At 38.0% G+C, this 144,179-nt stretch overlaps 2 protein-coding genes and 1 long non-coding RNA gene across 4 annotated transcripts; 2 read left to right on the top strand and 1 right to left on the bottom strand.

The window, feature by feature from the left end:
* Positions 1 to 47,275: 47,275 nt before the first annotated feature.
* On the bottom strand, positions 47,276 to 112,021 carry Slc9a6 (solute carrier family 9 member A6). 2 transcript variants are annotated; one of them, XM_071606020.1, is made up of 17 exons: positions 111,695 to 112,021; positions 102,248 to 102,447; positions 100,385 to 100,462; positions 100,030 to 100,106; positions 99,606 to 99,718; positions 96,902 to 97,007; positions 88,724 to 88,865; positions 86,967 to 87,072; positions 86,589 to 86,677; positions 82,710 to 82,823; positions 77,996 to 78,107; positions 76,501 to 76,654; positions 71,538 to 71,627; positions 70,394 to 70,424; positions 67,930 to 68,009; positions 53,602 to 53,707; positions 47,276 to 49,981 (listed from the first exon to the last, which is right to left on the bottom strand). In XM_071606020.1, the coding sequence occupies exons 1-17, from the start codon at positions 112,017 to 112,019 to the stop codon at positions 49,709 to 49,711; spliced, it is 2,196 nt and encodes a 731-aa protein (XP_071462121.1). In that variant the 5' UTR covers positions 112,020 to 112,021; the 3' UTR covers positions 47,276 to 49,708. The 2 variants fall into 2 exon arrangements, with proteins under 2 accessions (XP_071462121.1, XP_027795985.1); XM_027940184.2 differs by lacking the exon at positions 71,538 to 71,627.
* Positions 69,395 to 97,231, top strand: LOC139703089 (uncharacterized). The gene is made up of 5 exons (XR_011705578.1): positions 69,395 to 69,526; positions 71,023 to 71,122; positions 78,626 to 78,809; positions 84,292 to 84,398; positions 96,877 to 97,231. It is a non-coding gene; the product is annotated as an uncharacterized lncRNA (long non-coding RNA).
* Positions 112,022 to 126,792: 14,771 nt separating the features above from the next.
* Mmgt1 (membrane magnesium transporter 1) lies at positions 126,793 to 136,723 on the top strand. The gene is made up of 4 exons (XM_027940202.2): positions 126,793 to 126,999; positions 129,326 to 129,378; positions 131,711 to 131,814; positions 133,718 to 136,723. Exons 1-4 carry the CDS (start codon positions 126,921 to 126,923, stop codon positions 133,875 to 133,877), a joined length of 396 nt encoding a protein of 131 aa, XP_027796003.1. The 5' UTR covers positions 126,793 to 126,920; the 3' UTR covers positions 133,878 to 136,723.
* Positions 136,724 to 144,179: the final 7,456 nt, after the last annotated feature.

The raw sequence follows: 144,179 nt of genomic DNA, 5'->3' as shown, positions 1-144,179 counted from the left end.
ACTTCTGCATTCCTCTGATACCATCGAAAAGTTGTGCTTAAATCCTCTGTGATTTAGGTACACCACAGGAATAGGAAACATCATTTCTTGTTTATTCTTATTTCTTTGGAATCAGCAGCCAAATGCCATCACAATTCTAAACGCTTAAAAAGCAAGAAGTGCTTGCTTAGGAAGAGGTGAGGGAGACATCTTCTCCTAAATGTCATTCACCCAGTGTTCGGGCACATGCTAGGTATAGGAGACAAAGTGAATCAGACAGACCTATTCCCTGTCCTCATGGAGCTCATAGTGTAATAGGCAGAGTCAGATCATAACCAAGAACACAAAAGAAGAGCATTTGGGGATTGAGCTATGTAAATAAATAGTACAGTATGGTAAGAGTCACTGAGGGTCCTACTATAGCAACTGAGCATTTTTTCATGTAAATAAGACAGCCCTTGTCTTGAGTAATCTGCACTCTAATGAAGGACACAGACTAACTGCACGTAGATAGATAAATAACCTAATCGTAGGTTATGATAAAAGGAACAAACAAAGGAACAAAGGGTGAGCAGAGAAGGCCTCCCCCAGGAGTTGCAATTTAAGCTGAGGTTTTCAGGGTGAGAAGGGACTGGTCAAGGCCAGAGCTGGGGAAACAGCCTTTCAAACAGTAGGAGCAAAACTTCTAAAGTCCCTAAGATGGGAAAAAGCCAGTTATTTCCAGAAAGTAGGAAGATGTGGCCTATAAAATAAGAGGGAGAATGGAAGGGAATGAGGTTGGAGAGACAGACAAGGTCTGGATTCTTTGGGGCCTTCCTATCCATGGTGATACCTGGGATTCTTATTTCAAGGGCACTAAAAATGCAAATGTTGCATTCCTCTGAAACCATTGAAAAGTTATTTTCTATTCTTTGGCCTTCTGTTCTGCAGTGGCTCTTCTCTGTAAACCTGCACTAGGCAGATGGACATAGGGTGTTAGTGAGAAATGAGAAATGTCTGAAAGCATAATACACTAACTTTGGCTTTAAAAATTTCAAAGATATTCAGCTGGATATTTGAATACAGTGGTTGAATGAAGGCCTATTCTTGTAGCTTGTTATAGCCAAGCAACCAATGAAGCCAACTGGAGCCCAAGTCTATTATTCCTTCAATCTCCCTAAAGTGGCTAACAGGAATGATGTTCCCATTCGTTATGTTCATACTGCCTTCCTCTGTTAGTTGATAAAGTAACTAAGGTAGTAATTTGGTCCTTCCGAAGAAGGTATGAAGTGGGTCACACAACCTATGTAAGATAACAGGATAAAAAGTAATCAACAGATAAAATTCATAATCAAGGGGAAAATGGATGGGAAAATTAAATGAAACTGAGAGTAAAATTAAAACTAAGCTGAAATGCCACAACATGGCTTAGAGTTTCCTGGTGGATGAAGGAAAAAAGGAAGCAAGACCAAATTCATATTGTCCATAAGATAACCCATAGTTTTACTGAAGATAAGTGTAGATTTTCCTGGTAAAGGATCCTGAAAGAAATTTCTCTCATCGTTCTATTAGATTTGGGTCATTGTAGTCAGTGAACCTATGTCTTTTGTTAAAAGCAGTTTGATTGAGATATGCTCACATACCATAAAATCCACCTGTTATAAATATACAATTCCCTTTGTCTTCTTAATGACATACCTAACAACACCCAAGAAGTTTTTGTAATTGGAGGACACAATTATCCCCTTTCTTTCAGATAGAGGTATTCATGGGCTGGGACATAGCTCGGTGGCAGAGCACTTGCCTGTTATGTACAAGGTCCTAGGTTTTCATCCACAGTACTGGGGGGGGGGAAGCAAATAAAGTGATTCATATGGACAATCACACTTTCTCTTAGCAAAAAGTTCTACAGTTGTTACCCTGTTCCTTCTAATTATTGATCTTAAAGATTAAAGTTTTAGTTCCATTTTATAAGATGGAGAGCCTAAGGATCAGGGAAGTTGAGCAATTTAGCTGAAGTCAGACATATAGCTAAAGCTAGACTTCAAAACTGGAATGCTACACAAGCCATATCCTGATTCCAATTGCTTAATATGGGTTGATTTTCCCTGTTTACAGATCACTTCTCTTGTAGTGTGTTCATCTCACTCAATTGAAGTCCAGAAATGTTAAAGGGATCCAAGAATTCAAACATTCTTAAGGCCCTTTTTCAGATTGTTAAACACAGATTAAGTGTAAGTAATACACTGCAATGCTATAAATGAAGAAATAAGATGTTTGCTTTGTTATTTTTAGATCAACATATGAAAAAATTCTTTCAACCCTTAAAAAAGTAGGTAGAACATTCCAGTGCATTGGTCCAAAGATCAGTTTTTCAGAATTTGCTGATTTTTGGTTAATGGCATGTGGCCCAATAGAAATATATAGATAATAGCTCACAAGCAGAATGTGGAAATATGCAGATATTATTGCAAAAGAACTTGCTATTTTCCAGAAGTATGCTAACAGAAGGATAGTATGAAGTCCAAAAGATTTGTAAATCCATCCTCTTTGTTTATCCAGGATGTTTGAGCTCCTTGTAAATTATTCTACAGAGCCAAGCAAGGAGTTGACCATTCTGGAGCCCACAGTCCTGGAGCTGGGTGTTGTTCTGATCTCTCCAGACTAAAGCCAGCTTAGATTAAGAGATGAAGAGAGATAATGAGGCCAAAAGGTGCTTACTTTGATCATCTAAGAACTAGCACGGTGCTGGAAACAGTAGGTGCTAAGAATTTGGATTTTCAATCTGAGGACAATGAGATGGAAAATTAATTTTTTAAACAATTTTTCTTATTGTTTTATACATTAAAAAACTTTTTGCTGAGTGTACCTGTAGAACTTGGTGAATTTTCACAATATCACTCTACCTGTGTTGCCAGTTAGCTAGTTACAAAGGAGGATATTTAACAAGAAAAATGATCAAAAATGACTAAAACATGCCCTTGGCCCTGGAGGAAGACATAATCTGGTAGGGAAGATGAAAGATAAGACAATTACATTATAGACGATACGCTAAGTACTGTAATAGAAGTATGAACATGATATGTAGGAAGATGATAGAAGAAGTGGTTCATTTTGCCTTGATTATTAGTGAAGTCATTACAGAGGAAGGAAATTTGAGGTAGGTCTTAAAGAATAAGAGATTTTCAAGTGGAGAAGGGTAGAGATAGAACTTTGCTCATGGAAAGGAAAGTATGAACAAGACAATTTAAGAGAGCTAAGGATAGTATGGTGGAAACACTGGAGATATGAACATTTCTCCATTGACCTCATACCCTTCTCCACCTGATACTCTTTTTCCTGTTCCCTTCCTGACCCAACTTCTCCAAATAATCATCTACTTACAGGGCCTCTTCCTCTTCACCTCCCATCCACTCTTCAACCCACTTCCATCTATCTTCCAGATTCTCCACTTTACTGAAACTGTTCTTGGCTTCAGTGTTGGGAAAACTCTCCTTTCTGCATATTATTTAGTTTCTCATAAATATACAAAAGTCAGTCATTCTTTCATTCTTAGAACAACTTTGTTTCTTGGTTTCTGTGATATTCTACATTCTTCAAGCTTCTCCTTCAGTGTCTTTTGCTGGATCCCCTGTTCCTCTTCTTATGCAAAGAGTAAATAAAATAATAAATGAAAAAAGGTTCAAATAGTCATGGTATATAATAAACACTCAATAAATGCTATCTGTTGGTGGCATCTTTTTCATTTTTCCAGTCCTGCTATCAGTTTATTCTTATTTTAAGTTATTTTTATTTTTTTTTAGTTGTAGGTGAACACAATATCTTTATTTTATTTATTTTATTTTTATGTGGTGCTGAGGATTGAACACAGTGCCTCACAGGTGTGAGGCAAGTGCTCTACCACTGAGCTATGACTGCAGCCCTTATTTTGAGTTATCACCTGACCTCTAATGTTGTTATTCACCAGGACTCAGGTTTTAAATACCTCCTATGTATTGTTACTTATCCACTGAACCCATTTTTTCACAGATGCCAGACTATTTTTTTTTTTGAGACTTATATGCCATTACACTTACTGGTGAAATATTGAGCACTTTTCTTCAAAGATTGATGACAAGATAAGGATGTCCATTCTCATTACTTTTGCTCAATACTGCAATGAAGATCCTAGCCATTACAATAAGGCAAGAAAAAGAAATAAAAGACATACAGATTGTGAAGGAAGAAGTAAAGCATTTCATTGAGACAACATAATGGCGTGTAGAAAAATGTAGGAAATCTACAAAAAAAACTAGAGCTTATAAGAAGGTCTATATGCAAAGTTAATTATATTTCTATATATTGGTGATGAAAATTTTGAAAATGAAACTTTGAAATACATTATTTATGGTAGCATAAAATCTTCCCTTAGAAAATTTTTGAAAGATGGTTACGGTCTCTAGATTAAGAGATAAAACAGTTCTGAAAAATATTACAGGTCTGAATAAATTGAAAGCTACATCATGTTAATGATTGGAAGAATCAGTATTGTTAGTCTTCTTGAATTTATCTATGAATTTAATACAGTCTGATTTATAATCTCAAAAACATTCTTTTGTATAAATTGACCAGCATATTCTAAAATTTATATGAAAATGAAGAGGACTTAGACAAAACAGCTTATAAAAGAAAAACATTGGAAGACTCACACTATCTGAATTCATTATTGACTCTAAATGTACTATGTGGTACTAGCATGACGACAGACAAAGAGATTTTGCAGGACAGAATAGTGGGTCCAGCGAGAACCATATACATGTATTGCAATTAAATCATCTTTGTACAAAGATGATTTAATGCTGAGAGGATAGTCTGTTCAACAAATGAAGCTAGGAACAGCTTAATATTTTTATGGAAAAACATGAACCTTGGTCCTGTAACTCACTACTTACCTAAAAATTAGTTTGAGTTGCATCATACACCTAAGTGCAAAAGCAAAACTCTAAAGCTTCTACAAGAATTTGAGGGCAAATATCTCTATGACCTGGGGATATAAAACAGTGTGTTAGATAAGTCAGTTGATAATTTTTTTAAAATTATCAACGAAACAATTAAAATGTAAAACTACTCCTCATCAAATGACACCATTAAGAAAATGAACAGTTCAGCAACTTAGTGAGATCCTGTCTTAAAGTAAAAAATGAAAGGGTCTGGAGATACAGCTCAATGGTATAGCACCTCTGAGTTCAATCCCCAGTACTCCCCTCCCCCTAATAAAGAAAGAAAATGAACAGTGAAGGCACACTCTGGAATAATTTATTCACAATACATGTAACTAGCAAAGGACAAAAGACAAAAATGGACAAAAGACTCAAACCGACACTTTACAAAAGAAGATATGTGAAGGGTCAATAAACACATTAAAAAGGTTCTCAACATTATTAATCATCAGGAAACTGCAAACTAAAACTGAAATAAAACACCATTCCATATGCTCTGGAATGGCTAAAATAAAAGGACTGACAGCATAAAATATTAGCAAGGATGTGGAGTAATGGGAAACTTCACACATTGCTGGTAGAAATGTAAAATGGTTAAAATGCTTTGGGAAACTGTTTAATAGATCCTTATATAGTTAAACATTTATCTACCTTATGATCTAACAATTCTATTCATAGACATTTATCTAAGATAAATGTAAGTATATGTCCATGAAGATAAACATATAAGAATACTCATCACAGTCTTACTCATATAGTGAAATTAGAGATGGGGAACCAAAACATTACAAGAGAATAGGGAAAATGGTGGCGAATTAATACAGTGGAATATTATTCATCTATAAAAGGAACCAACTATTGATTCATGCAACAATGTGTATGATGTTGAATCAAAAGTTAGTCATAGAAGTGTATAATGAGAGCTAGGTGTAGTGATGCACACCTAAAATCCTAGCAACTTGGGAGGTTGAGGCAGGAGGATGGCAATTTTAAAAGACTATCCTGGGCAAATAAGCAAGACCCTATTTCAAAATAAAAATAAAAAGGGTTGGGGATATAGAGCACACTTGGGTTCAATTCCCAGTACCAAAAAAAGAATGTAATATATGATTTCATTCATATGAAGTTCAAGAACAAAAAAAAAATACACCTAATCTGTATGATAGAAATCAGATCCCCTAGTAGGGGTAATTGCCTGTAAAGGGACATAAAATAACTTTATGGGGTGTTAGAAAAGCTTTATGGCTTGCTTGGGATGTTGGTTACACAGGGATACATAATTGTCTAAACTCATTGAGATGAACATTTAAAATTTGTGAATTTCTTTTTTTGGTACTGGGTATTGAAAAAAGGGGTGATCTACCACTGAACTATATCCCCAGCCCTTTTAATTTAATTTAATTTATTTATTTGTCTATCTATTTATTTATTTATTTTTAGGGAGGGTATCTCTAAGTTGCCCAGGCTGGTTTTGAACTTATGATCTCCCTGCATCAGCTTCCCAAGGTGCTGGGATGACAGGTGTGTGCCAGTGCACACAGCTAAGACATATAGAATTTTATTGTGCATAAATTAAAGCTCATTTAAAATATTTTTTAAAATAAGTCTCCAAAATCTGAAACAATAACAAAGGAGCACCAACTATTTAGTTGACACTGCTACTTGGATGATTAGTCGTCTAGAATAGAAATCAGGTGTTGAGTGGCAGTCTCAAAATCCTTTGACATGATAAAGAAAAGAAAATAAGGCCATATGATAGTGGCACAGAACTAATTTAGATAGGGTAATTAACAAGCCATGTAGTGAGCTGTGGGAAGACTATTCCAGACAGGAAAAGCAATGGCAAAGACTAAGATAAGAATGAGAGACTACTGGAAGTTGGTGAGTAAGGGAAAATAGTGGGAGATGATATCAAATAGGTAGGGTTAAATCATGAGGGTCATATAGGCCTCGGTGAGGCACATTGATTTTGAGTGTGATTTAGTCAGCTTTTTTACTGGTGTGACTAAATGACCTGACCAGAACAATTTTGGGGCAGGAAAAGTTTATTTGGGGGCTCATGGTTTCAGAGGTCCCAGTCCATGGACAGCAGGCTCCATTCCTTGGAGCTTGAAATGAGGCAGGGCATCATGGTGGAAGAGTGTGACAGAAGGAAGCAGCTCACATTATGATCAGAAAGCCGAGAAAGAGACACTCCACTTGCCAGATACAAAATATATACCGCAAAGGCACGCCTCCAATGGCCTACCTCCTCCAGCCACAGGATACCTGCCTACAGTTACCACCCAGTTAATCCTGTCAGGGGATTAATTCACTGATTGGGTTAAGACTTTCACAACCCAATCATTTCTCCTGTAAACCTTCTTCACTGTCTCACACATGAGGTTTTGGAAGACGCCTCACATCCAAACTATAACAGAGTGTGATAAGAAGCTACTAGAGGCGAACTCCTCCAAGTACATGACATGACATGATTTACATTATGAAGGGTTACTCTTAATGTTTTGTGGAGAATAGACTTGAGGTTTGGAGGATGGGGAAGAATGGAAGCAAAGTGGCCAATCAGATGTTGGGATACTTCTTTCCCATAACTTTCTTTGCCCTTCTATGACCCTGAAGGCTGACTCTTACACACAGCATCTCCAAAGCTGGTTTCTGGTTGAATGTAGCTAATGGAAGCACCGACAGGAGATAGAAAAGTGGGAGAAGAGAGGTCAGGATACTTATTACCATCTCTCTTACCCCATTTCCTTCCTTCCTCCACCAGATCCTGGCTTTGGCTGATGTTGCTACACTGCAATCCTTATGCTTGTTCCTGGTATTGCAACATCTTTTGATTGTTTCATCAGCCCTGTCCACATCTTGGTTAATGGGCACATCATTAAACTCTCTTTAATCTCTTTCGAATGTGTCTATTTTCCTTCTGGTACTCTCAATGGCACAGGTGGCTATTGCAAGTGAAAGGATGATTATGGCTTGGACTACACTGGTAGTGCTAGAGGTAGAAAAGAGGGCAAATTCAAGATGAAAGAAGATTTTCTGGAGGTGGAAACCACAGAACATCCTTATGGACGGGATATGGAGGATGAGGGAAAGAGAAATAGAGGGCCATCCCTGGGATTCTGTTGAAGTGATTGATGGCACTTGCTATTCACTAAAACAGGAAGTCTGAAGGAGATGTAGACTTGTAAAGGTGGAGATGGGTAATCAAGAATTTGTTGTCAGCCATGATAAGTACAAGTTATCAGGTGTCCAAATGGAAGTGTTTCATGGGCTTGTAAAAGAGCAGTCTGAAGCTCAGGAGACAAGTTGGACTATAGATAGAAATTTGGGGGTTATCAGTATATCCTAGAATTTAAAGTTGTGGAGCAGGATGAGGCAACTTAGGTAGAGAGTATGTTAGGGAATCCTCGTTGTGTTATCCTGATGGGAGGCAGGGCACACCTTCCATTGAGGAAATTGAAAAATCCAGATACTCACTGTCCCTGACATCTAGCAGCCAAGGTTAAGGGTGTGTAACCCAGTTTCAGCCAACTTAGGACTCCAATCCAGGACTTAGGACTTTGCATCTGGAACCAGTGTTGCAATGAAGCAAGGGATAATTCTGAATATATTTTGGATTCTGCAGCAATAGAATCTAGTGGCCATTGGCAGTGGTTATGGGTACGATATCCACAATCAGTGCTGCTGATGCCAGTATCAGCATTCAGTGTCCAAAAGCAATGGCAGAGACATATAACTGTTGCTTCCCTGTGATATGAGGTTGCCTGAGACTGATCCCGAATTTACCTCAGTCTCCAGACTGTTCTTCAAGCCTGGTCCACCAGAATTCCTACAATTCTGTATGCAACCTAATTTCTTGCCAAAACTGCTTTTTTTCTCTATTCTGGGTTGTTTCCTGTTGATTTCAACTAAGAACCTTGTTAGTACAATGCCTTGAACTTAGTAAGTACACAACAAATATCTGCTGGTAAGTGTCTAATCCCTTTCTCCCTAACTTGAAATTACTTAGTAAGAAATCCCATGAGTTTCCACCATGGCTAAAGTAGTCTAATGGCAAGTACTATTTTTGTTGTTGTTAGTTGACAGCTTTCCTTAGAATTTTGGAAGGGAAAAGAAACAAGAGGTCAGCAGCTGAAGTGACTGTCGTTCCAATATAACAAAAATGAACATATTGTCAAGGATGAAGTCAGTTTCCTTCTAAAAATGGCATATGGGAATCATTATTCATGGGAAGGGATTCTTCTTAGATTCTCTGGTATTTAATGATGTTCCACATCAACCCACCCACCATTTCCCATTTTTTTAAAGAGCAGTTATAGAAACCCATAATCTCCTGGTTTTAAGATGAGTATCCACAATAAAACAAGGACACCTTTCGTCCTTTGCAACTAGAATAAAGAGCTTACGTTTCACTTTTCAAAACTTTGCAAGGTAATTCAATTCCTCCCTACCCTCCAGTACTTTTAAATGAAAGTCAACTGTTGTCTTTGAAGAGACTTAAAGAAATTATTGGAACAGCTGGAGTCTCAATCTACTTTGGCAAAAACAAAAACTATGTGGAATTATCCTACACTGTTTTATTTTACATTTTATTGATTTTGAACTGCTTAAGGGGTCATCTGCTGGGGCTTCTGAAAAGAAATCAACTTTCTGTCTACACACAGCTCCGACCAAAAGAGAAGGTCAGATCCTTAACTGTGGTGTGAGCCCAGTCCAGGAGAGTGTGAGGTCAATGGGAGTGCTGGTTGATAAAATTTGGAGAAGTCAGCAAATGGAGAAATAAAGTAATTTTTAAAGAACCAATATATCTGAGGGTAAATTGTATTAGTTCCTTTTAATGACCCTTCATATCTATACCCTCCTCTCTATCCCCATTTAGTATTGACCAATTCTCCTCAAACTTGAATATGGACATCAGTCACCATATTATAATGCAGATTCTGATTAAACAGGTGTTTGGTGGGGCCTGAGATTCTGCATGCTTAACAAGTTCCTGCTGGTTTGGACAACATTTTGAGTAGTCAGGATCTAGGTCACCATGACATCACTACCTAGATATTTACAGTAGCTTTCTAACTGATTTCTCTGATTCCAGGCTTGATCTCCTTTTCCGTTAATTATTTAGACAGAAGATAGAAATGGTTGATTGAGAAGCTAATCCTGACTCTGTAACATCTCCCCTCACCCCCTCTACTTAAAATTCCCAGTGGCCCCCAATGTTAGAATACAATTCAGACACCCAACCCTTGCCCCAAAGACCTCTATGCTAAGGAGCTTCTTGACTCTACTCTTTATGACCCTTGCAGTCCAGCCCTTCCACGCTGCTGTGCTCTCTCACAGCTTGATATCTTTGCCAATCTTATTCCTGCTTCTTCTGTTGGGCCTACTCCCCTCTGCCTGTTAAATGAATCAGGTCTGCAGTACTCTCTGGTAAGCCTTCCTTTTCCCTCCATAGCTCCTGCCCCCCTTTACAGAGGGAGGCCTTTTTTCTTGTATGTCTCCACTTTATCCTGAAAATAGCCTCACCATCAATTTTATCAAATTAAGTTTTAATTATTTACATGACTATTCCCTAGTACTACATTATGAGATTCTTGAGAGCATCATTCTCTTCCTCCCTTCATCTTTCTCTCCTCTCCCTCCTGCCCTCTTCTTCCTCTTTCCCTCACTTCCTTCTTCTTTAATTACTCCCTCCTTTCCTTTGTTCTTTTCTCTTTTTCATTCCTTCCTTCCCTACCTTCTTCAACTTCTTTCTTCTTCCTTCCTATGTCTTCCCTCCTTCCTCCCATCCCCCTTTCTCTCTGTCATCTTCCTCCTTCCTTCCCTCGCTCCTTTTCTTTCCTTCCATCCTTCCCTCTTTCTTTTCCTTCTTTACCTCTTTTCTTCTTTTCTATTACAACAAACTGTTATGGATTAGATGTAAGGTGTCCCCCAAAAAGCTTATGTTGAGACAATGCAAGAGGGCTCAGAGGTGAAATAATTGGGTTGTTAGATCCTTAACCCAATCAGTGAATTAATCTCCTGATGAAATTGAGTGGTAACTGAAGGCAGGTGGGGTGTGGCTGGAGAAGGTGGGGCATTGGGGTCGTGGCTTTGGGGTATATATTTGTATCTGGTAAGTGGAGTCTCTTTCTCTATCTGATTCCTGATCGTTATATGAGCTATTTCCCTCTGCCACTCTCTTCCACCATTATGTTCTGCCTCACCTCAAGCTCCAAGGAATGTAGCCCTGAGAAATGGAGCTGGTTGTCTATGCATTCAGACCTCTAAATGGAGCTGGCTGTCTTCTCTCTGTGACTTCTCATCTGTCTTATATAAGAATGTTTGTAATTAGATTTAGAGCCCACTCAGATAATACAGAATAATTTTATCTTGAGACCTTTAACATAATTATATCTGCAAAAACTTTGCTATGGTTTGTATGTGATTTGAGTATGTCCCATAATTGTTTATGTGTTGGGAGCTTGGTCCTCAGTGTGTTGACATTAATAGCTGGAGAGACCTTTAAGAGGTGGGGCCTAGTGGGAGGTCATTACTGGCCTCTCCTTAGTCTGGTTTCCCTTCTCACAATATAACCTCTTCCTCTTACATGCAGTCCTAACAGGACACCATCTTCTCTGTTATGACCAGCCAAGGAGGCTTCCCCATAGACTGAATTAATGGGACCACTCAATATTGGACTTTCATCTGCAAAACTGTGAGCTAAGTAAACCATCTCTTTACAAAGTACTCAGCCACAGGCATTTTTATAATAATAAAAGGGCCCTTTTCCAAATAAAATCATACTCTCATATTCTAGAGTCTAGGAGATAGACCTATTTGGAGGGTGGGACCATCCAGCTCATTAAAATTGGTGACATGAAATTTAGAGATTCATAGGCCTCCCATGACCATTGTATCAAGGACATTTGGGTCCCAACTCTTTTCCTGAATCCTGGGCTTCTCGAATACCTCAGATCCTATAATGAAGATGTAGAAAGTCAATTTTGTATTTATAAATCCTTGCTCTGAGATATTATAAAACATATTGAGCACATTTATTTTAGACAACTGCACATTTTCTCTCACTCCAAATAGTCAGTGGCATAATAATAAAGATATTTAAACAATTGATCTGGTACAGGTATCAACCCTCTAGAATGGACACTGAAACTCATCACATGAGGGTGTTTCTGGATGAGATTACATTTGAGTCAGTAGATTGAATAAAGCAGAGTGCATCACTCATATAGGGTAACGCAACAAGAAGGGCAGTCTGCAACTTTCAGGTGTGAGCTGAATCTGCTACCTGCAGACAGAATTCCTCCTTCTTCTTTTCCTTCTCCTCTTCCTTCTCCTTCTTGTCCTCCTTTCCCTTCTCTCTCCTTCCCCCCTCCTTTTTTCCCTCCTCCTCCTCTTTCTCCTCTTCCTCCTTCTTTTTCTTTCAAGAAATCTCACTTCTGCTCCTAAGACTTTTCTTTGGATTGAATCAGGGCTACTTAGATTATTCAGTAAAGTATAATCTCCCTTGCTTAAAGTTAATTGATTATAGACTTACATCACATCTAAAAAATAACATAATAATGTAGAGATTAATATTTGAACAACTGGGGACTATAGCCTAACCAAGAACACATAAAAGTGACCATCACAGAACATAAATTGCCACACTTTTTAAAACATTTGCAATAGATACTAAAACTCAATATATACATATACTCTATGTTCTAACAAGTGTCTTTCCAGGTTTTGTATCTGTTATAAATGCATATATCTCCAAAAGCCATATACAAGAATGTTTATTATAGCATTAATTGTATTAATTGGAAACAACCAAAATTTCTATCAACAGGAGAACGGATAAAGAAATCATGTTACATTCATTTAATAGACTATTACTTGATGATGAAAAAGAATTTACTACCATAGGCAACAGTATGGATGAATCTCACAGACATAATGATGTGCTGAAAAAGTCCTTCATGGCAGGAGCTATGGCTCAGTGGTTGAGTACTTGCATAGCGTGCTTGAGCCAGAGGTTTGAACACCAGCACTGCAAAATAAAGAAAGAAATAGCCACTCTCAAATGAATATATATTGTATTATTCCATTTATGTAAAGTTCAAAAACAGAAAAGATTAATCTATGATGTTAGAAATCAAAATAGTAGTTACCTTGTGGTGGAAGTTATTAAGAGGCACATGAGAACTTCCTGGATACTGGTAATGTTATGCTTCTTGATCTCAGTGGTGGTTACAGGTGTGTGTGTGTGTGTGTGTGTGTGTGTGTGTGTGTGAAGTCATACACTTAAAACATATGCTCTTTATATTAAATTATACTTTAATGAATTTTTAGAAATAATAAAAAAGATTCAGACAGGTAGGAAGAATAAATCGAAACCAACAAGATGATTTTTTAAAAAAATTTTTTAGTTGTAGTTGAACACAATACCTTTATTTTATTTTTTTATTTTTATGTGGTGCTGAGGAACCAAACCAGCACCTACCACAAGCTAGGCAAGCACTCTACTGCTGAGCCACAACCCCAGCCCCAAAAGATGATTTTTAGTATCTAAAAATTTTAAAGTAGACCATGAGAAAGACTTGATTTGGCCTCATGGAGAAAGACTTGGGGGCTTTAGTTGACCACAAGTTCTATGTGACCTAGCCACGTGCCATGGCAATTTTAGAAGTGTGTGTGATTTAAGCTGCTTTAGCAGAGGCAAAGTATCTGTTATATTTCACTTAGCTGGCTCTCTTTGAATCTTAATTCTGTCATGTGGGACAGAATGGGGTTGTAGGAAGAATTCCTAACTAGGAAATTAAAGTAGAGCCTTGGAAATATCTTTATAATGAAGACAATAATATTTAATGCTTAACAAAAGTCCAATACATTGCTTTCATTGTAACTGGATGTAGGTCTAGAGACTAGACACAACACTCTCCAAAAATTGTTGACAAATTTAAGAGGATCCTTAGGCTGAGTTATGAAGGGAATGAGAAAATAACCTTGCCATATATGGAGGAAATTCAGACAAAAACTAAGGAGGAACGTGGAATCTTTTTTTTTTTTTAACTTTTGAATATTGGATGAGTTGGCATGTCCAAAATCAGAGCTAAACCCATAGTTAGGTGTGATGGGAAGCCAACTTGAGTTCTTTATTAACAAAGAGGGAAACTCCTAATGCCCCACCAACCTGCAACCTCAGGAGAAGAGTTTAAGGAGTTGCTGAACAGTGCTTGAAAGATTCCTGTCGTGAAGAAGTAAAGAAGGGGAAAACAGGTGGAGTCTCAATGAGAAAGGAAACACACTAAAGTTTATGTTCCATCATTGCTATTCATTTGCAATCTGTTAAATGTGCTCAATGAAGATGCTTGCAAATATCTTTTTTCCATATTGAGGACTGAACCCCGGGGCACTCTACCACTGAGCTGGAACCCTAGCCATTTTCATTTTTTATTTTAAAACAAGGTTTTAGGGCTGGGGTTGTGGCTCAGTGGTAGAGTGCTTGCCTAGCATGTGTGAGGTACCACATAAAAATAAATAAATAAGATAAAGGTCCATCAACATCTGAAAAACATTTAAAAAAAACCAAGGTTTTACTAAATCACTGAGTGGCCTTCAACTTGCAATCCTCCTGCTTCAGCCTCTGGAGTAGCCACCAACCTATCTACTTGTAAACATTTTAAACTAGAAATGGAAAGAAATAGAAGGCAAGGAAATTGTAAAATAGAATTTCCCTGAGGTGCCTCTGTCAAATGGAGCTCATACCATCTTCCAAGTTTATGTTTTTAGAAGAGAGACCAGTTCCAAATGCTGTCTGGGCTCTCTAGTCCTTTTATGGGGTTGCACATTTCAAAATCTTGGTTCAGTCAAGAAGTATAAAAAAAGGCATAGTATAACCCTTAAACAAACAAACATCCTTTTGCTGGAAATGGTGGTGGTACATGTGTGCCTGTAATCCCAGAAACTTGATAGTCTGAGTCAGGAGGATCACAAGTTCGAGGCCAGCTTCAGCAACTTAGTCAGATCCTGGGCAACTTAGCAAGACCCTGTGTCATAATAAAAAGAAAATTAAAAGGGTTGGGGATGTAGCTCAGTGGTAAATACCTCTGTGTTCAGTTCCCAGTACCAAACTAACAAATGAACATCCTTTCAACTGCATTTCCCCTAACCCCGGTCAAACTAAAGTCTAGCTATGTGGAAAACCCACCAAATCTTTATTCTCACAATAAAGCTTTTGCTTTAACTGTGTCAAATTTAGTAGAGTTGACATCAAATATAAAAGATTATCTAAGCACAAGTTGGTCAATCTGACCCTGCACAGAATGCAATGCTTATTTTATTCTGTGACTACAAAAAATATTGTCACAAATATCTATGACTATTAAGTACATAAGGTTATTAAAATACATTCTCTTACTGAAGCAGCACAAAAATATTACATAAACAAATAAAACGAGAACAAGCATATTTCATTTGCTTAAATAACACTGAGGAAGCAACTGAAGGTTCTGATGGTTGGCAGGCAGCATGGAGATAATTTTGGTGATGATATGACTTGATAAATTGCCTCTGCTGTACACAATTTTCACTCCAGAAAACAATTCATCTCCTACTCCCATCACGTTGTTCTTTCCTACTGATGTGTATGTTAGTTCCCTTATCGCTGCAGTCTGAACAGGACCAAGTTTGTCCTTTGTGGCTGTTGCTCCAAAGATGTAAAACCACTAAAGAAAAATAAACCAGAGAACAATGCCTGTTTTGGGATGACTGCTCAAATGGAAATGTCATTGGTTTAGTCCCATGGTCATGTTTGCATGGAGAGTTCAGAGATACCAATAGTATAATAATCAAGACACCTTGAGAAGAGGCAAAGTCACTGTACTGTGACCCTATGGAAGTTTGGAGCTCTAGTACTTAGAAGATGTATGAATTTGGAAATTGACAAAAGTCTTCAGTTCTCTTATCTGTAAGATGTGGTGGATAGTAATGTGCCTTCCTAGGGTTTTTAATGCAAACTAAGTAATATCATGAGTGCTAATTTAGGTCTGTTACTTGGTATTATTATACAGTCATTCAACCAGTATTTAGTGAGCATTGATTTGCCAAGCACTGTTCTAGGTGCTGGGAACACAGCAGTGAATGAAGTCAATGAAATCCTGAAACTAATAGATCTTAAATCTGCCTAGTGGAAACAAAAAAATAATTAAAGCATACAATTTGTCAGAAGATGATGATTGCTATGGAGAACAATGTAACAGGGAAAGCGAATAGGTAGTGCTAAAAATGGGGATGGGGTGGCAGTTTTTGATGGGGTATCACCTAAGATGGTGACATGTGAGCAGACCTAAAGGAAGTGAGTGAGCCAGGAACCAGGAGGCTATCTGGGGGAAATGTGTTTCAGGCAGAGAGCATAGACCCCTGCCGCAGCCCGGCTGGCTGGGCAAAATAGCTGGGGGGTGACGAACAACTTGTGTACGTTGATACAGCAGGAGTGGAAGCCGTTTATTGTAGGACAACAGAGGTATTTATACATTCCACACAGCTTATCTAATTAGCATAAACTAGATACATCAGTCAACCAATCAGGAATCTCTACACTTAATGGCTCGTTTTTGTTACTTCTCAAACCACTCCCTCTGGCATTTTGCCAGGCACCATCCAGACTTGTTTACAGACTATAACATTTCTCTGGCAAAATGCCAGGTGCCATCCTGACTTGTTTACAGACTCTAACAGACCCCAAGAACTTTAAAGTAGAAGCATGCAGGAGCAGGGAGGGTTCAGAACAGCAGAGAGGCAGATGTAGAATGGGAAAGTAACAGAATGAGGTCAGAGAAGTAATGATGGCCAGACCATGTAAAGCATATAGTTCCTGGCATGTAGCAAGTGCTGTATATGTAATAGGTATTATTGTAACATCATCATCACCACTCAAATATTTAAAGGATCACCCATTGCCAGGTTGAAAGTAAACTATAGAAGGGATAAGGGTGGTAACAGAGAAATAATTGAAGCAAGCATATGAGACATAATGAAGGCTTGGGCAAGAGCAATAGCAGTGGAAGTTGTGAGATGTGGTCAGATTCTGGATATATCTTGAAGTTAGAGTCAACAAGATTTTCCAATTTATTACATGTGGCATGTGAGTGAAATAGAGGATGCAAAGATAACTCTAAAGTTTTGGTGCCTGAGCATTGGAAGGATAAGTTTCTCATAGTCCAAGATGAAGACTATAAAGGTCTAGGACACCAGCAGCTGGCTTTGAAATGTTACATTTGACATATCTATTACACATGCATGTGGACTGGTGGAGTAGGCAGTTGAATATCTAAGTTTAGAATTCAGGGAGAGATCCATGCTGATGTTGTCACTGTATGGAGTGTACATAAACCACCGAACTGGATAAGATCATTAAGCAATAAAGACAGCTAAAGAGGAAATGGAATTGGGCTCTGGTGCACTCCAATGTTAAGGAGTCAGAGAGAAAAATTGGCAGTCTGTACAGATGCAAAGTAGATTTATGTTTGTGACTACTAATGGGTGAGGGGTTACATTTTGGGGAGGTTCTGGAATTAGTGGTGGTGGTTGTACAACTGTTGAATATTCAAGAAAAACTACTAAACTGCCAGGTGCGGTGGCACACACCTGTAATCCCAGTGGTTTGGGAGGCTGAGGTAGGAGGATCACGAGTTCAAAACCAGCCTCAGCAAAAGTGAGGCCCTAGGCAACTCAGTGAGACCCTATCTCTAAATAAAATTCAAAAAAGGGCTGGGGATGTGGTTCAGTGGTTGAGTGCCCCTGAGTTCAATCCCTGGTACCAAAAAAAAAAAAAAAAAAACTACTCAACTGTCACAATGAAGCAGTAAATTTTATGGTATGCAAATCACCTCTCAAAAAAAAAAAAAAAAGTCAGGGACAAGAGGAGGAAATAACAAAGGAGGTTCAGAAGTAGTGGTCAGGGAAGTGGGAAGAAAACCATGAGTGGATTACTCTGGAAGGAAAGTTAAAAAAAATGTTTCAATAAGCATATACCAAATGCTGCTGAGGCTTCACCTAGGTTGATGATGGAGGTTGTATCATTGGATTTAGCATCATGAAGATCACAGATGACCTTGACAAGAGCCATTTAGGTAGAATGATGGGAGCAAAACCCTGACTGGAAGATTTTTAGGAAACCTCATTAGTGATTGGCCAGGTGGTACACACCTATAATCTCAGCTTTTTGGGAGGTTGAGACAGGAGGATCCCAAGTTCAAGGCCAGCCCATGCAATTTAGCAAGACTTTGTCTCAGGATAAAATAGAAAATGCCTGGGGATGTAACCCAGTGCTAGAGCACTTGTCCAGCATATGTAAGGCCCTGAGTTCCATCCTCAGTAACACACACACACACACACACGAAAACTCATTGGTAACTGTTGGAGAATGTTAGGGAATCAACTCCTTATTTTGAAAACTGGTATATAAAGTGAAAGAATCAGGTGCCTCTCCTGTCTTTCTACAGAAAATAGTTCTACTATAAAACCATATAGTCAGTGAGGGGCTATTTCTCTTTATAGAAGTATATTAACTAATAAAATAAGATGGGATAATGTGATTCAAATATCACCAGATTTCAACCCCCCATGGAGCACCATCAGCTGCTAACATCACAAAAAGACACATTATCATAATTTCATACCTCTCAATGGAAGTATGCACAGCCATAAAAGAAATGGTCTTGCAAAACAAACAAACAAACAACAACAACAAAAAACAAACAAACCAAATCTGATCAGGCTTATAGTTCCAGTTCACAATGTACAGGAAACAGAGAAGAAAGAAGAAGACAATTACAATGATACACAACAAGAATACAGTCAGTAAACTCCATTTTTTGGATAAGCAACCAGGTTTTCCAACAAATAAATTTTAAGGGAAAGAAGAGATAGAGGCAGAACTTATATAAGAAAGTTGTATCAATTGCAATGGGAGGCCTTATTTGGATCATAATTTAAACAAATTTTCCTCAAAGTTAAGACATTCTAAGACAATCATAAATGTGAATACTGAAAGGATATTAAGAATGTGTGTTTACAGATATATACTGAATGATGGTGTAGTTTAAATTATAAAATGTATGAGACTTGCTTCAAAATAATTCGGGAGTGAAATGGGTGAGAAGAAAAATGTTAGTCATAAATGGAGAATTTTTTAAGTTGGGTGATAGGTACATGGTGGTTGATTATGCTATTCTTCTTTCTATTATACTAAACATTCTACTTTTACATATGTTTGAAAATCCCCACATTAAAAATTTTAAGTATGTGATGCAAATATGCCAAAATATTAATAGTTATTAATTCTGGATAATGGGAAAATGAATATTTATTGTATTACTTTCAGTGGTTTTCTATATTTTTCCAATTTCTCACAAAACCCAAACAACTATGAATTTTAAAAATGTAACAGAATAATCTTAATGTATTGGCTTATATTTTTCTGTGTCTATAGTAGAATTTTTTATATATCTTTTGGTATAGGTGGACACAATATCTTTATTTTTATGTGGTGCTGAGGATCGAACCCAGTGTCTCATGCATACTAGGCAAGTGCTCTACCTCTGAGCCACAATCCCAGCCCATATGGTAGAATTTTTGCTGTCACAACTAGAATTTTTATTGTAGTTCTTCTTCCTCCTCTTCCTCTTCCCCTTCCCCTTTTCCTCCTCCCCTCCTCCTCATCCCCCTCCTCTTCCTCCTCCTCTTCTTCCTCCTCCTCTTCTTCCTCCTCCTCCTTCACACTGGGCTGAATCCAGGGGCCCTCTAGCACTTAAGTCCCTAGCCCTTTAAGTTTTGCTTTTAAGTTAGAGTGTTGCCAAGTTTCCCAGGCTGGCCTTGAACTCTCCATCCTCCTGCCTCCACTTACCAAGTTGCTTGGATTACAGGTGTATGCCCCAGCGCCAAGTGGCTTTGATGTAAAAGGAAAGAGAAAGTGGGGCAGTTGTTAGAGAAGTGGGTCAAGAGACATGTCTGTTCACAATTGGAATGATCTAATAGATCAGGAAAAAGTGATGATTTAGAAGGAAAAGGGGAGAATTTTTTTTATAGTCATTTGCTTGAGTAGGTGAAAGGCATTGGGAATCCAGTGAACATGTGGAGGAGCTACTCTTGGATAGGAGACAGACAGTTCTTCCACAGAAACATACCTGGTGGGAGCTTTGGGAAGTTTTTTATCTTCTGATTGCATCTATATTTTTAATAAAATAGGAAACAAGAATCCCTACTGAGCATGAAGATGTGGAGGAGGTGTTGGAAGTTTAAGGACAGATGAATAGACGTGACATTTTCTTCAAGGAGATTCAGAGAGTCGATATGTAGGGTAAGCTGTTGCCAGGCAGTTCTAAGGACCCACTTGTAGGTGATGGTCATAAATTTAAAGTGAGACTATCATCAGTCATCCTGGTTATGCTTTTTCCCTCAGTTGCATTTCAGCTGCAAGAAAATAATCGAAGTTAATCAGGTTCCATGTTTTGCCAAGTGAGTCCACAGATGCAAGAAGGGCAAAGGAGGGGGAGTGTATGCAAGGGAGTGATTACAGCGATGGAGCATGGAAGGGCATCAAGGCAGTGAGGAACAATGAAAAAGCAGTAGAGTGAATAGATTGGAAGTCCCTTACAGTCAAAAGATGGAGTGAGCTGGAAAGTAGGAGATGCTAGTCACCTATCTAGCGTCCCAAGGAGACATTGAACATTTGGTAGAAAAATCTGTAATGACCACGTCTAGGTGCAATCATGAAAGTGAGTGGATGAGGTTGGGGCTGAGGACAGAGAAGACCACTGCAAGGATCCTCCTCAAGTACAGTGAAGTGACAGTGGTGATGGTTACAGTGACAGAGGTTGTGGTTACAGTGGCAGATGGAGTTGTTTGTATTATAATTGTAAGGAAGGAGATGAATGCAGCTCTATAGAGGGGTCGAATGTCTTCCTTTCAGAGAGGTCTTCTATGACCATCATGATTAAGAGCCATTTTCACACTGTCTTTCCCTGCCCTATTACTGTGCATCAATTACCCTATTTTATTTTCTTTAATGCATGCAGTACTGTCTAAAAAAACAACACCATGCTTATTTAGTTATTGTCTTCCTTATTGACTTTCTCTTCCACTGGAACATAGACTCCATGAATTTTTCTTCTCCAATGCTTTATTCTCAGGGCCTCTACAATGCATTTAATATCAAGCAGTTTAAAAAAGATGAAAAAAAATGAATGACTTTTATCATGTGTGTGTGCTACATCCATAGTGTACAGGACTACTATGGTTTGAGTATGGTTTGTCTACTCTGAAACTCAAATTGACAATTGATCCCCACTAGGAAGTGGAGATAGAACCAGGTGCAAATTGTAAGAGAGAATTAAGGATCTGCCCTCATGATTGCATTAGTCATGAATTAATGAATAATAGATTATCTGAAGAGTGAGTCTGTTAGGCTGGGCACGGTGGCCCACCCCTATAATCCCAACAGCTCTGGAGGCTGACACAGGAGGATCGCGAGTACAAAGCCAGTCTCAGCAAAAGCGAGGCCCTAAGCAATTCAGTGAGACCCTGTCTCTAAATGAAATATAAAATTGGGCTGGGGATGTGGCTCGGTGGTCGAGTGCCCCTGAGTTCAATCCCCAGTACCAAAAGAAAAAAAAAAAGAGCAAAGAGCAGGTCTGTTAAGTTTCTCACACATGTTCCCTATTTCTTGCCATTGATGCCTGCACCACCTCAGGATTCTGCCAGCAAGGAGGCCATTACTGATATATTTCCTCAACCTTGGACAACATTCATGAGCCAAAACAAACCTCTTTTCCTTATAATTTACCCCGTCCATGGTGTTGTGTTATTAGTAATAGAAAGTGGACTAATGTAAGGACCCTTGATGAGAACTTTGGAAAGTTGAAAAAACAGAAGGCATTCAGGAGAGAGTGGGCCTGGGTCAAGTAAGGATGAGAGGCTCTGTAAGAGGGTTTTATGAACTCGGGGGCGTCCAGTTGTGAGTCTTCAGTTTCTGTAAGTTGTGGCATATTTTCCTTCAAAAGAGTGTTAGGTGTTCCATTTTGAATGAATATAGAATTCACCTGGATGTCTTTCCCGTACTGCTACTGAGAATTTAATCTTAAGATTCCAGTAAAAGAACTTGTAGCAGTGGAGGTATCTTGGGCTGCACTCCAACCTAAAAAATGTCATCTTCTTCTGAGGCTCTATCTCCACCTTTTCACATCCTATTCTCTTCTCTGCTGGCTCCAATTAGGTTTCCATGTCTCTCACTTCTGCTGAAATTGCCCTTGTCAAGTACACTAATGGCCTCCCTGTACCCAATTCAATAGTCATTCTATTGTCTGTCTCGATACTTAGCAGTAGCAGTAGACTTGTCCCCCTTCCTAAAGTACTTTCTTCTCTTGGTTGCTTCAAAGAAACAGCAGGATTTCCCCTTGTCTTACTGCACTCCTCCTCCTCCACTTGCCCTCCACATGCATGATCAGGGGCCTCAGAGCTCAGTCCTTGGTCCTCTCCTTTCTTTTCTTTTTGCCTGTTTCCCTTAGCACTGTGTCTCCACTCCCTCGGCCTCAACCACCACAGCTTAACTCTGTGCTGAGAGCTCTTCCTAGGTCAGAAATCTCCCCTGGGCTCTAAACTCCCATATTTCCATCTGCCTACTGGTTATCTCTTACAACTCACAATGTCTACAACACAACTCTGTCTTGCCTCCATGCTATCACCAAATCTCATGTTCTGTCTGCCCTCTCTTTAAATGGCACTGGCATATATCCAGTTGCTCAGGTAAAAAAAAAAAAAAAAACTAGAAGATTTCATTGACTTCTTCTCTGCTTCAATCACCTCCATATATAAAACCCTCATCAAGCCTGTCACTTTTACCTTTCAAACATCTCATTAACCTGTCCTCTTATCTTTATCTTTTTCTCTATCTACCACCCTGGTCCAAGATAACAATTCCTTTCCACCTGGGTAACTGGACTCATCTCCTAATTGATCTTCCTGCTTCTACTGTTGCTCCTTTACAGTCCATTGTTCCCATAGTGGCCAGAGAAATGTTTTCCTTTTTGAGATGGGGGTCTCATCTCGCCATATTGCCTAGACCAGTATTAAAATCATGGGCTCAAATAATCCTTCTGCGTAGGTCTCCCAAATACCTGGGATTAAAGGTGTGCACCACTGTGCCCAGCTGAGAACTGGACTTTTCAAAACAAAAATTGGATTATGTTTCTGCCCTCTTTAACATTATGTAGCGGTTCCTGCACTGTCAGAATTCAAACTCCAAACCCATATGATGTCTCTGTTTACCTCTTCAGTCTTGTCTCCCATAGCCCCTGCCTCTTTCTCAATGGACCATGAACATTTCTTGGTCATTCAGATATGCTTATGCACTGTGAACAATAGCCCTTCACATTTGTTGTTGCCTTCGCTTAGAGCAGGGAGCACTCTTTTCTCCAACCCCCTCACCCTGTTGACCTGGCTAATTTCTACTCAGCTTAATGCCACTTCCTCCAGGAAACCTTTGACCTCTGCCACTAATCCATGTTTCCATAGCTCTGTGTATGCTCTTCCTGTTATAGTATTCATCTATTATAACTGCTTATCCACTTGTGCATCTTCGTACTTAGATTCTTGGATTTAGAGGGAAGGACCTCTTTTTTTTATTCCTCTTTGCATATCAGGTGTGTAGCTTATAGTAGGTTCACTGCATTAGCTCACCTTAATATCCAGAATACTCCTCACCCTGATCTTTAAGAGTCTGCCTTCAGATCTTGAGTTAAAAGTCATTCTCCCCATGGAACCCGTTCCTGACCATGCAATCTGAGCTAGCCACCCATTCAGTCTATCATGTCATCTTACTGTGCTACATTTGCCACTCATGGATGTTTTCCTTATTTGTTTATTTCTTTTGTTTGTTTGCATATTGTCTACCTTCCCAGCAGAAATGTACATTCTATAGATATAGCACCCTTGTTTGGGTTTTGCCCCACACTGTAACAAAGCATCTAGATCTTGGCACATGAATGTTGAATGAATATGTATTGGATGAGTTGAATGAATGAACTATTGAATGATGAATCAATCAATCAGCCAAAGGTCACCCTCAGAGGAAAGAGGCAGTCTTCATGCAGAAGTGGTAAACCTATTGAGGAGCCTGTGAAGCTCAACTGGGGCCAAAGATGGGTCAAAGGGCTGTGGCCTATATTCTTCTCATATGAATCCCTTTGGGCACTCATTAAAAGAGGAAGTTTCTTTTAAAAAAATGGCCAAATGGGGCAGACTCTTGATATGAAAATAGACTCTCCCAATGGTAGCAGAGGATAACTTCTCAGAACTTTTGGCGTGTGCTGGAAACTGACTTATCAGTGACAGATAGGACATACGACACAGATGTCACATGAACACTCAAAAATCAGCATATCATTGGCTAATGACAAGGCCTAGGGAAGAACTGAGCTATCCAGATGTCTAGGACCTTTTCAACTAGTCTCAGCTTTGCTGGAGGGCACTGAAGAGGAATATTGGCTAACAGTGCCCACATTCCTTTGCTACCTTCCCTTTAGCTGTTTTCAACCCCACCTACCTCCCTACTCCTCATGTCCCCACCCCCACACTACCAGTGGCAAGAACAGAGAGTCATCATTCCACCTCCAGAAGCTCTGCCCACAAGAACGTGTCCAACCTATTAAACAGAGCTCCTTGCTCGTATGAATACTAAGAAGCGAACCTACATGGAGTCCTTGCCAAGACAATTTCTCTCTTTCTCAGCATCAAAATTGAGGTACTGAGCTTTCCAGCAAACATTTCTGAAGCCACCCCTTTCTTTTTTTAAAACTTCAAACTAAAGAGCTGTCTAGCAAGGAGCCCCCCTTCCCACCCCTTCCTTTGGTGCCGAGCCATGCCAGTTTGGAAATCTCCCAAAGTCCAATGATGCCAGACTTTTCATGAACAAAGCCCAAGTTCCTTCACATGCTGCCTGATTGATGGAAGTCCTGTGGGATTCAACGGTTGGAGGATTCACACCCGAAAGCCACTTGATTATTAAGTACTACCAGAATAGACAGTAAGCTCAAAATATAAAACCACACACCCCAAAGTCCTATTGCTTGCTATTTCCCATATTGTTGTGGTGTGCTGTATAAACAATAAAAACATCATTCGTACCCTTGGAAGGGTCCAGTGGGACCAGGCCACCATGTGTGCAAAAAAATGTGTAGTACAGATGAATAGCGTGACCAGAGCCTCTCTGAACCTCCTCTGGGAATGCTGTGAGGCTCTCAGCTCTCCTTTGGGCATCAAGACATGATGACCTGGTTCTATAACATCAGGGTAGGTTCCACTCCTCACCCAGGGCTAGAGATAGCAGTTCTAGTTTAACTTCTGGTGCCTAAGCAACAAAATCTCAGAAAAACAACAACAAAAAGAGCTTTCCCACCCAAACTACCTCTTAATTGATTCAGAACTGGGAGGAGGAATTTACACTTGTGGCTCCAGCCCTAATCCTATTCACTTCTTGGAAATCCATTTGATCATTCTCAACCATGCAAGGACATTTATTTTAATGGGCAGTATATATTACAAACGTAGGTCTGAGTGACTTTTGCCCAGTCTTGTGTCTGAGACTCTGGCAGAACAGAAATCAGTGAAGCAATGTGAGCACATGAAATTTAGACATGTCATGTGAGGAGAAAATGGCTCTCAATGAAGAAAGGAAAGGGAAAAAAGGAAAGGAGAAAGAAGGAACAATTTTAAAAAGAAACTTGCTTAAGTGGTTATCTTATTGCTTCAGGACTGGCCACACAATACCTCCTTTGCAGAATAAGATTAAGGAAAATGAGAAAGCAGAAATGTAGAGGAATAAGTAGGCATTTCATGGTTTTCTGAAACCACTAAACTCCATACTCCCGTTACCACAGCAGTCCAGCGCACACAACAGTCCCTGAGACAAGAGGGATCACCAAATGCTGACATGCCAATTGCCTCCGTTCTTTCCCAATAATGCCAGGCCCACCCACAGCATACCACGTTCTGGCCTCCAAGGGACTCTTATCCATCCAAACCTGGCTGTGAGAAATGGAACTGAAGGACCAGGGTTTCCTCATCTCAGTCCATGCCATTTTTAGCCAAATGGGTACAATGCACCAAGCCTCAGCAAACTCTACTGACAGCAGCTGGAAAGAGATGGGGAAATACAGGACAGATGGTAAAGTCATTTGAAGTATGGATAGCTGTCCCTAAATAGAAATGAGAGAGCCATATGCATTTTGTGAGAAATCAAATGGCTCAAAATTTAAAAACATGCACCAAAATCCCCCAAAAATAATTTCCAAGGAAAACCTTAACCCTCAGTTCATTGGGGGAGGCCACCTTATCTGTGAAGATATCATATTTTGGATGCCTCTTTAAGGGTCTACTTTCAGAACCAGGAGTCAATTCCTTGGAACACCATAAATGCTTAATCTAAGTTTTTTTTCCCCTTTTTAAATAGGATAACACTGACCCATGGCAGTTAGGCAGATGGTCCAACAGGGCTGCATTACTTTGGGTCCAAAAAAGAAGGCAAAGTGGATTTTCTCAGGTGTCACAGATCTTGCCTCTAAAGAGCAGCCCCAACAATGTCCAGCCTGCTGGAAGCAGCATTGGAATAAGTGTGCAATCTCCCAAGGGACCTTCTTGGAAGGGCAATGCTCATTTCATAAGTATGCGAGTTCTGATGTCATTTAATAAATATGAAGGCTCTGATATACTTGTTAAAATTTAATCTCTACTTTCTTTTTGTACCATGTGTTTGGCGAGGAGGGCAAGGGAATGAATGGTGGTACTCAGAGGCCTGGGATATCTGTCACTGTATTCACATGCCTCTTCCTGGAGGGTAGGAGAAGAAGGCATCAATGCAGAGTGCAGCAAACTTTTTCTGTAAGGGTCAGATAGCTCATGTTTTCAGCCTTGTGGGCCACATGGGCTCTGTCTCATCTGTCTCATCAACTCTGTTGTACAGGTAGTGCAAAAGTGTCCATGGACAATCCTCAAACAAATGATCATGGCAATGTGCCAATAAAACTTTACTTGCAAAATCAGCCAGGACCAGATCTGCTGTGTGGGCCAGATTTGGTTCTCAGGCTCTAGTTTGCCAACCCCTACTTTTTTGCAAAGGGCACATTTGTTTGCAGATTTCATCTTGTTCAATATCTCCAGACAAGTTGCTGGAAGGTAAAGGGGCAAGCAGAGGTCCCTGGGCTCCCATAATCACTTCTCTTCAACCATTCTCAGTTTAATCCCATGATGTCATTCTGAAATGCAGTGGGTCATTGACAGGGTCACATTACTCAGAGAAAAACAGGATGTTTGACACCTAAAATATTCAGAACAAGCCCAGAACTCATCTCTGCAAAAATGCTCTTATATAATGGGAAGCAGGGAGAAAGGGAAAGCAGCAATAGGAGGCTGGGAGGGGACAGCCACTCATGGAGAAGGCACACTGGACTCAGATGGTGGGACTGCTGCCCTGGACAGAACATCTCTGCTTGCAGCTGTCACTTCAGTGGATAGATGACTTCATTTCAGCTCCCCCCAATAAATGAGAAATAATCTCTCACTTGGGAGAAATAACATATGGTAGATGCTTTGAAAAGTCATAAGAAAAGTATAAAGTACTTACAGGGGGAAGCCATTTCCAAAAGCATGAAATTCTTCTAGAAAAGGATCAAGCAGTTTCTTTGAAATACAATGGCTTCCTAGAAAATTGAGTCTAAACCAGCAGGATTAGGTAACAAGAGGGGCATTATCGAGGCAAGTTAACAGGGAGATCTCCTTTCTTGTGTTTACATACCTTCAGTGCCATTAGAATCCACCACACTTATCCCCAAAGATCCCCTGGGACCTGCCCCTGTTGAAATCTCAACGCCCACTACTCTCTATCTTGTATGTCAGGCTCAAAAATGCAGCAGGTCTTTTAATTCCCCAAAGTCCCAGAGGCATGTGGCTTCATGCCTCTGGGTCTTTGGTCAGGCTGGTTTCTCATTCTGGAAGGCCCTTCTACCCTTCAAAATCCAGTCTCCTATGACTGTTTTCTGATTCTCGCGTGTGTTCAGCATTCCTGTTCTGTGACACGAGGGGAATTTGTACATATTAATTCTGTTGTATTTACCATGTGGTAATGGATTGGACTCAATGACTTATTTCCTCTACTAGACTGTGAGCTCTTTGCTGTCTGATTTGTCTCTGGCTAGACAGTGATGGGCTTGTGGAGGAGCCCCATAAACATTTGTACAATGTTTATGCACAGCTGGGACTTCATCTGCCCAGTTGTTCTCCGTTGGATCAGGGCTATGTTGTCCAGGCCTAGCCCAACTTAGGGCTCCAGTTTGAGGTCTCTGGAACAAAACTATCTTCAGCCTTGGATTCCTTAGCCTAGGCCTCTGCTCAACTGTTACTGAAACAGGTCTTTCATTCACTCCCATTTTTTAAATTGATTTTATTATTATTTTTTTAAATACACGACAACAGTGGAATGCATTATAATTCTTATTACACATATACAGCACAATTTTTTATATCTCTGTATATAATATATGTTCACACCAATTCATGACTTTATACATGAACTTTGTTTTTTTGCATTACAGTTTTTAACACATATATATACCATAATTTTTCATATCTCTCTTTGTATTATAAGGTATGTTGACACCCAATTCAAGCCTTCATACATGTACTTTGTATAATGATGTCCATCACATTTCACCATCCTTGCTAATCCCCTGCCCCCTCCCTTTCCCTTTCACCCCTGTTCTTTATCTAGAATCATTCACGCTCTTAGCTAAACTCTTCTATACCAAGAATTCTGGTCCAGGGGCTGGGGATGTGGCTCAAGCGGTAGCGCGCTCGCCTGGCATGCATGCGGCCCGGGTTCGATCCTCAGCACCACATACAAACAAAGATGTTGTGTCCGCCGAAAACTAAAAAATAAATATTAAAATTCTCTCTTCTCTCTCTCTCTCTCTCTCTCTCTCTCTCTCTCTTATAAAAAAAAGAATTCTGGTCCAATTGCTGAGAGTCCACCAGCTAGCTCCTTCTTATCTTTCAGGTCCCATCTTCAATGTCCCCTGTTCTTGAGGTCTTTCCTCATTCCTCAGTCTTGAGTAGGTCTCTCCATTAATCTGTCTTGGCACACTGATCTTTTGCATTCTACCAATAGGCACAATTGGTAAAGATTTCTAATATTTCCTTTTGTGGGGGTACTGGAGATTTAGCCCAGGGGCACTACCACTGAGCTACACACCTAGGCCTTTTGTTTTTAATTTTAAGACACTAAGTTGCTAAGTCTAGCCTTGAACATGCAACCCTCCTTTCTCGGCCTCCTGAGCTGCTGAGATTAGAGATTTTTAATATTTCTTTATTTGCTTACTATCCTCCTCTCCTGCCAGAAGGTCAGCTTTCTGAGGTCAGGGGCTATCTTATAGCCCTGGCCTAGCACCAGACTTGGTATTTAACAGATATAAAATAAATAACTGTTGAATGAGGAGCTGTGGCTGTGGCTCAGCAGGGAGAGCTTGTCTAGGATGCATACCTAACACCACAAAAGAAATCTGTTGAATGAGTGAGTGAGGACATGCTAGGAAGTATGAGTAAGTTAACACCCATGGAATGCCTGTTCCAGACCCACTGCCTCCAGGCACACAATCACCTTCTCTTTATCAACCGCTCTTCAAACACACTAATCCCAGGAAGCACAGAGGATTATGAAGCATACTTCCCCCACTCTGGTACCTGTACAAATGCTTCCTTCCACCCACAGACAAATGTAAAGGGAGACAAATACCAAAAGAAAGGCAATTGTCATCTTTGATGTACAAATGAGATGTGTTCAGAAGTTGACAGCATTCATGTTCACTTTATGTATGGCAGAAGCTAAGTCCCCCAGAGCTTGATCAATGGGAAGCAAAGAAAAGCCCACACATAACCTTAAAAGTAGCTCTGAGCATATGTGTTAATTAGATAGATTTAGCAATTCCACAATGTATGTATATTTCAAAACATCACATTGAACACAATAAATGCATGCAATTTTATCTATCAGTTTAAAAAATAATAAAAAATTTAAAACGTGGATCTGACCATGCTGCAGAGTGGGGCACACCCAGTTTAGGAGATTATGCCCTTATAAGGCCCCACATGCAGCTCCCAGTGGAGCGTGAGATGATTTGGCACCTCTCCACAAAGACCAACAGGATGGCTTTCAGAGCTTTGTTCACAAATAATCCCAAGTCTGCTGTCTACGTTTTCATCTAAACATTTGATGGAAAACCTAATACCACCCCTAAACATCTCATGCCTCAAAGACTCTTGAAAGAAGTGTTGAAAATAAAGGCTGCCATCATCCGAAACTCTCACTCAGGGCTCCCTGCAGATCCTTCCAAGTTGCTGAGAGCTGAGATGGTGGGCAGAGGGGACAGGGCTCTGGAGACCACCTCAGCTCAGAGATGGAATAAGATCTGCTTCCTTTTCTCCTAGTGACCTACTAGGCCAGGGATCAGCAAACTCTGCCTGTTGACTTTTCAGGCTTTGTGGTTTCTGTCACAATGACTTAACTCTGCTATTGGAGTGGAAAAGTCTTAGATGAGACTTAAATGAATGGATACGGCTGTATTCAAATGAAATCTTATTGATGGACACTGAAAAATGAATTTCATTTCATATAATTTTTATATGTCATGAACTATTCTTTTGATTGTTTTCAACCATTTAAAGATGTAAAAACCATTCTTAGCTCTCAAGTAGTACAAAAACAGACAGTGAGCTGCATTTGACCTGTGGGCTATAGGTGGCTAACTCCCAGAGTAGGCAGTAATGCACACCAATGCACAGTAAGGTCAAAGAACACAGCCTCAGGCATTTGGATTCACTTGGATTCTTCAAATCTACTTCTCTGGTTTTCAAGCTATATGACTGTGTTAGCCTGTTTTGTGATGTCATAATAAAATACCTGAGGCTGTATAACATTAAAAAGAGATGAAGTTTATTTAGTTCCCAGTTAGGGAGGCTGAAAGTCCAAAGTGGCTCTGTTCATTTGGTCTCTGGTGAGGGCCTAATGACAGAGGACATCACAAAAATGGAAGTGTATGCAGGAGGAATAGATCACATGGTGAGATAAGAAGCCAGGACAAGGGAGGGTTCATTCAGGCTGGCTTTTTCCTCTAATAACCCTATAGAGTGAAGTCTCACAAGAACTACCTTAATTCCTTCCACTAGGCTCCACCTCTTGAAGGTCCCACCATTTCAAGAACACTGAGGACATAGTTTTCTTATCTTTGTGGCCCTCCCTGCCAGGACTGGGATGAGGATTCAAAGAGATGAAGAATGGCAAGCATTCAGCATGGTGCACACACACACACTGCAAGCACCCAGCAAATGCTAGCTCCTGTTATCTGCAAGTCCCTTTCATTAGATCTGTGACTCTCCCTTTCAATAGCCCTAATGCATAGCACACTATCTACCCATGATTTGCTGGTGAAATGAATAAATGGAGAAAGAAATGAATAAAATCTCAGTGAAATGTGCAAATGATACACTCACTAGTTGCCCAGTCCATAGAGCCAGTTTCCCTCACTTCCAAAGTGTTGGCCCAGTGTTTTGATTGGGTCATCAATGAGAACAAGTGCTTAGGGCTGCATTCAGTGCAATTTTAGAGTGCATGTACTAGGGGATTAATAATTTCTTGATGAGTGAACGAATAGATGGAAAAATAGCTATTGCCCATGCCAGGCAATAGCTTTAAGTGTGGATAGTTCCCAACTCACTATGGCTCAGTTTATGCATTTTTTTTTTAACTTTTCAATGGTGCCAAGCATATCTATCATTCTGTTTATTTTTCACTTTCAGTAGTGTATTATAGGAGATATTCAGCACTTCATTGCAAAATAGGCTTGATATTAGATGATTTTGCCAAACTGTAGGCTAAGATTAAGTGTTCTGAGCACATTCAAGGTAGGTTAGGCCAAGTTATGATGTTCAGTAGGCTAGGTGTATGAAATGCATCTTTGACTCACAATATTTTCAACTTATAATGGGTTTATTGAGATGTAAGCCCACCACAAGTTGCGGAGCATGTGCATTTAAAGTCCAAGAAAAGATTCCCCCTCTGCCCCCATATCAAGGGCTCAAGATGTTGGAGGAAGTATTGGGATGACAGGAATTGTTTTAGCCAGCTTTTCTTCAGTGTGACCAAAGGACCCAACAAGCAAAATACAGAGGGACGAACAGTTCATTTGGTCTCGTGGTTGCATAGGTCCAGTCCATGGTCAGCTGACTCCATAGCTCTGGGCCAGAAGGGAGAAAGAACATCATGGAAGATGGGTGTTGCAGAAGAAAGAAGCATACAATATGGCAAGCAGGAAGCAGAGCATTCTGCTCATCAGGATGAAACTTAAACCCCAAAGTCATGCATACCCCCCACCTGGTGACTTCCTCCAGCCACACCTACCTGCCTACAGTTACCACCCACAACCATTTAATCCATATCAGTGGATTACTCCAATGATTAGGTTAAAACTCTCATAATCTAATGTCACCTTTGAACATTCTTGCATTGTCTCACATATCAAGTTTGTGGGGACTCCTCATATCTAAACCATAACAGGTATCTCTCTGAAAGTCTACATGAAAGTCGTTTAGTACTACCTCTTTGTCTTCCTCTCCTGCATTCTTCAACTAGTCCTACAAGGGGCTGCTGGTTTGCCTATCACCTGCCTCTCTCAGGGATAAAGTTCTTGCACAAACTAATGTTTCAGGCTTTTTAGAGCCAAATCTCTATCTGCACACTCATCCTCACCCAAAGGGCCATTGCTCCAGCTGCTAAGGTAAAAGAGGGGTTAGCCAGTGATTCAGACCCATGTGCTCCATGGGGGGAAGCCATTCATTTTTACATAAACAGCATATGTTGTTCATCTACCCCTTACCAGGAGGCTGTGGGGATTTTTGGCACATGGGTCATTTCAAAGTTTCTCCAGAGTCCTGGAAAACAAAGCTGCAGAAAACACAGGATGGGAGATCATCTTGAGCCGGATGCAGCAGTCCCTGAATTAGAGAGAGCATCACAGGCAGAGTGAAGGCTCCAGGAAAGCTCTCCCTGGAGAAGGGCCCCTGCAAGCCCGAGCCAGGCCCATAGGGCGTTGGTTTCCCATCCTGAGAAACATCATGGCAATCAAGGAGCTCACTGTGCTCACAGCTGACCACCCGGGAGCTTCAGTTTTGGGTGATATGAGCAGGAGGCTGTGGGCTACGTGAGCACTGACAAGACCCTTAAAGGCTTCCAGCTTTCCACCAGAGGAAGGCTTGACTTGGCTCCCACTACAAATACTGTCAACCACATCAGAGCTGTTTTACAAAATGCTCAGAAAATGGAAAACTTAAGGTCATTTGTGGGAACCAAGAGGGAGCCAAACACAAGCACAGCATCCATTTTCCCCACCACCCAAGGAGCCACCTTCACAAGTCTTGAAGAAGCAGAAAGGGAAGTCAGGGTTTTCATGGCTCATTGAGCAGAAGCCTATAAGCTCCAGGAGGCCTCTGGGAGTCTGTGTTTCAGAGCCTGCTTTGGGCCTTGGAGCTCAGTGTCTGCTTTGAGCCAACTATGGCATCAGTTGTGTCTTCTGACAAATAATAACAGCTACCATCGATAGGATGCTCACTATAGCCCAGGCACAGGGCTAAGTCGCTACGTGACTTGGGCATTCACTGAAACTCTCTGAGGTTCCTTTTCCCCCTTATGTGTAAAAGAGGGAGTAATACTAGTGCTTATCTCAAAGGGTTCTTTGGGGATTTGGTGAGGCCATCCTTATGAAGGGCTTTACCCTGTGTGTGCCTGGCACAGTTTAGGGTGCTTCAACATGTAGCAGCTGCTATTACCATTATTACCTGTGAGAAATAGCTACAGGTTAGGAGCAACTGGGAAAATAAGCATGGCCTTAACTCTGTCTTATTTTATCCCTCCCCCTCAACCATCTCATCTTTTAAAAAAATATTTTTTAGTTGAAGATGGACACAATATCTTTATTTTATTTACTATTACGTGGTGCTGAGGATTGAACCCAGGGTCTCACACATGGTAGGCAAGTGCTCTACCACTGAGCCACAACCCCAGCCCTCCACCATCTCATCTTACCCGATGCTTAGACTCAGACTGTGAATTATTTCCCAACTCCCAAGAAGGGCAAGTAAGGCAAGCACTTACCAGCCTAGCTGTTGAGAAATACACGCTGGTCACTCATAGGTCTGTGTGCCTGTTAGCAGCCACTCTGAGCAAGATCCTTTTCCTCTCCTGGACAGGTCCATTTTCTGCACTTTACATGTCTCCTTCACAATTCAACTGTGGCCTGGCTCCACAGGGCGATGCAGGAGACATGCCATAGCAATGTGAAAAGTAGTTAGTTGGCTGTCTTACCACGCCATGTAGTAGTGAGTTAAAAATGCAAAGGCATTTGAGAGCAAAATTCACCCCTTCTGTGGTACCCACAACAATGATGCTCAAAAAGTTTTGGTGTTTTGTTCCTTCTTGTTCTGACGGTAAAGCAGAAGAGAAAAAATGAGAAGTAGCCACCAGTCTGGTGAAAGGAATGTTTGATTTTGGAACGCATATTTATGCATTTTTTTCATTCATTGCATTTTTAGTAAATACACTTGGCCCTCCACATCCATGGCCTCCACGTCTACAGATTCAACCAATTCAAATTAAAAATATTTAGAGGGGCTGGGGCTGTGACTCAGCAGTAGAGTGCTCACCTAACACATGAGAGGCCCTGGGTTTGCTCCTCAGCACCACATAAAAATAAATAAATAAAATAAAGGTATTCTGAGTACAAGTAAGAAAAAACATTTTTTAATTTTTTTTAAATTAAAAAAAATATTTAGAAACAAGGGCTAGGGATGTGGCTCAGTGGTAGAGCACTTGCCTAGCATGCACAAGGCCCTGAGTTCCATCCTCAGCACCACACACATACAAAAAAAAAAAAAAAGAAAAAAGAAAAAGAAAAAGAAAGAAAAATAAAAAAGAAATAAAATATTCAAAACAAATTGTATCTACCTTGAAAATGTTCACACTTTTCCTTTCTCAATATTCCTTACACTATATAGTATAGCAACATCAACATGGTATTTACATTGTACTAGGTAGGTATCGTAAGTCATCTAGAGATGGTTTAAAGTATACAGGAGGGGTCTGGGGCTGTGGCTCAGTGGCAGAGCACTTGCCTAGCATGCGTGAGGTGCTGGGTTTGATTCTCAGCATGATATAAAAATAAACAAAGGCATTTTGTCCATCTACAACCACATTTTTTTAAAGTATACAGGAGGATGTGTGTAGGTTCAACACAAATACTACACCATTTTGTATAAGGACTTGAGTGTTCTGGGATTTTGGTATCTATGGTTTCCTTGAACCTGTCCCCTATGGATACTAAGGGACAACTGTATCTATTCTTTTTTGGAACAGATCTTAATATTGAACCCAGGGGCTCTTTACCATTAAGCTACATCTCCAGCCCTTTACATTTTATTTATTTTGAGATATGGTATTGCTATGTTGCTGAGGCTGTCCTTGAGCTTGTGATCCTCCTGCCTCAGCCTCCCAAGTTGCTGAGATTATAGGCATGCACCACCACACCCAACTTTATCTACTCTTCAGTGAACAGTATGCCAAGGATTGAGGAAAATGAGACAAATAAGATATAAGGGTGCCTGTGCTTGTGGGACTTGCTGTCTAGTGGGAGAGATAGACAAAATAAATGAACAATTCTGAAATGGTGAGAGAAGTTCTTTGTGGGAGAGGATCACAGAGTGCTACTGGTTCTGAGAAGAACAGGCACCAAACTTAATCTGGGAGTGTATTTATTTTAGTCTAAGAAAAAGCCAGCATTAAAAAGAAAACAAAGCTTTTGATTAAAACAAGTGGAACTCTGTGGCCAGCAACACCAAATATAGAGAGTGCAGAGCCTCCTAAGGAAACTTTGAAGGTGGGTCCTCTGGACCCCTGTAGTTCTGTACCTGTTTCTTGTTCATCCCTGTATCCACTGACTAGGCTCTTGCCTCAATCCCTCAAAAAATAGTTAAGTCTTTGAGAAAATGCTCCCAATGTTAAAGTCACAAAATAGAAAATGAAAATACAAAATCCTGTATTCATAGGATTCCAAGTTTCTATATTTTCTATAAATGTGAGTGCAGGTGCTTACGGAGTAAAAAGACTGTAAGGAAATACACCAAAATGCTAACAATGGTTATCTGTGGGAAACATTTTTATTATGTTTTAATTTTCTAGTTGATCAGACAACTTTACAAATTTATCTACAGAATGAAGTTCTGATACACGTATGCCTTGTGTGGTTACTGAATCAGAATAATTAGTACATCCATCACCTGAAGTATTTGTAATTTATTTGTAATGAAACATCAAAAATCTCTCTTCTAGCTACTGCTGGTGAGGAGAAAAGGGAATCCATGCACACTGTTGGTGGGCATGTAAACTGGTACAGCCATTATGGAAAATATGTTTTTTTTCTCAAAGAATTAAAAATAGTTGGGCATTGTAGTGCATGCCTGTAATCCCAGAGACTTGGGAAGCTGAGGCACAAGGATAGCAAGTTTGAGGCCAGACTCAGCAATTTGGCAAGATCCTCAGCCACTTAGGAAGACCCTGTCTCAAAAAATAAAATAAGAGATGGGGATGTGGTTCAGTGGTTAAGTGCCCCTCAGTTCTTTTCTATCCCCAGTACCAAACAATTAAAAACAAAACTACCATATGATACAACAATCCGATTTCTGGGTATATATCCAAAGGGAATGAAATCAATATATAAAAGAAACAACTCCACTCTTATGTTTATTGCAAGGAAGGTTTTTAAAAATATATATATTTCCCCGTTTCTTAATTAAATATTTTGATTTTTCTACAATAAACATGTATTATCTTATTCCCTGAAAATAATATTATTGAATGTAAAAGTGAAAGAGTCTGCAAAAGACTGTAAGCTATATGATTCTATTTCTATGACATTCTGTAAAAGACAAAACTACAGGGACAGAAAACAGGTCAGTGGTTGACAGAAGCCTGGGGTCAGGGAGGGGGTTAACTTGCAAAGGGGCAGGGGAGAATCTTTTGGAGAGATAGAAATATTCCATATCTTGATTGTGGTGATAGTTACATGTCTGAATGCATTTTTCAAAACTCACAGAGCTGTACTCTAGAAAGGATAAATTTTAAAGCTTGTCAATCATACTTCAATAAAGCCAGAGTTGTGTTTTAAAAAGTTTGGCTCATTTCTCCAGTTCTGTTATCTCTGGAGAATCTGAAGGGCCTAGGAAGATAATAAAACTTTTGGAAGGTCTGATCTGGAAAGGAGGATTAAAGAAAGAGATATGGGAAATTTTCATATATCTGTCAGTCTCTTATTAAACTTCAGCCATGGACGGCTGGGGCTTGAGTTCTGTTTTTTATTCTTTGTTCTTTTTTTTTTTTTTTGTAAAGTCACTTGAGACCAGGATTTATGTGAAAGGCATAGTTTTCTTTGGTATTTAATGAGGTGACTTTAGAATGAATTGCAGAAAGATTTATAACTCGAGTGATATCTTTATGAAACATTTACATCTGTGACAACACCTAATAAAACTTTTTATTGGAAACATTGCTTGTATGGTTAGAACAGACTGTCAAAATAGTCCCCTTTGGACCAGACACATCACTAATTGATTATTTACCCTGTTGCTCTTGCCAGTGTCATATCTAAATTCAATCTGATGGGGAATAGAGAAAAGGGCATACCAATGACATCATGTTCTTTATGAAGATTGGGGTTTTCATTTGCTACAAGGGACAATAACCTAAAGCTTATCTTAGAGTAAAAAAAAAAAAAAAAAAAAAAACTACATGAGCCTGAAGCTGACAATAGCTGTCCTGAACTGCCAGGGTAGATACCATTTTCCAAGTTATATAATATCAGTTGAGAAATCACAGGGGAATACCAAAAATATCTAACATCTAAGCCATTGATCCTGGCAAAAGGCATAATGAAGGGGCTAGGGTTGTGGCTCAGAGGTAGAGCACTCAGCTAGTATGCATTAGGTACTGGGTTCAATCCTCAGCACCACATAAAAATAAATAAATAAAGGTATTGTGTCCATTTACAGCTAAAAATATAAATGTTTTTTAAAAAGATGTAATGAAAAGATGGTATAGAGTCCTCTACAGGAAAAAAATGTGAGCATTTTAGTCTACTGTATTTATAAACTTGGAATTTTGAGCTCTAAAACCATATATCCAATGACATCTAATTACAAGACTGTCTCCACCATTAGACCAAATTCCCTGATGGCAAGAACCGTGACTTATTCACCTCTGAATTTCCAGTACCTATTGTGGAGGTAGGCACTAGACAAAGTCTGTTAATGAAAGGAAGAAGGATAGGGGGAAGGAAAAAAGAAAGGAAGAAAGGGAGGGGTGGAGAAAGGAACAGTAATCAAGTCATTGGTCTCCTTTGAAAAGTACAGATTTGAATCCCACTTCTGACATCCCTACCAGCAGGTCAGAAAGAACAGAGCTCATTTGGACAGAGTACACTGTAATGGGAGACCGTTGTTGGCTCCATCATTGCACAGACCATCCAGCTTTGTCCTGAGCCATGACTGTAAGCCAACTGTGAACTCAGAGCAGCCATCTTGAAAATGCAGTGTTGGACAACTATAGCATTAAGTGAGAACACGGAATCAGTAACCCAGATGGTGGTAAGGGTGTAGGTAAAGGAAGAAATCTTCATTTTCTCCTTGGTGTCTCTGCCTGAGCTCCCTTTGTAGAGTGGGATTATTTGGGGTTCTGGAAAATCCTGAGCAGAGAGGAAAATTTTCCCTCAAGGGTCCTCAGGAACTACACATCTGACACCACCCTCTACTGGGAAAGACTAAGGCAAAACCAATAGTTGTCTTTATAGGTGAAAGGCATATTTTGTGAGATTCTGGGTTTAATATACATTTTTATGTCAGCATCAAGACTCCAATTTCTAGGTGGATGAATAAAATCCCACTGAGAAAGGAATGTAGTCATGGTTTAACACAGAAGCAATTTTTAGGGACTACCTACCAGGAACAACATTACATTTAAAATATGGCATCTCTCTATGGATCATCTTTCCCTCAAGGTAGTTCTGAAGTGACTTTTCCCAACTACTCTGGAGGCAACGAAGACTTCATTTTGGAAACATTGGCCGTGTGAGCTGATGACTCACACCTCAGATGCATTAATAAAAGTTGAGAAAACAAAAACCAGATGTTTCCTTCATCTTAATATAGGCCTCTATGCTTTCTTTTATAAGTTATCCTGTCACTTGCTGAATTCCTTCTGTTGAGGCAAAAATCAATTTTTACAGGGTTCCTAGCCAGGCATATTTGATGAACTCTGTCCCACCAGTTGCTATTTGGCTCAAATTTCTGCCAAGACTGCAGCTCAGGCATTGTCAATTTCAGCAAGTGAATGACCCACAGTGTTGGAGCAGAGCATAGCAAAGGGCTTCAGATTCTTAAATGGATGTGCTAGGAACTCTTGCAACAGCCTTTGGGGAAAGGCAAAAAATGAAGCTGTTTCTGCTAGCACATAAACCTCCACAGAACCAGAGGGGTCTGGCCAACCAGCCGTGGCTTCCTTTCCACATCGAGTATTCATTCCTTGGCCCTTGACCCTCTTGGAAAATGCTAAGAACTGCACTTTAGAGAGCCCACAACATATATTTTCATTCTTCCTACCAGACTCGTGGTGGATACACTGAAATCCAGAGTGACGCACTTTTAAAAGTTTCCTAATAACACCACCCATCATTCCCTGAGAACTTATGAAGCTGACTTTTTATAAGGAGGAAAAATAATTTATTTTTTCCTCCATCCATTGTACTTTGGTTAGAGTAACTATTTTCTCCAGACACCACCCAGAGCAAAAAGCTCCAGATGTTCCTCGGTTATAATGGGAGAAGGCTTTACAAATCTTGGTGTTTTCCAACTTGGAAACTTTCCCAATCTTCTCATCTGGGGCCCTTAGTCCCCTTCTCCCACCCCTCTTCTTCCATTAAGTTTTTATCTTCCCTTGTCTAAGTAAAGCAGATTTATTTTTAAAAAATATTCATTTTTCACTTTTTAAATTTTATTTTTATTAGTTCTAACCAGTCATTTTTAATTTTAATTAACACATAATAAGAGTGCATATTTGTGGGGAATGTGATATTTCAATACATGCATACCACATATAATGATCAAATCAGGGTAATCAGCATTTTCATCACCTTATCTTTTTTCTTTTCTTTTTTTTTTTTTTCAAATGTTTTTTGGTAGCAGGGATTGAACCCAGGGATGCTTAACCACTGAGCCACATCCCCAGCTCTTTTTGTATTTTATTTAGAGACAGGGTCTCCCTGAGTTGCTAAGGGCCTTGCTAAGTTGCTGAGGCTGGCCTTGAACTTGGGATCCTCCTGCCTCAGCCTCCCAAACCACTAGGATTACAGGGGTATGCCGCTGTGCCTGTCTCCTTATCATTTTTTAATGTTTGGAGCTTTATGTTTCAGAGGTTTGAGCTCCCATATTCTAAACCTTTATAAAATATATAGTAGGTTATTATAAACTCTAGTCACCCTTTTATGCTCTAGAACACTTGAATTTATTCTTCCTGTCTACTATGATTTGGGACCGATTCTTCAACCTCTTTCTATGCCCTGTCCCCCAGCCTTCCTATCCTCTACTAAATACTATTCTATTTTCTTCCACTTTGAGATCAACTTTTTAAACTTTCACATATGAGAGAGAACATGTGGTATCTGTCTTTTTGTGTCTGGCTCAGAAGCAAATTTAGAGTTGTGCTTTTACTGCTTTATCTCTTAACCTCTTGGCCCTAATATTTTCTAAAATTATAGCTCTTGCCATTCCATCCACCCATTTGCTCATTGCAGATTGCTGGGAATCATTCTAAACTCCTCCCTCTCACTCATTCACTACATTTAGTTTCCCAGGTCAGTTGAGTCTCCCCCCAAAAATGTCTTGCATCTGTTCCTTTCCCCACTGACATTTCTCTGGTCTAATCCAGTACTCTCTGTGTGTGTCTCTTTCTGGCCAAGTTTTCTAATTGTCATCTCTGGGCCCACTCTTGGCCCTATCCAAATAATTCATCCTTCCTACTGCAGCCACATTGAAAGTGATCTTTCTAAAACTCAAATATGATGTGTCCCTCATACTGCCACTCTGGGGGTAATGTAGTGGGCATAGTAGACGGAGGAAATTCCTTACACCATTGAGTAATATGGAAGTGATAGTTAAAGCTAGGTTAATGTCACAGAAATGGAAGCACTTTCTCCAGCCTCCTGATCCTTCCCCAGGCTAAGAGTATGATCGCCTGGGCTTTTCTCCATCATGGGACCTAATGCGCTATATCACAGTTGTCTGTCTGTGCACTTGCCATTCTTCCTCATCAGACTGTGAACTCTGGGACTTGCTCAGTTCTATATCTGAGGCACCATGCACAGAGAATACATTCCAGATGTGATAGTTACAGTGACAACCCTCTCTCCCTCAAAGGTGGCAAATTAGTTTCCAATTGCTGGCGTAACAAATTGCTACAAACTTTGTGGCTTACAACATCTACTTGTCATAAGACAGCTCTGTAGGTCAGAAGTCTGACAAGGATCTTACTGAGCTAAACTTGTGTTTGCACGGTTGCATTCCCTCCAGAGGCTCTAAATCCATTCCTTGTCTTTTTCAGCTTCTAGAGGCCCCCTCCTTACATCTTCAAAGCCAGGAATGTGGCATCTCTCTGATTTTGCTTTTTTAAAAAAATTGGTTCTTTTTAGTTATACATGACAGTAGAGTGTATTTTGACATATTAGCAAACGTGGAGTACATCTTATTCTAATTAGGATCCCAGTCTTATGGTTGTACATCGTGTGGAGATTCACCATGGTGTATTCATATATGAACATTGGAAAGTGATGTCAGATTCATTCTACTGTCTTTCCTATTCCCAGCCCCTATCCCTTCCCTTCATTCCCCTTTGTCGGATCCAACCAACTTCTGTTCTTCCCTTCCCTGCCTTGTTGTGGATTAGCATCCTCATATCAGTGTGGACATTTGGCCTTTGGTTTTGGGGGGATTGGCTTTGTTCACTTAGCATAATAGTCTCCAGATCCATCCATTTATTGGCCAATGTCTCTGACATCATTTCTGTTGTCACTTGTCTTTTTCTGATTACACCTAGGAAAGAGGTTTTCCAATTTTAAGGGACTGTGTGATTAGATAGGGCCCACCTGGGTAATATATGATAATCTCCCCACTTAAAGATTATCTAATTAGCAGCCCTAATTAGGGTATGTACAATTTTGGAGGGCCATATTCTGCCCACCATAGGCAGCAATGTGAGGGCCCTGAATTCCACGTAGTAACTTTTCTAACGTTTTTCGCACAATTGCCATGCTCTTACCTAGTCTGCTGCATTCTTCTTTAGATCAAAAGCATGATTTAGTCACCTCTCTGTCCCCAGTCCCTGGCCCAGGTCTCAGCCCAGGTGAGGAGCTCAGTATTTATCGACTAGAAGCTACTAGGTAAAATGTTGGTTGGCTGGAGTGTTTAAACATCAGTCTCCTGACTCCTCTTAGAAAATAGAGGTTGGCTGAGTTTTGAGAAAGTGTTAAAAAAACAATTTTGTAGCACAATCAGGGGGTCCAATTGTCATTATCTTGCTTTCTCACACTAAGCCAGCTCAAAGATGAACAAAACAGGCAACTTCTATTATCTGACAGAAGTGTTCCAGATTTTTCAGATGAAAAAAACAGCTCATAGCTTTTTTGTCTAGCCCACATGGGAACACAGCTGTATAGGAAATTCAAATGAACAACAAAATTCATGCCATAAAGTCTTATGATCCCCCAACACAACTGAGAATCAAATTCTTCTCAAGCAATTTTTGTAGGATTAGCATTTAAACACATAGTGAAGCCCTTCAGTTCCAATACATCTGGAGAAATGAAACCTTGTTTCCAAGAAGTGCTCACAGAGCTTTCAATACATTTTTCCATCACTGCAAAATAAGTTCCACAACTAAACTATGTCTCTGTGGTGAGACCCAGTACTCTCCATATAGCACCAACTAGAAAATGAGCAGACCTGGTGTGCAATCAGGAAACAGGGCAGGACTTGACAAGATGCAATTGCGATATAGATTCATGGTAAAGGAGATGGATTCTTTCACTTGGCAGAATTGTCCAAAAATTGCCAGGTCTTGTGGAGTTCAAACTCCAGCCATGACAGCCCTAACTAAGCCAGTTCTCAGAGTTCTATCTTCACTATGGCAACCACTTGGGAGGCCTCCAACTTGCTGATCTGGAGATTCTGAAGGAAAATAGCCTAGAGTAGCTGCATGGTCTGCAGAGTTTTCCATACTTTATTCAAATAGCACCTCATCAGTAAAACCATACAGAATATTCAATGTTGGTTTCGAAATCCTTGTGAATCCCAGTTAAAATGTTTCTAAGTACTTCATTTGATCCCCCAACAGGCTTGGCAGTTAGTTGGGGCTGGAATCAGAATCTAGTACCTACCACAGTTCCTGGCACATGTTAATAGCTCACTACATGTTTACGGAATCCATGAACTGTCATCATTTTATAAAGGAAGAAGCAGGTTCAAAGAGGTTTAAGTGGTTTCCTAAAAGTGCCCAGTGGCATACAGGGCTAGAATTCTGGCCTCCTGTTAGCCTGTTGCTTCTCCTATTCTGCCATGCTGGCCTTCAAACTCCAACTGAACCAAGGTCAGGAGGACATTTCTCTCATGCTAAATAAACATTCATTGAGCATATGGCTCATTCATCTTGTTTTCAATGGAATCTCTTAAGCAAGGCTTCCTGATTTGCCTCTTCCACCCTGCCCAACTCCTCATACCCACTACAATCTACCCCATTTCCTATTTGACTTATCCCGACCTTTCATTATTTTATGTTTATGTATATGTTTATTGACTTCCCTGACTAGAATGTAAGCTTTCTGAGGACAGTGTGCTGATCCAGACTTTCTTCTAATTATAAGATAAGGGTGTGATGCAGCCACTGAAACCTAGCCAGTATGGTCTCAGGCAAGGCATATTCAGAGAAGTGTAGAACAATGGACTTCAGGCCTAATGTTCAGAAGATAAGGGAATGGTGTTAACCTTAGAACAGAAAGACTCAGGGAAGACATCTTTTCAAACGCCTGAAGATTGCAACACAAAAAAGGAGGGTAGACTTGGCCTAAGTGACCCAGCAGAATAGGGGAATGGGTGGTACTTGCAGGGATTTTGGTTCAAGGTGCATTCATTATTCTCACCACTATTTAATTGTTAGATGCTTACCATCTTCCTACTAATGTTTAAGTGCTGAGGTTAGTCCCACATCTCTTATTTTTCACTATATGTACACAGCAGACTACATGGTGTCTTTGCCACTCAATGTGTGATTGAAGGAATGTTATGTGAAATAGCAACTATAGGTCCCTGTCACTTTGCCAAAAATGCTCCTCATCCTCACTTCCCTTCACTTGACTGGCCCTTAACTTACACTTAAGGTCTGATCTTTATTTTTTATTTATTTATTTTTTAGTCGTAGTTGGACACGATACTTTTATTTATTTTTATGTGGTGCTGAGGATCGAACCCAGGGCCTCGCACATGCTAGGCAAGCACTCTACCGCTGAGCCACAACCCCAGCCCCAAGGTCTGATCTTAAATATCACTTTATTTGGAAAATCATTCTCAGTTCCTGTATCACCAGATGACAATCCCCTCTCATAGTGCCCCATATTTTTCCATCACAGCATTTATGATTATTGTATTTGAGGTTATTTGTCAAGTACTGAGGGCTGAATTAAAACAAATTATACTCCATGCTTTTATAATTATGTCAAAATGAATCCTAATGTTATGTATAACAAAGAAAATAAATAAAAAATGATCCACATTGCCCCACCGGAAGGTGATCAATACTTTCTTGCATGAATGATTCCTAAGAATCTCATGAGCCTGGTGTGGTGACTCACGCCTATAATCCCAGCAACTCAGGAGGCTGAGGTAGGAGAATCGCAAGTTCAGATCCAGCCTCAGCAACTTAGTGAGGGCCTAAGCAACTCAGTAAGACACTGTCTCTAAATAAAATATAAAAAAGGGCTGGGGATGGGGCTGGGGTTGTGGTTCAGTGATAGAGTGCTTGCCTAGCACATGTGAGGCACTGGGTTTGATCCTCAGCACCACATAAAAATAAAGGTATTGTGTCCAACTACAACTAAAAAAAAATATATTTTAAAAAAAGGGCTAGGGATATGGCTCAGTGGATAAGCACCCCTGGGTTCAATCCCCAGTACCAAAAAAAAAAAAAAAAGAAAAAAATACCCCATGATATGGCTGTAACTCCTATAGAATACTCTCCAGCAGAGCTGGGATTGTAATTCAGTTGTCTGTTATTTCTACTGTGAACCATAAAAAGAAAGTGTTCAGATGTGTGTAACTCCAATACCCCGGCTTTTTTTCTTTTTTCTAAACCAAACTATGTGGACACAAAGCCACTTTTAGAATTGAAAGCTCTGCCATGAAAGATGGCCATTTGTTGAAAAGGTTGGGAGGGCAGAATGAAGGAATGCTGCTAGTCAGGCTGCCTTGCCCATGGGCTACACAAGACACAGGAGGGCCCCTGGCTAGGAGTGTAAGAACCCTCCTAACCAGGGGAACCTGCATGAAGCAGACAACAGGGCCCCAAGTGGAGGGACAGAGCTGACTTCATGCCTTACCCTGGCCTCTTAACACGAAGGTGGTGGGCAGCAGGCTCGAAATCTGCAACTCCCTTCATTATCCTTCTCGTTATACTAAAAGATGGATTAGCAGAGTCTGTCTTTGGAGCCAGTAGAGTAGGGGGGGAAGATTCTGGACTTTGGAATCAGACTGGATTTAACTAGCTCTGTGACTTAATTAGCCATGTGACAACTATTCTGCACCTCAGTTTCCTCAACTGTGAAATGAGAATAGTGGAATGTACCCTCATGGGAACCACTGGTGGGCATAGTGGTGCACACCTGTAATCTCAACTCAGGAGGCTGGGGCAGGAGGATGGCAAGTTCAAGGTCACCCTCAGCAACTTAGTAAGGCCTAAGAAACTCCACAAGACCCTGTCTCTAAATAAAATACAAAAAGGGCTGGGGATGTGGCTCAGTGGTTAAGCGCAACCGGGTTCAATCCCCTGTACCAAAATAATAATAATAGGGGGCGGGAGCTGGGGCTCAGCGGTAGCACACTTGCCTGGCATGTGTGAGGCACTGGGTTAGATTCTCATCACCACATATGAATAAATAAAATAAAGGTCTATCATCAACTAAAAAATTTTTTAAAAAACCTAATTAAAAAAATAATAGGGGCTGGGTTGTGGCTCAGTGACAGAATGCTAACCTAGCATGACGAGGCACTGGGTTCAATCCTCAGCACCACATAAATGTAACATAAATATATTGTTCCACCTAAAAACTAAAAAATATTTTTTAAAAATAATAACATTAACTACTGTTATTCTCAAATTTATTTTTAAGCCTCCTCCTGCATCATCTTAGTGTTGAACTTCCTGTCAAGAAATTTCTGATCAACTCAAAACATCTATCTTTTCACTTCCTTATGCTCCAGCACCGGGTCAGGTTAACTAATGTGCGGTGAATTAGAAAATGTGAGTTGTTTCAAGGAATAAGTCTGTTGTGTGTGAGCCCCAAACCTGTGTCTTTCATTGGGCTATGAGCAAGGAAGCCATAGTGGATGGCAACAAGACACAATGGATGGTGGCTGGGGCCAGTAGCCAGATAGGTAATGATGCTGTCAGCAAAGTCTAACTTACAAAACATGTACAAAAAAAAAAAAAAAAAAAGAGATGCATCTTTAACTTGGGGAAAGGAACCTGAAACTGCCTTTCTACCCTAACTGGATAAAGAATTGACTCTCTCCATCTAATAGAAACAACTAACATTTTCATGACATTCTCCATTACTGAGTTAACAGGCCACAAATCAATGTAATGGAATTTGACCACTTTGACTCATATTTCTTAAATGGCCCAACTGTGACCATAAGCAAATACACCCACCCTTACACATAAGCACCAAGAATTTGCCACCCTGTAAGTTAAGTTGTTAGGTTTGTTTTTAAAACATAAGTCTTCCCCCGTTTTCAGTCTGTGTGTGTGTGTGTGTGTGTGTGTGTGTGTGTAGAAAAATAAATGAAGTCAGCACTCTTTACATCTCACTAGAATAAGCTGTGACTCAAATATGGTGAGTGGTTATTTGCAAGGCTATAATTTCTTTAATGACAGATTTTCCTAAAAGAAACCACTATAACATTTGTCCAAGTACTCCAAGGGAAAACAAAAAAAAAATACATGAAGATTAAAAGTCTATTATTTTAACAGCACATTGCCAAACACAGACAACTAGGATAAATGCCAAGAGACCTTTAAAAATAACTTTAAAAGATGCAACGTTCAAGTCAATCAAACATGTAGGTTCCACAAACAACAGAAAAACAGGTCCAAGAACAGTTCTACTTGTGCATGATGGTAACTCAGACTGTACTTCATCAAAGTTCATCCAGGCGTTTCAATTCAATGGGTGTCTGAGCAGAAATGTTTGCTCTTCTTTGTGTGGAGATGTGTACATAGATTTGAGAAGAAAAATCTTCCAGAGGCTGATGATGTAAGCACAGCAGGCTTGGTTCCCCTTTGATAAAGTACTGAAGGCAGATTTAGTGGACTCAAGCTTTATCAGTTCCCCTAATGAGAAGTCTTATGCATGCTGAAACAGACAAGTTACGGAATTTATCATGCTAAGTATTTACAGCCATGTTCATAAAGTGAGCTCAGTAACCTGACAATAAAAAAGGTAGTTGTTAAATTATTGTATAACCTTTTATAACTTGAATAACTCTGTGGGAAGATGATGCTGACATACAAAGCCCCTCAAACATACATCAACAAGAAATTATTTACTAGACGAAGAGGCACACATCATATAAAACATACACTTCACAGGAGGGGTTCCTGCATAGCAGGAAAGTTGCTACCACTACATAACAAATGGCTATGCCAACAGTCAAGGCTGCCACTAGAGGGTACAATATTAGAATTCCCTTAAAATCTCAAGGAGTGTTTACAATAGCACAGAACTCTTTTGGAGAATAAGTACGTGTTTTGTTTGGATGAATAGTTTTCAGTGGAAAATTTGAACATCATGTACGTACATCAATTTTCTAATTGGGTAAGATTTAAGGCAATGCTACTCAGACCTGAGGAAAAAATCCACAAAAGTTTATATTTTTCTTCAGAATTATTAATAGGTCAGAATCAACATCAAAAAGTATTCCCCTTTCAAGTATTCATTGTACCTATAAGTATTTTCAGCATTACAAAATAGAATTCACTTTCATACTATGAATATGAAATGGGAAATTGTTCTGTGCTCTTCCTTGAAAACTGTGGAAAAAAATACATGGCAGCTTAGGTGTTTAATATTAAAAAGTAACATGACAATGAAGACAACTATACCCACTGCACACAAAGGAGCCTCCTTACAATAAATGCTCCAGAGCATTGCAATTCTCTTATGACTGCCTTTGGTGTAGTATGGGATGTTCATGAATTCATAAATTAACTTTTAACATCAACTACAGACTAACAAATGACAATTAGATACAGTAAGTTTAAAAATTTTACATTTTGCTCCTGTTCGGCTGCTAAAGAGCAGCAATTTAAATTGATATAAAAACTTGTGACAACAAAGCTTGCTATACAGATAAAGTACATAATCAAAAATTAAGCAGCAATTAAATTTCTTATTTAAACTTATCTGGTATAGAATATTTACATATTTGGGAAGAGAGACCTCTAACACCATTTACTCCCTTCTTGCCCTCTGTCCCCTCTCCACCTGCCCCAGCCCCTCCAAATCTAAATCAAGTGCCCTGAACTATATACACCTGTACTTTGGCTAAGCCAGCTGGATGCAACTCCACGGTCTTGGCCTAGAGGAAAAGAAATAAGGTCTTGGAGGTCATTTGCAGCCTTCTTTTGAAACACCAGTGTATTGTAGTTAATGAATCTGTTCTTTCACAGCAAGGGTGGGGGGCAGCCCCATACTTCACTCCAACTTCACTCTGCAACCTGAGTGGGGCAAGATCAAAATGTCATCAGCTCCTTACACCACAATAGGCCACAAGAGAAAAGGGAAAGAAAAAGGTCATGACAAAGGCAGCAGCAATCAACAAAAGCGTCCCAACAAAGGAACCTCTCCTCCCTGGGTTCACTAGGAAATAACACTTCCCTCCTTCTTCTCCCCCCCACCCAACCACACACACACAAATTAATTCACATCACAAGAACTTGGTACTCCTGCTAAGTGTCAGGTAAATAGAGTAAATCCATCACTTTTTATACTTTAACTGAGACATAAAGCTAACAGAACACACAACATCACTGTGAAAGTAACTTTCTAAAACAGATCCAGCCTACATAGTGCAGCCAGCAAAACTTAAAAGAATAGTTTGTTTACAATCTGCCTTGTACAGGATAGTTATATTCTTTCTATGCCATATAAATAGCATTTATATAGCTTACACATTCAGAGACATGCACTAGGACTTTTTAGGTAGTACAAATTTCTTCACAATCACATGTGCAAATTTTACAAATCACTAAGTGAATATTAATAAGCTTAGGCGGGGCTGTGTCTCGTATCCTCTAATGAATTTAATGCGGGTTCAGAATCATCCATAGGCAGAACCAGGCGTGTCCCGCGAATGACCAGCTCGTGGTCCCCAAATGCAAGCTCACGATCCAGGGCATCTTCAGAACTGTTGCCCAAGAATCTCCTAGGGGCACTAGATGTTGTCGATTCAGTGGTCACAGTGGAATCCCCATATGTCAAGCTGATATCACCATCATTGAGAATAAGATCAGAGTCATCATCCTTCAATTGTTCTTGGTTCTAAATGCAAATAAAATAAAATTTAGAATTGTTAAGAAATTAAAGAATCATTTCCAGTAGGAGAATTTTTAAACATTCCCTATTTAAAACTCTTCAGTGGCCCAATGCCTTCAAGATAAGGTTTAAATGTCCCTACAATGCCTTAAAAGACAGTGTGACTTGGGAGCTGGGGCTGTGGTTCAGCAAAAGCACACTTGCCTGGCATGTGTGAGGCACTGGGTTCGATCCTCAGCACCACATATAAATAAATAAAATAAAGGTCCATCAACAACTTAAAAAAAAAGGACAGTGTGACTTGTCCCCTTCAGCCTTATCTTCTGACACAACCTGCATCTCATACCCCAACAGCCCCAATGTATATAGTGCTGCCAGTTGCCCAGATGTCTCCCAAGTTTCTCTTACCTCCACATCATTCTACATGTTGTCCTCTCTGCCCACTTCATGTGACTAGCATTTATTTATAATTTTCTCCTGGAAGTCATCCTTGATCTTCCAGGTCTAGGTTAGGTGTCCCTCCTGTGTGCTTTTACAGCATCCCATTCCTGGACCCCTTCCCTGAAATAGCACTTGCTCTTTCACATATTGGTCTGCCATCAAGGGTCTTAGGGTCTAGGGTGAGAGGGGGAGGAGCACACTGATAAACACATGGTTATGATAAAAGACTTGATGCTATCTAGTCCAACCACCTCACACAGAAATACGAAATCCTCACTGCATGCTTGTCTCCCAGCTCCATAAGCTCTGGTTATAATGGAAAGTTTGTGGCAAAATAGCATACTTAATAAAGTTCTACAAGAGGGAAAAGAAATCAAGAATGTGTAGTCCCATTTTGGTAAATAAAAAACATGTGTACACACAGAAAAATCTGGAATGGTATTCAACATTAACTCTGTAAAAACAGAGTTACTAGTGAGTTTTATTTTCTTTATATGTTCCTATACTGTTGGACACTGGCTGTTGCCAGGAATTTCCCAAACAACTAAGATAAACAAATGTGGATTGAAAAATATTATCAATAGCTACCAACTAAACCAAATCCCTTTTCCCTATCCCCTAATGTAGTTATAAGTAATTATAAGTTTAACTAGTTTCTGTCACTTAATACAACAATACTCACAACAAAGGGTTTTAGCTCCTTTACAGGACAGCACAGGCTCTTTGGCACTTCCTAATGTTTTCATTAAGTTTGAGGTCTAGGGAAATATCTACCAAATTTTAAAATGTTGACCCAGCAATTTTATCTTTAAAAGCAATTCTATATATTTTCATATCCTTGAGTAAACTGGCATGTAAAAGAATATATAAAAATATATTTGCTGTAAGTATTATTTGTAATAGCAAAAAAAAGAAGAAACTTAAATGTAATGTCTATGGGACATTTAAGTCTATGGGAGACTGAATTAATCAATTTAGTATAGCTACAAATGGAATACTATATATTCATAAAAAAAGAGAAGGTAACAGCTCTAATGTACCTAATGAAAAGCCATCAATGATGTAGCAGCAATTGAAAAAAGCAAGTAGTGGGACAGTACACCTATTACAACCCCACATGTATAAAACAAAGCTACACACACATATAAGTGTATATAGATAGAGCTGGATGTAGCTTAGCGTTAGAACAGTTGCCTAACATGTGTGAAGCCCTGAGTTTAATCCCCAACACTGCAAAACACTGAATAAATTAAACATTTAGAAAAAAATATATATCAGAAAGTATCTACAGTAAACCTTTAATAAAGACTGTTTCTAAGGAATTAGGTAGGAGGAAAATGAATTCTTTCACTTTGTACATTCCACAGTTTAAATATTTAGCCATGAGCATATTGATTTAATAACTTACAGAAGTAATTAGCAGGTTGGGGTTGTGGCTCAGTGTTACAGCACTTGCCTAGAATGTGAGGCACTGGATTAGATTCTCAGCACCACATATAAATAAACAAATAAAATAATGGTCCATTGACAACTAAAAAAAACATTTAAAAAAGTGATTAACAACAAAAATATATTAAAACAACAAGTTTTATGGCTATAATGGGTTAAATTTTATTCCCCCAAAAAGATACTGATGACCTAACCCTTGGTACCTATGAATATGACCTTGTTTGGAAACAGGATCATATTTAGAAATAAGGTGGGCCCTGATCCAATGACGCTTATCCTTATGAAATTTGGATACAGATTGGTGCATATGGGAAGACATCATGTGGAGATGAAAGCTGAGAGTAAAGTGATGTATCTGTAAGTGATGGAATGCCATAGACAGCCCACAAAGCAAAGCACAAGAGAGAGGCCTAGAGGGAACCAGTCCTGCCCTTACCTTGACTTTAGACTTCTAATCTCAAGAACTCTTAAGGTATGTCTATCATTTAAGCCATTCAATTTGTGGTACTTTGTTACAGTGGCCCCAGAAACTCCTATAGTGGTGTATCACGTTTTCTTATAGTCCACAGGACACACAGTTGTTGTGGACCTTTGGATTCTTGGTGATGGCAAGAGGGATGGTAGCCAAACCTCACTGCCTGAACCAACAGAGCAGGCTGACACTTCTATACAGAATCAAATGGGCTATCAGGGCACAGCAGAAATGGACAATGCTTGAGAGGGGAGTCCAGGCAATGTAGGAGAGAGATAAAGCAACATGGGGTGTTCTTCCCACTCTGCCAGCAGTCTGTCAAAAATATGCACTCACTCTAAACAAAGCCATAGGGTACTCCCACTCCCACCACCCAATCTGGCCCAGGTGCCACCCCCATGCTGTCTACTTCATCCCACCCATTTCCTGTAGGATCTGCTTTGCCATGCCACAAAGGAAGCTGCAAGCAACTGGAGGGTACATGTCTACACTGCTTCCCTACAGCTTCCCCTTTCTCCACTCAAGGTCCTGGGTGTTGTGTCTGAGTAGTCAAAAACGGTAGGCTTTGTTGATAGGAGAGCCCATTGGATGCCACAGATTATTTCTGAATGGATGGTTTAGAAACAAAGATTTAAATAACAAAAGTTAATATGTTCACATTGCAAAAATAGTGGCTATTTAGCATATCTCTCACTTTTTTCTTAGTTGGGATATTTACCAAATCACCAATCATATGCTGGTCTGCATAAATGCAGAATCTAGATTCTGTCTAGATCTGTCCCTGCCTTCCAACAATGTGAACACAGGGCAGAAAAACCTTCTCAGATATCCAAAAGTTGGTAGGTATGAAACAAAACATCTGTTGCACTTCGGGAGCAGCATCAAAATTGTTTTAAAATTCTCTCAACATAACTGTGGCAACCCTAACACGCAGACAAAAACATACATTTAGTGCTAAACTTGGGCCACATTACTACCAAAAAATGAAAGCTGGCATGGGAATAGAATGACGTAGCAACATCACCTAAGTAAGATGAGATAAATTCTATATCTGTTATCAAATGATATTTGAAAGGCCATGAATTATATTTGTAGATTTCAGTGTATTTTTTGGTTGAGCAAAGTATGCTTAAATTTCTTCTGAGGGATTTTATACTTCAAAGGCCAAAAACTAAACCAAAATAAAACAAAACCAGAAACCCACCCATAAAGCAGCTAAATTAAACTTGCTAAACAGTTCAGTTGGTGGATAAAAATCACTTACTTCATAAGCCTGGGGACTGGTTAGGCACCTGGCGATGGGCCCGCAGCAGGTGGGGAGTGTGGTGGTGAGAGGAGGCCCACTATGAGTCAGCAGGGGCTTCAGGTAGCTGTGAGAGGTTAAGGAAGGGCTGCGCTTTTTCCACACATTCAAAAAACAACTCAGTTGATGACAGTTATTATCACAGTATACTAACCATCGACCACTTCGGAGGTTAACAAAGGGCTTTCACATATGCAATCTCATGTTGTCATCACATGATGACAGTGAGAAAGCAAAGGGAGACCTTTTTATCATTTCTATTTCACAGATAAGAAAACTGAGGCTCAGAGAGGTCAAGGACTTGCCTAAGTCACACAATTAAGAAAATGGAAACTGATCTACTAATCAAAATTGGCCTGATTTCCAATTATGTGACCATTCCACTACATCATATTGCTTTTCTGATTTTACCAAAAGTAAAAGGAACATAAGGTCACTCTAAATTTGGCACTGAAGGAAGCAAGGGAGAAAATAAAGAATGATAATTTTCAGAGAGGAGATTAAATATTTTAATAGTACACAAGTAATAAAAATGTTTTTAATAATTTACTGTGGATTCAAGTGGCCTCCTGAACACTCTAAGTTGAACTTCAGTATCAGGTTGAATCTTTTCCTGTAAAGAGGTAAGGAAAGTCAATTCCTAAGACATTTAAATAAACTATGTATAACGAGCGCCTCTACTACAAACCCTCATTTCAACAGATAAAAACAGATTGATAATATATGATACTCAGAAGAAAAAGAGGAAATCACAAGAAAAAGGAGGGAGAAAGGATACAGACATATATATCATATTCCCCACATGCTTTTTTTTGTGCTACTGGGGATTCAAACCCAGGGCCTCACAATTGCTACGCAAGTGTTCTACCACTGAGCTGGATCTGCAGGCCCCCATTTTCCCCATATTCTAAAATGAGAACATGGATTGGGGATATAGCTCAGTGGTAGACTTCTTACCCAGCATGCACAAAGCCCTGAGCTTGATCCCTAGCACTCCAGGGGTTGGGGCGGGGGAAGAATATGAAGCTAAGATAGTTCTTAATTAAAAATGGGAAAGTTAGGGGCTGGGGTTGTGGCTCAGCAGTGCAGCACTCGCCTAGCACATACGGGGCACTGGGTTCGACCCTTAGCACCACATAAATAAATTAATTAAATAAAGGTATTGTGTCCAATTGCAACTGAAAAAATATTTTAAAAAATGGGAAAGTCAGACAAAATTTTGATTTGCCATATTACTAAATTCTAAGTAAAGATTACATTTTCAACATAAATATACTTTATAAAATATCTGGCCACACAAAGCCAATGAAAAAACTAGAATGATAAATTCTACTAGTACATTAGGTATAGAAATGACTAAGTCTGTGTCCAATGGCACTGAATAGGATACTATTAAGGCTAGCAAGTTGTGGTGTTACACTCTCTATGAATAAATTCCTTAGGAGAATTTGCCAAAAGAATAAAAACAAGAAGAACTTGCCAAATAATTTTGACAAAAGAATCAAGAAAATCTGAATAGTCTTCTATTAAAAGATAAAAAAACCATCCCATATGAAAAGAAAGAGGCCCAAATAACTTCAATGTTAAAATCTTCCCAGCATTTAAGGAAGATACATCACCAATCTCCTTCAGAGAACAGAAAAAGAACAAATACTCCCCAACTTATTTTATAAGGTCAGCATAATATTGCTATAGAAACCTAATAAAGAACATTACAATTTTAAAAATCACAAGCCAATATCTCCTACAAAAGCAGACACAAAATACTAACAAATTAAATCCAATGACATACACAAAAGGTAACATATCACAACCAAGTGGGATTTTTTTCCAGCAAAGCAAGAATGATTTTATATTCAAACAATTGATCAATGCAAATAAGCACAATGACAGGTTTAAGGAGAAAAAAAAATCATGTCATCAACTAATGCAGGAAAAACATAAATAATACTCAACGTCTATTCATGATAAAACTCTCAGAAAACTAGAAATAAAAGGAAATATTCTTAATTTCCTAAAGGTTATTTCCAAAAGCCTATACCAACATCATACTTCATGGTATAATACTGAAAAATTTCTCCCTGAGATCAGAAATAAGACAAGAATGTCATTATCACCACTCACCTTCAGCTTTGAGCTGTAGAGGTCCAGCCAATGTATTAAGACTTAAAGAAGAAATACAAGGGCATCAAGAATACAAATAACAATAAATACTGGAGAGGATGTGGAGAAAAAGAAACTTTTAAACTGTTGGTGGGGCCATAAATTAATACAAACACTATGAAAATCAGTATGGAAGTTTCTAAAAAGACTAGGCACTAGACTCACCTATACCAATCCTTGGTATTTATCTTAAAGAATTAAAAATCACCATACTATAGTGATTAGTGCATACCCATGTTTATAACAGCACAACTAACAATAGCCAAAAAATGGAATCAGCCTAGGTTGGATACAGAAAATATGGCCTATATACACAATGGAGTTTTACTTAGTCATAAAGAAAAATGAAATTACGTCATTTGCAAGAAAATTGATGAAATTTGAGAACATTATATTAAGCAAAAAAAAGCTAAACTCAGAAGGGCAAGGGTTATATATGCTTTATCTCATATGTGGAAGCTAGAGAGGGAAAGGGAAAAGAAAGGTGAAGGGATTACATGAAAACTAAAGGGGGATAAGTAGAATAGAGGAAAGATACAGAAGGTATGGGGAAAAAAAGAAATACAGGCCAAATATACTGTTATATTTTGTGCATGTACAAATGTATAACAGCAAATTGCAGCATTATGTACAACTATAATGCACAATGTAGAAACATAACAAAAAAAGAAATACAAGAGCTTATAAAATAAAAAATAACACATCATTATTCATAGATCACTCAAATCGTGTATGCAGAAAACCAAAAAGAATCTACAACCCACTAGAAACTGTAAGTGAACTTTAGTAAGACAGCTGGACATAGGATCAATACATAAAATCCAATTATATGTATAACAATAACAAACAGAAAATGAAACAAATACCATTTGCAATAGCATCAAAAGCATCAAATACTAGAAAAAGGGGAGATATGCTGTGTTCATGAATTGGAAGTCTCACATTGCTAAGATATCATTTCTTTCCAGTAGGTTTTTTTTTTTTTTGCTTATTTTTAGCAAGACACAAAATGTATAAATTGACCAGATATTTCTAAAATTTAAAGGAAAATGCAAGGGACCTAAAATAGCTAAAGCAGTACTAGAGAAGAATGAACCTACATTTACTCTACAGTAATTAAAAAGTGTAATTGATATAAAAATAGAGAATAGAAAGTCCAGAAATTGGCCCCTACTTATATGGCCAAGTGATTTACAATAAGGATTCCACTGCAATTTAATGGGAGTAATGATGGTATTTTTAAAAATATTTTTTAGTTGTAGATAGACACAATATCTTTATTTTTATGTGGTGCTGAGGATCAAACCTAGGGCCTCATGCGTGCAAGGCAAGTGCTCTACCACTGAGCTACAACCCCAGTCCAGTAATCATTGGTATTTTTAATAAATGGTGCTAGATCATTTGGATATCCATATTGGAAAAAAAAATGTAGATATTAACCATAAGCACCTCGCACTACAAGTAAATATTAATTTGTGCTAGGCATGGTGACACATGCCTATAAATCCCAGTTACTTGGGAGGCTGAGGCAGGAGAATGGCAATTTCAAGGCCAGTCTGGGCAACTTAGAGAGACCCTGTCACAAAGTAAAATAAAAAGGCTGCCAATATAGCTGGGGATTGAACCCAGGGCTTTGTATATACTAGGCACTGCAAAAAAATAATTTGTGATGGATCAAAGACCTAAAGATGATGCTAAAACAGTCACACTTTTAGAAGAAAATGGGAAATATATATTCATAACCTTAGGACAAAAAACACTAGCCACAAAAGAAAATACTACTACAATGGACTTCATTAAAATGCAGAACTTCTGTTCTTCAAAAGACAGGATCCAAAAAATGAAAAGATATGCTACAGATTAAAAAGACATAATCCATAAAATCATCAATAAACTTAATTCAGGAATTTAAAAGAACAATAAGTAAATAGGAAAGAGAAAAGAAAGAGATATCTAAAATATGTACAAAAACCATCTGAAAGGATGCTTTTCCTGGGTATCAGAGAGAAATGCAAAGTAAACTACTGGATATATCACTATATACTCAGCAAAATGGCTAAAATTCAAAAGGCTGATAAACACCAAGTTCAAGCAAAGAAGTGAAACAACCAGAACTCCCTTAACTTGTTATTGGGGGTAACGATGAATTTATCAAATTGGTTACAACCACACTGGTTAAAAACACTCCAGAAAACTGGTTGGCAGTATGGATTAAAGCTAAACATATATTTGCCCCAAATTCTACTTTTTGGTGTACACCCAAAAGAAGTGAGTGCTTATATCCACCAAAAATATACATATATTCTAAAATATTAATTTTATTTGTTATGGCCAAAAGCATTTTCAAATGTTTATTAACAGTAGGATGGTTAAAAACAATACAAAAATCATATAATATATTCATACCTTGGAACACTACACAGCCATAAAAAGAATGAATCACTGTTATATGCTACAACATAAATAAATTACATGGAAGATACTGAGCAAAGGAAGTAAAACACAAAAGAATACATAATACATGATCCATTTTTGTGGAGATCAAGAACAGATAAAATGTTATTCATGCTGACTAAAGTCAGTGTTGAGAGCCACAGCCGAAAGGGCCCCAGCAAACTTCCAGCTGCCAGCAATCCAGCTGCCGGCTGATGATTGGCTCACAGCGGCCCCAGCAACATCTAGCTGATTGGCTCCTCGGCCCCAGCAACATCTAGCTGATTGGCTCCTCTGCGGTGATGCTCATTGGACTGTTTCCCTGCCCTTTCAGACCACGGAGCTGCTCATTGGGGGACTTTTTTGGCTCTGCCCACGTGACCCAGCCAATCGGCCTCAAGAGCAGGAGGATTGTGGGAGGGGGGAAGAAGCTTGGGGGGGGAGAGAGAGGCTTGTAAAAAGCCGGTGGTGGCAGTTGAGGCTCTGAGGATTTTTCCTGAGGAGCTGTTTTGTTTGGTGTGTGGTTCTAAAAATAAAGTTAGTTTCTTTTGACAAGTGGCTCCTGATTGTGCCCAGCCAGACTGCGGCATTTGGTGGCTTGCACGGGGAGCGACTGAGGGTAAGTGAAACTGCTCGCCCCTGAGGGCAGGGCGAGAGGATGGGTAGCCATTTTAAGATTCTTCTTTTGTTATTTTGTTTCACTTTTGTTTTAAGTTGCCTGTCCCTGGAGATGAGTGAGACGGAAGAAAAACCGCTCACATCTGAGGAAAAACTATTTACGTCTGAGGAACAGATAGGGAGAAAGGACGGATGCACATGTCAGGAGGATAGAAAGGCTATAATGACTTTTTGTTGTTCCCTTTTTATTTCATTCTGTCTCGGTTTTGTTTGGCGTCATCTTGTTGGGTTGTATTATAGTAGAAATACGGGATCAGAAATTAGTAAAAAACAAACTGAAAGAGTGTTAAGTAAATTGTTAGAGGAAGGAGGCATCTCAGTAAAATCAAGAACAGTCAGGGCATACGTTGATACAATACAAAAATGTAGCCCATGGCTTTTTAAGGAGGAGTTGTTAAATATATCACAATGGAACCATCATGGTGAAGATTTAAAAAGAATAGAAAAGAAAAGCCCAGGGACTCTGCCAGTTGGCACATTGCCATTGTGGACGTTCGTATCTTGTTTGCTTAGTCCAAAGCCTTCAGTTCAGACAATGGTAGAGGAAGGAGAAGACATAATGATTCAAGTAAAAGAGAAGGTCTCTCAAGTTAGTCAGACAGAGGAAAAGATTCAAGTAAAAGAGAAGGCCTCTCAAGTTAGTCAGACAGAGAAAGAAAGTGTAAAACAGAAAAAGCCATCAGGGGGAAAGTTACAACAGGAGATTGCTACTAACACCTTTCTATCACCAGAGGGTGTAAGTGTCCAACCAACAGCACCACCTCTACAGGAGACTGCTACTAACACCTTTCTATCACCAGAGGACGTAAGTGTCCAACTAACAAGGCCACCTCCATATGCTGGGAGGTCCCCAACCCCCGCAGTTGATAGTTGGGATCCTGAGACAAGATCTCAAATATTAACATGCCCTGTATTTGAGGCAGGAGGGCAGCGATTTTACCAAGTTTTAAATTTCAAAACAGTGAAGCAGCTAAAAGAGGCTGTAACAACCTATGGTCCTCAAGCACCCTTCACTGTAAGCATGGTCGAATCCATTAACAACTTGAACATGACGCCAGCAGATTGGGCTAATATGTGTAAAGCTGTGCTAAATGGAGGACAATACCTGTTATGGAAGGTTGCCAATGAGGAATTTTGCAAGGAGACGGCTAGGCGAAATGCAGCAGCTGGTTATCCTCAGAGAAATCTAGATATGTTGTTAGGAAAGGGACCTTATGAGGATCAGCAGCAACAAATTGCATATGATCCTGGCGTATACGCACAAATTGCTGCAGATGCAATTAAGGCATGGAAGACTTTACAAAGACATGGAGGTTTACAAGGTCAATTATCTAAGGTAATACAAGGAGCTAATGAACCTTATGCTGAATTTGTAGATAGGCTTATTCAAACAGCTACCAGAGTTTTTGGGAATACAGAACAAGCAATGCCATTACTAAAACACCTGGCTTATGAGCAAGCGAATCGTTGGTGCAGAGATATCATTAGACCATGGAAACATGAAGATTTAAACACATATATTAAATTATGTAGAGACATTAATGAACAAGAGCAAGTCGTGGCAGCTGCAGTAAAACAGGCTTTAGATGCCAGAGACATTAATGAACAAGGGCAAATTGTGGCAGCTGCAGTAAAACAGGTTTTAGATGCCAGGCCAAGAACATGCTACAATTGTGAACAAACAGGACATTTTAAAAGGAATTGCCCCATTGGAGGAGGGTTTAACAAAACTAGGTATCCAAGGAGTAGAATACCAGGTATTTGCCCACGATGCCGTAGAGGGAGACATTGGGCTAATGAATGCCGTTCTCAAACCACCATAGAGGGTACTCCATTATCAAAAAACGAACAAGGACCAGGTGTTTATCCACGATATCGTGGAGAAAGGCATCAGGCTCCATTGCCAAAAAATGGACAAGGGGGCCCAATGCTCCGGGGCCCAAAACCACAAATATACGGAGCACTGGAGGAACCCAGCAACCCCATCAGGGTAGTGCCCAGGACACATTGTCCATCAGATCCCTCATCAGACAAACCAGAGGGAGCGCAGGGTTGGACATCTGCGCCTCCGCCAGAGCAGTACTAACTCCAGAGATGGGAGCTTAAATCATTCCCACAGGGGTGAAAGGACCTCTTCCCAAAGGAACAGTAGGCTTATTATTGGGACGCAGCTCTTCTACTCTAAAAGGACTTATGATAAGTCCTGGGGTAATTGATCCCAATTATGAAGGTGAAATAAAAATTATAGCCAGTTCTCCAAAGGGTATATCAGTAATTTCACCAGGAGATAGAATAGCACAGTTACTAATAATACCCAGCCTACATGATAAATTTTCCAGTCGTACTGTAGAAAGAGGTTCCAAGGGATTAGGTTCCACAGGTGTAGATTGGGCTATGCTTTCTTTAAATTTAGATTCTCGCCCCATGCTAAAACTAAATATTCAAGGACATGAATTTAATGGGCTACTGGATACAGGTGCAGACCTTAGCATCATCTCTCGTCAAGAATGGCCAAAACATTGGCCATTACAACAAGCCACTCAAACGCTTCGAGGCCTAGGAGTGGCGACTAATCCCCATAGAAGTGCAATGGTATTAGATTGGAAGGATCCTGAAGGATGTGAAGGAACTATACAGCCATATGTATTGGATCATCTTCCCGTAAATTTATGGGGACGAGATGTCCTAGATCAATTAGGTTTGACATTAACAAATAACATCAACCAAAATGCACCCACTATTATGACTAGACAAGGTTTTAGGAAAGGAAAAAGATTAGAAAAACAAGAACAAGGTATAGCAGCACCAATACAAATAGATCAAGGAACAGACAGACATGGGTTGGATTTTCAGAAAGGGCCACTGAGACAATAAAAATTACTTGGAAATCAGAAAGACCAGTATGGGTTCCTCAGTGGCCCCTGACTAAAGAAAAGATACAAGCAGCCCATGACCTGGTCAAACAACAATTAGCGGAAGGACATATACAACCTTCTGTATCTCCCCATAATACTCCCATTTTTGTCATCAAAAAGAAATCTGGTAAATGGAGATTATTGCAAGATTTAAGAGCCATTAATAATGAGATGGTTATTATGGGACCTGCTCAATCAGGGATTCCTCAGTTGTCTGCTTTGCCAAAAACCTGGTATGTTTTAGTTATAGATATTAAAGATTGTTTTTTTTCAATTCCAATTCATCCTGAGGATAGTCCACGTTTTGCATTTACTATCCCTACACTGAATCATGAAGGTCCTGATCAGAGATATGAATGGAAAGTACTCCCTCAAGGGATGGCTAACAGCCCAACTATGTGTCAAATTTATGTTAACAAAGTAATCCAGCCACTTAGAAATCAAAATCCTGAACTACAAATATTTCACTATATGGATGATGTATTATTAGCACACAAAGATAAAAACACATTGCTAGAATGTTATGCCACACTTACAAACTTATTAAAAAATTATAATCTAGAGATAGCAATAGATAAAGTACAATTAAATTTTCCAATTAATTATTTAGGAGTTCTATTATCCTCAACCATGGTCCGTCCACCAAAAATTCAAATACGAGTAGATCAACTCAAATCACTTAATGACTTTCAAAAGTTATTAGGAGACATAAATTGGATAAGGCCTTATTTAGGTATACCAACAGGAGAGTTGGGACCTTTATTTGATATCCTAAAAGGTCCATCAGATCCAAATTCACCCCGAATGTTAACGCCTGAAGCAAGAAAGGCATTAAAAATCATTGAAACATATATGGAAAATATGCATTTGGATAGAATTGATATAAGTTTGCCTTTATTATTTATTGTACTACCAACAAAAAATATTCCTACAGGAGTATTTTGGCAAGAAGGTCCATTATTATGGATACATTTATCTTATTCTCCTAACACTATTCTTACTAGGTATCCTGAGGCTGTAGGACAATTAATACTCAAAGGAATAAAAGCAGCAAAGGGAGTGTTTGGAGTTTCTCCCAATAAAATTATTACTCCATATACTATGAATCAAATTGATGAGTTAGCTAATGAGTTAAATACTTGGGCAATAATCATGTGCAAATCTAATGTTTCATTTGATAACCACTTACCATCTAATCCTTTATTGTCTTTTTGGTCATTGCATCCTGTAATTTTTCCAAAAATGACAAGAAAAACACCTATCATGAATGCTCCAAATATATTCACTGATGGGTCAAATAATGGTACAGCAGCAGTAGTTACCCCTGATCAAACTTTTACATTTTTAGTACCCAAACAATCAGCTCAAAAGGTAGAGCTTAATGCAGTTTTACAAGCTTTTGTGATGTTTAAAGATTCTGTATTTAATTTATTTTCTGATAGTCAGTATGTAGTTAATGCTATAGTATCTCTTGAAGATGCTGGTAGGATTTCCCCTTCTTCTACTGTTTTCTCTTTGCTTTCCACTATACAAAGTCTAATCTGGGACAGAAAAGATCCATTCTTTATAGGACATATCAGGGCACATACAGGATTGCCTGGAGCCCTTAGTTTGGGCAATGATTTAGCAGATAAAACTACACATGACATACATATTTTCTCTACACTAGAAGAAGCTATAAATTTTCATAAAAAGTTCCATGTCAATGCTAATACTTTACAAAAGCGTTTTAAAATAACTAAGGAACAAGCTAGACAAATAATAAAACAATGTCAAAATTGTGTGACCTTTTTACCACAAGTTAATCTTGGAGTCAATCCTAGAGGATTGATACCTAACCATATTTGGCAGATGGACGTCACACACTTGCCAGAATTTGGAAAATTAAAATATTTGCATGTTACAGTTGATACTTCTTCTGGATTTTTGATGGGCTCCCTTCATGCCGGAGAAAAAACTAAAGATGTTATAGCTCATTGCTTACAAACTTTTGCCACTGTGGGTGTTCCAAAACAGTTAAAAACAGATAATGCCCCTGGTTATACTTCTACCTCTTTTAAACAATTTTGCTCAACATTTGGCATTACTCATATAACAGGAATCCCGTACAATCCACAGGGACAAGGCATAGTTGAAAGAGCTCATCAAACTATTAAAATGTACTTATTAAAGCAAAAAGAAGGAATTGGGAAGGGGTATATATTCCCCAAAGATAAACTTAAAATAACCCTTTTTACTCTAAACTTTTTAAATTTGGATTCATCAGGACTTAGTGCTGCGGAAAGGCATATGTGTCCAAAAAATGTACATAAGCCCAAGGTACTTTGGAAGGATATTCTAACAGGACAATGGAAAGGTCCTGACCCAGTAATTGTCTGGAGTCGGGGGTCTGTTTGTGTGTTTCCACAGGGAGAACAGCAGCCGATTTGGATTCCAGAGAGATTAACCAAGGTCCTGACCCAGTGATTGTCTGGAGTCGGGGGTCTGTTTATGTGTTTCCACAGGGAGAACAGCAGCCGATTTGGATTCCAGAAAGATTAACTAAAGCGATTTCTACAGACCAAAAAGAAGATGATTTGGCTCAAATCCATAACAACTGATATCCAAAACTCCAGTTTGGCTATTCTTACATCTGCAACAGAACCAGGATGCTTTTTTCAATATCTATTTTATTATTGCCCTTTGCCATATCATGAAGTTCTATTTTGTTTTTTGAGCTCATACAGACCTAGGTTAATGTTTTGCTGATCAGTTCTATTTTTTGACTATAGAGTTTTTAAACATTGCAATGGAGATTTCACCTGTAAAAAGTTATAAGGCCTTTACTATAATGTTATGTGTTGTATGTATTATATTATGTGTGCACACTTGTGTTTTGTGTTATATGTTTGAATGTATGTATGTCCATATATCATATATGATGAGCGCTCATGATAATATGGATCCAAATTTTTTTTTTCACGTGATTTATATGGTTTAATTTAAATTGGGTAAACAACTGTTGAGGATTGTTTTAATATGTAAACAAAAAAGAAGGTTAACAGATCTGTTTGTTTACTTTCACCTTTCCTTTTCATTATATTTAATAATTCTCTTAAAGACAATGTAAATTGTTAAGAAAATTGTTTTCTTTTAGTGCCTTCTGTAATGTTACATAATTTTTTCTTTAGCCATTATTGCCAGAATTCCTATCTTCATCCCAGTGCCGGTGAAGACAATGTAAATTGTTAAGAAAATTGTTTTCTTTTAGTGCCTTCTGTAATGTTACATAATTTTTTCTTTAGCCATTATTGCCAGAATTCCTATCTTCATCCCAGTGCTGGTGAAGTCAAAGATAAAACCAATCTACAGCTTCTACAATAGCCATCACTGAACTGCTTGCAGAACTTGCCTGGACACATTGTGAGCTCACCTGTATGCATTGTGAACTATCTGTTGGTGCAGCGACTTGTGGTAGTGTTGGGGTATTTTTGCTGATGATGTCACCGGTGGTACAATTTTTCAAAGGAGCCCTCAATTGGCTTAATGTCATGGCATTTTGCATCCTCCTCTACTAGTGATGGTCTAAAATTTGGGGGCCAACAGAGGTGAGGCAAAGAACTTCACCCCCCCACTGGTGCAAAGGCCTATCCACAAGTATAGCTGTATGCTGGACCGGTAGTCAGTGACGGGTATGATCCAATTGCAGTGGTACCAACCTAAGACAGGAGGCTGACGCCTAGAGGTCAGTTCATCCGATGACGGGTAAGGACCATATGTTGAATTGGACTGCCTAACAGACACGGTCCCTAAGCCACATGCTTGTTGTTTAAACAGAGAGGGGGAGATGTTGAGAGCCACAGCCGAAAGGGCCCCAGCAAACTTCCAGCTGCCAGCAATCCAGCTGCCGGCTGATGATTGGCTCACAGCGGCCCCAGCAACATCTAGCTGATTGGCTCCTCGGCCCCAGCAACATCTAGCTGATTGGCTCCTCTGCGGTGATGCTCATTGGACTGTTTCCCTGCCCTTTCAGACCACGGAGCTGCTCATTGGGGGACTTTTTTGGCTCTGCCCACGTAACCCAGCCAATCGGCTTCAAGAGCAGGAGGATTGTGGGAGGGGGGAAGAAGCTTGGGGGGGGAGAGAGAGGCTTGTAAAAAGCCGGTGGTGACAGTTGAGGCTCTGAGGATTTTTCCTGAGGAGCTGTTTTGTTTGGTGTGTGGTTCTAAAAATAAAGTTAGTTTCTTTTGACAAGTGGCTCCTGATTGTGCCCAGCCAGACTGCGGCAGTCAGAATCATGGTTACCCCTTTCTGGGGGTGGCAGGGATGGTGTTACTATAGTAAAGGAACACAGGGAACCTTCTATGGTGCTGGAAATGCTTCTATATAGCTTTATATGGATGGTGGGCACACAGGTGTAGATATAGGTCAAAATTCATTAAGCTAAACATTTAAGATTCATGTACTTTATTGTATTCCAAGTTATACCACAATTTTAATAAATAATCCAGTTGTACCCAAGAGAACCAAAATCTAGAATGATGAATAATTAATTCTCCCAGGGCACCAGGTATTAACATGACCAGATCTTGTGTAGTACTTAATAGGGTAGTACTGAATCAAACAAGTCTTCGTGTTTACTTCTATAAGAATATTTTTTAAAAAGCTGGTATTCTTTCTGTACATTAAGATCATTTAATTGTTTGTGTATAATGCAGAAAATGTACAAAACAATTTATGCAAAAAATGCTAAAATAATTGTTAAATCAGAGGGATGCAAAGCCCCAAGAGGTATGCAAATGGCTTATATCCAAAATGCTGATAATGGAGCCAAAAGTAATGACATAATCTTTAAACTATTTTAAAGAGCCAGGCTGTCTCCCTCCCTAATGGGAGTCTTAATACCACAGATATGCTTGCATTCTTGTTTCCATACAGTAATTTAATTTTGAAATACTTGTAAAGAGTGAATGCAAATATCTGGTAAATAGAAAATAGTAAGTAGTAGCTTCTAATCATAAGTGTCAAGTGCATTCATCCTAAGTACATGAGGCTTTGATCAGCAAATAGAACAATTTTTACATGCTTATCCCAAATTTGCTTCAATGAAACCTAAACCAAGTTTTCATTCACTTGCTAATAAATCTTAGCCTGAAATAACTCCATGGTTTCTTTTTTCTGATTCAAATTTCAAATAAGAAAAACATCTGAACAGTAACAAAATGTTTTTAAAGGCATGATTTAAACAAGTAATAGAACACCAACACTATTTAAAGCATAGCTATGAAGAAGATTTACAACAGGACAAGAAAATATGATCATCAATGAAAATATTTAGCTATTTGTGGCACTTTTGTGGTGCTGGGGATTGAACTCAGGGTCTGGCACATTCTAGGTAAATGTTGTACCACTGAGCTACATCCCTAAGCTTATTTTTATTTTGAGAGAGGACCTAAGTTGCCCATGCTGGTCCTGAACTTCGGATCCTACTGCCTCAGTCTCCTGAGTAGCTATGATTACTGGTGTGTGCCACATTTATGGCATTCTGAATGTACAGTTGAGTCTCCTGGTCTCTGAAAAGGTCAGGGAAGAAAAGGCATGTCCCTGCATACTGTAGTAATCTATCAGTACTGAAGTTTTATTCCATCTCCATGTTTTCCCCTAAGGCAGCCTTTCCTAGTCCACCCTAGCAAGTACCCCAACAAGAACAAACAAATACCTTTTATATGATTCACTAAGTTAGCTTAAGGACAACAAATATTAAAATTTGCTCAATAAATAAACCTATATATTGAAGAAAGTATGACATCTGGACTCTTGATTCCCTCCATATAACCAGCCTTTACAATAACTAGTCCCTACTGGTTTCCTGGGTGTGCAGAGGCATTCAATTGTGTGAATTTCCTCCTTCACACACTGATGAAGAAAGGGAAGACTACAGGTTAGGTTTTACATTCCACTTCCAGAAAACAACTGTCAAAACAGTTGTTTTGACGCTAGAGTTGTTCAGTAGTAGAGTGCATGCTTAGCATGTGTAAGGAAGGCCCTGGCACCATAAAACAAACAAACAAAACAATTGTTCTGTGTCCATACTATCTTTTTTTTTCTCAATGAAGGATACTTATGATCGAAGTTGTACCATATCCGGAAGAGCCAAGCACTCTCTGCTTTGGTAGTTCTCCGTTCATTTTCTGGAACACCCTGCGGAAAAATAATACAAAAATCATTACATACACAAATACATTTGTATAGAGTCCTTCCTTAGTAGAATCAGAACTAGAGCCTACAGAAAAGAAACTTTCCAACATGGGTAACATTAGAAATTTAATGGCTTATATACAGCAGTTTTGAGGAAATTTTGTCTGAACATCTCTATTATTCAGAAGACTTGCTAAGTATGAATCTATTGTCATTTTTAAAAGTCAGTGTAGGAAAATTCACTTTTGAAATCTGAAAGACTTATACCCTCAATGCAATAGCAACTTAAGTAGAAAACATCATACCAATGTTCATTCCTATCTTTGGGAGTTGTCATGGGTCTCAAAAGTAACTGGCATTCAAAGTTACTATTATGTTCTTAACTCACTAGCAAAATGAAAACAAGCAGGGAAATTCCATGGTAAGCCTGATTGCTTAGGGGAGAAAATTAATACAGCAAGCAGGCTCCTTCTAAAATAGCTTCCAAAAAGATAAACTGTGTCCTTACTTGTAATATGGTATGGTCAGTAGTTGGGCAGTTAGACTATCTGGTTCCAGTCCTGGCTCACCAATGTTAACTAACTTCTTACCTCTCCAGACTTGAATTTCTTCATGTGTAAGAAGTGAATGTTAGAGACTCCCCAAGGCCCTTTCTAGTGCTAGTGTTCTAAGGTTCTATAATTTTCTAAGAGCGCAGAGTTTAGATTCTGGGTTTTGGTTCCTTCCTGTCTTCCCTAATTCTCAGAATAAGTTATTATTTTCCTTGACGTGGATCAGTACATACACAAAAATGTCTGAGGACAATGTGTGGGCTTATAAGTTCTGAAGAACATTTTCTATATTTCCTTTCACATCACTAGGTATAGTTTTGCATGCCTTCATCTTATTTATTTACTTACTTACTTACTTACTGGTTTGGGGATGGAACCAGGGCTTGTGCCTGCTAAGTACGTGCTCTAACACTGAGCTGTATCTCCAGCCCACGGTATTTTGTTTTATTTTTATTTATTTATTTTTTGTTTACTTCTTGAAAAGCAATTCGTTTATAGATCTCACCACCTCCTTACCACATTAATACCTGCACATCCAACCCTCCCCACACTCCATACTTACTATAGTGCTCCTCCGTGTTTCCTTGCAGACATTTATTGAGTAAACAATATAACCAAAACATCCACGGAATTTTGAAGTCAGGGAAAAATCTTTTTTTTTTTCTTTTCTGTATATCACCACTTACAGTCACCAACCTGGCTCTGTCTCTGCAATTCTGTTTCCATTTCCCCTCTGGTGACAGAGGTGACACAGCTGATGGAGCCTTATTCAGACAACAATCAAGAATTTGTCCTGTGAGCTGCATGATAACTGTTTTCTGGTTTTGCCACAGGGGTGGAGGCATTGAGGAGCTATTACCACTTGGACACTAACCCAGTAGCTTGGCATGATGGGAATTTATCCAGCCTGGTTTGTTCAAGTATTTCAAGCCCATGGAATTCTACTTTAAGGTTCTGACCACAAAAGAGGCAAGTACTTACTATATCACATACACACATAGGCATTCATCACTCAACAGCTAACAAAATTAGCATTTAGGAAATGAATCTGATAAATTTTTTTTAACTACACCCTAAAGAAAAATATACCAGTGCTTATTTCAGACAAGAACAAGAATCCTGTCTTGAAAGAGATGCTTTCTGTTTTCAAAAACATAATTTCACTGATTTTTCATCTTATGTCTAATACAGAGTCACATATTCAGTGGTGCTCAGAAACCATTAAACAGCAGATAGAAAATACTGAAAAAGGGTGGTTAGTCTAGAAAGTGCAGCCAGTTACACTGTGCTCAGTCCAACAGGCTGGAGTTCATAGGAACAACTGAGAAACTGACACACGGAAGGAAAGAAGCAAGGAGATAAGAAAGTGCATTCTCCTGAGCAGGCAGGGAAGGCTAGTTCAACATTCAAAAGCTTCTAAGCATTTCTCAGGGGCAGCTGCTGGTCATCCAATTTGAAAGTTACACAGGAAGAGCAGCTGGAGTGAGGCTGACATCAGAGACAAGCCTTCATGCGCAAACCAAAGTGGAAAAAGGCTCCCTGTGCCAGAGCAGTCACTTGAAAACCCAGGAGTGCTTAAGAGACTACTCCCCTCTGTGGCAAAAGCCCAGGATGGACTACAGATAGGAAACCTGCCACTCTTGATAACCACAAGCTAACTAAAATGTGGTTTTGTCTCTATGGAGTAGTGAGAAAAGCCAGGAATGAAGTCAGTTAAAAGCTGAGGCAGACAACACAGGATCTAAATAGTGACATGAAGTCTACAGGAGGCTGTTTTCTTTCCAAATGGCTGTACACTTGACAGAAATGCCAGGGACAACACAAATGCATATTTACCAAATGTTCTTGGTCTGAATCAACACCAACCCTAAAGGAAAAACACAAAGAGCAAGTGAGATTTTGAAGCCAAAAAAAGGCCTAGTCACATATGTACATTGTCAGGAAACTACTCTTCTCAACACAGAAGCTATGGAATGGTTAATGTTTTCTTACCCTCTACGGTTGTTGATATACATTTTTGGCTCCTGACACTTTCCTTAGCAACAGCTTGGATTCTAAGGCAAGCAGGGTGAAGAATTCTATTCCTGTAATCCCACTCACCAGTGTCAGTAAAATACCATTTCTTCTCTAAGCGTAAGTCCACTCTAAGCAGAGTCAGGGAGAGCAACACTGCCCAGTTGTTGAATAAGAGCTAGTGGAAAGTTCCCAAAACAAGGCTGGCACAATGCAACTCCAGGAGGGAGTTGCATGTTTGGGGACCTTGCAGCTTTCATGGCGATATTTTGTTATGATGATGGAAGAGAAGGTCCAATTTCAGTTTTTTCATAGGCTAAAGAACAGACATTAGTCTTGGTTCTTCAAAATTTGTTTTTACCTGTGCTTCCTGGGGAACAGCTTCATTAAGAAGTTCTTGTGACTCTTCTACTCACCAACTCTGTTTTTTCTTCCTCTACCCTGCCCCTCAGGTTTCCTATCCTTGCCACCCCAGCTGCTGCAGCATAGGCCCTCGTTCTGATTCACAGGGCCTGGAGTATAAGTCTTTCCATCACCAGGCTCTCCCCTAAAGTAAGTGTCTAATGTACAGAATTTGTTGGTCACTCCCTTCACAGAACACTCAGAGTAGTTTACAATCCAAACAGGCAAGTCAAAAAAAGCTCCTTGAATGGCATTCAAGACTCTTGACAAACTAGTGGCCACCCCACCCTCCAGCCTACCTTCCCACCCTCATTCCCCACCATTCTCTTCTAAAAAATGCCCACCAAGTCCTCCCCAAATCCTTGTCCTTTCGGGACCTCCATACCTTCACTCATGCAATTCCCTCTAGCTGAGATGTGCTTTCCCTCATTTTCCTACTTGTCTGCTAAGTTACAAAGTAACTGTTCGATGACCCCTCCAAGCAGATTTTTTTCCTCTGTGCTTCAGCAGCACTTCTTAGAGTCCTTGGTTATAATACTTAGCACAGTAGAGTATAGTTATTTACCTGTCAGTCTCCCCAAAAAGACTGTGAGCTCCTTGAGGGTAAAGGCCATGTCTCAATTCATCTCTGTATCCCCAGAGTCTAGCACAGTACCTGACACACAATAGGTGCTCAAATGTTTATCAATTAAGTTAACTACTACAGGCAACACACACAAAACAGCAGTATGAAAAGCTGTAGCAGCAGCACCCCCAAAGACAAGTAATACTCAAGGGAGGAAAACGACGCCAAGACACCTCTGGAAGGTAAGGTTGTCATGATCAAGTAACTGAAAACAGATGGCCATGACAAGATTCAAAATTCAAAGAAAGGCTCATTTTTACTTTGTTAAAAATGGGCAGATGCTGTTTAAGGTCTTCTCAGTCACATTAAAGTCTAACCACATTTATGCATCTCAAGTGACATCTAGTGGTCTTGAAGATAGTACATTTATAATGTTCAAATGGTTCCTTTCCTGAAGCCAATACAATGTAATAAACATTTATAGAGCACTTATTATTTGCCAGGCACTGTGCTAGGCACAGGGCATAGACATGAATTAAACATGGTCCCTGCCCTCAAGGAGCTCACGGACTAGTGGGGGAAACAGACACAGTTAGAGCAGAATTGCTAAGGGCTTGCTGTCAGGGAACACTAAGTTCAAATGTGCACCTGGCTGCCATCTAGCTGTGTGAATTCAGTCAAGTTATGTGGTCCTATGGACCATAATTCTATCATTTGGAAAATAGGGCTAGTATCTACCACAGAGAGTTGCTGCAAGGATTGAATGAGAAATAAGTATCAAAAGCTTTTAAAAAGGGAATAAAATCTAGAGAGTTATGCTATATCCATGTACAAATGTACCACAATGCATACTGCTTATATAATGATAAAACACTAATTAAAAAATAATGACAGAAGGGAGATCGGTAGAGTAAGTGGATTGAGTTAGGGAGAAGGGAAGGGAAAGGGAAGGCACTAGGGAAGAAAACTGAACAAATTATGTGCAGGTATGATTAGGCATAATGAAACCCACTATTATATATAATTATAATGCATAAACAAAATTTAAGAAAAGAGTATCTGATGCATCTTTAATGCTAAGTGGTAGCTCTTATAACAAGACTGTATTATTACATAAAACAAGACTTGCATTATTACATAACTAAATGAAATAAGTGCTATAATAGAGAAACCCAACGTTAAGGAGTGGTTCTGAGAGAAAGGAACAGAGTGCAAAGGAAGAGATGCTTGGCTGTGTCACTGGGAGTGACACAGAATTCCAGCCAGAGGGAACAGTATGAGCAAAGGCTCAGAGACAGAGAAATGCAAAGCAAGTGCAGTAGATAGGGAGCCAAATGTGACTGTCACAAATCATGTGAAAGGACACAGGAATGGCTGGCTGACTCTAATTCACTGAGGATTCACTGGTTATGAGACAGTTGAAGTGCTCCTTTACTACTATAAATTAGATCATGTCATTCTCCTCATTTTAATATCCTCAGAGATTTCTAATTTTATTTTAAAATCCACTCTCTTCACCACATCTTACAAGACCTTACAGCAGGGGTTTACAAACTACAGCCTACATACCCCTCTGTTTTCATCAATAAGGTTTTGTTGGATCACAGCCACACCAATTACATAGTTATCTCTGGCTGTTTTCGCACCAGCAATGAGCGGCTAAGACAGAGACCATATGATCTGCAAAGCCAAAAAACTTTCCTCTCTGTCCCTTTATGGAAGTCTGGAGATCCCTACTCCTATGGAATCTTGCCCTCCTCATTTCTACCTACTGTTCAAATCACTATGCCCCCACTATATAAGCTTTTGTGTTTATCTAACAGGCCAAGTTTGTTTCTGCCTTGGCATCTGCACTTGCTTTTCTCTCTGCCTGGACTGCTCGTCTTCCTGATCATTGTTTGACAGTATCTTGTCACTCAGGTAGACTGAGCTCTAATGTAACCTTTCAGAGAAAACTTCCTTGACCTTTTCATATACTCCCATTCCCAATGAGTATCAAAGTACCTTCTTTGACTGACATCACATTTAATACATCTAAATTTGTCATGTTCATTTGTTTACTAATCTACTGCCTGTCTTTTCCCACTAAAGTACACTCTTTACAAGATCAGGCGTATTATCATTACCACTGCCCTTCTCTAGAGCAGGGCTTTTAAAAACACATATCTTTTTAGTTGTAGATGGACACAATATCTTTATTTTGTTTATTTATTTTTATGTGGTGCTGAAGATCGAACCCAGTGCCTCACATGTGCGAGCAGTCTGCCACTAAGCCACAACCCCAGCCCTAGAGCAGGGCTTTTTAACCTTAGCATTATTGATATTTTGGCCCAAATAATTCTTTGTTGGCAGGTTGGGGGATGACCTTTCCTGTGCATGATAGGATGTTTACCAGCATCCCTGGCCCCCACTCAGTAGAAACCTGTAGAAGTCCCCTCTCCCAGTTGTGACAATCAAAAATGTATCAAAACACTGCCAAATGTCTCCTGGTGGGCAAAATGGTCCCTGGCTGAAAATCACTGAATTGGAGCCTAAAACAGTGCTTGACACATGGCTAGTGCTCAGTAAGTGATTCATCAAGTGAATGGACAAAGACACATTTGAAAGGCTATGCAAAGAGCTTTGTAGACATAAGCTCACTGAATCCTAACAACCACCCTAAGAGGTAGCTACTAAGATGGACATGATACAGATAAGGAAGCAGGCTTTGAAAGGTCAAAGAACTTGCCAAAGATTGCAGAATTAGTAAGAAGGGGCAAGAACTCAAAACCAAGTTTAAGTGTGCATGCATCTTCAACTTTCAGGATACCTCAGTATTTTCAAAATTATACTAGGCAAATTGGGAGGGTGGGAAGAGAAGCTTAAAACACCGCCTTTGTCACAAAGAGGCTGAAAAACTCAAAACAAAAAAACAAGAAGTTATCTAAGACTATAAGGCAATATATTTAATTGCATTCCATTCATGTTACAAAATGCGCAAGATGGGGCCAGCCAGAGAGGTTTCAAAGCTAGTGACACAGATTAAGCTCTATGTGAGTAGCTAGATTTTTGATTTTGCTTTTTTCTTCGCAGGGATAGTAAAGTATGGGTATTTTGTTTAGTTTTTGTGGAGGGAAAAGAACTGATTCTCCTTAAACCTGAGACTCTACTGAAGAGTATTACTTTTCCTAAATTATCTTACATTTAATTTTGTTCTCCTTAGGAGAGTCTTCATTTATAAGCCATTGAGAAAAGAAAGGAACTTAGTCCTTTTGAAATGTACTACTGTCAATTTTTTATGCATTGTGGTACAGAAGAAACTAAATAAAACCAGAGGCTCCTCTGTCCACCATTTAATTTCATATATATCACCTTGGACAACTAAGAATCTTTCTAAGTCTCTATTTCTTCATTTGTAAAACAGAGTTTCTATAATTAGATAAACACATTAAATACAGTTAGCACAATGCCTAGCACATAGTAAGTGCTCAATAAATTCCAGGTCTTCCTTGAAGCAATAATGTCTGTAAGAATATTAGGGTTATAAAAACATATGCTACAGTATATTGTCTACTACACATAATAACACAGAGATTATTAAAAAGGGGATTTGAATAGCAAAGAGAATAAGATAGCAATAACAACATTTAAAGTGTTATTCAAGGCTGGCTGGTCTTAACAAAATTAAAAGAAAGGCATGACAGAACGGAAAAAAAAAAAGAACAGATTCTATAAAATGTGAAATGTTTTCTCTAATGAACCTTCATATTCTGGAAGCCTGGTAACCCTTAACATCTATGAAGTTTTAGCCAAACAGAACTAAAATCTACAAAGGCTTCAGCAACACAGGCTGCTGTATCCATGGAAACAAATGTAGAACTCTTGAGATACAAGACAGCTTTCAAATTGAATACATTAAGTAGTACACATTGAAGACTAAGGCCTCATGATCTTGGCCTTGGTTTGTTAGGTTAGAAACAGTGGTGATCATAAACATGAGAAAGAATGATAACATCTATTATGGATTAGGGCTGGGGTAAATTGGATTGTCTCACACACTACAGATGAATCCAACCTGGTAATATGACTGAACACCTTAAATATATGCATATCCTTCTTTTTGGTATTGGGAATTGCACCCAGAGCTGTATTTACCATTGAGCTGTATTCCCAGCCCTTTTTATTTTGAGGCAGTGTCTAGCTAAATTGCTGAAGCTGGCCTCAATCTTGTGATGCTACTGCCTTGGTCTCACAAGTCACTGGGATTATAGGCACGTGCCACCATGCCCAGCCATTCACATCCTTTAGGTTAAGCAATTCCATTTCTAGGATGCATCCTAAGGAAATAATCAAATAACTGCAAGGAGGTGTACATACTTAAGAAGGTTCACATTATTGACAGTAACAGCAAAATCCTCAAATGGTAATGGCAACAGCAAAATCTTAAACTCAATACAAAAATCCAACAATACGAATTTAAAAAAAAAATTTGTAGTTATAGATGGACAGCATGCCTTTATTTTATTTGTTTATTTTTATGTGGTACTAAGGATTGAACCCAGTGCCTCACACGTGCAAGGCAAGAGCTCTACCACTGAGCTATAGCCCCAGGCCTAACAATAGGAATTTGATTAAGTACTTCCGGATATATGCCGCCATTCAAATAATGATATGAATTCAAGCTATATTACATTTAACAAAATCAGTCTACAAGAGTACCCTTAGTATTGCACATTTTTTGTTCAAAATACATACATTGCCTAGCAAAAGATCTGAAAAGATATCCTTCAAAGGGTTAACGATGGTTTTTATTTACTTTTGTTTTACATAGTTTCATTTTTCTGTACTATATCTTCTATGCTTTTTAAAAGGAAAAAAATGACACATTACAGAGTCACCAAAGTTTAAAATCTTCTCATGACTAAAAGAAAAATAAACTGAATTAAAATATCATATTAAAATGAGGCCTCCAGTTCCTACTTACCTTATATGCAAGCACGACAGCATGGCAGTGGTACCACCACCAAATACCCACACGGTAAAAAACACAATAAGAAGCGTGGTGCTGAACATCATTTGCCGAGCATAAGTGGCAGTGTCTCGAATGGCCAAAGCAAATGCCATTGCACCACGAAGGCCTACAAAGGAATGGAAGAGGTATTCTTCAATAACGCATCACCAACATGAGCTTCATAAAATCAGATATAAAGCATGTCCTAAAGCTTAGAAGCAGGTGAACAAATATGAAATAAATATTAATATAGCTAAATATATACAAATAGTAAGAGAATTAGCATGATACTGATATATATTGATATTTTAATTCTTTAAAATTTATATTTTAATTTATGTGAAGAATTCATCTTTTGATATACAGTTCCATGAGTTTTGACAATGAGTAGAGCACTGCCACAATGAAGACACAGAACAGTTTCATCTTACCCCAACACCTCTGTTACCCCTTTTAGTCTAACCTCTTTGTCACCCTGCCAAACCCCTGACTGTTCTCCATTGCCATGATTCTGTCTTTTTGAGAATGTCATGTGAACAGAATCATAGAGCATCTAACCTTTGAGACCAGCTTCTTTCCCTCAGCATAGTGCCACTGAAATTCATCCACATCTTTGTGTGGATCAATAGTTATGGTTTGGATTTGAAGTGGCCTCCAAACTCTCGTGTTAATGCAGGAGGTGAAATGATTAGGTTATTGGAGCTATGACCTAATTGGTTAATTAATCCATCTAATGAATTAATAAGTTGAAAGGACTACTATACTGGGTGGTAACTATAGGAGGTGGGGTATAGCTGGAGGAGATATTTCACTAGGGATGTGCCCTTGGGGATTATATCTTGACCCTCTCTATACCCCCACCCTCACTTCCTGGTGGTCCTAACTGAGCAGCTATCTTTAATCAGCCCCTTTTGTGTTCTGCCTAGCCTCGGGCCCAGAGCAATAGTCAGCTGACCATGAACTGAGACCTCTGAAACCATAAGCCAAAATAAACTTTTCCTCTTCTAAGTTATTTTTGTCAGGTATTTTGGTCAGTGATGAAAAGCTAACTAACACAAATAGTTTTCTCTTTTTGCTGCTAAGTAGTATTCCATGACATAAATGTATCATGGTTTGTTCTTCCATCTACTCATAAAAAAAGACATATGGGTTGTTGCCAAGTTTTTGGTAATTATGAACAGATTTGTTATAAACATTCACTTACAGGTTGAAAACTGCATTCATCTTTACCTTTCTTAACTTGCATTAATATATTTTTGAACCAAAGATTTGGAAACAGAATATAAAAAATATTCTATAGAAGGAAATAAGATACTATAAGAATTTTCACCTTGATTATGCAATGTCCATGTTTCAAAGAGTTCTTTATTAGGGACATGATTTTTGAGCTTCAAATCACATAAACTGGCATATAATCTGTGTTGTCAATGATTTCTTGGGGAAGACTAGAGAAGAAATTTTAACTTACCAGCAAACATCATCATATGTTGAAAATTTGATCCAATCTTACTTCTTCTACCCAAATTAAGTAAGAAAGACAAAGGGTAAATATTGGCAGCTCTTCCCAAGAAAATAGCAATCTAAAATTATTAATAGGTTAAGGATTATTTCTTCTTACTATTGACATTATTTAGACTATACATTTAAGACAGTCAAAAGCCATTTCAGGGAGCTCAGTTTTTAACAGGCAATCTTGATTCCATTGTCTAACACAGTGCTGTCTAACACATATTTCTGCAATGAGGGAAATTTTCTATCTGCACTGTCCAATACAATGAGCACCTAAAATGTGACAAGTGTGACTGAGGAACTGAAATTTTAATCCTTATATCATTTATTAATTTAAATTTAAATAATCACACATGGCTAATTGCTACCAAATTGGACAGTACAGGCTTAACACACAGGAAATTCATTAGATGAAGAAAAAGATGTTTCAAAGCAGAGCTTCACTACTATATAAAACATTATTAATATAATAGTTATAATTCATTTTCATTGTCAGTGTTGATAAAAAGAGTAATGTTGGCTAAATTTCCCCATCCTTTCTTTTTTTAAATACTTTTATTTTGTTTATTTATTTTTATGTGGTGCTGAGGATCAAACCCAGGGCCTCACACATGCAAGGCAAGCACTCTGCCACTGAGCCACAACCCCAGCCCTACCCCATCCTTTCTAAGAACAAATGGCAGTTCAGCACTTCACACCACTGAAAGTCCTGCAAGCCCTAATTCATCCCACTGAATCTATACTTCCAACCTGGTGCAAAGGACAGGCTTAAGGTGAGTTAAGATTGGTTTTAACTAGAAACCAATATTAATGTCTTTTTCTCTACTTGCTGTCTTATACAAACTCCTGCTTTATAATTACAGTTTTTATCTCAGGGGTCACAATACAGTTCCAATACCATTTCCTGAAAGGAATATAAAGGGAAATCTAATATTGAAAACAAAGTAACATGGTAGAAACAGTGCTGACCTTAGTAAACTTGGAAAAGAATGCAGCCTGTAAGATTAAAGGCAAAAGAAGCGCACATACAAATGATGTGTCTATTGGTAAAGTACTCCCATGGGAGTACTGGTTAACAATTCTGATACTGCTAAATGGTCATGCACCATATACTGTTTCAATTGATGACAAACTGCATACACCATAGGTCCCATAAGATTACAATGAAGCTGAAAAATTCCCATTGCCTAGTGATGCTGTAGCTGTCATAACATCAAAATATAGCACCTTACTCAGAGGAAACAAACATACTGTTCTGCTAGTCATTAAAAAGCATGGCAGGGGCTAAGGTGGTGGCTCAGTGGTAGAGTGCTCCCCTAGCATGCATGAAGCACTGGGTTCTATCCTCGGCACCACATAAAAACAAACTAATGTATCCACCTAAAAACTAAAGATACATAAATAAATAAATATTTTTAAAAAGCATGGCACACTGGGCACACTGATGTAGCCAGGCAAGTAATGGAATATAGTTGAAGCTTAAGTATGAACTCATGTTTAGTTTAATGGAGATATAAATAGTTACAAAACGAAATATTTATAGATATATGTAACTACATCACTTAGTATATACATAGATTATTTCCTTGGTCTATCAGTTGACAGGGACTAGAATCTAGGAAACTCAGTAGTGATGAGCACACCGAGTGCCCAGATCTTGGTTTCTAATATCATTCTCCAATAAAAGGAATCAGGACTCCTTGAAGAAATGGTCAATTCTTAGGCTGAGGCAGAAAAGGCTCAGGGAGGCTAAGGGAACAGTACTTTACTTCTGAGGTATTCATCCCAAAGAAAACATAACCCTAATCTAATCATGGGGAAAACACCAAATTCCAGTTGAGGAACACTCAACCAAATACCTGGTCAATATGTCTCAAAACTGCCAAGGGTCCTTAACAACAAGGAATAGCTGAATAACTGTCACAGTTTAGCAGAACTTAAAGAGACATGACAACCAAATATAATATGGTTTTCTGGATGGGATGCTAAAACACAAAAGGGACATCAGGAAAAATTCGTGTGAATCTGAATACAGTATGAACTTTTGTTAATAATAATGTATCGATATTGGCTCATTTGTTGTGACAAAATGTAGCAGGCTAAGATGTTAACAATAGGGGAAACTGGAGGGTATATGAGATGATTTTATTCTAAAATAAAAATTATCTAAAATAATGATTTCCTAAAACAAAAGAAGTAAACAATAGCATGTGGGATCCTATAGCAGCAACTGCTAATTCTCCCCAGTATCTCATTCTTTCTAGCCTTTATAGTAGTGGATACTCTTCCCTCCCACTCCCTATTTTCATTTGGGTACATAGCTACCCAGATAAAGACTATGATTCTCAGCCTCCCTTGCATGTAGGTTTATCAAGTGATGTGAAGTGGTACTGATGTACACATATTTCTGCCCTCAAAGGCAACTGGCAGACATAGGGATGAGACATCTTGGACCACATGGATAAGAGCAACTCCCTAAGGAGAGCAGGAATAAGGTTGCTTGGGTCCCCGATGACTCTATAGAGCAGAGCTGACACACCAGCTCAGACTTCCACATGAAAAAGAAAAGAAAAACTTCTGTCTTGTTTAAATGTAGGTTAAATTTGAGTCGTTGTCACATGAAACCAAACCTACATCTTACCTAATGTAGGCAGAAAGAGAACAGCTCTCTCCTGTTGAGTCGATTTTTACAAAATTTTTAAATTGAGGAATTTTAGTTCCCAACAGATTTAGGGACCGCTAGAGAACATTTTAACCTTATTTCCAGATTGAGTACAGTAGATCAAGCCATTTGACTGCTCAAAAATTTCTTAAATATTCACAGGACATAAAGTTACTAATCTCATGGTTGTCTTTCAGCTAAGGTTCTTCTCTTATTAATAGTTTTATCTTTTTATCCAGAAGACTCTGCAGAATGGTATTTCAGTAATATCTTACTTTTCAAGAGAGATTTTATATTGAGTGTTGATTTAAAAATATATATATACCAATCTCTTGGCAGAATCTTCATTCTGAGCTTTGTTAAATAACTTCTTTTGAAAATCACTTATGTAAACATTCATCTCTTTGGCCACAATCTTTCTTTCTATATTGTGCATTCCACTAGCCCACTATGATTATTCTTTTACCACACTGGAATCTCCAGTCCAAAGATGGCCTTACTTTCTCCTTTGTCAGCCCTCTCCTTTATTCACTCTCCTTCTTATCCACGTGTTTGTAATAATCTTTCCAATATCCTAATATTAGCTTTGTCCCTCTCTTATTATACTGCACCCACTGAACAAAAGCCCATAGTTGGATGGACTATCTCTTTTCTTCATGCTTATGGCTAAGTCCTTCTGGACAAAGGCATAGAATAGGGCACACTGGTTCTCTTGCTGTAGAATCTATTCCTCAAACTGAAATGGATTCCTACTTACTGCTCAATAATCCTATTGTGTTTCAGTGGTCAACTCACTCTCCCACTCTGCAACAATTTCTTAAACTTTCTCCATCTTCTGCAAAACTCCTATCACCTGTGAAGTCAGTCTCCAAGATAGTCCCCTTGTATATTCGCTACTCACACTGTACCAGGTTTGGTCTGTGTGACCAACAGAATATTGCAGAAGTGATGACAGTATGCCACTTCCAAGATTGGGTTATACTAGGCATTTCAGCCAACATCTTGATGCTCTCTCGGCTTGCTCAATCTGGGAGAAGCCATGGTTTAGGCTGCCCTATGGAGAGGTCCCTGTGGAACAGGATGGGAGACTTCTGCCAACAACCATGTAAGTTTGGAGTAGGAACCTCCAGTCCTAGGCAAGTCTTAAGTACAGTCTCTGCCAATAGCACGACTGCACTCTCCTGAGAGATCCTGGAGCCAGATTCACCCAGCTAAGCTGTTCCAGGATTCTTGACCCTCAAAAACTGTGGGAAGTAAAGAATGTTTATTGTTTTAAGCTAAGTTCTGGGTAATTTGTTATCAAATGGATAACTGATACTTCTTTATTTCACTCTCAGCAGATGATCTCACCTTCTACTTCACAGTTAAAAACAGAAGCCATCAGCTAAGAGCTCCATCTTACAGGTGTACTTACCTCTTCACATGCCCTATCCTCTCCTGTAATAAGGGTACATCTATCCTTCCTCCCAGTGAAGGCCAATTCCTCCCCGCATACTTGGGATTCCAACTCTGTCTTCTCATGAGCTTACACTTTTGTTGGCTCTCTTTTATATTCTCAGCTTCTTCCTTTTAATTGGTTTTTAAAGACTCAATGTGCTTATATGGAAGAGAGAGACAAAAAAAGAGGGAAAGAAAGGGGCCTCATTTGAGCTTTCTTCATCTTTTATCTACTGTTCTGTGACACAGGCTACTAACTGTTCTTCAGTATTCATGTTCTCCTCCTTCTATTTAGTAACAGAAGCCAAACAGGGTTACCTTTGGGGGTTGGCAGAATGGTACAAACTGTTCTATCATTTCAATCTGTCAATGTTATTTGTGCAATAAACAGAAATAAAAATAACAGAATAAAATCAATAGAATGGAATAGATAAAGAGAGTTGAAATCCTTATTTGTTTTACTCAGAGGAAATTTTTACATATTTAAATGTATTCTTATCAGTCATATGTCCAAAAACCAAATGAAAATTTCAATTAAGATAGTTTTCAAAACAGAATATATGATAAAGGATACGAAAGCTCCTACTACGAATGTTGGGTTAAAGACATGGTTCTGGAAGGTAAAAAGTGTCAGTCCCATGTAGGAGAAGATGAAATTCTCTGCCAAGAAATTGAGAAGCTCAAACAACTGAAACGAAATTTTAAAAGATTAGTCGAGTAAATAAATTAAGTCATGCAATTTTAAAACATGAGTATTACTAAGATAATGAAATAGACACTTCACATATGTAAACTTCATGCATAAACCCGAAATATATGACTCAGAGGGGAGTGAATGCAGAAATATTTCCAGTCCCATAAAAAGAATGAGAATTGTTGCCTCCTCACTTCTTTCAATCAGCTTCCCTACTCTGAATCCCCATCTTCAGTCTTCTCCTCCACCTCCTAACCATGTCAATTTTTCTTTTGGAATGTTCCTTGTGTCCTCCACTGCCCTAGTTTAGTTTTCATCACTTCCCACCCATAATACTGCAAGAGGACCCTCACTGATATCCCTGACATCCTCATTTCCTACCCCCACAATGAATCTCTAAAAAATAGCAGTTTCAAGATACTTTCCTCTCTATAAGCTATAAAGATCCAACTCAATTTCTTCTTTTTTTTGGTACTGGAAATTGAACCCAGGGATGCTTAACCATTGAGTCACATCCCCATCCCCATTCCCCGCCCCCTTTTTATTTAGAGACAGGGACTCACTGAGTTGCTTAGGGCCTTGCTAAGTTGCTGAGGCTGGCTTTGAGTTTGTGATCCTACTGCCTAAGCCTCTGGGATTACAGGCATGTGCCACTGCGCCTGGCTAATTCAACTTCTTTTCATTCTGACATTGAGTGCTGCAGTATCATGATGGTTTCACTGACTTGCTGCTGACTTTACTTTTTTTGTGAGTCTTATCTCTCAGGGAGGAAGCCTCCTAGAGACAGGGCTTATGCACTAGAATCCTGCACTTGGTGCCCTCCCTTGCTTCCTGCCCACCTCACCCCATTCATGTCACTGCCTCCCCAAGTATCACTAACAGCAAGTATACAAGATTTGCTGAAAGGGATACCATAGGCTGGTATCCCTCTGGCCATTATAGTTATCTATCTCTGCTCTTCCTCATGAGCCCTCTGGACAATAATACCAAATAGGAAGTTAAGAACATGGGCTCAGGAGTCATAATGCCTAGATTTGAACCTTGCCATCCCCACTTGCTAACTATGTTGCATTGGACAAGTTAGTTAATTTTCTTCTTCTTTTTCCTTCCTTTCTTTCCTTTTTTTTTTTTTTTTTTGGTAGTAGTAGGTAGTGAATCCAGGGGTGCTCTACCAGTGAACAACATCCCTGGTCCTTTTTACTTTTCATTTTGAGAGAGGCCTTGCTAAGTTACTGAGGCTGGCCACAAACGTGCAATCCTGCATTAGACTTTCAGGTTGCTGGGATTACAAGTGTGTGCCACTGCTCCTCGCAGTTCATCTTCTTAAGACAGAGTTGGCTTATTATAAAAAATGACAATAAACATTAAAATAAGTAAGTTAGGTTTAATTATACTTAACTGATTTAATATGCTATTATTCCTACTTATTTAATAATAATAGCTACATTTATTTATTTTTCAGTATATGCCTGGTACTAAAATAAGGATCTCATGTACATTGTCTTGCTTTTATCTCAAAAAAACTCTGACAAAATAAAATTAAAAAAGAAAAAAAAACAACTCTGTGAGGTAAGTACTATTATCATCTCTGTTTCATTTTATTTAGTTTAGTTTTGTTTGATTGTGTTGCTGGATCAAACCTGGGTCCTCAGGCATGCTAGGAAAGTGCTCTACCACTGGAGCTATACACCCAGTCCTGGTGTTGTTTTGTTTTTTTTAGATGGGTCTCACTATGTGGTCCAGGCTGGTCTTGAACTCTAAGACTCAAACAATGCTCTCACCTCAGCCTCCAACATAGCTGGGACAATTGGCACGCACCACTATGCCTGGCATTATTTTATTTTAAAGAACTGATGCACAGAGAAGTTACATAACTTGCTCCTGATTACACAGCCAGTAAGCAGTAGAACACAATACAGTAACTGCATAGTCTCAGCTTTAAACTACAACACAGGGGTTGGCAAACTTTTCCAGAGAGTAAATATTTGAGGGTTTATAAGTTACAAGGTCTCTGTCACAACTGCTCAACTCAGCCAGTGTAGTACAAAAGAAACCCTAAGCTATACACTTAAAAAAAAGAGTATGTGTGGCTGTGTGCCAATAAAACCTTTAATGGACGTTGAAATGTGATTTCCATATAACTTTCATGGGTCATAGAATCTTCTTGTGATCTTTTCTTAATCATTTAGAAATTATATAATCATTTAGAAATGTAAAGCCCATTCTTAGCTAACAGACTGGCAAGAGCCAGATTTTATCTGAAGGCTATAGTTGGTGAGCCCCTGCTCTACACTTTACTGCATCCTTCTTAATTTTTACCTTTGTTTCCCTTAGGCCTTTCCAAATCCTTCCCATCCTTGTAGGTATACCATTTCCTTTATGATAGCCTTTCAGATACTGAAGCCTCAAACCATGTCCCCTCTTCTCTAATGGCCTATTATGTCACAGAATCTGAAGCACATAATCTAGTATTCCTATCAGGATTCTCATCAGTAACAAGAATGGAAACTCTTAATCTGTGGCTTATTAATGCCCTACACTGTTACCCAGAAAAATGCTGAACATCCCCCAAGTTGGTTTTCTTCTCTATTCTTAATGCACTGAGTTAATTTGTTAAAAGGATGTGTAACCCCAGTGTATATGCTTGGGAGAGGATATACACTGGGATTACACTTCTGAAGGAGTGGGGAAGGCATAGGTCATAAATTAAATCTGTGACTCCAGGGCAAAGAAAAGAAAGAAATTGTTGCTCCTGCTCTAGTGTTGATCCTTTCCTGGCTCATCTCAAAACTATCTGGCAAAACTGAAAGCTCCTAAATCTTACTATAATAATCATAAGTATATACCTGTTTCTATTCCTAACAGTACATTTTGGTTATTTATTTGTCCATATATTTCCTAAGACTGGAAAATTATATGTCTATTTTCTTCACAATTCCTTTCAGGTGATCATTGCAATTCCTGTGCAAGTGATCATTCAGTACCCAATTACTGATACAGTCCCCTGGGGTTCCTGGAAACAGAGGTTTTGCAGGGTCTGAGTGAAGACTGAAGGAAGTTAGTGTTCTCGGGCCCCACAGATCTAGTCAGATCAGAAATTAAACTTATCTGTATCACATAGTGGCAATTCTAATCAAGCCAGAGTGAGTTTCTAAAACATTACTCTTAGAAAAGGCTACATTAGGTTGAGACGAAGCTAAATAACTGGTTACTGGAAATACAATTATAAGCCCTGACTATTCTGCTGATCTATCTCCACCCTAAATAAACTATCACTCTCAGCTTGCCAGTCTCATCTATTTCTAAAGTCAAAAGAAGAGTAAGACAGGGCTGGGGATGGGGCTTAGGCGGTAATGCGCTCGCCTGGCATGCACGGGGCACTGGGTTAGATCCTCAGCACCACATAAAAATAAAATAACGATGTTGTGTCCATCGAAAACTGAAAAATAAATATTAAAAAATTCTCTCTCGGGGCTGGGGATGTGGCTCAAGTGGTAGCGCGCTCGCCTGGCATGCGTGCAGCCCGGGTTCGATCGTCTGCACCACATACAAAAACAAAGATGTTGTGTCCACCGAAAACTAAAAAATAAATATTAAAAAAAAATTTTAAAAATCTCTCTCTCTCTCTCTCCTCTCTCTTAAAAAAAAAAGAAGAGTAAGACAACACCTTGAACAAATTAAAGACTATTTTTAAGGAAATTTGTATTTTGCTGAAAGGAGGAAAATTTATTCACAAATTTATTATAAAGTCGGTCTTACCTGTTTTGTTCTATGTTGAGACTCTGTGGACAAATTATTATATGTGTAATGTGCTTGTGTGATGCCACAAAACAATACTGCAACGACACCTATAAAGACAACAAATTCCAAGTTCACATAAAAGGATGGCTCCCAACTTTTACACTGAGGCTTTTGTTTTACAGAAGCCAATTACATGCATGGTACCTACATTTTCATTTACTTTGAATTACTTTGCTGAGAGGAACAACTTCCATTGAATATTTTTTTGACATCCTAAAATGACAGCTTAAATCCCAATAAATATGTTCAAATATGAAGACTTTGATTCACTTGCAGAAGTGGCTTACTAAATCACTCTTTATAAGAGTTTACAATGAAAAGGAAAAAGTAACCCACCTGTGAAGCCCCATGCTTCAGCCAATAGAAAGGTACTCCAGGACATCAAGAAGAACAAGCCCGTCTCCAGCAACTGAAACTCCCGCAATTTGGTGAACTTTGTCACGTGAGACAGTTAAGCCTGGTAACGAGATCTTGGAATACAAATGTGTGACTAGAAAAATAAGCATCAAAGCAAGGCAACCATGAAAGCAAGAGAAGGGTTCTCTAGCCCTTCTAACACGAAAGCCACAGAATAAGGACACACTAAGGTGAAGAAACTTAGAATCAGCATCTTACTGAAGAGTCAGCTGTCCTTTCAGAGAAAGTGTCATGGCTTAGCCACTCTTATGTGTATGACATACCTTGCCAGAAACCACACAGTGGAGGACAGGCAGACAAGAGCAACAGATTGCACATACAACATGGCAACTTTGAAGCTGTGGTCCAAAGCAAGACAGATTCAAAAATTCTATCAATTTACATTTATAAAAACATGATTCCATGAGATTTCACATACATTTGACCCTTTAACACATCTGTAATGTAGAGGATTCATTCCATAATGAAGAAACTGAGGCACTTAACTCACTTTATACAAGTTTAAAAAGTATTTTGCTGGTTGACAGTAGTAGAAGGATCTATGCCAAATTGTGACAAATGTTGGGCTAGAATCTAGAGTTACTTCAGCAACTCTGTATCATGACAAAAAGATGAACAAGATATACTTCTTCTATCAAAGGAACCCATAACAAGGAAGAGATACTATCTGTGCTGTCTCCCTCTTTGGAATTATTTTACTGTCCTTCATGCCTTAATTCACCTATAAAAAACACTAGAGAAGTCTCTTTCACCATGTATACCAAACAAAGAGATTCTCATAAAAAATATATATTTGTTTTATATGAAAGTATCTTAGAAGATTTATAGCTGGAAACTCCTTAGAGAGCATCAAGATCCACTCGACTTTCCTCCTGTCCCCACCTTCCACTTTCCTACACTGAGATCCAAAGAGGCAAAGTGTCAACATGTCTATCATGTTTGCATCTACCACAACACCAGATCCTCCAGGCAGGTAGAGGCCACATTTGCCTTGTTTATCTTTAATACTCAGAGCATAGCAGTTGGCATGTAGCAGACAATCAGGAAATATCTTCTGAATGAAAATAAGAATGAACTGCCAGTATTTCTCATAGCTAACTAGTGGCAGTATTGGCTCTAGAGCACAGTTTAAAATTGGGAGATCTGGGATGAAATCATCTATGTCCTCACCAGGGAACCATATTTTGTTCATGTAACATCAGGCTGTATATCTCCTGTCTGTCCTATTAAACAAAGAGCAGAAGATTGCCAGGTTGACCAGCAGCATAGAATGCCCGGAAGCTCTTTGAAGTATATGTACCTTTTGTGTGCGTATGTGTATGTGTATCTTCATATATGTACTTGGGGTAATGGTGTCCATCTCATTCCACCCTCTTTCCTACCATCCCTTTATATCAATTTAATCCACAACTTTAAAATTTTCTATCACAGGAATCTTATGTCTAATTAGATTATTGTACAAAAGTTTTAAGGCACTGGGCCCTATGCAAAGCAATAAAATTATTTAATTTACTTATTGTCAAAGATAAATGCTTCAGATTTTCAAACCAAGCACTTGGTTACAAGGTTAATAATTATAATACAATTCCAATCATGGAGCTAGGAGAAATCAAGGATTACATGTTTAACTACCTTGTGAGGTTAACAAGAAAAGATAAACAATGATAAAAGGATATTAAAGCTGTCACCACTCCAGTAGCAGCACCCATTGCAAAAGATCCACTGAAGATCCCCAGGAAGATTCCAATAGACTTGAACATTGCTGTGACATCAAAGGTATGACTATTGTCTCCGGCTGGCTGGTATGCCACTATTGAACTACAAAAAAGAGAATGCTCTTACTTCTAGAAGCAACTTTGCCTTTAAAACATTACTTAGTTCAGAACTTGAAAGATGAAATGAGAAAAAAAAACCCTTTGGGCTTGAATTGTCAAAATAAGGGCAAAAGGTTATCAAAAAAAAAAAAAAAAATCTGCGTGTATCCAGCTAGCAAGAAAACTCAGCTTTTCTTAACCAGGCATGGTGGCGCGCACACCTATAATCCTAGCAGCTTGGGAGGCTGAGGTAGGAGGATGGCGAGTTCAAACCAGCCTCAGCAAAAGCGAGGCACCAAGCAACTCAGTGAGACCCCGTCTCTAAATAAAATACAAAATAGGGCTGGGAATGTGGCTCAGTGGTTGAGTGTCCCTGAGTTCAAACTCTAGTAACCCACCCTCCCAAAAAAAAAAAAAAAAACTCAGCTTTTTTTTTAAATGACATTTTTAAGAGGTAGAACATTGTAAAGACAATTAAAGAATAAAATAGGGGCTGTTCCAAATATAAAAGTTGTTCCAAACCTGTTCCTCCATCCTCAATTCTGTGCAATAGTAAACTTTTGGGATTCTGTTGAAGAACTACACTTACTGAGTGCCCCAAAACTCCAACACACTAATGGGAACAAATTAGTGACAAATCCCACTTGTTTCCAGCAGAGGCATACGAATGTTATTCAATACTTAACCCAGTCACACTTTGTTTTTCCTATGGGAAGAAAAAAGGTGACTGAAGAGCTCTTCTAACTTTAGAAAACCAGAATGGGCCAGATGCCTAATATCTATTCACTCACTAAAATGGACTTTTATAGGAAAAGGGCTTGAAAGGCCTTCCAAGAAATTAGAATCCATTCAACAGTACTTTGAGCATACCCAGCTGGATCCTCCACCCCAAACTTCTGAAAGAAAGTCACTCCATACCAAGCCAAGACAGGCAATTACAGGGGACACTCTCCATCTTGAACTCACAGTCCAAACCTGGTCTGAAAAAGCTTCTTTTATAATAGTCACCACAGGAAACAGAAATAGCTGAGAAAATTGCTCTTGTCAGCAGGTCTCTGCCAACAGTTCTTACTGGTTCTCGGCTCAGTTAATTGAGGTACCAGCATTATAAAAAGTCTAGACTCAAAAGCATCATACAAGTCATGTCAAAGAAACAGAGGAAAAAAGCACATTCCTAAGAATATAATGAATTCACCCTGTGGTTACTGCCATTTTTTTCTTGTGGTTCAAGGCTAAAAAATGTGTTTTACTATATAATGTACGACAAGTTCTTTTCATACATGCCAGGTTAAATTTAAAAACAACTAAGACCAAACTAAAACTTTCTAAATTGTTGTCTATTTTATTGAAGTACATGACTAACATTAATTTCTGCTAGTGGCATATACAAATTTCTGAGGCAATCTTAATTGAAAAATTTAAATATTTGTGTTTAAATATTTATTTGGGGTCCAGGAGATTTGATATTGTTTTGATAAGTATTAAATACCTTTAATATAATGCTACCTTACCTACACATAAAGGGTCCTACCATCATAAATATAATCTAAACACATTATAGCATTAAAATATATAAGCTGGTTGGAGAAAACAAAGGATGTTGCGACAGTAACATTCTTTCTTCCTGGCAATATTTTCCAAGATGATGGCTGGGAAAAAATATCTATGCCATGCCTCATGAGGTTGCTTTGCCTGGATTAGTTCAAGTAAATTCAAGAGACACACTAATTATTATTTTGTTCTTTTTTTAAACTTTAAGAATTCTTCTTTTTAATATATTTTTTTAGTTGTAGATGTTTATATGTGGTGCTGAGGATTGAATCCAGTGCCTTTCAGATGCAAGGCAAGTACTCTACCACTGAGCTACAAGCCCAGCCCCTATTTTATTCTTTAATCACTAAAATGTACAAGGATGCATGGAAAACATGATAAGTTGAGGGGTTTCTTTTCTTCTGTTTAAGGCAAATCCTGGCTTCTGATTTGAAATCTTAACTCATCTTCTACATCAGCCAACATTTTATCTTGAGGCGTTAACATCTTTATGCATACATTTTTTTTTTTTAATTCTGAAAGTCATACAATATTCATCTGGGGAGGAAATCACCCTATCATTCTACTTTCCTGACAGATAAATATTATTTTCTTTATTTGTGTCCCCTCTTTTTGTCACATGCATAATATTTCACATTTAATTATAATCAGTGAATATGCAGTTTTGAATTCTGCTTCTTTAACCAACAGTAATCACGATTTTTAAAATTTATTTAACCATATGTCCATTGTTAGACATTTAGAAGTTGTTTTCAATATTTTTGTTTCTATAACAACAGCATGAAGGAATATCGGTGATTTTTTTTTTTTTACATATTTTGGGCTATTGCCTTGTGCTACATTTCTAGAAATAGAGCATTACCATACCTATGGCTCTTTTTACATTTTGTTCAACTGCCTTCAAAAGGTCTTCACTGCAATTTTGGAGGGAAATAAAATAATATCTCCCAACTTTTTAAAATGATCATATCCATTATCTTAGAAATTCTACCTTTAAAAGTATCCTACTGGTAGACAGTTTATCCACTATTATGGTTTGGATATGAGGTGTCCCCCAAAGTTCCTGTTAATGTAAGAATATTCAGAGGTAAAATGATTAGATTATGAGAGCTGTAACATGCAACATGGCTGGAAGAGGTGGGTCACTAAGGGTGGGCTCTGGAAGGATGTAACTTCCATGTGGCACCTTTCCTGCTTCCCTCTCTGTTTCCTTGCTGTCATGAAAGGCGCACCTTCCCAATGCATTACCCTTCCCATATTGTTCTGTTTTACCTAGGGACCAGAGCAATGGATCAGCCATCTATGGACTGAAATCTGTGATACCTTGGGGCTAAATATGCTTTTCTTCCTCTAAGTTGTTCTTGGAGGGTATTTTTTGGTCACAGTGATGCAAAACCTAAATGCAAAAACTAAAACACCCAGTGTGTATGAGGCCCTGGGTTAGATCCGCAGCACACAACCCACCCCCCCCCAAAAGTATCCTACAAAACAACAACAAAAGTTACCCCACAGAAATACTCTCAAGGATTCAGAGATTTACACATAAATACGATCATCGCGATGGAAGTCATAGTAATGTGACATTTCAAAACACCAAACACTAGGCTGGGGTATAGCTCAGTGATAGAGTACTTGCTTAGCATGCATAAGGTCTTGGATTCTATCCTTAGCACTACAAAAACAACAAACAAACCCACTAAATGTTAGCCAACAGGAGATTGGTAAGGTAAATTTGTGGTGCATCCACACAGTGGGAAATTAGACAGTAAACCATGTCCAAGTGAAATAAGCAAGATATAGAAAAGTATGTGTAGTACTATGCTTTTTGTTTAAAAAATAATGTTTATAAGTATGTTAATATACTAATGAAGAGATGAAAATCCTGATTTTTTAAGCTTAAATTTCAGGAATTTTCTACTTCAGAGGTCAACACTTAGAATTCTTATCACAAATATATGTTAAATTTTATTATCATAAATGACAAAAGAGGACATCAATTTAATGTTAACAGCAATGTATGAGTGGTCTAGTTTCACTACACCAGCATTTGTTTCTTTCTTTTTTTTTTTTTTTGGTACTGGGGACTAAACTCAGGGGCACTTGACCACTGGGCCACATCTCCAGCCTTCTTTTGTATTTTATTTAGATACAGGGTCTCAATGAGTTGCTTAGTGCCTCAATGTTCCTGAGACTGGCTTTGAACTCATGATCGTCCAGCCTCAGCCTCTCGAGCCACTGGGATTACAGGTGTGCACCACTGTGTCCAGCTACAACAGCATTTCTTGACCCCAGCATTATAGGTATTTGTCCTGTACACTGAAGGTCTCTGAGATCCACTAGATGCCAGTAGTAACTCTCTCATGGCACCCAAAATGTCCCTAGACATTATCAAATATCCCTGGAGCAGGGGATAGGACTGCCCCCAGTTTAGAATGACTAACTGCACCATTACAAATGGTAATTTTAATCATTAACAATTTTTTCTTACTAATTAAACAGGTAAAAATGGCCACAGATTAACATGTATACCTCTAGGAACTAGTGATGTTAAACAGTTGGTCATGTTTATTTACTCACTGTAATTCCTTTTTATAAAATGCAAACCACTGCCAAAAATGTTTTAAAGTAGTATGAAATTAGGTCTCCAGGATAATTGGGTTCATTCAATGAAATACTATGCATCCTATACTGTATCTTTAACTAATTAACCAACTAGATACACACATGTATACACACACACACACACACACACACCATACTATGTCAGTATGTACAGATTTACCTCATACAGCAATGAATGAGGGAACCAGATTAAAAGTATTAACTTAAAAAAAAACTGCTGGGCTGGGGTTGTAGCTCAGTGGTAGAGCACTTGCTTAGCGTGTGTGAGGCACTGGGTTTGATCCTCAGCACCACAAAAAATAAAAAAGTAAAATAAAGGTATTGTGTCCATCTACAACTAAAAAAATATTTAAAAGAGAAAACTGCTAATCTAATAAGATGCATAAAAGCAGAAACAAAAACAACCTGCAACATAAATTTCAAGTGTTGTCTTAACCCGTTAATTGCCAAACCTAACTCCTTTGGAAAGGGGTCCTCTCCCCTTTGATGCAAAACTGCTTATACAGAATATGAACAGTAGATAATCAGCAAACAAAGAAAATGCAACATATAGTATTCATATCTATCATATTTAAAAAACACTTCATACTTTAAAACATACTTCAAAGGGAAATTAAAGAGAGTGACCAAAATATCACTGAGTACTCCAGATAGTAACCTCCCATAGGCAGCAACACAACTGTACTCCCTTCAGCTTTTGGGGAGGAACCATTTGCTCAACTCCATTAACACACTTATACAGCTAATGATTCCCATTAATGATACACTCTAGATACAGTCCTTTTCCACAGGGTTCTACCAGATAATTTAATAGTTAACTTATCTCCTATCAATCCAGAATGATACCAACTATACACCATCCTTAGCAGAATTAGGGAAAGAATCACACAAGGCACAGCTGCACACACCTGTAATCCCAGCTACTCAGGAGGCTGGGGCAGGAGGATCCCAAGTTCAAGGTGAGCCTCAGCAACTTAGACTCTCTCTCAAAATTTTTAAATTAAAAGGGCTAGGGATGTAGCTCAGTGGCACAGTGCTTGCCTGGGATGCTTGAGGCCCTGGGTTCAATACCCAGTATCAAAAACAAAAACAAAAGATTTGAGGGAACCGTTCAAATCTTTTTCTGTAGTACTTCATTTTCTCATAGAACCCTGTTTGAGAAAGGGGGCAACAAGATAAGTGTGGCCCTTTTTAAGAAGTGCTATGGAAAGGAGTTTTTCTTAACATATTTATTCTTCACTAATACTGACATTTATACAGCCAACCTCAAAACATTTCAATGAGGATTTTTTTCTTCTTTTTACATTAGTCAACTACTCCCAAATTGCAGAAAATAGGTCACTTTATTATTCAAAACACTAAAGCATAGTGCACATCAGTTTTAAGATAAGACCAGAACAAAACAGATTTTTTTGACCAACTCTTAATCCATTAGGACAATGAAAAGGAACACTAGTAAGATGATTCAATAGAATAAATGTTTACGACAGAGAATTGATGCTAAAAACAACTGCCTATACCTTAGTCTCTCACTTGATCTCAAATGTACATATGTACTAGAAGCTCAATAATCTCTGTAGCTTCACTTTTTAGGACACAAATTACAACAACACTCTCATTTCTTCCTCCATTCATACATGACTTTTATTTTATAGCTACCATCATCAAAGGTATGGTGTCAATATTAGTTACAACCTTTGCATTAAAAATTAAATTTATAATAGCTGTAGATAGCTGCAAAAAATTCTGGCAATAAACATGGAAGGGAGGAAGTAACACATATACTGTATTCACACAAAAAAAAAAGGATTTGACCTTTTGTATTTCATCATACACAGCATTTAAGAGATGAGTGTTATAGTTCAGAAAGGGTAATTTCCCACTTTGCAGTAAGGTCACCAGTGGCAATCATGCTATGCAAACCACAGTGAGTGACTTATCACTCTTAAATATTTATAAAATAGAAATTAAGCAAAGATATAAAGAGAAAATGTGAAGGGATAGTACTTCTCTCTTATAGAAAGTTCTGGTATGAAGTAATAACAACTGTCTACATGGTTAAATATTTGCTTAGTAAGAATAGTTAGGCAGGATTGAGTTCCTTAGCAGTTCAGACCCGTTCTTCCCCCAGCAAACACCTTGTAATAACATGTATAATAATATTTTCACCTAAATGTAGAAATTACTCATTCAATAACTGTCTTGAACAAAAGGTATATTATTAATACTTTGGGAGATAAAAGGATTCTGGCCAGATACAGTGGTACATGTCTGTAAATCCCAGCAACTGGGGCGACTGAGGCAGGAGATATACTTCAGAGGTAGAGCACCCTGGGTTCCAAACTCGGTATTAAAAAAAGATAAAAGCTTTGGAAATGATCATGTTAATGAGAGAAATACAAATTAAACTACAATGAGATATTACTCAACTTTCAAGTTGCCAGAAATAAAAAATTTTGACAAATATTCTATTGAAGAAGCTGTGAGGAAACAGTCTCATAATTTAGTGGCAAAAATGTAAAGTGGTATGATCCCTTTAACCATTTAGCAACTTTTAACAAAATTAAAAATGTATTTATGTATTTACTCTTTAAACTAACCACCATCTCACTTTTTAGAATTTATCATACCATGTACCTATGCATGTACAAAACAAAGAAAGTTCAAGGTTAATCACTGAAGCATCATATAGGACAGCAAAAGAATGAAAATACTTCCAGCATCCAGCAATGAGACTGAAAAATAAATATAGTACAGTTCACACACAGAATACTACATAGCTGCTCTACCACTCCTCAGTTTATACCCAAAGGACTTAAAATCAGTATACTACCAAGACACAGCCACATCAATGTTTATAGCAGCTCAATTCACAATAGCTAAACTATGGAACTGACCTACATGCCCTTCAACAGATGAATGGATAAATAAAATGTGGTATACATACACAATGGAATATTACTGAGCCTTAAAGAAGAATGAAATTATGGCATTTGCCAGGAAATGGATGAAACTGGAAAATATCATGCTGAGCCAAAGAAGCTAATCCCAAAAAACCAAAGGCCGAATGTTTTCTCTGATATGCAGATGTTAATACACAATAAGGCGGGGGGGCTAGGGAAGAATAGAGGTACTTTGGATTAGATGGAGGGGAGAGAGTATGGTGGTAGGAATGATAGTAGAATGAATTGGGCATATAACCCTATGTGTATATATGAATACACAACTGTTGTAACTCTACATCATGTACAACCAAAAGAATGAGAAGTCATACTCCATTTATGTATGATATGTAAAATGCATTCTATTGTCATGTATAACTAATTAGAACAAAAAGAATATTCACATTTGTGTTTACATTTGAATAAAGAAATACTACAATGTGCAAGAAACTAATAAAAATGGTTCATTCTAAGGGACTGAGAAGAGAGGGGGGTGAGGACAAAAGTTAAGGACATGATTTTTCTGTATAAATTATTTTATATAGTTTTTATTTTTTAACCATGTGGATATATCATCTGTTAAAAAATATAATTAAAAACAAAGTGTTCATGTTATAGTGTTAAAAGAGATTACAAAATTACATAAATCCTACAATCACAATTATGTAAAAATATCATACACAGAAAAAGAAAAATGTCCTAGAATATTTACAGTAATTGTTTTTAGGTGATGTGAGTACATGATTTTTTTCTTCCCTGCCTTTTCAAGTTATCTATAAACTATGCATTTCTTCATAAGAGGAAAAAAAAAAACTTTGTTCTTCCAAATATTTCTATTTATAATGAATTTTATTCAATAAGTGATTTTCATTTCCTATTACTCTCAACTTTAACATTTAGAATATAATAAGAAAACAACACTTACGAGGAAAGCACTATGGCAACAGCATCATTGAGGACACTTTCACCAAAAAGAAGTGCGTAGAGTTCAACATCGACTTGAAGTTCATGGAATATGGCAAGAACAGTCACTAACAAGTAAAAAGAATCAGAAAAATATTTAAACATCCCAAATATAACATATTCCCCTCAAGAGTTGATTCTGAGGTATTTAGAAATTCATTTCTTCCTTTTTAGTATCTCTCATCATATCAATGATTCAGTGATTTGGTCATTATTTCTCCCTAATTGTGTACATGCAACTTCTCCTTTTTGATTATCTTAAAAACAGCTGAAAATAACCTTGGAGAACTGAGTTGGCCTATATTCTTTATGCAAATGTTAATAATCTGGCTTTGTACATTTCCTTTTCACAAAGAATATATTAAGAATTTCTTACAGACCAGGTAATCATTAATCTTTAATGAAGACTAACATGAAAAGCAACTCTTGCTGCAAATACTCTTTTTTTCTCCTTGGAGCCTTAAAACTCACTTTTATTTGACTTGCAAATTGCAAGCACACTGGTTTAGCAAAGACAGTAGGAAATGAAAACACCAAGTTCAGTTTTTAGTTGGGGTAAAATTCATGACCAGGATTACAGTTGCCACATTTAATGGAAAAAGAAGCCAACTCACAGGATATTATATCCTGAGAAGGAAAACAATAACAAACCCTTCTTTTGGGGAAGCAATATATTATAATTCTCAGAAAATCAGATAAGGTTGAAAAGTTCCATTATAACTTTAAATGCTGAGTCACATAGAGCTTATCCACTAAATAAACTCAAGCAGACATGAAAGATTAATATAACCAGAGATGGGAGAGCCCTTTTCAAACGCTAACCATAAAAACAAGAAACTTGCATTTTAAAAGATATAACTTCTACTGCAAGGCATTGTAGCTGGAATATACTGACACCAAAGCTTATGAAGAGATAGTGAGAAGGGTGGGACAATTCAGAATTCTGAAAAGAGAACCTATAGCTCATCCTTATAGAAAATTAACTACTGCAAAATAATAGAATTGGGGCCAGTGCCTACATAATTCAGAAAAATATGTAACTGTCCAACTTTATGTAAGCAAAAGATTCTTGCTTGAGCTATTCAGGCAGCACTCCCACCAAACTAAACCAAAAGGTGGAAGTAATGTAGTGAGTCCAATCAACTTAAGATTTCTTACAGGTTTTGAAAAGTCGAGGAACTTACTTCTAGAGAACACAGAACCTAGAGATCCTTGCAAAAACCATCCTACCTTCATATTGATAATGGAAGCAGCTACCAGCAATAAGGGGTCACCCATGGTTGTCTTTAAAAAAAAGCAACCTGATTTCCAGTTTTAAAAATGCTTACTAGGGGCTGGGGACATAGCTCAGTTGGTAGAGTGCTTGCATCACATGCATAAGGCCCTGGGTTCAATCCCCAGCACCATACATTAAAAAAATGCTCAACTATGTAAGTGTCTAAAATGGCCCTCTAAGTAATCTTTTAAAATCATCTCTTAATAGTACAGAACACATTTTCCTCCTTCCCATAATGTCCAGTGTAATCAGAGTTATTAACGTAGGAATTCAGAGACAAAACCTTGGACCCTACCTTTAATTGTACTAGATGACAATTTAAGATGATTAACTTAAAGGTCAAAAGGTAGAAGAGAACAAACCTCTACTAAACTCTTAACTCACAGTGAAAGAAAACTTGATCCTTACTTCAAAAACTTCCCTCTAGGAGTTGGGAGGTATATCTCTATGATATAATATTTGCCTAGCATGTGCAAGGCCCTCAACTGGATCCCACAAACAAACAAAAAATTTCAGACTATGTTCCTATACTGACCTTTTCATTCTACATTTTCTCCAAATTCCTAATATGAATGTAGCTGTTAAGCTTAGCAATATTATATTAGGAAAATGAAAACCTCACTTAATATAATTAAATTATTTATGGAACACAAATTTTTAGTGTCCTAACAGTAAAAGTATAGGGAAGCAAGCTGTGTTAATACCAAAACAATTATATAATCACAAGGCCAATTTTATAAAAGTAATTATTTAATGTATACATAAGACCACCAGTGGGGTCTGGGGTTGTGGCTCAGTGGTAGAGCACTTGCCTAGCATGTGTGAAGCACTGAGTTCGATTCTCAGCACCACATATAAATAAATGAATAAAATAAATGTCCATCAACAACTATAAAAAAATAGACCACCAGTGACCAAAAAATCATACTATTATCAGCACATCTGCCTTCTAACAATTTTTAAACTTCTTTCTTACTGGTAAATGCAAATGGCTGAATTAGACAGATTTTTAGTGAACTAGTTTTCTAGAAGTTTAAAAACGTGTATAATTATTACCCATTTTAACAATCTAAAAAGTAGTTCATCTTCTCCTATACCCAATCACTAATGATAGAGATCAACCTACATTTCTGAAGAAAATATCTTACAGCTCTCATCTTGACAGCATCAATTAGTGGCCAGTAATAGGCAAATGTAATAAATGAGAAAAAAATAAATGTGCACTTAAGCCAAAAGAAATTACAGACAGTATTTTTTCTTCCACAACTGTAAAGCTTAGTGCTAGGGAAGTACCTAATCAAAAATTCTATGCTTCAAAGAAACACCCACAGTGCTTTGACTAGAAAACACTGTACCTAAAGTACTTAAGGTCCCCTCTTGTAAAACATACCTGGGTCTGTTGCTGATACAATGGCACCAAATAGCAGGCAATCTGTAAAGTAAAAATCTCCAGCAAGTTGTCCAGTTACCTTCATCAGCGTTACACAGCCATACATTATTGATCTGTTCAATAAACATATTCTTACTTTAGAAAAAAAAAATCACTGTTAAAAAAGTTAGAATAAAATAAGAGTAAGAAGATGGATCTATTATAGTACTCTGTGGTTAACCCCAAATTTAAATCATGACTTTTAAGTATGGTTAATACCTTGGTCTTGAAAATGCAAGCAACTTATTACCTGTTTGAATACATCTTACTGCAAAAGTCCTTAGACATATTCAGAAATACAGTCCTAATACCCATAAATCAAAAATGAATTATTTTACAATTATAATTTGAAGGCTTATAAGTATTTCAAGTTTCAAATGCTTACCCAATAACAAAACAAGAAATTGCTGTTCCAAGAAAAGCATATGCCAGAATAGACCCGAGGTTCCGAAAGAAATGTCTCTGAAAAAAAACATTACACTGTATTAGCATAGAATACTCCCCAAATGTTTGAAAAAGAAAAGGTTTTCTATTGTAGTGCGCTATGTTAATATTAAAAACATTATTCAGTAGAAGAAATCGGTAAAAGAATGCATTCTTGCATAAGGATAAATTTCATCATCTAAAAAAGATAGAAGGGAGGGGTACCTGGAAAAAATGGCCTATTTCTAAAGTGTCAAATATTATAAAGCCCATGGAAAGTTTAAGGTTATTCAAAGTATATAAAATGTAGTACTTACCCTTTTCAGACTATAACCTGCATAAAAGATGATAGGAGGAAGTAATATGTTGAAAAATACTTCTGGATCAAAAGTAACCTGTTAAAATAAAGAATTATGTTAGACGCATTCTCTTAGAAGATCTTGTACTACATTATCAAACTATCAAAAAGGAAAAAAAGTTAACTGTCACACTGGTCAACAACATTACTATGGTAACTTAAAAATATTTCATATAGGGAATCTAATACTTGCCTGTCTTAGGCACATATAGGATGGTTTGTTGTTTTACTTTTCAACCAAATGACAAGGCTATGGTGTTGGAATAATCATTTAAGTCCACATGTAAGGAAAGTTTGTTAAACTACTGTATTAAAAATCTTAGAAATAGGAAAACGCATGAACATAGTTTTGCTTTAAATAAAAAAGAGATCCAAAACTGGTAATATAGAATTTAAGGTATGTCACTATTGTTGGCGAGAGGAAACCAACTTGTTACATAGGTGACATCTCTAAAGCTATACAACATATTAAGGTAAAAACTTTCTGGACAGTTCCGATATTTAGTCCTGATAGCCCACTCATTTTAAAACCTATTTGCTTTAATAATGCAGACACCCACTTCTGTCCATAAGGCTGCAGGAGAATTTGATATGAACACAAAGCAGCTACACACATACCCGTGCTGAAACTTAGTTTACCAGAACTTTATTTTTCGGCAGTGCTAGCAATTGAATCCAGAATTGCTCTATCACTGAGCTTTTTCAGGTTTTTTTTGCTATCTTGAGACCGCTAAAGATGGCCTTGAAGTTATGATCTTCTTGCCTTAGCCTCCTGAGTCACTAGGATTACAGGTGTGTACCATTCTGCCTGGCAGTTTACTAGAATATTCAATGGGTAGTGATAATTCTTTTTGCAAAGTGAACTTTAAGTTTATAGAAAATTTTATTTTATTTATTTGTGGTACCAGGGATCAAACTCAGGAGTGGTCTACCAATGAGCTATAACCCAGCCTCTTAATTTTGTTTTTTATTTTGAGAAAGGGCCTCACTAAGTTGCTGAAGCTGGCCTCAAACTTGTGATCCTCCTGCCTCAGCCTCCCAAGTTTTTGGGATTACAGGTATGCACCACAGCTCCCAGCTAAATTTCATAGGAAATTTTAAATGGTCCGGAAAAAAATTAAGTAGCTATAAAAATCAAGGACAGCCAATGGAGAACATAGGAGATGTTGAGGCAAGTGGCCAAGCATGGACAAAACCAGACACGCACAACTGGCACTGAGAAGCTTCATAAGAGAAACTATAAGTGGGACAGAAGCAAGCAGCTCCTCAAATGTCTGGAAGCCAGTATGAATGCAACTCCACCTCTTACATAAAGCATTATGTACAGCACTGCCCAACAACCAAGGCTCATACCAAGGCCCCCAAAATTGTGCCACATTATAAATCCAAGAGAGGTTAAATTGTACTCAGTGTATAAATCAACCAACACAAGAAAGAATTAAAGAAATACTAATGGAATATTTTAGGCAGTATCAAATAACCTCAAAGCTCTAAAGTACTCTAAAACTGTAAAGACCATCAGTAAATTGAGAGAAATGCTTATAAATTCTGCTTAAATCAATCCTAGTCACTATTTATTACAATTGTAAACAACACAGAATAAAACAAAAAGTTTTTAGTACTTAGCATCAATCAGGATATACAGAAATATTCACTTCCTTACATTATTATACTAACTGAGGTTTTACTGCATTTTAAAAGGCGAATCATTTTAAATATTAAAAATTCACTATTTTTCTTCAGAATCACTTTGCTGCTGGTTAAAAATCCAAATATTTAGATTAAAAAAAAATCCAAAGATTCCCTTTAACTAAAAACTTACCTTTCTAAGCATTTCATTATCTTGAACATTATTGAGTTCATGTGAGCTAATCTCTCCTTTCAGCGTATACTCATAAAATTTTCCACTAACATTTACCAACAAGGTAGTTGGACTTGATTGCACTTCACAGCTCAGGGTCACATTATTTACATCACTTGGAACATGAATGCCATACCGAAGCACAAGGCCCACCAAAAGACCTGAAATAAAAGAACAATGTAAGCTCTTCTTGCAGGCAGAGACCACCTGTTTGTATTTCACACATACCTCTGGATTTTTAACACAAAATCTCTGATGATATTCCCCTGTGATCCAGAACCAATTTTTAGACCAAATGCAGTTATAGCTTAAAGTATTACTAAATTCACATATCCAAATGCCTAATCTTCATGTAATCTAGTAGGACAGGTGAGAAAACCATTTCCCAGGGTAATAGCATGGATCACTGCATTTCTAGATTAATATATAAATAAGTGTTGAGGAAAGAAAAAAATGAGAAAATATCTTCAGATCATCTGTACAATGGAATATGTTCCAAGCTGTCCAAACTTGATAATGTAGTCATGTTAGAAATGCGTGTTTTTTTCTTTTGCCTCTATCAATTTACCAGACTTAAGTGCATGCTTCCCAAAGTTCAATCCCAAAGCATATGGCTGGCCTAATATACATTTAACAAATTAGAAAGTCAATACATTATTTGTAGATTAATTGAATTCTTCTACACCAAGGTCAGATTTAAATACTAAAATATCTGCATCAAATCAAAAGATGGAGTACAAGTTCTCTAATCAACATACTGCTAGGATTTCACCTGGATTACTCCATTGGCATTCAAATAAGCACAGTGTACTAGGTTAGGTTCTATAAAGCTACATTGATCAACTGGAAATCTGTTTAATAATAGCTTTGCTGATATAATTCACATGATATAAAGTTTATCCTTTTAAGTTACACAATTCAGTGGTCTTCAGTATATTTACAAAGTTGTGTATCAATCACCAGTATCTGATTCCAGAATATTTTCATCTTGCCAAAAAGAATTAGAATACTCCCTATTCCCCCCCCCACCTCTAAACCCCCCAGGCTCTTGGCAACTACTAATCTACTTTCTTTCTCTAAGGATTTACCCATTCTGAACATTTTATATAAATGGCATTCTACAACATGCCTTTTGTGTCTAGCTTCTTTTACTTAGTATAAGGTTTTCAAGGTTAATCTATATTGTAGCATGTATCAGAACTCCATTTTTAATGATCAAGTAATATTCCATCAACTACAAGCTGAACCCATCCAAACTTCTGAAACTTTCTTAATTCCAAGATGCATCATACATCACTATTAGTTACATTTTACCTTCCTGTGGCCTTTCATTCTGACCAGCCAAACATTCTTTTAAGATGTGAATGGAGTCCTATGTTAGGGAGGTCCTAGGGTTCAGAGATGTAAAGAAATCCCTCCTTCAAGGAGCTCTCAGTCCAGTTAGTGAAAACAGACTGAATAATCATAATAAAAATATATACTTGTATGCATAAAAATGATATCTTTTTACCAAGAGTGAGGTAAAGGACATTAAAGAAAGTCTTTCCAGAACTGTCACCTGAGCAGGTAACAAAATAGAAGAAAGGATGTATTTCAGGTGGAGAAATAGTTGTATATATCTAGACAAGGAAGGAGAGAACACAGCCCATTCAAGGGAATTACAAGTAGCTCAGTATGGCTAACTTGTATGGTAATAAGAGGTAAGGTTTAAAAGACCAGCAGGAGGGGCTCAGTGGTACAGCTTGCCTGGCATGTGTGAGGCCCTGGGGTTTAATCCTCAGCACTGCATGCTTATAAATAAATAAAAATAAAATAAAAGATCCACTGACAACAAAAAAATTTAAAAGATGAGCAGGAGCTAAATCATGAAGGATGACATATATTGGGGAGAAAGTTTGGAGTTTATCCCAGAAGCTAAAGGAAATCATAGAAGGGTTCTAAGCTGGGGCTTGATATCAGATTCCTATTTTTGAAAAAAAATTTCTAGACTAGAGAGGGTCTAAAAGGCCAGCTAGATGGCCACTGCAATCATTCAGGCAATAAGAGCTTTTAGGTAGGGAATAGTATACACTGGATCCTATGCATTTTTATATATTTATATATTTTTATCACAATCTGAGAGTAGTGATAGAAGAGTGATGGAGTTTCAGAAGGTATTATATAGTTTAGAAAGATTCAGTGACTAAAAAGAAAAGGTTAGGGGAAGGGAGATGTAAGACTTAAGATTTACAGGAGTCATAATGGACTGGGCAACCAAGTAGATAAGCTATCTTGAGCACCTAGTTAAATTGTAGGGTCAGTCAATGGAGTATGAACACAGGCAGAATGTATTTACACAGGAAAGGCTAAACTCAGGTTTGACATGCCGAGTTTAATGTACCTATGACATATGCACAGAGGTCTGGAGCTCAAGCGGGAAGTCCTAACTGCAGATATATACTGGGAAATCATAAATTAGTAGAAGTCAGGCTCAGATGAGATCACCTAGAAGCAAACAAAATATCAAGAAGACTACAGATATAAGCTCAGGATTTTTATCCATTAATAGACAACAATGAGAGGCTGGTAGAGGAGGAACTGAGGGATGAAATCTATGGAGGAAAAGCCACAGGAGAAGAAAGAGGAATGAGTGGTGGCTAAGAATTCAAGAAGAAAGGGAATAATTTATTTTTGTGCAGGAATAAGTGATAAAAACTATCAAATGCTACAGCAAAGTCAAGTAAGGCTGGCTTGAGAAGTAACCACTGTGTTTGACAAAAAAGAGAACACAGTGACCTTGATAAGGTTTCAGTGGAATAGTGAGGGTAGAATCCAGATGAGAGTGGGAAGGAGTAAAGCAGAAACAGGGTTATAAAAGCAGTAGTTGTCCAGGAAAGAAGGAGGGAGCAAAAATACTGGATCCTCTAGTCAACTTACAGTCACACAGGCTTTTTTAAAGTAAGAAACAATGATGAATTATTTAACAGTACAATGACATCAACTTTAAAAACATTTTATCCAAAGTTAAGATGTAACATAAATGAAAGATTCACTTTTTTTAAAAGTTGCACCACAAAAATTAAAATTAAAAAGTGACTGCTAGGTATTCGACAAATATAATCTGGGAGAGAAAAGACTAAAGATTCAAATAGTCTACTCTGCCTATATGATATAGAAACATCTCCGTGTCTTTTATCCCAAGAATTCCTAATTAAGCGGCTTAGTAAAAGTTATTCCCTTATATTTGCATGCAAAAAAATCACAGATTAGCTACTACAAATATAATAAATTAGTGGCACAGCATAAATTCTTTCCATATCCTCAAACCCATTTAGGTAGGGAATAGTATACACTGGATCCTATGCATTTCTAGCCCTATGCTGAAACATCACTGGGTGCCCCATTATGGTTTAAATATGAGATGTCCCCCAAAAGTTCATGTGTGAAACAATGGGAGATGATTGGTTATGAGAGCCTAAACTAATCCATAACAATGGGAGATGATTGGTTATGAGAGCCTAAACTAATCAGTGCATTAATCCTCTGATAGGGATTAACTGGGTGGTAACTGTAGACAGATAGGGTGCGGTGTAAAAAGGTGGGGACATGCCTTTGTTATATTTTGTCTGTGGTGGCAGAAGTCTTATCTCTCTGCTTCCTGGTGCCATGTCTCCAGCTGCATTCCTGTGTGATACTTTTCCATGACTACAGTCTTTCTTATCTCAGGCCCCGAGGAATGGAGTTGGCCACCTATGGACTGAGACTTCTGAAACCACACCTCAAATAAACTTCTCCTCTAAAATTGTTCTTCTCAGGTCTTTTGGTCACAGTGGTGAAAAGGTGACTAAAACATGCCTGAAAAGGGCATAGTACTTGCGCAGATTTGAAACACATACCTTGGCATATAAAACAACAGCATGGAGAATAATTATTTAGGTTGGAAAAATAGAGATCCTTCTATTATGATATCAGGCATCTGAAAAATTGTAATCCTCAGAAAAGAGTTGACAGAGAAAGTTAATATGGGTTCTTTGAAAGGTCAAATCCTAATCATGAAGTGAAAGCAATTTTCAATAAAGAAAAAGGACACAAAAAAGGGTGCTTTGTTAGGAGGATAGAGCAAAAACTTCTAGCCTCCCACGTACACAGAGGCACAGAAAATATTGATATTATAGAATTTAAAATTACCACTAACAGGCACCAAGGATTATAACCACAAAGAGACATCTTTCACAAAACGGAGACATCTACCCCTCCTACACATTCATGACCCACTTGTGCTGGAAATTCTCCCAGTGATAAGGAACTCAGCTTCACCCAAGGTACCACCATCATATGTATCAAACTTCCACTTAGCAGAAACTGGTTTTCTAGTGAATTTCAGCCCATCCTTCCAGCCCATTGCACTTGAATCCCCCAACAGTCAAAAATAAAGAAGGAACATCACTGGAACATTAGATGTGGCCAAAACTGATAAAATTTCTATAGATTAAGATATATTTGTGCATGTGTATAAAAACATTCATTACTTACTTGAAGAATTCCATTAGAGCCTATATAAAAAGTTAATTCAAGAGCTGGGGGTGTAGCTCAGTGGTAAAGCACTTGCCTTGCATGTATAATGCCCTGGGTTTGAATCCCAGCAAAGAAAAAAGAAAACTAATTCAAGATGGCCAAGAAAGTCAAGGCTTTTGCTGATCTTAGTTTTACGTACATTTATTCATTTCTGTCTCCTAGCACATTCACAACAGAGGCTCTTCCAAGTTTTATCCTCCTTCTCAAGTTTTCAACCCCAATGACTACTTTTCTGAGAAGCTGGGGAGGGGTGAGTTTTGACACTAGCTTCCTCAATTCCAAGCCTCTCCATCTTAATATAAGCACATTAATCTTCATCTCTCGTCTTAGGAAAGATAAACATCTTTTTCAAGAAAACCTTTTTACCTAGGACCTTGAACCAATTCCTGTTTTATTTCTACAAAAAAATAATATATTTATATTATATACACACACACACACACACACGCACACATATAATTTGAGCCTTATAATCTCGGGACAGATACTATAATTCTGTCACTGTTTCTTCATCTATGAAATGAGGATAAATGAATTACCCAACATTATTTGTCATTTAATGACAAAGTCAGAATTAAAATTTAGACTTTCTCACTCCAAAGCCACTATAATTTTCTCATTTTCTCCTTACTCTCACATCAACATGAACTGCTTCTCCAGTGTTTCTTTGAAAAAGCAGATGATTTAGGTCTCCATTCACTCACAGTCTTCCCTTACAATCTACCTTCAAAGCCCTTTCAACTTTAAGTATTATTTTTTTATATATTTTATTTTATGAAATTGAGTATAGTACAGTACAGGACAAAAAGCCTACATTTAGAAGTCAGACAGATGTATAAATTGTGGCTCCATCAAGTTCTAATCTGTAACCTTAAGGTAGATAACCCCTCATTGAAGCTATCTCCTCATATGCAGTGGTGATAATTCTAACTCATCTGTCTTTACAGTTAAGTTTTATCTCTTTGCCGTGAAGCAATGTGATTTAAGAGCTAAGAAAATGGGGCTTTTGAACTAGATTGAGTGGGTTTGAATCCTGGCTAAATATGTCTAAGTTATGTGACATCAGGGAGGTCACTTAACTTCTCTAAGCCCCAATTTCCTCATCTGTTAAATGGGAAAGATAATAGTGCCCATCTCATAACAGCGATGTTAGGAAGTGTAAATGAAATGATAATTGCAGTTATACATGGTATACCTGTAATCCCAACTACTTGGGAGGCTGAGGCAGGAAGGTGGCAAATTTTAAAGCCAGCCTAGGTAACTTGGTGAGATCCTATCTCAAAATAAAATTTTAAATAAGGGACAGGGATGTAGCTCAGTGGTAGAGCACTTACCTAGCATGCCAGTTAGATCCCAAGCATTGCAAAGAAAAAGAAATACTTGCAAAGCACTTAGCACAATGTCTAACATGTTGTAATGCCCATAAATATTATCTATTAAGTTACTGGATTGTAAGTACTTTGTGGGCAGGGCTCAGACCTATATTTCCCATCATATTTCACACATTATAGACATTTAATAAATGCTTATTAATGAATCACACTAGTTAAGCCTAGACCCCATATTCCCTAAACTTAAGGCAAAACAAATATTTCTTCCATCTTTTGCTTTGTATACTATCTGGAAAACACAATGGTGAATGATCATTTTTTGGACTTAATTAACTACCTCAATAATTTTTACTAACAGTGACTCACTCTTAAGCCTTTTAAGAAAGCTAGCCCAATGAACAAAAACACGTGGGTGCTTTGACATTGTGTTTGCAATGGGAGCAATTAGTCTATATTACAAACTAGAAACTGACCACATTAGCGATCTAATTTTTTTTTACCCTTGATTCTCAAAAAGATAAAGAAAAGGTTCATTTTAAATAGAATTTTCCCAGGAGTTAAGCAGCTAAACCAACATTACAGGAATAAATCACCAGTAGGCTAAATCTTGGAGGTACACCATTCTCTTTTCACCAAGTCAAGCTGAAAAATAAAGGTCTTGAAATGATATAGTAACACAACAGCTATAACAGTGCAAGAGTCATAAGAAGAGACAAATGACAGTAACTAGGGTTAGAAAATTTCAATTTCCAGTATTGAAGATACTTTGGCCCAATCCCATCTATACTTGAACTGGACTTGAGAGTGAGTTAGTGGGTAGGTACTGTGGCTCAGTGGTAGAACGTTTGCCTAGCACCTGTGAGGCGCTGGGTTCGATTCTCAGCACCACATATACATAAATAAAAAAATAAAAGCATTTTTTAAAAGAGAGTTAGTTAGAAGGCTGTTTAGTTCACAGCCCTTGCTACCCACAGTGAGAAAAGAAACAGGCTAAAGAATGCCAAATCAATCCCAGATTTGACTCTCAGATTTACACTCTTGCACTTCATATTCCACAAGCGATATCTTTGTTTTTCCTTTATAAGTACTCTATCACTTTTATTAACTTAGAAACTTCAGGAAATACCATCAGTAATCTTACTTTTTTTTTTTTTACTTCAGCCCGCAAATTAGATGAAGTTAGTGATATCAGCTACCAAAGAGCAAATATTTTCAGGGTAATTCAAAGTCCCTATTTGATTAAAAATTACTATGTTTGCCCCTTATAAGACTGAGCAATTAAATAACTATTCTCAGCCTAATCTTATAAAATGCAATTTTATAAGTCACTGGATTGCACAATTATCATTTATTAAGCATTTACTTAGGGTCCAAGTAGAAGGCTAAAAACATTTCTTCCTCACAATAAGCCTATAATCATTATCCCCAATATAGATGAGAGTTAAATAGGGGAAAGGAACTTGACTAAGATCACACATAGTTACTGGTACAAAGTGACAGGGATCCAGGTCCAACTCTAAAGTCAGGGGTTTGCAACTATAGCATTCCATCTGTTTTTGTATGGCCCAAGAGCTAAATGCAGTTTTACATTTTAAAGGATTATAAAAAGAAAAACAACTACAACAAAGAGTAAAATGCAACACAGACATGGAAATCTGTGTGGCTTATATAGTCAACAATCTTCAGGATCTAGCCCTTTACCGAAAAGAATTTTCCAACCTCTAGTCTAAAGCCTTGTACTTTTAACTATCAAAATCACATTATTTCTGTCTATAAGAAAGAGATATCTGTGATCAATTCCTTATTTTAACATAGTACTCTTTTCATACTTACCAAATCTAAGATGTCATTATTTTCTTCTTATGACTTGTCTATAAATTCCTTGAAGGGAAGGGGCCTATATTTCTTTGTATTTTCTGTGCATAATACATAGTAGACTGAACAGCAATGTTTTTTGAGGATAGTAAAAAAAAAATCACACACGGTTATACAAAGAAACACCATAAAATATAGAAATTATCTGGCCAACTCACCTTAAGGGACCCTGCAAATGAAATGTAAAAAAAAAAAAAAAATGAAATAAAAAACCACCTAATATCTCTAAAACCCAAGAATCCTAGTGAACAGAGACACTGTACACAAAGGCTTAGAATTTTATTACCTTGCAAATGAAAAATAAGCTTGAACTCATGAATTTTCCTGAGGCACACAACTATCTTTGCTTGCTACCATTGAGATGCATGCACATTCTAGAAGTCTGGATTTACTGGAAAGGGGTGGGGGTGGGAGGTTGCATGGAGAAATGTCTTTTCATGCCAGAGCTTCATCTACCTATCCACAAGTCTCAGAGACAAACCTCAATAAGGTTAACAGTTAAAGACTGTTCTAAATGAAGATAATCTTCACACATATACTGCACAGACATGATGGATATCTGCCCTCATCTCTTTGGCCCATACTCTCATAGTCAGATTAAGACAATCAGCAATATGTACCATCTTTTCCCCTCATGAGGCCTGAGCATAGCTCAATATGCCTGAGTCCATGGTTTGATTTACCCTTCTCGAACTTGACACCAAAAACTAAAAATAAATAAATAATCTCAAAAAGAAAGCACACTGAAACACAAGAACTGAAGCCACTTAACAGTCAGTCAATAACTCCATGCCAAAAGCAAAGTCACCCATACTGCATATGCGTGGTGTTTATTAACTGCTGCTCAGCTGAACCGTCCTGATGATACTATAGTACATCACACTTCTGGTGGTACCATAACTCTTCCCTGTCCTCAGTTCTGTAGCCTGAATTTTAAGGGTCAGATATCCTTATCAGATATTACAGGCATAGTACAATAAATCAGGACGTCATCTAAAATGCCCCAAACCTTCTGTAGCCTATTTTACGTTCAAGTTATTTTGCATGGGCTCCACAGGAGTAAGGTTTTCATTTTTAACCTCAAAAGAACAAGATACAGCAAGAGCTGGGAAATGAGTAAAGGTCGACTCTACTTCCAAAAGAATGCCAGATGCTGGGCAGTAGAGATACTACTGCAGCTTCTGTGAGCCTTAAACAGTCTGACACCCTAGAGAAACAGATCGCAATGGTGTCTTCCCCTCCCCCAGCCCCCAGCCCAATTCGAGACACCGCACCCACTCTCTTCTCATGCTCAATCCCAGTCCCGGTCCCGGTCCCGAGCTTCGTAGGCTGAGGAGGGAGAGCCGGGTGCAGAGAAAAAAAGGGGGTGGGGTCGGAGGCGAAAAAGGTACAGAGAGGCAGAGAAAATAGGGGGAGGAAGGGCGAGGCCCAGGAGGTAGGGTGTGAGGTAGAGAATCGGGGGGCACAGCAGAAATAAAGGGGGTGATGCAAAGAAATGAGGGGAGTGAGGAGCGACAGAAAATGGAATTAGAAGGGGAGCCGAATTTAGGCCGAGCAGGGCCAGGACAGGAGGCGAAGCAGCCAGCGGGCAGAGAAAGGGGCAGTGCCAGGGGGCGGACAGGGGTCGGACAGGGGTCGAGGAACTTGCCGTAAATCATAGCCAGGCCGGTTTCGTGCAGGAAGCGGGCCCGGCGGTGCTTGAACAGCCATATCGTGAGAATAGTGAGGGTGAGCAGCAGGATGAAGATGAGCAGGTTGGCGCTGTCCTGCCGGTGGCTCTCTTCGGCTTGCTTCTCGGACACTATCTCCTCGTCCATGGCTCTTGTCGCTCGGCTGGCGCCGTCCGAAGCCCCGGCCCAGCGGAAGACGCCCACTGCGAGGAGCAACCAGAGGGGCCTCATGAGCGGGCGGGCCCGGGGCCCGACGCCGACGCCGCGGCGGAGGGGCGCCTGCAGCCAGCCGCGTCGAGCCATGTCTCCCCCCGCCCCCCCGCCCCTCTCCTCACCGGCAGCCGCCCGCGGTCGGACCACTCCCCGAGGGCTCACGGGAAAGGGGCGGGGCCAGAGGGAAGCTGTCGGAGCGCGCCTCGCCGCCTCCTCTCTTAAAGGGGCCGCGGCAATGCCAGCTCGCTCTACTAATTCCTCTACCCCGTGCCAGCTGTGTGACACAGTTGAGCGTTGTCAGGGAATGAAAGGCCGTCGAATCTAGCCCACTGCCTTCTGCTAAGGACACATCTGCTCAGTGTATTCAAGCACAGGCTGATTGTGCTTCTGTCTACTTTGATCCTATTCTTAGAGTCCTCAAGGGAATCGATCTTTCATAACCCATCTCAATATCGTCCCCCAGTGTCTCTTAACAGGATAAGAAGTTGTCCCCTTGGGAGTGACCTCAATCTCCATCTCTGTAATTTAAAGCGGATTCCCCTCGTTTTCCTCATTGGGGAAAAAAGACAACACCATAGTAGTTCACAAAAGAACTGACTCAAAGGTGTGGATCCTGCTTGTATATCTGTATATTCAGTTTGCTTTTACATGTAAATGATTTATGTAGTCTGTCACATCAGGAACCTATGCAGAGAAATCCATCATTCTTCCAAGATTCAAATCGGCTTGTGCTCAGATTTACCAGGTGCTCAAAAAACACCCTCTCCCTTCCCTTACCAAAGAACAAATATTTGGCAGTGTGGTGAGTGTTTTTTTCCTGTCTTCTTGTTACTTGTTTACTTCTGTCTTAAAGTAATGTCCCCAAGTCAGCAGTCACCCTTGACCCCCATCTGTTATCTCTCTTGTATTTTCTGTGTGCCTGTCACCGTTGCACATCACAAATTTCAGTGTTTTCACCTCCATACCTGAGCTTTGTGTTTCACAGCAGTAGATTCCTATTTTTGCCATACTTCTCAGATCACTACTTAGTTTGTATGGGCTCTTTGTTTTCTCAGGACTTTCATTTCCAGGTGAATGAGCTACAAATCTCAAGCCTTGGCCTGCCACCCTCCCTTCAGGCCTCCTCTACCTGTTAGATGCTGAATGTATCCTGTTGAGGCTCCTACTATCCTTCGAAACTGAAAATATTTTTAAATGGGCTCATTTCTTCCCCTTCCTAATATGTGTCCTTTCTCAAATTTTTCATATCTGCATTGGTACTACTATTATCTAATTCCAATCATTCTGTGTGGAACTCATGATTCTCAAATTTTTTCATCTTAAGGCCTCCCTGCCAGACAACACTCAGCCTAACTCCAGGCGTCCCAAGTGTGGATTCATCCCCCTAGTCCCACTAACCAGCTCTTTTGGCTCTGTGAGGATGGTGAACTTTTAAAAAAAAAAAAGCTCCAGGGCTGGGGATGTGGCTCAAGGATGTGGCTCAAGCAGTAGCGCGCTCGCCTGGCATGCATGAGGCCCAGGTTCCATCCTCAGCACCACATACAAACAAAGATGTTGTGTCCGCCGAAAACTAAAAAATAAATATTAAAAATATTCTCTCTCTCTCTCTCTCTCTAAAAAAAAAAAAAAAAGCTCCAATATGGTGTTCCACAAGTCTAGCCCAGTCAGGTCAGTAACTAACCAGACCAGAGACAGTGGGGAGTGGGTTTGTTCTCTCCTATTGAAGCCAGAATTAGACAGGCAATTTTGAGTGAATCTGACAAGTTGGAGACTGTCCCCTGAGGGATTGAAACGTTAATTCCTTCAGAGCCCTTCCTCCACCCTTATCAAGAACATCCACCTGCACCAACCTGTTGCCAAGGTAACCTGTCCCAGGAATTACCCCTTCCTACAGGGAGCTATTAAGTTGTTGTCCTGGGCTGCTCCATCCTGCCCTTCCCCCTTCAGCCCACCTGTTTCCCACCTTTTGGCCAGCCCACCGAGCTTTCCTGAACCTAGTCAATTGCCTAGTCACCTACTCTGGAATAAGAAAGATAAGGGGAAGAGGGCAGGAGAACAAAGGAAGCCTAGGACATATAAAAAGAGCAGAACTCTTTGCTTCTTGGGATACCAGGATACCAGCTATGGCCCCCTTCTCCCTCTAGGGAGAAGTCTATGTTACCCCTTTTCAAATAAGCCCTGCTTTATATGCTTACCTCTACATGCTTTGCTAATGTTCAAACTTCAACGTGTGAGGAAGCAGAACTCATCACAGATAACCAGCGGTTCCACGGAGATCTACACTGAGATAAACTCCTATCCACGCACCTTCACATCTGTTTGAGGTGCATCTTTCTGTCTCTTTCATTTTGGAGGATTATGGGCACCTGTTGGCTACTTAAATGCAATCAGTGCAGCTGCCACTCTTCAAGACTCTTGAAAACTTTCCCAGCCTAGGCGGCTCTCAATCAACTGTTCTGTGTAGAGCAGTCATGTTGGGCCCTGCCTAAGCCGTTTCTTACTTTTCTGTCCAGGCCTGGAGAGCAATTGGTGTGAATACACAGTGTCCCTAGTCCTCATCTGCCTTGGATGCATGGAGGTGGATGAAGGAGCATGGAATAACTGTAGAATTTCCAGCCTGGGCTACACTCAGGCGAAAATCCTGAGGTTCCTTCTGTTGATCCCCCTCCTGACTTCCACTTCCCTAAGGGGTATCTAGGGTGATCGGTAGATGAATGGCACTAAGGAAAAGACCCAATTACATTTGCCTCCGTGTGGGCCACGCAACACTCCCTACACCCCCCCCCCCCCCGCCCCCCGCATCCATTCCCTCTTGGATACTCCCCTTCCTTTGCCAGTCAGAAACATTAGCAATTCAGATTGTAGGACTGAGAGAAAAACATGGGATGATTAATAAGAAAACATCCCGGTTCCCTTTGTTTGCATAGCTAACCTTCACAAGCCAGTTTAAAATCTCCCTTTACTGTTCCTGTGCTCAGATGAACTCAATGTATTCTTTTTAAATGCTGCAAGAGGGAGGCACTCTATTTTAACCAACCCCTCCCATAAATTCCTCCAGAAAAGGGTGTTTGTTATGCACTTAGCAACCAATAGATGTTCCCCTTACCCTCAGGAGATTCCTTTAGTCTACAGGACAACAATTAGGCACAAAAGTTTAAGACATATACAATTATCCTCTTTTTTCATAATCAGGAGTTATAGTGGCAGGGAGGAAAGCAGTACCGCCCTTAAGTTTGAATACTCCCAGGGTCTCTGGCGTAGGGCAAACTGGGACCCTAGTACTTTGTCAAAGGAGGCCAGAAATAATTTGTCTAAGCCAGGTGATGAGAGAGGGGTTTTCTGGACCATAATGACGCGCAATTTTAGGGAGATATCCCTAATACATTGGATAAACAGTTTTCTCTGACGCAGTAGAAAACTTGAATTTTCTATCACTCAGGTGGGAGCTTCTCTCTGAAGTCAGTGTGTAGATTGGCCACTAGTCTACATACTGGGAAATTACAAATGATCAGGAAAAGCTCCTCATTTTCATGTGTTGTCAGGCCTAACCTCAATCTCTACCATGAAAGAAAGCCTTAAGAAATCACCTACTGAGGAAGAGCAATCAAGGGACTCCCCCTCTAACTTAAAACAAGAACAAATTCAGGGAGATTTTTGAAGGATCTAAATAAAAATATTGGGATGTTTCAGAACTTATGCCAGGTGTTTGACCTCACCTGGAAAGATATTATATTTCCACTTAGCCAAACTTTAGCCTCCAATAAAGAGGCCACCTTAATGCAAGTAGCTAAAGAATTTGGGGATGGATCTACATCTTTCCCATGCCCCCAGCATCACAAACTAGAAACAAACCTAATTATTCATCTAGATCACAGGCAATTCCCAGAAACGACACTAATTAGGACCCAAATGATGAACTGGATACTTGGAAGATTACACATTTCCAAATGTTGGCCCTTGAAGCCCTCAGGAGGATCATGCAAAAAGCCCATTAACTATTCGAAAGTCTGAAATTACTCAGGGTCCTCAAGAAAACCCTGCTACTTTCATGGAGAAACTCAGGGAGACAATAAAAACTAAATCCTGAATCCATAAAGGGCCACAACTTTTAAAGGATAAATTTACCAAGAAAGTTTACTCCCCCTCTGAGTTATGAACAGGTTTTGGAAGCCTTAAAGACATTAAAATGGGGCCTTATTTTGAGCCCCTGTCCTCAATTTACCTAAGGAGCAAGATTTAACCTGTTTGTCACTGAGAGAAGAAGAAGAACCTTAGGAATGGTCATACATAATAATGGACCTGCTCAACAGCCAATAGCTTATCTCAGTAAGGAGCTTAACATCGTAGCTTTGTTCTCAAAAGTAATAGAAAGTAAGGTATCATAATTTTCCACATCCAAATCTGTCCAATTACCAACTAGGAAAAAAAGTGGTTAAAACACCTTTGCATAAGGTTTCTGCTCAGAATAGCAGTTTTCCCCAGCTCCTTCCAGACCTCAGCCAGGACTTAATTGAAATGCAAATAGAAGAAGACTGCAAGCTTAGGAGAGTGAGTTTAAGCCCAAGAAAAAAAAAGTAAGCGTTTTTTACCTGAACTCAAACTAGACTAAACCAAAAAGTAAATTGTATGGTACTTTACTAATTATTGGCTGGTCATTTTTTCTAGGACTCTTGCTTTTTCTTAGATTCTGTATTTTTTTTTTGAGTTCATGATTTTGGTCCTATGCACCTAGGTTAATGTTTTTCTGATCAGCCCTATTTTTTATTCAACTATGGAGTTTTAAAACATCTGTAACATTGTAGTGCAGATTCACCTGCGCAAAGCTAAAAAGCCTTTGCTATTGTGTTATGTGTGCACAACTTCCGTTATGTGTTGTATGTCTATATGTGTCTATGTCCATATATCATGTACATGATATCAAAATTGGCAGATATATAAGGAACATGCATAAATTAAAAAAATGAATCCAAATACCTTTAATTCACATGATTTAAAATGATTCAATTTAAATTGGGTAAACAGATGAGAGTAAAAATGTCTTTTAAATTAACCTTAACTCACAAGTCTCTCTAGGTGGTCAAAGAACTAATAAAATGTTGATGTCTATAAAATGTCTAATATCCCTTGGTTCTAGAACTTTTCTCCAACAAGGAAGAAATAGTTAATACTGGTCAATACACTTGTCTGACATTTTGGTAAAATAAGTAAAGTAGATTTGACATGGTATTACTCATATTTATGAGTAATTTTGTTTGTTAGACATCTGGGTAATTTACAAGGTGAAAATAATAACTGTTAAATATACCATCAATACTCTTAACTCCTTGAATTCCATTGGGTAACATTATTGATGTTTTCATAAATTGGTAAATGAAGAAAAAAAGGGTTTAAAGTTGCTTTGTTATCACTTAAGAATTTAAAGTCCCAACAGGTATAATTCTATATACTTAAACATTATGTTTTTATTAAATGGCAAACAGATATGATTCTATATACAAAGGTTTATAGAAGATTCCTATATACAAAGACCCAAAAGTTTCACTCCAATTAAGATTTCTTTTTATTAAAATGAAATAATTTGTCTAAATTCAGAAATTTACAAGGATTGTTTCAGAATGTTAACAGAAAACAGGGTTAACAGATGGGAAAGAGGAATTAGAAGGTTCTAGGTATGGAAACTATATTTAATAGAAGGGAAAATGTGTTTCTGGATAAAAAAGTATTTTAAAAAATATTTTTAATCGCAATGAACCTTTATTTTATTTATTTATATGTGGTGCTGACAATTGACCCAGTACCTCATGCATGCTAAGCAAACACTCTACCACTCAGCCACAACCCCAGCACATGGATAAGAAAGTCTTTGTGTGATGAAGTAAATAAGAGGGTTTAAGTAAGTGATAAAGAATTTCTGTGTAAGTTGGATATATATATATATATATATATATATATATATATATATATATATATATATAAATGAAACAATCAGTCAAAGCTATTTAAGGTTTTTTTCCCTAAGGTCAAATATTAATGTACTGATGTAAACCAAAGTTTAATCTATGTGTTAAAAGGACAAAGATTTCTTAAAGCATTCATTTACCCATAACATTGTGTGTATTAAGTTTTGGAGTTTTTTTTAGAGCAAGTAATCTTCAAATTAAACAACAACTGTTATTTTATTCTTTAAATATTTTTAGTTGTCAATGGATCTTTATTTTATTTATTTATACATGGTGCTGAGAATCAAACCTAGTGCCTCACACATTATAGGCAAACATTACACCACTGAGCCACAACCCCAGCCCAACAACTTTTATTTTAGAGCATTGTACTATGTTATTTCTTTAAAAGCTAAACTTGGTTAATATAAAAACATCAATGTAATTGTGGTGCTATTACTCTTCTTTGTATATTAAATGTGTTCATATCTTTCAGGTATACAAGTCTTTAAGGTAGAAGCTTTAAAAGAGCATTATATCACGTTGGTATTCTCCAAATTAAAGTTCTATGATAATTTTAGGATTATAAGGATAACAAATTTATTGGAGATTTATTTATATCATTTAATGTTCTACAACTGGACTTGTTATCAATAAGATATAAAGTTTGTTATTTTTTTACACTGGGGTGCAACTTAAATGTATTTTTAAGTTAATGAGACCCTAATGTATGTAAAGGTTAATTTTGTAAAACACAAAAGCATTTTGCTACTTTTCCACAAAAGGTTAAAAGCACTCAGCCTTTATTTAATTCATGTTTTAAATAGATAATGTTCATGTGAACTCATGCAACAATATATGTAAACTTTGTAAAATTATATTTAAGAAGCAAAGATCAGCTTCAGATCTAAAACACTTCACCTAAGATTTATAAAGAGCCCCACCTTACCTGAGATAAGGGTCTACCTCCCATCTTACTACATATCAGAATGACTCCAAAGCAGGCCATAATTCAGTTCATTTAACATAATGTTCAAAAGATTGATTTTTAGTTGTTAATATTACTAGGATCTCAAACAGGGGGTATAATATATAACTCAGTCAAAATTCAAGATAGTTATCACACAAACTAAATATGTTTTTACTCTTATTAATTTTATTTTGAATTTTCCTTATAAACTGTCTAAAGGTTGCCTGTTAATGTTTTGCAGAGGTATTGCCTTAAGAACACACAACCTGGGTTAATTTAATATAAGCCATCACCTACAGGACAGATAGGATAGTGCAGACCCCAATGAATAAAAAGGGTAAATGACTATAAGGTTATAGACATTAAAGCCCAGTACACTTAATTTAAGACTGGAAAGACTTGTTTGCTAGATGTTTAAGATAAAGTCTTAAAAATTAAAATTAAATTAAAAGGGCCAAGAAAACAAATATTTGGCTCTTGCCCTCTGAGTCAGTCTGAATCCAGGGAACAGGGAACTTCTCTAAAGACTTTTGCAACTCTGGGACACATAACCTCCTGATCAGGGAGATTAATGAGACTCCTGGAGAACAGAATCAGTGCACTTGCTATGAAAAGGAGGGTTATTGGAGAAGTAAGACATCCCTGATGCTTTCAAGGGAAGTCACATGGTCAAGCAAGACCTGGACCAAACCTAGTGCAAATGGCACTAGCAGAACTGAGAAGCTGCTCTCAAGTTCCCCCAAGAGTGACTCCCATGGAAACTCAGCTGACTCTTAACAATAGATAGAAACAAAAATCAGTTTGACCTGCTTCATCATAAACACCTAGCAAAAACATATAAAACAAAAACACAGCCATTCCTGGGCATTTAAAAAAACCAATAGTTAATTATAACTTAAGATAAACATTTGTCTTAGCCCCCCCCCAAAATAAGTAAGACTGTAGGCTACAAAAGAGAGATTCTTAAGAAGGAATTCTTAATAACTACCAAGTGAAACTGACAAGTCAGAAGTTTTTAGTCAGTTTAAGGTCTACAGATCTTCCTAACCCCCTACACAGGTAGAATTAATGTTTGCTAACATGATTACCTAGCCCTAAGTAACAGAAATAAAGGATTGATTCTTTACTAGACACAGAGGTCATACCAGAAAGGTTTTAAAAGATCAGATGACATTAAGTAGTTTAACTATGTCTTATGGGGATGGACATTGGTAACATGTTAAATGTTGTGTTTACATTCCTGATAACTCTGGAGATGTTAAAGATTTACATTCCCAAATAAAGGCCTTGTCCACTCTGATCTTATTATGAGGACAACTTCTCAGCCCTCACACCACCTGGTGAGAGATTATTGACTGCTATCATCTTCATGGTATAAATTGGCATGTCCCAGATGCTGCAACATTTATTCAGTACTCATGTTTGTTGTTTCTGTCTCATAGAAGCACCCATTCCCAGATAACTTTACAACCTGTTCTCCCCCAACCAGACTTCAATTGAACTTAACTTCTAAAAGGGAACACCAAATTTGCTTGTCTCACCTCACATTGCCCCCTCCCAGCTCCAAAGCAGCCAGAGTGATCATTTCCTTACAGCAGTAAGGAGTTCCTAAAATTAGGGGGGGGCGAGGCTGGGGTTTGGCTCAGTGACTGAACGCTTGCCTCATATATGTGAGGCCCTGGGTTCAATCCTCAGCACCACATAAAAAGAAAATAAAAAAAATTAAAAATAAAATTAGAGGGGGGAATGAAGCCAGAATTAGACAGGCAGTCAGTATAGATATATAAATCAAGTCAGGTCCACATCAAGGAGGCCAATTTTGTGAGAGTCTGGCAAGTTGGAGACTGTCCCCTGAGGGATTGAAATGTTAATAATTCCTTCAGAGCCCTTCCTCCAGAGCTCTTCCTCCACCCTTATCAAGAACATCCTCCTGCTCCAACCTGTTGCTAAGGTAACCTGTCCCAGGAATTACCCCTTCCTATAGGGAGCTATAAGGTTGTTAATTAATGTGTCCTGGGCTGCTCCATCCTGCCCTTCCCCCTTCAGCCCACCTGTTTCCCACCTTTTGGCCAACCCACTGAGCATTTCCTAAGCCTAGTCAAATGCCTAGTTACCTACTCAGAAAGAAGAAAGACAAGTGGAAGAGGGCAGGAGAACAAAGGAAGCCTAGGACATATAAAAAGAGCAGAACTCTTTGCTTCTTGGGATACCAGGATACCAGCTATGGCCCCCTTCTCCCTCTAGGGAGAAGTCTATGTTACCCCTTTTCAAATAAGCCCTGCTTTATATGCTTGCCTCTACATGCTTTGCTAATGTTCAAACTTCAACGTGTGAGGAAGCAGAACTCATCACTGATAACTGGCAGTATCACTATTATCTGGATCTGTCTGTGTCTTCTCAAGAAAACTTCTGGCCACCTGTTCCCTATACCTTAACTCCAGCCTAATCTCACTACTCTACTAACTCAGGATTGGGGTTTGTGGAGGCATGACACCCAGGTATGGAGCTTTCCTAGGCTTCCCACTGCCCTATCCCCAGACCTAGCCTGAAGGCCCAGAAGACCCACTGAAATAGCTTGTCTGCTTATTCAGACATAACCACTTATTCCAAGGCTGTTTTGCCTCAGCACAAAACTACTTTCCACTCTCCAAGTATTTGGAATTTGACAAAAATGTCTCACATTTCCTTCTCTGACCACAGTTAGCAAATGTATTTTTTTAACTGGGAATTTAACTCAGAGATGCTTAACCACTGAGCCACATCCCCAGCCCTTTTACTTTTTTATTTAGAGGCAGGGTCTCGCTAAGTTGCTTAGGGCCTGGCTAATTTTCTAAGGCTGGTTTTGAACTTCTGATGCCCCTGCCTCAGCCTCCCAAAGCACTGGGATCATAAGCATGTGCCATGGTGGCCAGCTAGCAAATGTCTTCAAGTCCCAGATTTTACCTCTGTTTATGTGACCCCAGCTACCTAGAATGCTTCCTCAGCAACCTCATCATATCAAAGTTCCAGGAGTATTTTTTTTTCCAGTATTGGGGAATCAAACCCAGGGCCTCCATATACTAGGCAAAGCACTCTACCACTGAGCTACATCCCAGCCCTTTTTATTTTATTTTGAAACGGGGACTCACTCTGTGACCAGGCCAGCCTCCAACTTGTGATCCCAGGAAGAACATTGAGAGGACAATAACTCTACCAGGCAGCTAAACCCCATGAGCCTTTGGCTTCCTTCTGAAAGTGATTCTCTCTCAAACCAACACTGTTCCACACTTCTCATTCTCACCACCACTTTCTCCTCTAGGAGTAAATTGCTTGGCAGTTGATTTGGTGCATGGCTTGGAAGTGCTGGGGAAAAAGAATCAAAAGATGACTCCAAGGTTTTGAACCTAGATAGCCAGAAAACACATAGGGTCATTAGTAGCATTAATATGAAGTCAGAATGTAGAGCTCTGCTGACAGGTTGGATTTATATCTAAGCGCAAATATCAAAATAGGCAGAAACTGTCCTGGAGTGAAATCAGGCCCAGCAGTACATTGGGGAGCTACATGCACAATATTGAAGCTGTGGGAGCTTCTGCATTCTCCCAAGAAGAGAGGATGGAAAGAGACTTATCATTGGGTAGTTACTATACTGAATACCCATATTTAAACAGAACCAAAATTAGGTACATTGGTGCAGGCCTGCAATCTCAGTGACTAGGGAGGCTGAGGCAGGAGGATCCCCAGTTTGAGTGCAGTATCAACAACTTACCAAGACCCCATCTCAAACAACTTTTAGAAGGCTGGGGGTGTAGCTCAATGGTAGGGCACTCCTGAGTTCAATCCCCGGTGCTGGCAGAGAAAAAAAAAAAAAACAGAACAGAACCAAGATTAGGTCACAGCTACCATTTAGAACTCAGCATAACAATGCTGGAGTTTTCAACAGTTTATTTCCTGAACAGAACAAACCAATGTGCTAAAAAAGCGAATACATTCATCAGTGTCATTAGGAAGTCTCTTTGAAATGAATAATCATATTGGGCTGGGGATGTGGCTCAAGCAGTAGCGTGCTCGCCTGGCATGCGTGCGGCCCGGGTTCGATCCTCAGCACCACATACAAAGATGTTGTGTACACCAAAAACTAAAAAAATAAATAAATAAATATTAAAAAAATTCTGTCTCTCTCTCTCACTCTTTCTAAGAAAAATGAATAATCATATTAACCTCATACACATAACCTAGGATACTTTCTGCATATATGGTAATGAAACGCTAAGAGAGATACTAGTACATCTGGAAAGTGTCCAGAGAAGAACAATTAAAATAATAAAAGAGAAGAAGCAATTGATGTTTTAGAAAAGACTAAAGGGGTAAGAAACCTGTTCAATTTGAAAAAATAGCTAGCAGAGTCCATAACAATAGGTAACATTTACTGAGTGCTTTGTATGTGTGAGAGGGTTCTAAAACACTTTATATCCTGACAAGAACTGTATCAAATAAACACTATTATTGACTTCATTTTCCAGATCAGTATACTGAGGTACAGCAAAGTTAAGTAACTTCTCCAATCTCCCAGAGGTAGAAAAGGAAGAGCCAGGATTCAAACCCAATCCAATGTCAGAGCAAATGCTTTTAACTACTATAATATAAACCATCCATCAAACAAACCTTAAAGATATGGATCATGTAACCACAGTCTTGTTTACTAAGATTCAAAACTTAAAATACCATGGCACCACTTTAATGCTTTAAGAGGAATACATTTTTGTTGTTGTTGTTTGAATTTCTTAAAATGAACACACATTACTTTGGTAAAGAAAAAAATAAGCAGGGGCTGGGACTATAGCTCAGCAGTAGAGTGCTTGCTTCACACATGAGAGGCCCTGGGTTCAATCCTCAGCACCACATAAAAATAAAGATATTGTGTCCATCTACAACTAAAAAATTAATTAAAAAAGAAAAAAAGCAGAGGACGCAATTTCAAACTTGAAAATACTAGTTTGCCCAGAAGGTGGCAGGCTTCTAGAATTTGTTACCCAGAGATATTTGTACTAAATATACTGTTTTATTTGCTAAATACAAATAGCTTGAAGAAAGGTTTAATTCCTACAATAGATACTTACCTTTTATAGACACCTATAATCGGAACATATTCCTAGGGAAAGTGGATTTGTGAACTAAGTAGGAAAGGACAGTGTGGTAGAGAGGGAGAATTTGCATAGGAAATGTAGACATGAATTTGTGGTGTGTGAACATATTCATCTAGTTCAGTGTCATGGAACAGAGTAAGTGAACTTTAAAGATAGTTCTTGGTTAGCTGTGCTTTCTCTATTCAACAGATTGCCCTGAGAAATGTGATGAGTCTTCATATCTCAGTAGGAAGGGCTTTAGAGATCATTATCTCCACCTTCAATAATATCCACATCATTTCTGGGGTGCATATGAATAGTTGCTTAGGAAAACTAAAGGCATTTCTGGGGTCACTTAGGAATTTAAGTACTTTTTCACCTGAGGTTTGACTTTTGTTCTAAGAGGTCATGAAAACAGTGCTGTCATTAGCTGTACTTTGAATCTTTAGGATTAATTCCAACCTTCAGAATCGTGTATGAGAGAACCCAAGGTATTTATTTGAATGATCTTTGATAACTGTGATTATGAATACTTTGGCTTCTCTTCAGGTTGGAATCTACAGATAAAGACAATTTAAATCTCATGTCATGATCACGATTTAAATACTATTAGAAAATGTGAAATTAAGCTAATTTCTCTTGTACTCAGTACATAGGTAAGAGGCTGACCATAAGAGTGGGGAAGACATCTTAAGAGAGCAGTAGAGAAAATGCAACTCAATGTCTGGACATGAGTCATCTCACTGAAGACTAAAATAATGCTTTAATGGCATGTACAAGTACCACATACCTTACTGGATCTATTTTTCCATAACCTTATATTTTAAAAGAAAGGAACCACATCTCAGCTACTTTAAGAAAATGTGCAATCATTTTCTGCTTTTGATAAATGGATATTACAAAAGGCAATTTACCAGAACACCTGAAAATTTCAACTTGACCATCATCCAAGCTAAAAATGAGGTTTTAAGATTTTTTTGTTAACTATCATTTCTATCTTGCTAACTCCCAAGAATGGAGAAGGAAGTACTTTCCCGCCAACTCTACATATTACCTGCTGGTTCTTCCTGATTATGAGGCTTATAAATAGGACTACATTTGTAAGGAATACATTATACCACATTTGACACTGATCAAGTACTGTGTAAAATTCTGGCTTTCAGGTGAAGAAATTGGAAACAGTTCAGGGAAAAATAATGATCATGAGTAAAGATTTGGACAGTGATATATATATATATATATATATATATATATATATATATATATATATATATATGGCAATAATTATATAGGTAAAGTTGAGTAAGTATTTTGAACTTTGGGTGTCTTCTGATATACTCAAGTATATCAGAAGTCCACAGGGATTTTAGGACCTAATTCAAAATAATGGAGACAATGTAGATATCCTTTCAAACAGTAATATTTCTTTTCCACAATTCACTCATTCTTCATCCAACAAACATTTAGTGAATGCCCACCGAGTGATAGCCAAGGTTCTAGGCAATGAAAAATCTGTCCTCTTGGAACTTACATTACAGTGGAGGAAGAGAAATAGTAAACAATAACACAGCAAACACCATAAACATATCATAAATAGATCAATTATTTAGTAGGTTAGAAGGTGATATAAAACAGCAGGCTAAGGGGATCATAAATGAGAGTGTTGCAAACTTAAAAGGAGCAGTAAGGTTAGGCATCTTTGAGGAAGTGAGAGTAGGTAAATTGATGAAGCTAAACATAAAATTCTGATAGGGTTCAAGGGAAAGAATGGTAGTCTATTGTTTGCATTTACCTTGTGATATGTAGTTAACAAAGTTGTGCCACTCAGCCAGGGAGCAGTGTATGAATGGGTGCAGTTTGGGGAAACAAAAAGATGAATTCCCTTTTGGGTATATAAGTTTGAAGTGCCACAGGACCACTCATATGAAAATAAATGTTCAGAAAGTAGTTGGAAATAAAGATCTGGAGCTAAGAAAGGAGATATTTGAGAGAAGAGCTATCGATTTGGAATCACTGTAATATCTATGCTGGTTGAAGTAAGAAATGAGTGGATGAGCTCACCAGGGTAGAGAAGAGCAGAAAGTGGTAAAGGGGAGAACGTTACTATTGAATGTCTGGATTTTAGGGGGTCAAGACAAATAAAAATTGAGAAAAACAAGTTTATATATATATATATATATATATATATATATATATATATATATATATATATATTTTTTTTTTTTTCCCCCCAAGACCCTTTGAACATTAAGAGAAAAAAACTAACTTTGCTGAGCGGCGCCCGTGTGCCAAGTGTTTGGGGCTCCAAATCCAGGTTAGTGTCCTGGAAGCTCCACCTGCCTCCTCAATTTAATACTCTTGTCTCCTTACACTTGACAGTTCCAAGAGGACAAAAGCGGGAAAGACCTATCAAAGAAAAGCACACAGCTTGAAGGAAAACCAAAATCAAAACCCAAAACCAACGAAGCAATAAAAAACAAAAAACAAACAAACAACAACAAAAAACACTGTTGGGGGACAAGGTCAGAACCCAGCACCGACCACAGCCTCTAGCAAGCTACTGCTTACTGCCGCCTCCCCTGCACCCCGGCTCCGCCCTGGCCTCTCCGCAGGCCCCGCCCCTTCCCCCGCGGCCGGTGTTCATTGGCTGGAGCCCTTCTTCGCTTCCCCATTGGTCTCACTTTCTCCTCTCTTTTACACCCTCCGTCCCTTGCAGAGAGGCCACACTGCGCAGGCTCGGAGACTCTGACCGACCTTTTTCCGTGTCGCTCTCTCCTTCTTCCCGGCATTCCTGTTTCCTCTTTCTCACGGTTCTCTAGTTATTGCACCACTAAGGCACTTCGCGCCCTGGGCTTCAGTGACGTCATCTTCCCGCGCCGAGCGGACACCCGCCGGTGAAAGAAGGAACAACTCAGCCGCCCTTCGCGTTTTTTTTTTTTTTTTTTTTTTGGGGGGGGGCTATTGCTTTTTCAGAATCATGGCGCCATCGCTATGGAAGGGGCTAGTAGGCATCGGCCTCTTTGCCCTAGCCCACGCCGCCTTTTCTGCTGCGCAGCGTAAGTACCTGGAGGAGGAGACCTCTGTGGTGTGGACCCTGGGGGCGTTATGTGGGTGCACCCCTAAGGGACTGTCGGACTGAAAGTCCGAGGAACGGTTATTTACATTACAGACTCAGAAATACAATTCAGGATCTGCGGCGTAAGGTTTGGGGTTTGAAGGGTGTGGACACCCGAGATTGAAGAAAGATTGGTGTCAGGGTTAGGGTTCAGAGCGGGAGTCTGTCGGGGAATCCAGGCCAGGGATGTCAGATCCGGCATAGGGCAGATCAGGCAGAGTGTGGGATTGAGGACTTTGAATGCTTATGGCCTCGTGACAACTAGGTGGACAATATCCTGGGGACTTCTAGGCTGTCCAGGCATAGACTAAGAAGTTAAGTGACCCATTGCCTCAGGGAGGCACTGTGATGCCGGTAAAGAATACCGAATTGGGAGTCTGAAGGGACGGTTATTAAAAACTTGTTTGACCGCTGAATCAGTGTGACCTTGGGCAAAAGAGATGTGTGCTGCACTGTATTATAAAATTCAGTCTCTGGTCATTGGTTGAAATTACTCCGTGCTTAGCTGCTACAAGTACAGCGACCGCGATGCCATAAGGGAGTTCATAGGCTACTGGGGGTAAAAAAGTGGATCAAGATATAATCACAATGAAGAGATATAAATATTATGCTAAAAGTTTATAAGGCAGCATGGGAGTTGGGGCATTAATTATTCCAGGAACTGGTGGTTCAGGAATTTGTCCCAGATTCTTGCTACTCTGAGTGTGGTCAACAGACCAGCCTCCTGGACGTCACCTGGGAGCTTGTTAGAAGACACTCAGGCCTCTCTTCAGATCTATTGAGTCAGAATCTTCCTTTTAATAAGATCCCCAGGTGATTTGTATGCACATTAGTTTGAGAAGCATGGTCCTGGAGGAGATTAGGATACATTGGAGTACAATGTTAATTTCTAAAATAAGTTCCAGCTTTAAAATTATACAATCGTAGAGCAAGGAGAGCCCTTGGAGATCACTGAAGTCCAACCCCTTCATTTTACAGATGAAGAAATGCCTGGCTAAAGATAGTGTTAGAGTCAGGTTAAGCTGCATGGAAACAAGAAAGTTAGCTAGAAATGGAACAGACAGTAGAAGATTAGTCCAAATCTATTGTTGGTTTTGGTTTGATTTTTTTTTTCTTTATACACCTGTCCTTAACAATTCTGTAAGTGAAAACTTAAGAATATGTCTCTAAACACATTCTCTTTTAAGAAAGAATTCATACACATTTACTCAAAACAGTTTCGATATTTGAAGTCCAATGTACATGATTAAATAGAAATTGCCTTAGGTCTATCTAGAATGAGGATTCTGTATTTTTATGTTTCAAGTGATGAGAATGCCTTGTGGATTTGTCACTGCAGTGAGTCCTCTTTGTAATACTCATGTTGGCAAGACACTAATACCTTTGAAACTAATTATGTCATGTGGGATTGCAGCAGCAGATAGCATGATCATCTTTGCTGTAATGACCTTTGTTATAGTGGAGCAGCTATGGTATAGTGAATCTCCTTAATCCTCCCATTATTCTCATTTTGCTGCTTCAGAAACTCAGGAAATGAAAAGATACTGTATTTCTTTGATTCTAAGACACACTCCCCTCTCACTCCCACATTTTAACACTCTAAAAATTGAACTACATGTTACAGTCACTGAGGATGTCTTAACTTGAGGTGTTGTAAATTACCAGTACCATTATCCAAGTTCACCAGCTTTCAAATCCTGATCCTTTTCCTTCATCCCTTGCTGCCTCCTGAAATTAAGGCAGCAACAGAATTATAATTAAAAAGTACTAGATGCAGAAATTGGTGTCCTGGAATTTCTTGTCCACCAGTGCCCCATCATGTTTTTTCCAGAAAAAAATGTTTCCAGACCAGTATTACATTGGCTTTCCTATGTGATGTGGTGCTATACAGAGCTGAGATTTTCTGTAGACTTATTAATTTTTAAATTATTATTTCTTTTACTACTTAGTGAAATAAACAGTTTTCAGAAGTTTCTCATATTCCTTTAGTTAAAAAAAAATCATGCTTGGGTATTTCTGCCTCATACTTGCCCATCTATCACTCTTACCCCATCTTACAAGGTGACAAAGCAGGTCAAAATGACAATGAAATAGTTAATTAAGATAAGGCAGACTGCCTTAGAGGATAGAGGTTTTTGAGGAATCTGGGATTAGCATTACTTTATGTAGCATATAAGTCAGCCACTTCTTTGATCTATTGATTTGCTCGCATTTTAAGAAAGAAAAATGGGCTACAATTTCCTTAATGGTATGCTTCTGGTTTATAGATCGTTCTTACATGCGATTAACAGAAAAAGAAGATGAATCACTGCCAATAGATGTAAGTTGGTAATTTATATTCTATTACAATATATTTTTAAAATTAGCCACTTTGCTTATGATAATTTTTTTACTGGTTTTTATCCTCTTAACATTTTTTTAGACATGAAATAACATCTGTTCTCTGCTTCGCATCACTCTTTGTAAAACCCAAAATTTAGAAACTGTGGAAGATTTCTGTTTTCTAGAACTGTAGTCTTTCTAGGGTTGTCAGCGGTAGAGCATTTGCCTTGCCTGTGGAAGGCACTGGGTTCGATCCTCAGCACCACATGAAAATAAAATAAAGGTATTGTGTCCATCTACTACTAAAACATATTTTTTAAAAATAATCTAAAAGTTACCCTGACCATAGTATGAAAGGGACTTAAAAGATTAATTATTTGGTTCTCAGGAATTTTAAATAAAAAGTCAGTGCTAAATTAAAAAATAAAATAAAAAAGTTTATTACTTGACTTTATTTCTTAGAAAAGTTCCTTATATAAAGTTTTACAACAAAGCTAATAATGCATTGTTTGGGGATACACATAGATGGGAAAACTAAAGAAAATGTATTTTTTAAGCTAAAATATTACATATTCCAACTTCACTCACAATTTTTATCTTTATTAGATTTGAACTTTAAAAGTAATAAGTTCTTTGTAAAGGAATCAAACAATAAGTATAAAAATTAAAACTGGCTGCACAAAATTAAAACAATAACAAAACTGATCCTATTCCTTGGCAATTTCATTTCTACCTCTGATAGTTTTAAGTATATAAGTTCAGACTTCTTCCTATGGGTAAACAACATGTATATATAGTTTTATCTAATCAAAACATAAGAGTTTTTCTTTTTAAAAAAGTTATTATACATGTGTACATATATAAAACTTTATAGTTTTTTATTATACAATTTATCTTGAACATATTTTCATGACAACTCAGATTTAACACATTCTTGTTAACAGTGAAAAAAGTCTCCTTGGTGGTCATAATGTAAATTTGTATTACATATGACATTAGGTTTTAATCTGAACAGAATAAAAGGTTGTGACAAATTTTTACTTGAGTTGTTTATAATTAAGGGTATGGTAGATGTGGCTACCTATCTATCACATTTTCTTTGTGGTAAATGCACACAAACATTCACACACACTCATGTATAATCTATTTTAAATAACATTACAAATTGGAAAATTTTTTAAATTCAGAAAATCACAATCAAGAAAATATGCTTGTAATCTCATGTTGGTTAGTTTCAAACATTCAACTTTGTTGCTTGCACAAATTTTGAGGAAAGCCATTTGGTATTACCTAATAAATCTGAACATGTGCATATTTTATACTCAGTGTTTGCACTCCTGTGCATCAGGAGACACACAAGAATATTCAAGTTAACATAAAAATAACAGGAAACAACCCATATATCCATCAACGGTGGAATGGATTAATTGTGCAACTTCCATATAATGAAATACAAAACATAATGAAAACAGACTATAACTGTATACTGCAGCAGGGGATAATTTTACAAACATAATGTTGAACAGGAACATCTAGATTCAAACGAATACACGAGTCCATTTAAATAAGGTTCAAAATGAGCAAAAGTAAAAGGAAGGTAGGGATGAATATATAGCTAGAAAAATTATTAAGAAAAGCAAAGAACTGATTAACACAATTGGGGACAATATTCAACTTTGAGAAGGAGGGTAAAGGAAATAATCAGAGGGGACACATGGCACCTGAAAGGTGCTAGAAACTGTCTATTTAAGCTGCATAGTGGGTAAGTGGTGTAATTTTATTGCTTTTCTTTACTTTGTAGCATATGCTTTGTGTACTTATTTTGAAAAAAAAACCACATTTTCAAAATTCTCAGTTACTCCTTCAAACAGGTAATATTTGACAAATGAATACTGATTTTGTATTTATTTAGTACTGTTTAGTTTAGTTTATTTTTTTAAAGGAGAGAGAGAGAGAGAATATGAATCTTTTTTGTTTTTTTTTTTTTTGTAGATGGACACAACACAATGCCTTTATTTTTATGTGGTGCTGAGAATCGAACCCATGTCTTGCCCGTGCTAAGCGAGCGCTCCACCACTGAGCCACAATCCCAGCCCCTATTTGAGTTTATTTATTGAAGCATCACACCTATTTTTGTAGCCAAGCCACAGGATGAATAGAAGATTTTATTGTGTCTGAGTGCAAATCATTTCAAGTGATAATTGATTTCCTATATAAGTGGCACTGAAAGGGACTACTTGTTAGAAGCCATACAGAGTAGAAGAGAAGATTGTGAATGTTTTGTATAATATTTTTGTGCTATTTAGTAATCTCAATCTTTATACTCACAGATAGTTCTTCAGACACTTCTGGCCTTTGCAGTTACCTGTTATGGTATAGTTCATATTGCAGGGGAGTTTAAAGACATGGATGCCACTTCAGAACTAAAAAATAAGTAAGTCTTTCCCTTTTCAGAGGCATTTATTTTGTAGGGATTTGCTTTATTATGTAATCTCTGGCACATGAAACTTGGTTTTGTTCTTACATTTGATTATGTAGTTTGTATGAAGAAGAGGTAAAAATATCGAGGAAGTGTTTGATATGATAGGAAAAATGGAAGCTGAATGTCTGATCATTGATATTAGAATAAGGTATTACCTTATAGTACTAGCTAGAAACTTAAATTTATTGGTTGGTTGGAGGGAGAGAAATAGACACATAGATAATTCCTCCAAAAGATTAACCATGATCCCTCCTTCTCTCTCTCTTCCTTCCTTCCTCTGCCCCCCTTCCCTCTCTCTTTTCTTTCTTTATTCATCTTTTATCCTCTTGTGACAGCTTAGTCTTTGGAAGAATAATGGTTTTTCTGTTTACTCTCTTGTTTGAACCTGGTCTGTGACATAAGCTCTGCCCACAGGCCCTTTTGTATTCCTGGATGAAAAAAAAAATGTTACTCTACTTTCTTTTTTTTTTTTTTTTCTGGACTTTTTCTAAGCTGTTTTCACAAGCTTTGTTTGTTTTTCTTTCTCATATTTCTACTTCAGTTTTGTATAATTCCATCTCTGAAATTTATCCACTTTCTTTTTTTTATTGGTTGTTCAAAACATTACAAAGCTGTTGACATATCATATTTCATACATTTGATTCAAGTGGGTTATAAACTCCCATTTTTACCCCGTATACAGATTCCAGAATCACATCGGTTACACATCCACGTTTTTACATATTGCCATACTAGTGACTGTTGTATTCTGCTATCTTTCCTATCCTCTACTATCCCCCCTCCCCTCCCCTCCCATCTTCTCTCTCTATCCCATCTACTGTAATTCATGAAATTTATCCACTTTCGTGATCCTGGAAATAACTGTATTTTCTTAGAAGGGTTCGCAGTAAAAATTTATGTGTTAAAGGAAACTCATCCCTCCTCACCCCCTTACTTTTACTTTTGATTTGCATCTTTTTGTTGTTTTCTGTTTTTATTGTGTATTATAGTTGTACATAATGGTGGAATTCATTGTTACATATTTGTACATGCTGTTACATTTTAATGTACATTTATATACCTCCTGTTTTATATGGGGGTGTACTTGAATGATTAGGTCAGCTGACTTTGAGATTTGAGTTTTAATCAAAGGAAGGGTTCCTCTGAAAAATAACACTTGAAAGCAAACACTAAAGGCCATACACCAAGGTGTTTGTGAACTTTTTAAAAAACTATTTAGGTCTCACTAGAAAAGAAAGGATATTCTACTATCACTGCTGCTCTTATAAAGAGTCTACCAAGAATCACAGGCAAGGGGCCTGGAAAGAAAGAAGTAAAACAGAATGGGATCAAGTAGGTGGTAGCAAAATATATGATTTTGGCCAATGGGAGGTTTTGTTGTTATGCTTGAAAGATTTGTGGGAAACAGATCTGTGAAATGATCATATGGCTGAATAGTGAGGGCCAAATGAGAATAATCAAAAGGTGTAATCTATGGGCATGTTTTTGGGAGACTATTTGGAAAAAGCCACTTTTAGATTTATAGAGGTGATTAAAGTTGACCTAGTGTTTGGTTTATTATTCATAGGCAACCTAAAAGGAATGGATGAATAAAAAAGAAAATTGAGAGCTTTGTGTGGGCTTTCCAGGTTTCTTATTTTCTCTGTACAGTTAGAGAGAGAGAGAGAGATAGATATCTAGTATGATTATCATTTACAGTCTGATTTTATGGGCTTATTAGGCTGAGTTAAAATATAGTCCATAGCAAATTTGTAATTCATTAGAAACCTGGTTATTTTCAAAGATTTATGTGGTTTACAGATTTACCTGCTTTTATAAAGATTTATCTAAAATTGATGCTTTTTTTTCTTTTAAGGACATTTGATACCTTAAGGAATCATCCATCATTTTATGTATTTAATCATCGTGGTCGAGTACTGTTCCGGCCTTCGGAGACAACAAATTCTTCAAACCAGGAGGCATTGTCCTCTAACACATCATTGAAGTTACGAAAACTCGAATCACTGCGTCGCTAAGGTTTTTACAAATTATAATAGCAGGACAGGACACAGAGCTGAATCTTGGAGTTTGGGGTATAAAACACTCCCCCCCAATCAGTATTTATATTGATCTTTCAGACCTAATTAAACAAATCTATACCCCTTGTTTGTACACTGTTAAAAAATCGTAGATGGAGTGTAAGTTATCTGCAAAATGAGTCTTTAATCTTTCATATATATTTTCATTTAAAACCAATTTGCATCTTTTGTAAAAGTCACTGTTTTGAACACATTTCCTTGAAAAAGGTTGGTTTTTATGTTTATTTATTTTCTTAGATTTCTTTTGCACTAGTTTTTAGGAATCCTTTTGGAAATACTGCGTGACTACTGCATTTTGCAGCATGAATTATAGTAAAAAGGTCTTCAGTTCTTATGAAATGGACTTCCCTAATGAGACCAAAATAGTGACTTCTCAGTTTTTCTTATGTGCCCTCAAAAGTGGCTCTTTTTTTCCCAAGATACTTGTCTGATATTAATTTATCCTTGATTCTCTCCCCACCCCATTCCTATATACCTTCTAACATCAGTTGTCTTATTTCATCACTTCTCTGAGGTTCTGTGTGCAGTGAGCAATTTTTGCGTCAGAAATTCTGTCATAACAAATGCACTTAACAAGTTTAACTTGCTGTAATGCTGCTTGTGTTCTCCTCATTTAGCTGTAAAAATGTTTCCTAACTTTGTAGTATCAGTTGAAGACAGACCAAAAAGACCATTTGTGATTTCATTATCATCCCTCTATGGAACAATCATAATCATTGAGGAAAACTGATTACCTGTCATTAGCCAGTTTAACTTATTCAAAGTCTGTGTTATTTCTTACTAAATAAGTGAAAATAAAAGAAGCTTCTCATTAATCTAAAGGCAGAGTCAAAAAAATTGGGCCAAATATATTCTAAATATTTGGAACTAATATATTAAATATTTTAGAAAATTAAAGTCATTTAAGAAATTATAGCCAGTTTAGTTTTCAGTCTTCACTGTATAGTGCTGAAGGTGAAGATGGATAAAGAGTTGGATTTTTTCAGAAATAGTAATTTTACCCTTAGGGAAATTTGGCTAGCTCTTTGAGCAGGAAGCTCAGCATTTTTTGGTAGAGAGCATTGCTTTATTGAATTGTACAGTTATAAAAACATTACTTTTTGTTGAATTGTATAGGTGTAAAGGGAATAAATGTATGCAGGTTTGAAAAGGAAATATGCTTTAGGCAAGAGTCATAAGATGCCCTTATACCTGATGGCATTTTTTCCATTGGAAATAAACCTCAGCTCTTACATTCTGCCTAGTTGTACACAACCCCAAAGGATGAGATTATTTTGTCATGGGATTTTTATTGTCATTTTATTTTGTTTTACCAGCTCAGTCGGTGGAACCCTGACTTTGGTCTCTAATGAGACAAAGTTAGAAATCTGCTGATAACCTAAAATAATTTAGAAATGTGTTAAAAATATGAAGTAAGGGATTAAAGTGATGAAGTCAAAATAGCATGTGGGAAACAAACTCTTTACACCATGCTTGTCTACCATTTCCTCAGGTATGGCCTGCTTTGGGAGAGTCTCTTGTTTTCTTCTCTTTGGGGACTGTCTTCCTTTCTTAAAATTTTTGTAACAGTGTATTTGGCATTTGATTCACATACTATGTAATTCACCCATTTAAAGGGTGTAACTTCATGATTTTTATATTCACAAAGTTGTGCGCCCATGATCAGACAAATTTAGGGCATTTAATCACACTGAAAGTAACTCTGTACCCTTTGGCAGTCATCTCCTATTTTTTCCCAGTGCTCCCCAGCCCTAGGCAACCACCAGTCCACTTTCTATATACCTATTTTAATCATTTAATATAAATTAATTCATACAATATCTAGTCTTTTGTGATTGGCTTCCCCAAAATGGTTTTCTCTGGCATGAAAAAGTTGTTCTCATCTTGAAAACTCTTATTGTAGGAAAAGAAAGTGACTGGTAAATCAATGAATTTAAGGAGGGAGGGTCAGATACCTCACAGGTTTCTCAGTTAATCTTATGCTCAGTTTAATCTTATGCTGAATAGCCAATCATTCATTGTATACTATTGCTTATAATATTTTGGCTAGTTTGTAGAATGGACATTGAAATCTACCTTTGCTGGCCCAGTCAGAAAAGTCCTGCTAAAAATGATGCCAAATAATTTGGCAAATAATTGACATAGCACTTTTCAGGTGTCTGTCTTTGTCAGCACCTCATATACCTCGGGCCAGGTGAGCTCCCCAAATCTCTCTTAAAATTTACTCCAGTGAATTTCTGCTGTCTTTTAAAGTATGTACCATAGGACTAAAGGTGATTTGAGTGCATTATAACAGTGCTAAATGTACTAAATGGAATTTTATTTACATTACTATGAGATAGTTAATTATTGCCTAAAGTAGTTCAAAACTATAGTGATGAGAGTTAGTTAGTCCTTCAGTTGACTATGATTTCAGTGACAATTCAGAAATGTGAGAAGTGCACACCAATCAAAGTTCTCTAGAATACAAGAAGACTCAATAACCAGGGAACCAGCCAATACTGTGGGCTAATGGCCCAATGGCAGAAAATGGAGATTGGTGAATTAGAGACTATTATGCTCTGTAACTCCCTAATAATTGTTCCCAAGCATCGTGGCTTATTTTTAAGTGGCATGACAGCATCTTCCTGGTTATATGTGGCCTATTTCCATGATGTATTGAGTAGTGTTGTTTGTTGTGAGCATCGATGCCTGTAACACCAAGCTAAACACGTTTTGAATATGTTTTCTCTCTTTAAATGACCTTGCCCTGTCCAATAAATAAATGATTGTCTTGCCTTGTTTTTGGTGGTGTTTTTTTTTGTTTGTTTGTTTTTAACTTTTTTTTTAAATCTCATTTCCTCTGCTTCACTATCCCCAGAAAAATTTAAGAGTGTATTTCATGACTGTATTTTTTCTAGCATGATCCTGTTTACTAAGTTCCATAGGTACTTTAGTTGTACATGTAAAGTCTTACTGCGGTTTTATGTTTTTATAGTCAAAATAGAATGCATAACCTCATTTATATTTGTATGTCATCAAATGCCCTTTGGGGTATAAGAATTGGTCCTTGAGTAGCAGTATCCAATCACAAATGTTTATTTTTCAAGATGAACTTTAGATACTTTAGATATCATTTTGTCCATATCTAAAATTTGCCTTAAACTTTATTTTGGAAATTGCAAACCTACAGAAATGTGAAAGAATAACATGATGAATGAACATTTCATTTAGATTCATCATTCATATAGATTCACTATTCCTAAACATTTTGTCACTGATGCTTTTGCTTCCTCCAAATGTTTTTCCTTCCCCTGCCTCAGTCATTTGAGATAAATCGTAGGATTTTGTCATCCCATTTTATAACATCCTTACATATGTCAGTGTGCCTCTCTTACAAGAGTGAGGATATTCTCCCATTTAACCATAATACCATACTAAATAATACCATGACCTAAAAAAAACTCAATATTATTTCATATTCAAATTTCTGTATGTATCCCCAAAATAGATTTTGTAGCTACTTTGAAAAGGTTCACAAATTATATTGATCAATGTGTCTATCTAGTCGCTCTTCAATAATAGTTCCTTTTTTTTTTCTTTCCTTTTACAGTACTGGGAATTAAATCCATGGCCTCACACATGCTAGGCAGGCAAGTATTCTACCACTAAGCTACATCTCCAACCCTTTTAAATTTATTTGGAGATAGAGTCCCACTAAGTTGCCCAGGTAGGCCTCAAAACTTAGAGTCTTTCTGCTGCAAACTCCAAAGTAGCCGAGATTACAAGTGGGTACCACTGTACCAGCTTCCTCTATCTCTTAAAAATATTTTCTAAATAAGTTTTATTAGAACTCATTTAGACTTACAAAAAACTAGAAAGGGTTCCTATATGTCCTACACTTAGTTTCCCCAGTCACTAGCATATTAGCATAAGACATTTTGATAAAATCCTTGGGCCAATCTTAATATGTGTTAGTTAAAATCCATACTTTATTCAGATATTCTTGGGTTTTTCCCTAACGTCCTTTTTGTATCCAGGATACTTCCAGAGTACCACATTACATTAGTCATATTATTCTTAGATTTCTGTCGTTTTTGATTATCTTTACAGTTTTGAGGAATACTGGTCAAATATTTGTAGAATGTTCCTCTACGTGAATTTGTCTGATGTTTTTTCCCATTATTAGACCAGAATTGTATTTTTTGGAAGAACACCAAGGTAAACGGCCATTCTCATCATATCAAGGGTACATATTATCACAGTTCGCATTAACCTCGGTCAGTTCAGCCAGTTTTCTTCACTGTAAAGTTACTCTTCTTTCCCCTTTTCCATACTATACTTTTTGAAAGGAAGATATCATACATAGTCTACACTTAGGGAGTGAGAAGTTATGCTCTTACTCCTTGAGGAGAGAGTACCTATATAACTTATTTGGATTTATTCTACAAAGATATGTTTCTTCTCCATTTAGTAATTTAACCAATTCTTCACTTATATCAGTTTGGATTTGTGGATATTTATACTTTGGGTTATCATGTAATACTACTTTACATTGTTGCTGAAATTGTTCCCGATGCAAACATTGAATGTTCTTTTAGTGGGCTCTTCTGTCCTTTGACATGCCCCCCCACCCCCTGCCACTGCCATCATTATGGATTTTGAAATGGAGAGTATTTCCTTACTTTCTGGCACTATTTTCAGGCTCATGTGGTACATTTCCTTCTCCAGTCATTTCTCTAGAGCCCTGAATTAAAGAACAGTATTATAAACTAAGACCTGGCCACTGGATTTCCTCATTGCTACTAGCATGTCATTGCTTCTAGGTCTTTTTCACAGAGAAGGAAATATATATGTACATAATAACCTATGAATTTACACATAAATGTAAAGTTTTCTGTATGTAACATCTGTAGTTCTATTTATGAAACATGAATTCATGCTGATATTCCATCCATTACCACATAGATCATTCTAACCTCTTTCTCTTGCTTATGTATCAACTCCCCCTCAAATGAGAAAACTGATTCCAAACATCTGCTATCTACTTACTTGAATTGTTTGATTCCAGTATACATGAAAAGTGGTTTCAGAATTGTGAACCTATACCCCCACGGAAAACAACTTTATCAAAGAATACATGATTATGTAGGTTGTGTTTGCCGTTGGTTTATAGACTCATTTCCAAAGTTAACTTAGGTTACTCAGGTTAATGCCCCACTTTGATATGTTTATTTCATAAATTTGTAACAAAGTTAGATTATTTCATCACATTCCCATTCTATTCTGGAATTTCCTTAACCTTGTAGGTGATTTTTTAAAATTTCTATACATTAGGGTTCATTTTTTGTGTTCTAAAGTTAATCCATAGTTACATATTCCCAATGACATTATAATATAAAATCACAGCCCTAAAAATCCCTAGACTTAACCTATTCGTCCCTCCCTCCCCTTCCTCTAGGATGCTGTTAACCACTGATCTTTTTAATGTCTCTAATAGTTTTGCCTTTTCTAGAATGAAATACAGTTGGAATCACACAGTATGTAGCATTTTAACACCAGCTTCTTTCACTTCAGAGTATGCATTCAGTATTCCTCTGTCTCTTCATCTTGATAAATCATTTATTTTTCACTCTGAATAACAGGATGTTGTATAGATGTCCATGTATATATAATTCATTTATGAATTAAAGGACATTTTCGTTGCTTCCAGTTTGTACTGGTTATGAATAAAGCTGCAGTAAACGAGTTTTTGTATAGACATAATTTTTCAAATTAGTTGAGTAAATACCAGTGAGTATTTGCCAGTAAATGCATGGAAATGGAGAAAAATCATGCTAAGTGAAATAAGCCAGACTCAAAATCAAGGGTTGAATGTTTTCTATCATTTGGAAGCTAAAGTAAAATAAGGAAAAGAAGGGGCTGGGGTTGTGGCTCAGCCGTAGAGCACTCTCCTAGTAGGAGCAAGGGCCTAGGTTCAATCCTCAGCCCACATAAAAATAAATAAAGGGATAAAAAAAGGAAAAGATAATTGGGGAGGGGATCAAATATCATAAAGATGTGGGAAAGTTCAGTGAAATACACAAAAGAAAAAGGAAGGGAAAAGGGAAGAAATATGGAGTGATTTTAAAAAAAATTATATATATACCAATGTATCAAAGGGAATTTCACCTTTATGTATACATTGAAAGTACCAATAAAGAAAAAAAGGATGGAGAAAATAGGGAGGGAGGAAGGAGGAAAAAGTGGGACTGAAATCAAATTTCTTGTATGTATAATTTTGTCAAATGGAATCAAAATAATATGTAAAACCAAAATATTCAATAAATAAATAAATAACCAGTGCTCTTGGGCAGGCAGGTGAACCAAGGCCTGTGAGCCAAATCTGGCCTTCCTATTCTTGAAAATAAAGTTTTATTGGAATACAAAAAATGCTGTACATATTTTGTTTGATTTATACATGTTTCTTTATTTTGGTGCTATTGCAAATATTATTTTTGAATCTTAAATTCCAATTGCTGGTATTTAGGAAAACATTTGACTTCTGTATATTAACCTCAATCCTACTCCTTGTTGTCATTATTAAAATTCAGCAATGGATTTTATATTTTGTCAAATGCACTTTTGGTATCTATAAGGATAATCACATTTCTTCCGTCTTCCTAATAAAGTAGTGAATTATAAGAATTGACTGTCAATGTGAACCATATTTGCATTCATCAGGTAAAGCAAATATTCATTAAAATAACAGCTTGCTAGAAGTTTTGGTTTTAAAAATTTTCTTTAATGTTAGTCCTGTTTTATCAAATTTCTTTAAACCTCAGATTCACTAATAATACTAGAATTCTACTAAAAATGAAATTTTATTAAATTTTCTTTTTCATCTGTGTTTTTTATTCCATGATTATTAGGGATACTGACCTTTTTTCCTCTATTGTGATTTATATTCCTTTATTTTGTAGTCAAATGTGTTATAATTCAATATTTGGTCCACATAGAAATATATGGAATATATATATATATATATATATATATATATATATATATATATATATATATATATATATATAAAATGATGGAACTTAATAAAAGAGATATGTGTTTACTTACCATCAAACTTAAATATAAAAGTACCAATACTATTGTAGCGACCTTTTCTGTTATGCTTAGCAATATTTGTGTCCCCTTTAAGAAATATTTTTGGGCTGGGGTTGTAGCTCAGTTGTAAAGCGCTTGCCTAGCATGGGTGAGGCACTGGGTTCTATCCTCAGCACCACATAAAAATAAATAAGTAAAATAAAGGTATAAAAATACCTTCCTAGTTTGAAGTCTTAAAGAAATTCTTCTATAATTTCTCTAAGGACTTTATTAATTTTTCTTTTTCATTTAAGTACTTAATCAATGTGATTTTTTTTTAATATATGGTGTGAGGAAGCAATTCAATTACATTATTTTTCACAAAGGTTGCTAATTGTCCTAGTGTCATATATTGCATAATCTATCCTTTTCTCAGTTATGTGCAATAGCCCCACAGAATTATATAAAAAATTCCACATATGCATGGGATTTTTCTGGACTCTGCTTTTATTTCATTGTTCAATTTGGTTACCTCTTCTATATCACATTGCCTTTATTACTAAAGATTCATAATAAGTCTTGAGAATAATAATAAAGTTTCCCCTAATTTGTTCTTTATGTTTGTCTTGAGTATTCTTAGGAATTTACTCTTCTGTGTAAATTTTAGAATCAGCCTGTCAAGTTCTATGGGAAAAAAGCTTTTGGAATTTTTATTGTAATTTTTCTGCATTTATACATTAAATTGGGGTGGGGGAAGGATATTCACTATTCCTATCCAATGTAACCCTCCCTTTAACCCTTCTTATGTCTTTCAGTAACATTTTAGAATGTTAATATTTTATACTGTTTGTCTGCATAGTGGTTTTATACACCTTTAGTTATATGCGTTATATTCACATACGTATCTCCATATATATTATGTACATATTCTGTATATATATTTCATGTATATAATATGTGCATTTCTACATATATTTATGTATTTATTCCTCATGTAATTTTGCTAATATTATCATAAAACTTATATTTCCTAATTTTCTTGGTGCTGTTATGTAAAAATAGTTAATTTTCATATACTGATTTTATATCTAGCAACCTTGTCAAACTCTTTTGCTTATAGAGTAATTTGAGCTTTTAGTTTAGCAAATAATTTATCTTAGGGTGCAAGCTAGAAATTTTTGTTACACATTGTTGAATAGAAGTACTGATAATGGGCAACTTTGTCTTGTTCTTTATCTTATGAAGAATAATTCTAACTTTTAACCACTAGAAATAATGTACACTGTAGATTTGTGGTATATTCATGTCTTAACAAATGTGTTTAATTTTGTCCTCATGAATACTCCTTTGCATTCATCACCTCTTCTGCATTGATCAGGATAACTGTATCCCTTTTCTCTTTTTTGGTTGTTATTATTGGTTTTGTTACTGCTTTAAGTTTTTTATTATTTCCCCCTAACTTTGTTAAGGTAAAACTGACAAATAAAAATCATATATTTTTATGATTACAATAAATTCATGTAATAATAAATTATTAATTTAAGCCAATTAACATATCCACATATTTAGCACCTCACCTACTTATCACTTTGTTGTTGTTGTTGTTAACAGGGATTGAATCCAGGGGTGCCTTACCACTTAGCCACATCCCCAGCCCTTTTTATATTTTATTTTGAGAGAGGGTCTTGCTAAGTTGCTTAGGGCTTACTAAATTGCTTGAGGCTGGCTTTAAACTTGCAATCCTCCTGCCTTAGCCTCACAAGCTGCTGGGATAACAGGCATGTGTCACTGTTCCTGGTCACATACTTACCACTTTTTCATGTTGAGAGCATTTAGGATCCCTTTTAGGAATTTTCATATATACAGTACATTATTATTATTAACTAAAGGCACCATGCTGTACATTAGATCTCCAAAATTATTTTCTTTGGTCACCTGTGCTTTCAGGATCATAGCCAAGAAATAATTGCCAGGACAATATTAAGAAGTTTTTGCTGTTTTCTTCTAGGTGTTTTATAGTTTCAAGTCTTATGTTTTAATTGTTTAATCAATTTTGAATTGATTATTTATATGGTCAGAAATGAGGATCCAATTTCATTCTTCTGTATTTCAATTTATTTATTTTTATTTTTTTATATTTATTTTTTTAGTCATAGGTGGACACAATTTTATTTTATTTATTTTCATGTGGTGCTGAGAATCGAACCCAGTGCCTCACATGTGCTAGGCAAGCACTCTACCACTGAGCCACAACCCCAGCCCCTGTGTATTTCAATTTAAATGCATAAATAGTGTCTCCTCTGGCATGTCCAAGACAATTTTTAAACTCAACGTGATGCATGAGCTTAACCTGAACCCCTGACCCCCCTCTCCCAACAAACCTCTATGTACAGCATTTGCCAACCCAATTAATGACACCAGTTGTTGATGTGCTGCCAAAAGCATAACAACCAGCCACCTATATGTGGTATGCAGGGATGAGAAGGTTGAGAAGCCCTGGTTTGTAGTGTTTGCAGATTATTATATAATGTAAATAATCCAAACATGGCTGATTTCAAGTTATCACACAAGGTTACTGAACACTGAATCAGAAAGAGTTTGGCACAATCAGCTTTCTTAAGTCGTCAGCTCTTTTACCCCACTGTCACTACTATTTACCTAGTGGTTCAGGCAGGAATTCATTCAATCAATGTTATTTCTCTTTTATTCTAGACATACATGCAAACTCTTAGCAACTCCATGCAACATTCTGTCTAATATAGTTCCCAACCAACATCATTTCTCTCCATTCCTCTAGTCCATGCTGCCATGATCTCTCACCAGTAAATTCATATTTTGAAATATCTCCAGGACTTTTTTCCCCAGTACTAGAGATGAAACCCAAGCCCTTGTACATACTAGGCAAATGTTCTACCATAAGCTACACTTGAACTCTCTAGAACTTTTTCATCTTTCAAATATGAAACTCTGTACTCATTAAACAACTCCTATGCCTCCCTCCCCAGCCATCATTCTACTTACTTTTTCTATGAATTTGACTGCTTTAGATCCCACATATAGATAGAATCACATAATATTTGTCTTTTTATGACTGACTTATTTCACTTGGCATAGTAACCTCAAAATTCATCCATGTTGTATTCTGTGACAAGATTTTTTCCTTTTTAAGGCTGACCAATATTC

This window comes from Marmota flaviventris, chromosome X, assembly GCF_047511675.1.
Source record: "Marmota flaviventris isolate mMarFla1 chromosome X, mMarFla1.hap1, whole genome shotgun sequence".
NCBI lineage: Eukaryota > Metazoa > Chordata > Mammalia > Rodentia > Sciuridae > Marmota > Marmota flaviventris.
This window is presented reverse-complemented; position numbering and strand designations above follow the sequence as displayed.

Coding starts and splice junctions, on each gene's coding strand:
- Slc9a6 (XM_071606020.1), bottom strand. CDS start 112,019: ATGGCTCGACGCGGCTGGCTGCAGGCGCCCCTCCGCCGCGGCGTCGGC. Junction 88,866..96,901: donor GTTGCCATAGTGCTTTCCTC/GTAAGTGTTGTT, acceptor TCTTTTTTGTAG/TTCAATAGTGGCATACCAGC. Junction 78,108..82,709: donor CATTCGTAGTAGGAGCTTTC/GTATCCTTTATC, acceptor TAATAATTTTAG/ATTGCTATTTTCTTGGGAAG.
- Mmgt1 (XM_027940202.2), top strand. CDS start 126,921: ATGGCGCCATCGCTATGGAAGGGGCTAGTAGGCATCGGCCTCTTTGCC. Junction 129,379..131,710: donor ATGAATCACTGCCAATAGAT/GTAAGTTGGTAA, acceptor TTATACTCACAG/ATAGTTCTTCAGACACTTCT. Junction 131,815..133,717: donor ACTTCAGAACTAAAAAATAA/GTAAGTCTTTCC, acceptor TTTTCTTTTAAG/GACATTTGATACCTTAAGGA.